The following is a 123,527-nucleotide window of genomic DNA, read 5'->3' as shown; positions in this document are numbered from 1 at the left end:
ATGCTTTAGTCTCTTGGTCTTGCAAGAAACAAGCATGTGTTGTCCTAAGCACTGCTGAAGCTGAATATATAGCAGCAGGTAGTTGTTGTACCCAAGTGTTGTGGCTTAAACAACAATTACGAGATTATGACTTAGACTTAGGTTGCACTCCTCTAAAATGTGATAATATTAGTACTATAAGCCTCACAAAGAATCCAGTTATGCATTCTAAAACCAAACACATAGATATAAGGTGTCACTTCCTTAGGGACCATGTCCAAAAGAAAGATGTGACTGTAGAATTCGTTGATACTCATAGCCAACTAGAAGATATTTTCACTAAACCCTTTGCTAAAGAACCTTTTTATAAAATTAGACATGAATTAGACATTCTTAATGACGTTTACCTATCTTAAACATGATTATATGATTATATGTGTGCTTCATTACTTTTTATCTCATGCATAGTTGTACTTAAATGTGTTCACTTGTGTTTAAAACTTTTAAATTTTGGGTCAAAAATCATTTTCATAATATCAATATGCCTAAAATTAATTGTTTTCTAGGGTCAGTAATCGATTACACTAGAGAATAACCAATTACATGGTTGAACATGAAGTTTCAGTAACCGATTACTCAAGTGAGTAATCAATAACTCAAAGCTGTTGTTTAAAATTTTTAAATTTTTTAAAACTGAGTAACCAATTACTCTGTGCAGGTATATATATGATTTTCTACATTTTTTCAAACTCACATTCTTTCTCTTTCTCTCTCACTCGTGTAAACACTCAAAAATCTCTAAAAACTTCATTTTTCATCCATTTTGAGTGATTTTTGTGTCAATTCATATCACATTTTCATTTGTAAATACTTTTATACTATCATTTTCGTGATTAATAGACCAAATCAAAAAACCCCAAATCACCCAAACCCAAAAACCTAAAAACTTCAAAAACTCAATTCATGGAATCTTCTTCGTTAACAAAGAAGCAACGCACTAACATGACTCAAAAGAAGTAAGGGACTTCCTCCTTGGAGTCTAACCCTTTGGATTTAGCAATACTGCTCGCAAACGATGAAAAACGCAAAGTCTTCGAAGAGCACTTCCATGGACGAACCATATTTACTCCAAAATACGGTAATGTTGGGAACTTTGAGTTTGAAGATTTTATTTTCCCTTATCTTTTACGACAAAAAAACCTTTTCGATTTTTGCTGTGAATCAAATGATATTTATCCTGAACTTGTTAGAGTATTTTACTGCAACTTGAACTTCCGGAAAAACCGTCTTACTTCTTATGTGAAAGGAAAAGACATATTGTTTTGGATTTGAAATTTTTTAGTTCATTGTGCTATAACATACCCACTCAAGGTAGCACAACTGGTTTCGGCCTTGTTTGTGAATGAGATAACTATAATCGAAAGGATTTTTACTATTCTATATGTTGAATCTCAAATGGGAAATAGAAATGCGTAAGCAACACGACTTTGGTGAGACAATTAAGAATAAAGATATCATATCTACTAGATATCTCAAACTTGATGACCGTTTACTTCATTACTTTCTGAGCTATGTCATTTTGCCTAAATTTTCAAATCATTCTCAAATAAGTGACATATAACTTCAATTGATGTATGCTATGAAGTATAACATCAAAATCAATTGAGCTCAAATGATAATGAGACAAATGTGGACTGTTCGAGGAACTCAAAGCCCCTTGCCCTATGCAATCTTCATAACCAAAATTCTTGAACAGTTCGTTGTTTCTACTCCTGGTGAAACCAAGGTCTCTCTCAATCTTCGTGAAAGCCATATTGATGTGGACGTGATCCACAAAATGGGCTTCTCTTTTAATCCTAATGACCACACCTATAAGCATAGAATTGATAGACCGACTACTCTTATTGATCAATCAGAACTTACCCCTCATAACCCTCCTGAACCTCAACCTTCTGAGTTTCATGCTCAATCTTCCTCATTTTCTATCATGCCTTCAAATCAGATGATTATGGATGAGTTGTTTTCTCTTCAAGGCTACATTACTAACCTGATAGATGCTCTTGATGCTCAGAATCAATAATTCAGTTTGAACTTCATCTTATCTCTTTTAAGATGAGTAGCATGGACATTGATGAAGACAGCTCTGAGCCTGAGTCTTAGATTATCTCTGTTGTTAGGATTTTCTGGTTGTAATATTTTCATGGCTTTGGACAAAATGTAGTTATTTTGTTGTTTTTGTTGTTATGGTTTGAACATTGTTTGCTCATCTTTTAACTTTCTGCTATGCGATATCACTTTTATGATTAATTTTATGTTTGTCATATACATATTGTATGTTGTATATATATATTGTGCTGGAACTCTTGCTTTTTCTACTTTTTGATGAAGTCGAAAGGGAAGAAAAGTTGGAAGAAGTGTATTTTCTGTCAAATTTCTTTCAGGCACATAACTCCAAATGAAAATGGAGGTATACAAAATATGGGGAGTATACTCACATCATCTCAGCATATCTCAAAGTATGCTGCTCTAAGAAAACTACACTGTTAAAGAAGATATTGGTTTGTCATCATCAAAAGGGGGAGATTGTAAAGAAGATTTTTGCTCCTGACTCTGGCACGGTTTTGATGAAGACACCAACTTCACCAAAAAGAAGAAAAGCAAAAATACTTATGAAGACAAAGAAGACAAAGCTTCAAGACAAATTAATCTAAGTCTAAATATGTACTTCTATCATATACTCTCGAATATACAATAGTAGTCATGTTCAAACTATTTTTTAATAAAATTTAAACACTTCAAGTTTAAACACAACAATTTTAAAAAATAGTGTGTAACACGTTACTGTATCTAACTAACATGTTACATAAGTGAGAAAACTAGTTACCCAACAAAAAATGTGCAGGGTAATCGATTACTCAAATGCTGTAATCGATTACTCTAATTAAATTTTAAATACCCAGTTGGACAGCGTGTTTGAGTAATCGATTACTCAAGGCTGTAATCGATTACTGAGAGTTGTTGCATCAGTTTTCATATTTCAAAATGAATGATTTTCATCCCAAACGAAATGATTTCATTCCAATTGATTCATACCCTTTCAAAGAGGTGTTATAGCTGGTTGGAAAGCCTATTTAAAGGCATTGATACTCAAAATCAAACATATAACTCATACACAAACTTTAAAACATAATTCTGAAAATCATCTGAAATATTTTCTACACTTTTTGCAACTTGTTCTTAAACTTTCAAAGAGAATTTTCTAAGTTGCTTGAAGTAAAATGTTTCAAAGTTTTACAAACATATAAGAGCATTATTACTTAATATACAAAAAGTTACCGGATTGCAAGTGATATTGCATTTCAAACTTGTAAAGGCAATCCTGCCATTGTTGTAAATTCTTCATTGACATTCTATAAATCTTTCTTTCCTAAGGGTGTGATAAGAAAATGGAAAGAATCACTTGAAAATGTGTTTTTCTAGAGTGACATAAGTATTAGTAAGTGTGTAAGATACATAGAGTTCTCGGGTGATATATTGTAATTACAACTCATAATATTTAGTGAAAAAATCTCTTGTACTTCAAGAGTACCGGATGTAGCCTTCGGTGAACCAATATAAAATTTCGGTGTACTTTCTTCTCTTTTATCTCTTAATTTTTTACTTGTTATTTTTCTGTATAATTTCTCCACTGCACTTAACTCTTGATTTTACAGAAAAAGTGACCATAATTTTAAATCAACTAATTCACCCATCTCTCTTAGTTTCAATCTTAGTCTTACACATATCACATAGACACATATTATGGAACACAACACTAATTTCAAAGGATGGAACACCAATGTTCTTGCATAGGGTGGGCTGATCCAATATTCTAAGAACCAAATAATGAACTCTACGGTCTAGCCCGAGTTGACCCAATGACATAAGCCCAAACATTGATCTTTTAGTTATATCACATCATTCAGATTATAAATTATAATTCTCTACCTCAACATATCTTAGAGCTGGACCTACTATAGAGAGTAGGAGCTTCAAGAAATTTTCTATATTCATTATATATATATATTTTTTTTTTTGGTAGTATCAATGTATCCCTCATTATATCACTCTCTTTGTCACCAATGAGAAAGGGCAAGCTCATTAAAAATAATTACTTTCATTAAAAAACAAGTTATCATAATTTTTAATGAGATTTTCTTAGTGCTGGCAGAGGGAGTGGGATGGAGATGGAGTCAGAAGATTTCAGTTCAGAGATTAGATGGAACACATAACATACATAGCTGACTAATGACTAATCTATAGTGCCCTCAAAATATGTTCTTTTCCTTTTTATGGCCATACATAGTTATTCTTGGAAATATGAATTTCAACCGGTAAGTGACTCTCACAATTATAAACAAAATAACAAAGACTGTAATAATATGTCTCTTTGAGTTATGAATATAATAGGAAGTAAACACATATATATCTGAAATTGGAACTAGAGTTCCTCAAAGCATACAAAAGTCCCACATTCTAGTATTCACTATTCACCAAAGCCATAATCTACTAAGAATATCATTCATAAGCAGAAGCAGGAACATGTATAAGGGCTAAACATTTTCACCGAATTCTAGTATATCTACACCTTTGGATCCTTACCAAACCTCATGAATAGATGTGTTGCCAACATTGATCCTCGACGAGTTATTTCTGCAACTCGACCTAGCAGTGGCAGCTTTACTGTTTCTCTATTCGAAATTGGCTTTCTGTCCCACCTATTTCATGTAAACTTCAAACTTAGTCATGAGGGAAGAATTATTATTGCTTACATTGTTTGAAGAATTTAAGAGGCATGTACTTTTTCTTACATAGAGTAAATAATCACTTGAACCACAAGGAATTAGTGTTACTATTCATAGAAAAACCAACATGTTTTGTTTTTACATACCAGTCCTCGTGACGAACAATTTTGCCTTCCTCAACATACAACTTGATTAGTGACACCATATCTATGTCCTTCCCCAAGAATTTATAGTGTTGCTTATTGTCAATTAATATCTGCATTTAACATCCATGAATTTGAATCTTCAAGTAAGAGATCAATCAAACAAGAACTTGTACTACGAGCAGAACGGAAGGTAGAAATGCTACAATACTATATTAAGTGACAGAAGATTTACCAACCTCTCCCTGTGCTGGTGAAATCATATTTTCTTTGATACTGTATTCCACAATCTTTGACTCACTAAATACCTGAAGCATACGGAGACACCAAAGAAGTTGTGAATTCACCAAACATTCAGAAGCAAAGCAAGAAAGAAAAGAATGAGACAATATAGTTTTATCTAAAAATAAAATGACTCGTCATAGAAACAAATAATCTGCTAATATATTTCTAGTCTCAAGAAAAAAATAATGACCTTTGTTACTGTTAAACTACTGTCATCATGTGCTTGATGAATAAGCCACGAGCATGAAAATTACTCAAGATTCACTAGTGTTGCTCAAATCATGGCAATGCAATTGTAATTCACAAAGATAAATAATAGAGACTTAAACTTTGCAAGCAGGAAGTACTTATTATGCAACAACTAATATGCTCTTCTTCGTTTACCCTTTCAAGTTTCAATGAGAACAATGATGAATGACCCAATAAAAGCTTGAATGCACTCTATTTCATTGCTGATATGTGACACAGATGCATGACAATCAAGCAAAAAGAGAGCATTGGTTATATATAAAACAAAAATCTTTTGACATATACTCATGAAATACGAATCAGTCTATTATTCCCTGAAGAATGATTCTATTTAAATGCATTGAAAAATCCAACAAGTTTGAAGCTACATGAAGATATACAGAAAGCAAGAGACAAAACGGTTATCAATGTGAAGTGAAGTAATGAAAACCTTGGAAAGAGAATAGAATGCTGATTTGATCTGCTTCACCCTGCAGTATCAACATGTTAAATGTCATAAGACGATTCACCCATATATTATAGCAATATATCTAAATTACTCTCGAGTGGCTGAAAAAACAAGAAAGTAAAAAACCAGGAAACTTGACAGTTTATCAATTGAATCATCTAGTAGGAATTTTGCTTAAAAAAATAATACACCAGAGCCAACTACTTTTGCATACTAACAGGTATAGATTATTGCAACAAACCATAAATATGCTGGTATATGGATAAAAGTAATGATGGAGCATAACAGGCAATCGTGGAATGTTGGACCAACATAAAAACAGTAAATTCTATATAAAAACCGATGTTGAACTACGATTGCTGGCAGCATATAGTTTCATTTTTTGTTACCTAAACAAAGCAAATAGTTTCACTTTGTGAAAATAAGTATGCATGATTTATTATGAGGCTGCATTTATTTCTATGACTTTAGCATCAGGAAACAGAGAAAACAAGCAGGCTTGAATCTTTTTCTGATTGAAATTCTATAAAAATCAGTCCACGCATGTTTCGTAATGCTTAAAATTTGGAAAATAATTACCTTTTTCCAAAAGTTCTCTGATGGAGCTTTTCGATTATAGGCTATTTTGAATACAAAATAAGCTACACCAAAAACACACTTAGGGGACATTATAAGAGCTTATAGACACCTTATTTGGGATTTTATTATATAAGCACTTAATTTTTGGAAGTGCTTGTGAAAATAGCCTGTGACTTTCCTCTTTTTAGCTTATTTCAATAAGATTACTGGAGAAACTTATCAAACAAGTACAAGTGTGTGTTAGATAAGCACTTAATCAAACCGCTTATCTAAATGTGCACCAAGTATAGAACCCTGATAATGAACTACGATATCAATGATATAGCATAGCAGCTCAAAACCAAGATTGATTAATTTACCTTACGCAATAGAACACTTGAAACAAGACACTTAAAGTTTCCAAGTGTTTTAATATGACATGAAATTAATGTCACAATCAAAAGAACATGAATCAACTCCAATAATTATAAAACCCTTGATTAAGTGTAGCATAACAAATCAATAGTAACATCAAAAAGCATACAAATAGAAAAGCATGCATACATAGATACATACCCATGTGCAGACATAAGTGGATCTTCAAAGGAAGCATGTGGGGCATAGATTTCAAAGTCCTTAGATGTTGCACTGGATCCGTACCTTATCAAATACCACATTTATCAACAATCAATTTTACAATTTTGTTTTGATATTATTTATAGGATATTTTTCACAATTTCATTTCCAATTAACAATTTTATTATGAAAATATTCTTATTTACAGAAATGACTTAATTTTTTTAATGAATCATAGATTTGTTTTGTAACATAGAATTATTAACAAGAAGAAGAGTATTATGTGGTGGTCTTACAGACGCAGAAGATGAGGAAGAATATGATCAACAAAACTCTTATTTGAACCAGAAAAATCACATGCTTCTTTATAACATGCCTCCTCCTTACTCCCTTTTCATATATATAAACAACAACAACAACAACAAAATTATTTATTTACAAATCAGATAATGAAAAATGATAAGAAATTTGAAGGAAAGAAAGGTGATATTGGATTAACAGGTGAGAAAGTACCCATTACGATTTTGTGAGAAAGTGCGGTGGGAAAAAATAATACTATGAGAGGAGAATCACGAGTACCAGTAGTAGTAGTACTTCAAAACGAATCTATCACTCGTGGCTTCTTCGCCCTCAACGTGTTGCGCTCTCTTTTCGCCACGTCATTACAAGTTTTTATTTTTAATTTTTTGTTGTATTGTATATTATGTGTATATGCAAGAGACAAATATGTTATATGTATCACTATTAAGAGTTGAATATGTACTTCGGCTCTAAGCATAAGTGCATGAGAATTAATTAATTAAATATATCACAGAAAAGTTCACACATAAAAAGATTATCTATACAGGCAAATGATAAAGCTATGAACTACAACTTATCAAGCAACTAGAGAATTTAGTTATATATTTGTCTATTTTATAATAATCTATATATATATAAAAATAACTATTTCATGAATAATAATATTAATTTATGAATATAATTATTACACACCAATCCCTTGTTATATATGCATTGGACACCAAGACTAGTAAAGTCTCAAGTAATATTAGTTCAAAAAAATTGGATCTTATTAACACACACGTAAAAAGATTATAACCTTATAAAAAATCAAATTAAAGTACAAAGATTTTGTTGAAATATCCAATAGACAATCTAAGAAAGCATAGACATTCATCCTCTCATTAAATTTGTTGCAATGTCCAATATATTGGAATGGTAACTCCGTTGAATCATACAAAAAGGTAGGAAGATATATTCAGCCACCAAAAATACAACCTGCAAAATTATTATCAGAGGTTAGAAAAGAAACCAATCTACAACAAAGCCATTAACCTCTGAATATCATTATGCACGATTTAACCAACCCGACATTAGAAGCGATTGTTTAGCGCCTGGTTTCGTTCATGTTTTTTCCTTCGAAAAATTCACCCAACATTCGATCTAGATCCTCCGCTGTGTATTTCACGAACTTATGAGGATTCTTTCCATTCTCTACTAGAGATCTGCAACAAAGCAGGTTCACAGTTATACATTGTAGCAAAATAATAGCAGACATGAAAACCATAGGACATCATATGCAAACACATCAAGTCATCAACCAATGAGTTGTTAAAGCGCAACTCGGAAACCATATACACTGTAAGATGGGTTAGTTTCAAAATAAGACAAGTTGAAGTGAAGAACACTTGCAATTCAATGCAGAAAGTATAAAGCCTAGCATTTTAACCCATTCATGTTTCATAAACAAACTTTAACTTTTATGGTATAAAAGAAACAAACTTTAACTTTTATAGTACCTTTCAAATTGATTTATTATATATGTATTTTTGTCTCAAAGGAGAGAAAGACATTATTTCATATCCATGATAGTTATCCCCCATGAAGAATATAGATAGCAATGATGTAATCATATTTGAAGTTAATTAATGTGAGAACACACCCGAAACGTTTCACAAATGATCTATAGGCAGGCATCAAGACTTCAGCAATGGCAAGCCGAAGAGACTCTCGCAATTCGCTGTCAGGAACCGTCCATTGAGATTGTTTCTGATGGAGTTCCTCAAACATAACATTGAATGTCTTAAATCTGAGAGCACAATACACATTAACATGTCAAAAGATACACATTCCCTAAATGAAAGTCCATATAGAAGAAGGGTGAAAGGTTACCTGTCTTTAACAACTGCTCTTGAAGCACCACTGTTACTTCCGGTTCCACCATCACCACCACTCCCGCCGCCTGATGAGGTAAGGCCCTGGATAGACAGGCACTGAAGAATCTGCCAAGGGAAAGAATCTAAATTCAGCAATCGTAAAGAATCAAATTACGGAGATGAATTAAGAGATTACTGCAGGAAAAAATTAAAATATGAAAAGATAACTCAAGTTCCCCTTTATACAGAAATATGTGCCATGAATCACACACATATTGTTGTATAAAGGGAAATACAGTGACTCTAAAAATAGGAAATTCAATCTAAATTCAAATAAATTGTGTATGACAATACATTACTTCTCCAATAGAAAAGAGAAATGCAGTGACTCTTACTGTATTATCATAGACAATCACACACATACAAGAAACAAGAAAAGATCAACGATGTGGCAAGGCTTCCTAATCACTCTTCATATATGAAAAGGCTAGTTCCTAAACATTAACGAAAAGCTCGCTTGCCGAAGAACATTTCAACACACTAAATCACCCAGATCAAAACCCCTCTCTTTCTCATGCCTGCAACAAATCTCTAGGCTAACCCAATGATTTCTCCCAGTGATTTCTAACCAAGACAAATGGAAAACACCAGTAACTCTTGATCCTATAAGCCATAGATATAGGTTGAGGATTCAAAAAAGGGTCAACAGACTCGGCATAGACAGAATCATAAAATAAATAACATTAACAAATATCAATGTCATAACAAATAGAACATTCACATCAAACCAAAAAAATCGAAGTAACAGCTAAGAAAGCAGCAAGCTATAGCTATCAGTTGGGTCAATGGAACAGCACCTTTGCCCAAGCATTTCTTTTGTATTGATTTGCATGCTGCTGAACAATCCTCCTGTGTCTTTGTACCCAATCATCCCCCAGTAAATCCTTGGCGTCAGACCTAAATAGAAGACGATTGAGAGTAAAAAAACATTGAATCAGCAGAGAATACAACCATGATTTAAATAAGTGAATAACCACTAAATGTATATACATACCTACGAACTGATCTAACAATATAATGAACATTGTTCATGAGAAAAAGATGCGTCAATGCGAGGTCTTTATACTGCTTTGATTTACCGTCTAAATTGGTTTGCAAAGCTTGCATTATGCGCATTGTTACAGATGCTAGCTGTGGAGAATCCTTTGTACCTTCAAATTCTTGGAAAAGTTGCTTCAAGGTGGAGCGGTAGCTGCAAAAAAAATTAAAATTCTGATCAGGTCAAATATGTAAAGATCTATGATGAAGATCCTGGCAAAATTTAAACACACAAAGGGAAGTACATAAGCTTAAGTAGGGAAGAAAAAAAGGAAAATTAAGTGTGTAACGACTCTTAAATATCAAAATACAAAAAAGAAGTACACAAATACACATACACACAGAATAGAGTGCACAAAGTTATGCATTACCCTTAGGTAAGGAAGAGAAACTGAACTTCTAATAAATATTTTCTCTTAAATATAATGACACAAAATAATATCATATTGCACAATTCCCTCACAAACATCAATAATTTATGATATGGCAAATAAAACTCAGTTCAAAAAAGTTTGAACTCTTCAGTTATTTCAAGACAAACATCAACAGGATGGTTCAGTAAAGATCTGGCTAGTTCAAAAACAATATATTTGTAAAAAGAAACAGAAATGCTGCAGTTCAATACCCGTCACAATTACAATTAATCTTATAGGCAATCTGATGCAGTAGTCCGGTGCTACAAACAAAAAATTATTGTATACATACAGGGAGCCCTGTCAATTTTTCTCCAAAACTATAATAAGACTCGTATTTTATTTCCTCGATTTTCCTATTTCAGGCTACTTAATTACTGTTACTTTCACAGATAACCTCTAAGACATATTTTTCCTACAAGAACAGCATGTCTCAACATAAAAGGGTATGATGTCTCCTTCTACTGCTCGGGGCTGGGTAGATTAAGGCCATAATTATTTTTCAGACTAATAGTCCTTGGTATAATAGTATAAAACAATAGCAGCAGGTTAGTATTCACATCAATAAATAATTATGTGTACTGGTGTAGTCCTGCTAGTAAAAGTGAATCCCACTAATACAACACTATCAATTGAAAATATTTGGCAAAATAAATGAAACAAATAAATTTGGACTGTAAAGCAAATATTTAGAAGTTATGATGATGTAAGAAAAAGAATAATAATGAATGACATCTTAGCCATCGGTGAACACAACAAAGAATGGTAGACAATACTGACAAAACCATTGCATAGTTAATAACATAGCTTGTCAAAGGACAATACTGACGAACTTACTCAAATAAAAACTTCACATAGTTAATAACATAGCTTGTCAACGGATGGACAGTTCCATCTGTTACTGCAGTCTTTGTCGCATCTTTCTCAACTGCTTCTTCAAAATCTCCAAAGGTCTCCTGGGCAGTTTGAGCAAGTCGTTTTGTCAAAACAATTGCAGCGTCTCGTATTTCCATGCAAGCTTTCCCTTTAAAGAGTGTTTCGATCTGCAAATTATCAGGTGAAATGGTTAATAACAAGATTATAACACCGTTGCAACATGCCTTGTGTTTGGTTTTATGTACAAAACAGCCACCAAAACCTACTTATTGTCATGAATGTCAAATAAATCACATCTTTTCCAAATAGCATCATTAGTACAACGGCTAATGTAAAATTCTATCGGTAAGAGTTTGAATGTAAAACTATTGAGGAGGAAACTAACAGACCATTATAATAAGAGAACCATCATGCTTTTAATTGATATGTTAGAGATATAATAAATTATTCCATGTGTCTTGACCTTACAATTTAAGGTTTTGTTCATGACATCAGAGCCACTATGACCAAGTGGTCTAGACTCTAGAACTCAATCCTTGTTGCCCCCACTTTTCGGAATAAAAAGTTTAATTCCAAACATGGTAAAGATAGACTTGCACATTGTCCATGCTTCAAGAGTAAAGGCTCTTGTGTGAGGAAGCATCTTACAGATGATAATAAAGTCATTCATGTGACTTCACTTAACAGCTTAAGTTTATGATCATAAAATAGAGTTCAGTCATGTGCCGGAGCACCTATCAGAGGTTTTATATAGTTACTAAATAGATTTTTCTCACATGTTCATAAATCTTCTCTCTCCGAATCATCCATGCCTCCTAAAGAATGAATGTGATAATTTTATAATTTCAAATTTTACTTTGATGTTTTTAAGATATAAAATGAATGTATATTTGAACCCAACTGATCGGTCATGATAAACCCCACAATTACCGACATGAAAGTTCCAAACACACAGAGACAAATACATTAGTACTTGAGCATCCTACAATAGACCTATTAGAATAGTTAGGCCTAACTCCACTTCAAAAACCATCTCATGGGTAAATGACTCTTAGCTCATATTCTCAAGCAATGTGAGACTTTAAAACAACAACCCCGGGAATGAACATCTAGAGCTGGAAATTTGCAGGAATGGACATGTGGGTGGTTTGATGTCATACTAGAATAATTAGGTCTAACTCCGAAGTCAATGACATGATATAGGCAATAACAGGACGATGATATATAAGGAAAATCATGGCTGGATATTGAAAAATAAAATACAAATTTACAAATTGACCCCATAAGAATTACAAAACAAAAGAACAAGACAGATAGCAGCAGTATTTATTATCAATATCCATACCTCTGACTGGAGCTCTTGCATTATTTCGTACATGTCCAAAAGCACAAATAACTTTTCCGGGGATCTCTTGCTTTTGGCAATTGCTTCTCCAAAACTAAGTAGCATAGAAACACTATTTGTAGTCACCTCAGCAAAACACTGTTCACTGAGAGAATCAAAGCCTTCAAATATTTCATCACAAACTTTCCTTTCACCAGCAAACAACAATTTGACCTGATCATGTATAATTAAATGTTGAATAAAAGTTTAACAAAATATATGGAGAAACATCAATTAAACAATCTTCTTACAGCTATACGCATGTAATGAATCCAGTTTCCAATTTTGGCTTCCAAGATCTCCCATTGTAGCTTTTGGACATCATCTTTGCTGAGTTTTTCAACACCAAGCATTCGGAGGCTTTCCTCTAATACATTGGAACGAACATCTCTACAAAATAGTAATGATGATAACATGATTAAATTTCCACAGTAATATTACCCATTGTTGTATTACATATAAGAGCATTATTATGTACTTAATCATTAGGTGTCTGCATTCATTATATATAGTATACACAGTAGCCAGCCCAAATCATTTAATTACCGCAACTAGAGACATTAGGATCCATATATTCATTATCATATCCTTATATATATATTCAGGATCTTGTGTGTAGTTGAAACACAACGTATGCCTCTGACTTTGACAATGTGAGACAAGCAACACAGCTAGTCTGGGATCTAAAAGCAAGGTGCCCTCTAGTGATTGTTGGCAATGATTAGCTGGAAACTCTACACAACAGTGAGAACACGCCTCAAACAAAACTTTTGAAGTCCAACCTAATTTGAGCTAGACATATAAGAACAAGAGGATGGAATAAGGATGGAATTTTTTCTGGTTTCGATTTTTCTTTCCACCATTTTCTTTGCCTGTCCTATGATGTAGCTGCATTGTGTTTCAAGGTGGATGGTACAACTTTTATACCATAATGAAAAAATAAAGTTCTCAAGAGAGAGGAAATAAAGGTTGGAAGGGAAAATACAATATAGGGATCAATACAAAAAGCCATAAGTTGAAGCACATATTGCATCTAGTCCGCGACTGTATTTACACCAGAAGCAAAAGTATTAAATTGAATAACTCATATCAACGATTACTAAATTTAGGTTGTCAAAGACCAACTCCCCCAAATAAAAAAGTTATTTGAAGTCTCCGAAAAACTTTAGCTGTTAGGCCCATGAATGGTTTTATATTTCTGATAGAGCATATATCAAGCAATCCCTTGGAACCAATCCCCAATCAATGACCCTTAATTTCGGGATTGACACTTCCGTATTTCACAAGACTTTTTTGAACAGTTTCGTATTCTCTTGACATCCTTGAACATGATAGAAATTAAAAAGGTAAATTTTTTATTTTCATAATATCCAAATGTAGATTTCTGCAAGGCATTTTTGCCTTCTCACTCAAATAGCCAACTAAGCAAAGAGCACTACCTGTATATTTTGAGTAATTGTTGTCGATGACCAGCATCAATCATTTGCTGAGCTAAATCATGTAGCAGGGGCAAAACTCTTGGCGGTATAAGAGCGGGTGGTGTATATACAACAGCATCAGCAGTATTGTTGTGTGCCTCAGAATGGTGATTAGAATGGTTCTTGACATTAGGATCACCCTCATGGGAAGGCGATCCTGATGAAGGTCGCATTGAGTTTGGAAGGCAATCAAAGAGGCGCTCAGGTTCCACTGGTTTGCTGTAATCATACAGAATAAAAGATGATTTCATGGTAACAAGAATAGAAAGAATCACAAGTCCGCTAAATAACCATATTGACAATCGTATCCAGTTGTGTTAGACTAAGAAAGTTTTTTGAAGAAAAAAATGATGCAAATCGTATCCAATTGTGTCAAACGTTCACAGCAAGAATTTGGAGGTACCAACTAATTACAAAGGCTACTGCTTTGGTTTAGCATCAAAGGTTGATTTATCTGATAAAATGTCATTTTCATGACTGTCTAACCATCAACAGTTACAGTTCATGTAAGAAAATGAACTCTGCTCAAACATACCAAAAAACATTAGTGAAAAGGTACAAACCTGTAAGATGATAATAGCTGCTTAAACTCATTTTCTAACTTAGAAATAGCTTTAGCAAGCAAATTATTGGCATGGTTGATGACAGTATCACTACTCTTACAACCCTTGATACTGCCAAAAAACTGAATGTTGCTTCTCAGCTTAGCAATTGCTTGAAGATAGCTTTCCAAGTCTTCATGTGGCCCTTTAAGTATTTTTGCCTCCGCCTGTGCATTGGATCAATAAGAACATAAATCAATTTGATTAAAAAAATTGAATATAAGAAAAATATTATAAAATTAGGATACATATGTACCACATATCTTACAAAGAGAAGAAGAAAAGTCCTGAAATAGTCTTCTAGTAAACCAATTTCAAAAATACCAAGTTTAGCATAACAGTATCATCTGGTGTCCTTGACAAATATGTGTGGATTTTATCAAGGTTCGGTAGATTTCTTTTGTTTGCGAGTTGGTTTTCAGAGGGTAATAGAGGGAAGGGAAAGGTTTGAGTACAATGCACTTGTGAGATGACTCTGAAGCTTTCCCTTTCCTTTCCTTCCCCTCCAGAACTCAACTAAAAAACGAGCCCTAAGGTGGTTTGCTTTTCTGTAACTCTAGTACTTGAGGCTCTCACATAGTAGAGTTTGGGGAGCATAGATGTATGTGGCCTTACTCTCGCAAGCGAAAAAGTTGTTTCAAGGAAAATAACAGACACACATATGAACATAAATCTAAAAATGATATTAACAACAACAATCAAGCCTTTATCCCACTAGGTGGAGTTGGCTACATGGATCGAACGGCGCCATAATATTCTATGATAAATCATGTTAATTGACAAAGCATTGATCTTTGAATCATTTTTAATCATTTCGCCTATGGTTTTTCTTGGTCTCACTCTTCCTCTAGGAATTTGACTAGTCTCCATTTAATCTACTCTCCTTACGGGGCTTCTATCGATCTCCCCCACACATTGGCCAAACCACCTAAGGCGTGATTCTACTATCTTTTCTACAATGTGAGCTACTCCAACTTTCTTCATAATACATTCATTTCTAAAAATGAGATTAAGCAACAACATAATCATTTTAACATGAAGAATTGCCTCATGCAGATAATTATTTAACCTGAATAAACAATGATCGACAATGGATAGGCAATGTCATTTTCTACCTTTAATTTATGAACATTAACAAATTTAATTTAAAACAAAGACAAAAAAAACTTAATAGTGTAAGAAACAGATCACAGGGTATAACTGACCAATATAAAATCAGCATACAATAAAGTAAAATCATGCTTACAACAAAACCAACCTGACGAATTTGATCAAAATGAGCCAATATGACCTCTGCAGCTTTCAAAGTCTTATCAATATTCTCATGAGCTTTCCTAATAGAATGAGTCCTAATCTGAAACCCAAAAATAAAAGATCCAACATTTCAACAAAACATCCACAAAACTCCCTTCAGATCCCAACATGGGTAGCTTGAAAAACCCTCAAAATTGGTCAGACCCAAAAAAAAAAATCATTTCAACCCAAGTCATAGACAAGTCAATCCAACAAAACCCAGTTCCCAAAATCCAATTTTGAATCCAAATTCAAGTGCATGAGTTCCCAAAATCTGTGAGATTAAGATGGGTAAGGAAAAGGGTAGATACCTGAGTTGGGCGCATGGCGGCTTCAAGGGCGGAGAGACGGTGATCAAAGGAGCCAAGGATGGAAACAACATTATCTGTGATGGTTTGGCTCTTTTGCAGAGACTCTCTCATCTTTGCTGCTTTTTCACTCAACAGATCATCAGCACCAGCCACTGCAATTCCCATGTTGTTGTTGTTGTTGAAATGTTTGGAAGCAGAGCAGGGAGAAAAGGTGGAAGAGAGAGAGAGAGAGAGAGAGTAAAATATTGTTGGTGGTAGAGTTTTTCAATGGAATTGGTAGTAGCTTTGTGATGTTAGAATGGCCCCACTGTACCAGTTTGGGTTTGGAACAACATTAGTTGTGTTTAATGTCTTTGTCTTTTCCTTTCACATGCTGTCTTTGGTTTTGGTTTTTTCTTTGCTTTATATGAATTTCTTCCGGATCTATGACTTGTCATATTGTAGTTTTCTTTCCTTTCTTAACTTTTGATTTTTATTAAAATTTAGTATAACCTTAATCAGCGTTTTGTTGGTGTAGTGTTCTATGTAAGATTCCGAATAATATTAGTTCATTGATTAAGAAAAAAAGTAGAGGTTTTATAAGAGTTTGATTACATTTTCGACCCATAGCATGTTTCTTAATTAAGTGAATTGATTTTTGGATGAGATAAAACTTATTTTTCCTTATATTATTTCCTATAAACATATAAACATTTAAGTAGATATTTAATAAAGCTTATCAAATAGTTTGTGGTGACCAAAAGGTGCTGGTTTAAGTGATACATGTTTGATTCCCCTTAAGTAAGGTTTTGGACTCGAGTTTTATGGATGAAAAAATATTTGCTGGAATAGTTAATCTCACATACCTGTAAATATTCACGACTGAGACTTGTGGGAAACAAAAAAAAAATAGTTTGTGTTATTTTATAAGTTTTTTTTACTAATTAGAAAAATGAATAAGTTGAAATAAATTTATAAGACAATCATAAAGTTTTATGTAATATGTTAATTAAATTGATCATCCAAATTCATTTATATCTTTTGGGTAGCAATAAAGTGCCTAAGCAAACACCATTCTTAATATTGTTTTATATATACAAAAATCACATAATAGATGTGAAGAATCTTTTAGGATTTGTTTGGAAGTTAAATTTTAGAGGGTAAAGAAGAAAAATGAAAGACTTAAGAGTCATTAAATATACTTGTGAGATATCTCTCAAATCTTCTATTTTCATTTATTCTCCTCAAACATTCAACTTTCAAACAAACTCTTACTCAAATTTGTTGGGTTAGTGAACTAAACACATTAGGGTGGAACTTTTAGGCTTGAGTTACTAAATCTTTCATAGCTGAATATTAAATTGAAGAAAATAAGGATATTATAATATTACTCCCTTTTGACTTCACCTCATTAGAAATTAGAATTTAGAAGCAATTATTGGTTGGATTTAATATATATGTAAGTGTTTTTCATGCTCTCGGCAAATTATTTATTATTTATGTATGAACTATCATTAATTTTAAATAAAAGTAATATAAATTAATAGTAGATAATATGTTAATAGTGTAAAAAGTTTTACACAGACGATACATAAATTTTAAACTCTTTTAATGAGGTTTTTTTGCTTATCTAAGCATATTTTAGCAATATGATGATATACATTTTGTAATAGAATAGTAGGTATCCATAATAATTATGTAAGACTAAATTTTAATTTTAATTAAAATTTTAATATGTTGTTAAAATTTTATTAGTTATTTCTTCGTACATTTCTATCAACACAAGTTTTTGTCTTTGACAACTCATATTTTTTTATGATAAAAGTTTTTGTCTTTGACAACATGGCTCCAATGTTAACAACAATCTATATAATGTTTTTCTTCCTTCTAATAACTTGTCATCATCATATGGCAGCAATTTACACACCGATTATTTTTACATAACAAATTGTTACATTGTGAGAATCTATCATAATTATCATTATATGATTCCTTCCAATTTCCAAAAGCTTCTATACTTACCTTTTGTTTTACCATCCATGCTTCCATGTAAGTGAAGTTATACCAAAATGTATTTGCTATGTACACTTGCATATGAGGCATTGTAGTTATTGGATTTTTTTCAACACAGTATACTATAACTCATCATATTAGAATCTAGGGTCATTCAACTTATTAATCTCCCAACATTAAATCTTCTTTAAAATGTTGTTTGGAACTTCTATTTGTGTTCTTAATAGTACAATGATAATTCCTTAAACAATTTAAACCACTTATATAAAATATCTCAAACCATTCACAAATCACAACACCTTAAATAACCTAACAATTTTCATTTAATATTTAAACACTTTAATTAAAAAACTATGTTCTCAAGGTGATATACTACTCATAACTTATTCCCTCTATTTTTAATAAAATTATACAGATTATTCCCTCTATTTTTACATTTACATAAATTATTCATAACTTATATGTATTTATTATATAGATAACTCTAATTACACTAGTCTCCCCTTAGTGGAGATGAATATAACATTTTAGACAAAAAAAAGTGATAAGTAAAATTAAATTAAACCTTAAAAATAAATATACTCTTAAAAACTCATATCAATGGTTTTGAGGTTTTTTTGTTATTTATTAACTTTAGTACTTTTTTTTACCAAAGTTTACTTCCACATACATATATGCAAACAAAAATTAATTTCATAATTAAAAAATAGTATAAAAATTAGAGAGCATGAAAAACATTAAGTATATAACACTTTATTCGTGTAAATAGTGTATTGGTAGGAGGATATATTGGTAAACTAAGAATTATCCCTTAAATTCAGATATGAAGGTTCTCTCCTTTTCATCGAGTGGAATGGCTTTATGCCGATTGGTACAATCTCCTCCTACCAATTTTCATTTCCGAAAATACCCTTCTAAATTCCTTAAATTCTCTTCTCTGTCACTCGCATTCCGTTATTGCCATTCTTCAATGGATTCTCCTCCCGAAGGTTATCGCAGAAACGTTGGAATCTGTCTCATGAATAATGATAAAAAGGTACAAATACAATTTTTTCTCTCTGTCCCTTAATTTTGAGTTTGAGTTTTGGCTCAACTATAAGGTTAGATGAATAATGTGAATGAATGTATTGGGTTAAATAATGAAACAACCTTTTCGCTTACGAGTATAATTTATCCTATCCTCGGAAACTTTACTAGGTGGGAGCCACATGCATCGAGATACTTTTTTTTCTTGTTGATTCTTATTTATGAGTGTTCACTTTTCATGGTGATAGCTTAAACTAATGGTCATTATTTCCTCTTTTTGTGCAGATTTTTGCAGCTTCACGCCTCGACATACCCGATGCTTGGCAAATGCCGCAGGTATAAGTTATGAGTGTTACTAAGCTATCATCTACTTTCATAGGAGTTAATTCAAGGAATGAGTTAAATTTTCCATTTTTTAGTTGTTTTAGTTATATACTGTAAAAATGTTTTAAAAAACAAAGCTGAGGTATCACTCATCCGAAGAAATACGATAGAGTCTCGCCTTGGGCGTGTTCGAATAAGAAGCTTAGAAACTGAGGAGAGTAGATCAAATGAGAGTAGCCGATTAATTAGTTAGGACATAGACCAATAGAAATTATAGGAGAAACCATTGAGAAAGAATTATATTTGGCTATGTTTGCCACAACTAGCTTATATGTCAGTTGGGAGTCCGGATGCTTATAAGCTAAGAGCTGAAATATGGAATCTGATGAAACAAAACTGTTTGATAAGATTAATTGACTAGTTGGCAGGTGATAATTAAATAAGCCCTTGACTAATAAGTCATTCCAAGATAGCTTATCAGATATGGACTTATAAGCTAGTAACTTATCAGTAAATCTACTTGCTATACACAACCAACTAACTTATTTTTGTGAAATAGCTAGTTGACTAGCTTATAAGTCACCTCATGGCCTTATCAAACAGACAGACACATTCTTTAAATGATTTGTTTATAGATATGACTCACAATAGTGCTTTTTGGCATTGTTTCATCCATCGAACCAACCCTATCTAGTGGGAAAGGGGTTGATAGTTGTTGTTGAAGTAACCCCCAATGTAACTGGGATTCTTTGTGAACATGTACAGATGTAAAACTTGCTCTCAAATATGAACACATTTGATAATTTAGTGTTACCCCTTACCAAATTGTGGATACAGTGGTTCATACTTGACTTTCTATAAATATTGTGTCTGAGAGAAACAGTTGTGCTGGGACTGGGAGCAATTACTATAATTGTAGGTATTTGTGTAAAAGTTTGTAAAAATTGTAGACCCTGAAGCAATGGCATAATATAACTGAAGCATAGGAATTTGCAGATAAGGTTTTGGTGGTAAATAAATAAACAAAAAGAAAGAAATTTAAAGAGCTTATGCTGCTTTTATCTTTCTTGGAATGTATTATTTGTTAAAAAGAGTGCTACATACTGTTATTCTATAACCAACTTAATATTTTGGTATCTTTTAGGGTGGTATTGATGAAGGCGAGGATCCAAGAAATGCAGCTATCAGGGAATTAAGAGAAGAGACAGGAGTTACTTCTGCAGAAGTGATTGCAGAGGTGAAAATTATAATTTTTCCTGACTTGCTATCTCGCTGCAAATCTTTTGGGTGTATTATGTCGTTGCTGCATTGTGGTTGTCATTACTTATTAGTGCCAAATCATTTTTCACTATACTAATTACTTGGTACTTGCTGACATGTTTCGAATTGTTATGGTGTTACATACCGCCTCCCTTGTAGGATAGACATATCAGCATATAACAGGATATGAGGGCTTTGTTAGGTAGTTGTATCCTATCTTATCTATTATCGATTAGTTTCAGAGGCTTTAGGGACTGTGAAAATCTATTAGATTTGATTGTGATGTGATGCTTGAATCTGTAAATAGAATTTCTTGCATTTGGCATTGTTATCTAAGTAAGAGAGTAGTTAGAGCAATACCTCTCCAGGCTCTCTTCTTTATTCAGCTTTGATAGTTTCATGAGAGGTTTGAGGGACACATAATTTTTGCTGCTTTGTGTTTTATCATTTGCTTGTTTGTTGAGGAGGATGTCTTATCCTCAATATTTGTATTTTTTTTAATTTTCTGTAGCAGTTAAATTTATTCTTTAAAAACAAAACTAAAAAATTGAGGAAGCTTTCTCTCAAATATCACACAAACCCAAATCTCAAATATGCCTGCTCCAAAGAAGAATCGTTTCCTCTCACTGTCAGCTAAAACTCCAACAAGTCTCTTGCAAACTAGAAAGGAAATGTTGCTGCTAGAGCACTCTCTTCAAGAGCATAATTGTGTTTTCTCTTCCACTCAGTTGCTGAATTCAAGCCAAAACAAAGTTGTTGATAATAACAACAGTTGTACAGGAAGGGAAATAAGAAAAAGGTAGAGAAAAATACCAGTATACCTGTTTAAGTATAGCCTAATAGTCAAACTTGAGACTCTTCACTTTTGAATTTTCTTGAATTCATTGAGATAAGTCTGGGTGTCAAAGTTTTTCTTCTAATAGCAAGTGAAGGACAGACTTTTATTACTTTTTCCTGCCAAAATTGAGTCAACCTTAAGCATAAAGCTTAACTCACACACCAATTCAAGCTTAAGCTTTTAGGTGGAGGCCTATGAATGATTGATATCTTTAATATACCTCTTTACGTAAAATCCCTTTGGATTTGAAACATGAGCTAAACACATGCCCACTCAATTCTTGTGGTAAAATATGGTTTAATAAGAAGAATGAGAACCACAAGGATCAAACACCTTACTACTGAATCAGACTTTTTTATTCTGTGTCTAGGATCACATTGGTCCTACAATGATAATTAATGTTATCAACTTGGTACTTCAAAGATCAAATTGATGGCAAAAATGTTACATTGAAGGATCAATTAATGTAATATATATATATATATATATATATATATATATATATATCTTTGGAGAACCAATTTAATGTGTTTATAAATGAAGGACCAATGTGATAGTTTGTATTATCTTTGGAGGACCAAGATAGGCAGTGGATATTTATTCTAAAAAACTTTAGTTGTTAGGTGGAGGCCTATGAATGATTTATATCTCCAACTATCATCAAAGATGCTTCCTAAGAAGGGAGCCTGTGGCAAATGTCCTAAAAAACTATAAACCCTCAGGTTTTACAACCTCTGACTTGTGGCATAGAAAATAATCAGCCTCTTTCTCATGCTGCTAGTTATGCTAGAGTTACATCCAGCACAAAATCCAAATTAAATCGTTTTTCCTTTTTTTGACGTACCTAAATGTTCATCTTGGTGGCTTTCTGTTGCAGGTGCCTTATTGGTTAACATATGACTTCCCACCGAAAGTCAGAGAGAAATTAAATATTCAATGGGGATCTGATTGGAAGGGCCAAGCACAGAAATGGTAAACATTTTGATATGCTCAGTCTGGATGAAATAAAACTCACATGAACAATACACCTAAAATACATAATGTTAACAAGCCAGACCTAATCAGATAAGCAATTTGTAGCCAATGGATATTTTTTTACCTAAATTCTTTTGGTTTTAAACTTTTGAATGATGAACCTATATATATATATATATGCATGGGGAAATGATATGGGAATTAGGAAGGAATGGAAGAAGGGGTATACTGTTTTGGCACTGTTAAATAGTGTTTTTCACACTTTGATACACACAGGTTTCTTTTTAAGTTCACTGGGCAGGACCAAGAAATCAATCTTTTAGGTGATGGTTCTGAGAAACCTGAGTTTGGGGAATGGTCATGGGTCACACCAGAACAATTAATTGACCTTGTGAGTATACTTTATTATGATCAATTTTTCATGCCCGTCCAAAATAAATTAAGATGTGATGTTGTATATAACATATGAGTTGGCTTGTATCTTTCTCTTTGCAGACAGTGGAATTCAAGAAGCCTGTCTACAAGGAAGTCCTATCAGTGTTTGCTCCACATCTCTAATAATCTTATCAGTTGCCTTGTATCTTATCTGTTGCAACATTTTCATTTAAAGTGCCCATAAAATGAGATTTATTTCGGTTTTTTTTTGTAATACTCAACCTATGCCGTTCTTAATCTTACTTTTCTGAATTAATAGAGCTTCATCTCCAAATTACGGTCCTGATTTCATTCTTGTTCTTGTGAAAGCATTATGGTTCATCAATTTATGTGCATTGATGATAAGAGTGCTTCAATTGTAATTTTCTATTGTCTGTTGATTCAAATTGCAAAGAGAGGGTGATGTATCCCTTTATTAGAAGGTGATGCATCTCTAGTTGTTTATGAGAATGAGGTACCCCTTTTGTATCGAAGGTGGCCTTGTAATATCCTTTAGTTGTTAGAAGGTGAGTTATCCCTCTTGTGTGTTCCATGCCCGCCCTAATGTGAGACGAGGTACCCGAAGCACCGAAGTATTTTTGGTATTACAGACAGAGTCAATAAAGAAATCTCAGGCACATTGTTTGGGAATAAATATAGGCCTCAACTACCAAGATAAATTGTTCACATATACTTGTAATAAAGAAGAAATTGTTTGATCTCTATAATTTAAAAGATGTTGTATTCTGTGCACAACTCAATGATTTTGTAACACTTCTTAAGTTGCATGTTACATTTTTGTACACTGAAACTAAAACTAGAAGGGACAACTGCACAAAAAGGTTATAATGATTATACAACATATAAGCCTATGGAGAACTAGCTCTTTCTTATGCATAGGTTTGCTTCTCCAAAAGCATAGCAACATCTCTCATTGTTGGTCTACTATGCGGATCCTTTTCAGTACATGTCAAAGCCAACAATAGCACCTTGTTAACTTGTCTCATTACATTGTGATCTGAAATTTCATCAAGAAGCATTGAATCAACAATTGCATTAATTGCTCTTGTTTCCTCCCACACAGATCTAACCCAATGCACAATATCTGTTCCTTCCATAAATGAAGGATCCAATGCCTTCTTTCTGGATATCAGCTCCAGCAAAACTACCCCATAACTGTACACATCAGACTCCTTACCCTTTCTTGTTGTATAAGCATTCTCTGTTGAACATGATAATCCAGATAAGAATTTGGAAAATAATTTAATTACAATAGTAAAAGGTTTTTATGCTAACAACCGATCATGCATTGATTCATACATCCTTCGAAATAATTGACTCTTACGGTAGTAACTACCTTCAAAGTCATGCATTAAGTAGTGTATGGTTGGTTGACAGTGTAACAAACTTTATACCGACATTATATCAATATCAAACTCAACTAGAAATAGAATATGCAATTATCTTCTTGTTGAAAGTGTAGAAGAATTACCTGGTGCAATATAGCCTGTTGTACCAGTAATTGATATTGACTGTGTTGAGATAGAAGTATGATCCAAAAGCTTAGCAACACCAAAGTCTCCTACATGAGGCTCCATTTCAGAATCTAAAAGTATATTGCTCGGCTTGATGTCGCGGTGCACTATGACAGGATCACAGTCAAAATGGAGGTAAGCCAATCCATGAGCAACTCCAACAGCTATCCTATACCTGATACTCCACTCCAAGTGTTGTGGTGGATTCTTCTCATGCAAAGCATCATGAAGGCTTCCATTTGGCATGTATGTGTACATGATTAGACCATAGTTTTCTCTCAGATAAAAGTCTTCCAATCTCACCAAATTTCGATGCCGAATCTTTCCAAGGGTTTCAACTTCTCTCATCATGCTTATATTTCTCCCTTCATTCTGAGCAAATAAAACCTTTTTCACAGCAACAATTCTGTCTGTACCTAGTGCAGCTTTATAAACAACTCCATAGGCTCCTCTTCCAATAATATACTGATCATTCAGGTTCTCTGTTGCTTCCATCACCTTGTTGAGAAGTTCTGAAGCGTTCTCTTCATCTGACCATCCGGTTTCCTGCTTAAGTCTTCTGATAAAATATATATAAACTAGTCGCAGCAGAAAAACAACAAATATGAAGATTCCAAGTGCTATCATCACAATTGCAACAACACTAAGGCCTTTTGATTTTTTTGTCTCACATTGTCTTAAATAGCTTCTTTCAGTGGAATTCAACACATTTGATAATGAAAAACTGAAACATAGTCCAGGATTACCCAGAAATGATGATAGAGAAGAATTCGGCTTGATCAGCTGTGCCGGTACAGAACCTTCAAAAGAATTGTGTGAAATGTTGAGTTCAGATAATGAACTGAGTTCATCAAGAACTTGTATGCTTCCTGTCAAATTGTTCCAAGATAAATCCAGTGCTAGTAGATTCTTCAGGTTTCCTATCTCCTCTGGAAGCTCACCTATCAACCCATTGGCACTTAGATTTAAGCCATATAGCAGATTCTGCAATCTTCCAATTGATCTAGGAATATTTCCACCAAAGATATTTCCACCAAGTTGTAACTCAGTAAGCATTTCATAATCTGACAAGAAATCTGGGATACCACCACCAAAATTATTCTCTCTGAGAATCAAAGTGGTTAGTGTTGTCCAGTTTTGCAGACTTGATGGAAAGGAACCATTTAAGAAATTGAATCCCACATCAAACCTTCCCATTTTGCTGCAGTTTGATAGCTCATGTGGCAATGCACCTTCCAAGTTATTGTGAGAAAGATCCAAAGTCTCAAGATTCACAAGGTTTCCTAGTGATGAGGGTACAAGACCTATAAACTTGTTCATGGACAAGTTTAAAAAGGAAAGATTTGTGCAGTTTCCCAAAGTTGATGGAATTGCTCCACTGATATTATTGCTATTGATGCTCATGTATGAGATATTTGGATTAAATTCAAAATCAGGAAGAGGGCCAGTAAAATTATTCTCTTCAAGTCTTACCCTTGTAAGAGTTGTACACCTTCCTACACCAGGAGGTATGCTACCATGAAACTGATTGAAACCCATATTGAGCCTCACTAATCGGCTTCCGAAACAAAGATTTGGTGGGAGAGTACCAGTAAAACTATTGAACATGAAGTCCAGCTGCACTAAGCTGCTGTTAATTCCTAAGGTTTGTGGTATGACTCCGGTGAAGTGGTTGTTAAACAATGAGATGTTTTGAAGAAATTTAAGCTGTGTCATATCTATAGGTAGCTCTCCAGAAAGGCTATTATTGTACAAAAGGACATGCTCAAGGCTTTGAATTTTCCATATGCTAAGTGGAATTTCCCCTATCAAAAAATTCTGATACAGCCGAAGATCGCGCAATTGACTCAAGTTTCCTAATTCACTAGGAATATCCCCCTCAAGTGCATTGGAATACAAGTGTAACTTATCTAATGACTTGCAATTACCAATCTGTGCAGGGATTTTCCCAGATAATTGGTTCTCAGCAAGTATTAGAACAGAGAGACTGTTTAGGAGACCTAAAGTGGATGGTATAGTGCCAACTAAGTTAGCTTGTGCAGCATAAAACTCTGTTAAACCACTGCAGTTTCCCAAGCCTGGTGGAATACTTGTGTTGAATGCATTGTAAGAAAGACTCAAAATAGATAACTTTTTGCAATTTCCAGATCCCAAAGGAATGGTTCCTTCAAACTCATTACCAAAGAGATATAAAGTGTCAAGATTTGTGAGATTGTTTAGACTAGAAGGAAGAACTCCTTGCAGAAGATTGGTATCCAAATCAAGAAACTTTAATTTACTACAGTTTCCAATGGATATTGGAACTGTCCCTGACAACTCATTAGCACTTAGATCCAGCATCACAAGCTGAGTCATGTGGCCAATACTTGAGGGAATGGAACCATTTAAACTGTTGTTATTAAGGTGCAATTCTTCAATGTGAGGAATTTGAAACAATGATTCAGGAATTTCACCAGAAAGCTGATTAGAAAACATGGCCATGTACTTCAAATTTTGTAAGTCTTTGAAGCTCTGAGGTATTCCTCCACTAAAGTTGTTTAAAGAAAGCTCTAAATACTCAAGCATGCCACAATCACCTAGTTGTAAGGGAATTTCTCCATTGAAACCAGTAGCATACAAATCTATGGTTTGCAAGTGACTCAAGTTTCCAATTTCAGGTCCCAATTGACCAAAAATGGAATATTCACTGAGATTAAGAGAAATTACATTGTTGGCATCATTGCATTCCACTCCTACCCAAGAACATGGAGTGAAATCAGAGGCCTTCCAAGTAGAGTTTATGTCACTAGGAACATTAGTCCAGTGGCTCAAGAGAGACAAAAGAGTCAATCCATCAGGGTTCAAAGCAGAAGCATCATATAACAAGGTAGAAGCAAAAGAAAAACATAGAAGCAATAAGAGGTACCCCATAGGAAAAAAGTTAAGGAACTACAACAAAAGGTGAAACAAAGATAAAAATGATACTAAGGTTGCAATATTTGAAGACATACACTTACAAAAGTTTACAAGAAAAACAAGGTGCTGGAATTCTATTGAAGCAGGCTTTGACTTCAAAGAAAGAAGATGAAGCAGTTATATAGTTTTGCAATTGCCAGAATGCTTTTCAAGCATGGAATTTTTTAGCAGCACATGTTGATTTGTCTTAAAAAGCACTTTTTTGGACAACTTGACTAGTTGGAACACACAAATTATCATGTCATTATGTAACTAGCCAATTAAACTCCACAATATAATATAAAAATGAGTATAATATTTATGTACTGTCACTATAAAGATATATACATGTTCAATATATCATGCATCATTTATTTGTATTACTTTTTTTTTTTGTAAGAGTGAACAATATTGAAAAGTAATGATGAATAATATAATGACGTATATAAAATTCATGCACCTTGACTGCATATATTTTTTTCTAAAGATATTATTTTTTATTTTTATACTTTTTTTTAATTAAGTGACACTTTTTAATTGATTAGGAAGGGAAATATAAATAAAAGGATACCATCTCCTTTCCACTAGTTGGCTAGCCACAGCAGTCTTTTTTTACATAGTCAATGTGACTTTCCTTTTAAGATTATCTTCATGTGTGTGCTTTTTAATCCTCCAAACCAACACGTGCTAATTTACAAATTTATTATAAGAACTAATTTGATGAGAGTTTAAATTTTTTAAGAACTTAAATTTATACTGTGTGATGGTTATTTAATTCTTAAGGAAATTTTTGATAAAACAAAAATAGTATGAAGTTAATATCGTTTGCATGTTTGAAAGACGAAGATTACATTTAAGTCTATTTTTATTCAAAGCTTAGAGTGATGCAATTTCATTGTTGTTAATTATGGTTTATTTTTTCAATTTCTAACAAAATTGGAGTTCTTAACTAGGATTTCTATTTTAATTTTTAGTATAATAACAATAACTTTTCATTAGTTGTGATAGTAAATAAATGTTTTCATAGGAAAATATAGTTTAACTTCACTTTATAGTTTGATATGAATATCTGTTTAAACCTAAATATAACTAATTTACGATCTAATAATTTTGGGAAAGAATCACATCAACCTGATATATTAATATAAGAGGTAAATTTGAAAATTATGCATAAGTAAATCATTATAGATTTTATTTTAACATAATTAACACAACTTTTTATGAGTAATGATCATAAATGAATGATTTGATGAAGAAGTTGTCGATTTAGTGATGTAAGGTTTTGCTATATCTTAGAATGACTAAAAGATCAATAATTTCTTATGCGTCACATTTGTTAGGAGGACACACAATTTAAAAATAACTAATTTCTTATCAAAAAATGAGAGAATAGCCTAGCACAGGGGAAATGAATGATTTGATGTTTAAAGGCTCGCCTACATGTTTAATTAAGGGTGTGTGGATTGAACAAATTTACTTAATTTGAATATAAGCTGATAGTTTGACAGAGTCTTTTGTTTGAACCGAAATTTGACTTAGTCATAGTCCAATAAGAGGAGGGACCCGATCAACCTAGTATGGTAACATGTTGGATAAATTTAAACACGCATAAGTGGAACCATTTTTTATCTTTAGTTTCTAATGACCAAAGGATAATTTTATTATAATAAAAAATAGTAAATGTGTCATTAAAAATTGTATTTCTCTTTAAACTATGATGGTTCTGTAAATCAACTAATCTTAAATCATAATGTATTATATTTTTCAATTAGATAACCACTAAGTCGTAATCAACTATTTGTTATAAAAACCAATTTCACGATATTATTGACACAGATAACCGAATGCATATTCCATTATTCATGTAGAATGATGATCTAGTTTTAAGTAACATCTGTCAATCTAAATCAATTTATATCATGTTAGAATTGACCATATGATACGTAAGAATCTACTTGATTTGTCTTTGACCTATAAGATATAAAATAAAATATAAAACTTAATTTATGATAATGGTGAATAAATCCGATGGTAATGTACTGGAAATTGAAGATTAATATTTAATATTAAAAAAGATAAGAAAATTGTAAAGCAAAACTTGGTTGGTAAGGTACGTAACAGTATTTTGGTGGAAGGTTCTGTATATATGATCAAATTGAAAACTGAAGAAAGAGTAAGAATCCCCAATTTGATGAAAGCAATTGATTAATTGATTGATTACCGTGTCTGCGTTATTGGTTCAAATTCCAAATGAAGAGGGTTTTCGGTGCGAAGAAGAACAAGGATCCCCCTCCTTCCATTCAAGATGCATCCGATAAAGTAATACACTAATACTCAATTTTGTTTTCCTATATTCACTCTATTTATTTATTTTCTTAAGTTTTTAAACACTTGGGTTTTTGGTAATATGAATTATCTATTTGCCGAAGTATAAAAAGGACGGACCAGTGCATGAGACGAGACTGCACCCGTAGGGTCTGGTCGAGATAGATGTATTTGGTGAAGTATAACTGATATGTTGTTTTTTTCCTGCAGATAACTAAACGAGGTGATACAGTGGAGGAGAAGATTAAGAAGCTTGATGTTGAACTAAGTAAATATAAGGAACAGATCAAGAAAACCAGACCTGGTCCTGCCCAGGAAGCTGTTAAAGCTAGAGCCATGAGAGTTCTTAAGCAAAAGCGGATGTAATTATCTTATTCTTACTTTTCGCAGATTAATCATAGGCATTAAAGTTAGGATTTTGTCGAAAATTTTCATATATTCTCATATACATGAAGGAGATAGCTTAGTGTTTAAGAAATAGGACATTGATAAAAAAGTTGGTAAAGCCTGGCAGCTGTTGCTTCCAACTGAACACTTACATTGATAGAGTTTATTTCATCAAACATTATTGTTATCATATCAATCAAGTTTGTTATATTTTAGTACCTCAGTGCAGGTTCTATCGTGGTGTTGCCTGTGACTTGTTTCACTTTGATAAGTATCTCATATGTTTTCTGTATTTTGAATTCCTTTACCAAACTGAAGAAGCCTTGTTTTATTTCCTTGTATACATGTAGTTGATTTGTAGCCATGAGAGTAATCATTTTTTGTAACTTAATAGTTTGGGCTTTATTCTATAGATGATCATACTGTTCATAACTAACACTAGCGTAAGAGTGCTAGGAATTTGTGCTTTCAATACATGTAATTGCTATATGTTCATGAGGTTAATTTTTATTATTAACTCAAAAGGCTAATGGAAACTAAGTAGCAATTGTCATGTCAGTGTGTAAGTGTAGTATGTTGGACTTAAGTAAAGTTAACAGTTTAAGCTCTATTCTCATCGAAGTACACTAAATCTTTGGTCAGGTATGAAGGGCAACGTGACATGCTGTATAATCAGACTTTTAATCTTGATCAAGTTCAATTTGCTGCTGAGGGCATTAAAGACGCACAACAAACTGTATGTATTAAAGAGCTTCGAGTATTCTTTGTAATCATTGTATACCATTTATCATTTTTTTCATTTATCTATCTGTATATCATACTTCTTTGATATTTACAAGAACATTGGATGGTCTAACTCATAACAGAAGACATATATCATCAAAACTTTGTGTGTGTTGAAAAGAGAAACTTATTAAATTTGTGGATCTTTTTTTCTTTTATACTAAAAGAAGTATTATTAGATGAGAAGAGAATAGAAAAAAGAAGCGGATAAAACATCTTCACAAGGAACAAAAAAATAGCTAAAACTAGGAGATAGAGCCATGCAACATAACATGTCAGTCCATCTGCAAGTCTGCAACAGAAACCCCAATTAACACACCTATGGGAAGAGCATATCTTGTTTTATGATACATCTTGAGTTTGAACCCTTTCACAATGGTGAGGTGTTTATTTGTGGCCTAGTGTTAGTAGATTTTAGTCAGGAAAACAACCTCTCTACTACCGGGGTAAGGCTGGGTTCATTTGACCTTCCCAATACCTTACAGTGGTTTACTAGCACAACTGGGCTTTCCTTTCTTTTATGATTCATACCATGGAGGTCATCTTGATTTTTAAATACATTTTTTGGATGTCTATAGCTATTTTTAATTTCTACTGGAGATGCTGATTGTATGATATATTAAGCGTAGTTGACTGGGGTATGCGTATTCACTATAAAACATTTGTTTGTCTTGGTAGCGCTCTAAGGGACATTTGAGGTGGACCTTTGTCTATAACCTGTTTGGAACCTGCTGCCTACCTCATGACTCATGAGAGGTAGTGGATGAATGGTTTGTTATTTGGGAGGGGTCTCCTCCTATAGATGTTATTATATGCCTTATTCTTCTGTTATAACTTGTTACAAATTGTAGTATGTCTTAGATTTTCGGAAATTGGATGACACCTTGGAGAATAGTTTTGTCAAGCAGTATGTAATTTAAATTTCTATTCACAACTTTCTATTTATTTTCCCCTTTCCCTTTTTCAGATGTCAGCTTTGAAGTCTGCCAACAAGGAATTGAAGGGAGCGATGAAAACTGTGAAGATCGAAGACATTGATGTATGTATAATGTATTTTCTTTTCTCTTACGGTTTCAGTGTAGCTACCATTGATAACATTAAATCGTAACTATTGATCCATGCAACATGTAGAATTTGCAAGATGAGATGATGGACCTGATGGATGTAAGTAATGAAATACAAGAGACTCTGGGTAGAAGCTATAATGTGCCTGATGACCTTGACGAGGATGAACTCATGGGTGGTAAGTTAAGAAACTGTTTAGGCTTTTGAGCTATGTCGTAAACTTTTTCAAACATTCCTACCTAGTGTGGCTACACGAATGGGTAGGGCAGCTGGATTTTGCAAATGTTCAATGAAAAATGGTTGTCCTTATACAAGTTTGGGTTCCTGGTTTGAATGAAATAAGTGTGATCATGTGTATGTGCAATGTTCTAAGAAGTATATTTGAAGCTTATTACAAATGTCACCAGCTACATTTTATTGGTTTGATTCTTCATAATGTGCAATACTTTTTTAGGAAACAGACTCCCATCAAATTTAAATTATCTGTTTCATTCTTTTTGTTTTTGGTAAAACAGAACTTGATGCGCTCGAAGCAGACATGGGATTTGAGACTGAAGCTGATGGGGTCCCCTCCTATCTTCAGCCTGATAAAGAACCTGATTTGGATGCAGAGCTTAACTTGCCTTCAGCTCCAGCAGGACATACAGCACCTGGCAGATCCAATGCCCAGGTATCATCTCCTTATTTATTTTTTACTTAACAGAAAATGTTTTTTTGTCTTTTTGTAGTTCATCTTTTAAACTGTACTTAAATGAGCTTCTAAAGACAGAAAAACATGGTCAAATCTCACTGCAAAAGAGTGTGTTAAAACATGTCACTTGTATCTTTTGAAGATATTATTTGGATTCAACTTTGTCAAGGCATGTATTTAATTTGGACACTGTTTCTGTTGAGAAGATGTCAACTTCAGGAGGAGTTAGATCATGAAATAATAAGTCTGTTTCTCAAGAGTTAGAGTTAAAAAAACTTGATATTATGGACAAGGTCATGGAAGGTTTACTTCTTCAAGAGTTAGAGCATGAAACATAACACAGTATCCAAAATAACATGTACTACTAGAAACTGAAGCAGGCATAATTAAGCACTGTAAATTGTTATAGTTGAATGGACAATTTTTTGACAGTGGAAAGTAGCTTGGACTTGTCAAATCATTGTTACATGGTACACGGTGTGGGTACCTGTATGTGGTTCACTTGGGTATCCAGTTTGCCACTTTTTACATTAATTTTATGAGATCTTCTTTATGACGAACCCGTACGGGGTATGGTGAATTCGCTATGCGGTATCGATGAAAACTGTGAAGATCGAAGACATTGATGTATGTATAATGTATTTTCTTTTCTCTTACGGTTTCAGTGTAGCTACCATTGATAACATTAAATCGTAACTATTGATCCATGCAACATGTAGAATTTGCAAGATGAGATGATGGACCTGATGGATGTAAGTAATGAAATACAAGAGACTCTGGGTAGAAGCTATAATGTGCCTGATGACCTTGACGAGGATGAACTCATGGGTGGTAAGTTAAGAAACTGTTTAGGCTTTTGAGCTATGTCGTAAACTTTTTCAAACATTCCTACCTAGTGTGGCTACACGAATGGGTAGGGCAGCTGGATTTTGCAAATGTTCAATGAAAAATGGTTGTCCTTATACAAGTTTGGGTTCCTGGTTTGAATGAAATAAGTGTGATCATGTGTATGTGCAATGTTCTAAGAAGTATATTTGAAGCTTATTACAAATGTCACCAGCTACATTTTATTGGTTTGATTCTTCATAATGTGCAATACTTTTTTAGGAAACAGACTCCCATCAAATTTAAATTATCTGTTTCATTCTTTTTGTTTTTGGTAAAACAGAACTTGATGCGCTCGAAGCAGACATGGGATTTGAGACTGAAGCTGATGGGGTCCCCTCCTATCTTCAGCCTGATAAAGAACCTGATTTGGATGCAGAGCTTAACTTGCCTTCAGCTCCAGCAGGACATACAGCACCTGGCAGATCCAATGCCCAGGTATCATCTCCTTATTTATTTTTTACTTAACAGAAAATGTTTTTTTGTCTTTTTGTAGTTCATCTTTTAAACTGTACTTAAATGAGCTTCTAAAGACAGAAAAACATGGTCAAATCTCACTGCAAAAGAGTGTGTTAAAACATGTCACTTGTATCTTTTGAAGATATTATTTGGATTCAACTTTGTCAAGGCATGTATTTAATTTGGACACTGTTTCTGTTGAGAAGATGTCAACTTCAGGAGGAGTTAGATCATGAAATAATAAGTCTGTTTCTCAAGAGTTAGAGTTAAAAAAACTTGATATTATGGACAAGGTCATGGAAGGTTTACTTCTTCAAGAGTTAGAGCATGAAACATAACACAGTATCCAAAATAACATGTACTACTAGAAACTGAAGCAGGCATAATTAAGCACTGTAAATTGTTATAGTTGAATGGACAATTTTTTGACAGTGGAAAGTAGCTTGGACTTGTCAAATCATTGTTACATGGTACACGGTGTGGGTACCTGTATGTGGTTCACTTGGGTATCCAGTTTGCCACTTTTTACATTAATTTTATGAGATCTTCTTTATGACGAACCCGTACGGGGTATGGTGAATTCGCTATGCGGTATGTATAGCAAATGAGAGAATTAAGTAACTATGTGTCAAATGCATCATCTACTGTTTTCTTCATTATATAATCTACAACAGAGAAGGGAAGCCTACACTTGGGACCATTTTTTTTTACGACTATTGCATGGTAAACCTATCCATGTTTGAGGTTCTATTCTCATGTTTGGTGGATTTAACATATAAGGACGTGCCTTATCACTGCGGCATTCCTGATTTAGACTTATCTCAAATTTTCTCTGGGAAGATTATACTTCGTACATCTATCCTCCCTAGGCTCCACTAGGTGAGAGGCTCGTGCATTGGGGCACCCTTTAAAACTAAGTTTCATAAGTTGAATTATGTTGTGATTATTGAAATTTGGAAGTATTATCATTATGATGTCAAGTATAGCTTAGTGTGAGCCTCTGTTTTCTGGTAAACTGCTTACTAACAACTAATAAGTGATTCTTGAAGCAGTTTAATACCAGAATCTTAAGATAGATTACTCTATTTTGTGCTTTTTATTTGTATTATTTAGTTTTCTTTCCTGATTGATTGCTTTGCTAATACAGACTGAAGATGAACTGGGTTTGCCTGCTGTTCCCCGTGCATCCTTACGCGGTTAGAGAATGGTTTTCATGTCATTGGCGAGCAAGGCCTTGTAAAGATCTGAAGAACTTGAGAACTTTGATTGATACAGTGATTTAATTGGTTTGGTGTTGGAATTATTTGACTATGAATTTCTTTTTCGTGTAAAAAACATTGTGGAAACATATTTGGTAATATATATAGAAAAGATTCTGACACAGAAAGGGAAAATATCACCCTAGTTTTGTAAAAGCTTGGAACTTGCTTAGTTTAGGGCCTTGTCTTCTAGGAGATTATGAACACACCCTCATGAAGTTTGTTTCATTGTCTCCATTGAAATAATTTTAGTAGATTTATTGATTTGTTTAACATAAATGGCGCCTTAAATGTGAGAAATCATTATGAATGTGACAATTATGGGTAGCCTAATTTTGCATAACAGTTTGGGTAACCAAATAAGAGTTTGTTAATGTTATCCAAGGGTGTATTTCCATTTTAAAGGAAATAGTAAAGGATAATTTAGTAAATCAATTGTGCCTAAAATAGCACCTGAGGTTAAATGACGAGGCTGATATTTGGAACAGGAAAATGTGATTATAGTTCAAGAGTTTTTGGATTAGAGCAGAAATTGAGTTAAATAGTATTAGAATAAATAATTGGTCAATTGTACTAGAAAGTGACTTACTTCAAAGAACCCAAAGATGGTGAAATACATGTAGCTCCATCTGGGGAAACCTTTATATGGGTTGGGACACAAAATCACCGTCTTATGTCAAAATTTGCACATACATTCATAAATCATGAAACATGGTGTTCACAAAAAAGAAAAAAGAAAAAAAATGAAACATGCCACAATATAGAAACATGTATTTGATTGAATAATTATTGCTGTATTTGTAGCTACTTCATACTGCTCGGTTGGGGTGATGATTGAGATTGTTGATAAGTGTCAAATCTATTGGCCTGGAAGCTTTGTTTATCGAAAGAAAGTACATGTTCCTCTAGAGAATTTTGAAGTATCGAAATAGAAGAACCACCATCATTTTTCCTTTAAATCTTTGATTAAGGGATCCAATACACATTACTATCAAATTAACCATTGAGAGATCATTGCAACTAGAAGATCCTCCCAATAATCGACTTATCTAAAGACTTTTATTATAATTTTATTTCAGACAATTGTGGCTCCTTACTTAATTTTTAGCTTAATTATATCCCCTTTTTTTTTAAAAATTATACACTCCAATTATTTTAAAAGTGGTTATCACCTTGTCTTTATCCATAAAAAAATCGTTCTCTCAAAGAAGTTTTGTATAATTTATCCAGAGATATTGAAAATAATTAATGATATATCTATCTAACCATAAGAAAATGACATATGTCACTTAAAAAATAACAATCATTAATAAATAAAGTTTCATTTTGTGACATATGAGTAGGAGGATTTATAGGGCATATACCATTTTCCATTGAAAGTCGCATGCAACATTATCCTTAAGTCGAGATATAATAAGGGTTGGGATCCTCTTCAGTATTGAAGAATACAGTATTGGGCCCAAATCCTAACATGTGGTACCCAAAAAAGTTTAAAGGTCCAAATTTAATATTATTTTTAATTAGATAAATAAAAAACTTAAAAAAAATTATTCATTTTTTACATTCCAGTAATAAAGAGGAATTCTGTTCATATAATAAGGGTGTGAATGTTGAGAAGTGTAAGTATAGCTGCTTTGAATATGCTATCCATTTTAGTGTATGCTTCACCCCATTATGTGACTTTTCATTTCCCTTCCCTAAATTGACTTAAGAATTTCTACTGCCCATTCTATTTTATGTAATTATTTTTTGTTGACCTTAGGTCTCATTGCAATAAATCATTTAAAATGAGTGGAGTGTGGTGTCATGTGTAATTAAAAACCAAATTTCAAGATGAATGTAATAATCCATTCCTTGTTGTTTATCCTTTCAAACATGACACAATCTCATACATCTTTGGATAGTTTTGTTATTAGGCATATGTGAGGTAGGTGCAATAATTTCTTCAATTTAAATACAATATCACAAGCTAGATAATTCAATTACAACCCAACCCTGTTAAGCTTTGTCTAGATAATTAAGTTGCTGACCTATAAAACCTTGGCCTTAAGTAGACAATCGAATTAAAATATTAAATATGCATTTTTGGACAATACCAGCTAGCTAATCCATGAACATCATGTATATGCATGAACTACACCACCACTACATAATACTCAAGTTGACATTTAATTCCTTTTGTCAATACTAACTCTCTTTCTCTAATCCAAAAGCAAAGTTTGTCTTCTATAGCCATCATCTTAGGGAGTGATTTTTGGTTAGGGTATCCCACTTGTGCTTCAATTATTATTTAACACAGATAAGGTTGTAGAGATTATGATAGAATTATATTCAATATTTAGAAATATTTATTTAACAATATGATGATAGGGTTACCTTTTGTATTACATACACAAGACTTAAAAGATATGAATTCTTTATTGTTGGGAAATAAACATGCACCCTGAACTAACAACCCTCAGATACTTGTGACATGATTCCAACCACACCTTTTTTGCAATGCCTTCAGTATAAGAGATTTTTACGCTGTTATTATATTATTATTAACTTTTAAATATAATTAATACAAATAAATGATTAATATTGTACTAATTGTATATAAATTTTTACAATAACATACATACATATTACAGTATTTTAAGTTTTAGCTTCCTTAATAAGAATAATGCTGCATTCACACATAAAAAGCAAGCCCTCAAAATTTCCCTAAAGTTTATAGACATTATAAAGCATAGATATATGCCAAAAAAGTGCTTTCTTATTAATCTTTCCCAACAATAGAAGATCATGAGCAACACTTTTGATTCTGATAGCCCTTCAGAGGAATCAAACCTATCATATTATACTATTGGATTATCTGTTGGTTTTCTCTTCATCATAATGTTCATATCTGTCACTTCATATTACTGTACCCATAGAAACTTTCAGAACAGGATATCTACAAGAGCCAGTGCCAGTGCCAGCAACTACGGTTCTAATAGAACTGTGATCATGGAGAGAGATATTTCTGTTGTAACTATCCAAGTCCAAAGTGAGGAAGAAAAAGAAGCCATTTTTAAAAGTTATCCTCAAATGTTGTACTCTCAAGCCAAGCTTCACAAGGTTGAACATTCTTCAACAACACTAGGTTGCTCAATATGTTTAGCAGATTATAATGATTCGGAGTGGTTGAGGTTCTTGCCAGATTGTGGTCACTATTTTCATAAGGAATGCATTGACATGTGGTTGAGGCTAAACATGTCTTGTCCAGTTTGTAGAAACTCTCCATTCCCAACACCTCTTCCAACTCCCATTGCTCAAGTTACTCCATTGGCTACAAGACGAGATTGACACATATCTCTTATCTCTTATCATGTCATATGTTGTCCAGTGTCGCGTGCCAACGAAAATATGAGATATCAATTAAAACTTTTTTTTTTATTATTATTATTATTACTATTATTTTTTATACATTATTATTAGTGTGAGACAACTTATGTCACATAATGTGAGTTGTCAGATATTAATTAAATTTTATTAGTTGTGTTTTTTGTTGTACATCCCAATTTCATATCTCATGGAATAAACAGGGAGATCGACTTTTATCATATCAAATTTATTATTTCAGCATTGCAATTTGACATTTTTCTATAGGAAATTACTTTTTATATTCTCCAAAAACTTTATTTTCCATATTTTAAAGGAAAAACTTTTATGTCAACAATTTATTATATCTTGTATTTAAAGTTAAAATAAATTTATTTTATTCTACATCATTTACAATCCATATTATTGTAAATAACGACATGAATGATATCACATTTGTCAAAAATAAATTTTTTTAATCAAAATATAAGCAATTTAATTGATAATTTAAAACAAGATAAATTCAAAAATGACACATGAAGAGAGATATTTTATTTTATGAATATTATAGTTTTTGTAATTTTTGTAAGCATATGATAATCGTAATTGAGATCGAATTTCCCCACAATTGAACATCATATATCCACAACCACAATCAACCAAATTTAAAAACAAATTTTCTTGCATCTTTTGCTTTTGTTAAAGAATTTTGTTATCTTTACTCCTAGAAAGTCCGAAAGTAAAATCATAACAGGGAGAATGATAGACTTAACTAAATAATACATATTTAACGAGGTAGTGGAGAGGTGATAATGGTGCAAAATTCTACATGTTATCCTATTATTCTAGATGCATTATTCATTAAAATCATGCATTTCTATTCAACAAAATGGAGTAGTGGAGAAGTAACATCAATATTTATTAAATGTAGCAATAGCTCTATTTATTCAGTCATTTGCCTAAACTATATTGATCTTCTGCTATTAAACATGTTCACGTGATCAATATGCTACGTGCCTACCCCTCAATCACCACAAGAAGTTTTGCATCATAAGAAAATCTAAGATTCTTTGACTCGTTGTGTTACATTAGTACACAAGCACATACTAGGACAAAGTTAGCTTCAACATCCAACAAGTGATTGTTTCTAGGATACAAGGATGAAATCAAAGATATATAGCTCTCAATTTATGTAATAGAGTTTTGAAATAAGTAGAGATGTAATCTTCTATAAATCTATTCCACCCTACAAAAGACACCAAACTTCAATTCCTTCTTACATTCCCATACCTGCGAGTTTTACATGCAATTATTGTTTGATATTTCCTGATGATTGGTGAAATATCAATCATACGATCTTCAATCTTATGATTCTCACATATGATATACAACAAGGATACAAAATCATACCTGAATCCATGAATTCATGTTCAATCTACTCCTTTGATATACTTTTTGAGAGAGTTTTTGGTATGATGACATTCCTCAACCAAATCTTTAATTCCTTTTGGAACCTTCGTTTTCTCTCTAATGGGGAGATGTGAAAACTATTTGTGATTTGGTGTATTGGGATCATAACCGTTCCTTATGTGTTAACATATATGATTCCTAGTATCCTGTATAGGTCAACTGTTTGGGTATCCACTCATTAAGTTCACATTTGTTATCAGTTTCAGAAGTCTTATAGGTTGTCATTAATTAGATCACTTTTTTTGTAATCCCAAAATAAATAGTGAATCTAATTGTATTAAATATATGATGTACACCTTAATTAGAAATTATGAATTTCTAACAATCTCTCACTTGAGATTCATATTTTTCTTGGAACAATTATGTCACATATTCTTTAGGCGCACATTTGTATGTTATTTATATTTAGACTTCTCTTTAATACAATCTGGTTCATCTCATATATCAACTATGGAACCACCGCGACCTTCATCACATTCAAACATGACTCGACCACGATGATCACCATACCAATATACTAAATAACATAGATCAAATATGGATGAGTGACATAGAAATTTCATGCAATGTGATCTTAAACATGTCTATTTTCAACTAGTCATTCTTTATTCTTTAGTGAGATCAATCCAAAGTCCTTAATTGCAACACAATAGTTACAATATTCAAAACAGAACGATAAACCATAACTTTATTATGCATAAAACTATATATGACGCCCAAAGTAAATCATAAAACATATAGACTCTCATTGAACTAATGAATCCTAAAGAGCAATACTCATATAAGCAATATGTTCATAAAATACTTTAGTTACCAAACCCTTAGTCGGTAGATCAGCTAACATAAAATTTGTCCATATATATTCTATGAAATTTGTATATTTTGATTACTTTCTTTAACAACCAGAAACTTGATGTCAATAAAATTTGACTTTGAAGAACTCCTATTATTGTTGGAGTTAAGAATCGCGGACTTAGTGTCACAATAAATTCTCGATGGTCTTTCAATACCATCGACCACATGTAAGCTAGTGACAAAATTCTACAACCATAAGTGACATTCTGATGTTTCAAAACAAATCATAAACTCCGTAGCCATGGTTGAAGGAGCTATGAGTGTCTGTTTAGTAGACTTCTAAGAGATAAAACCTTCGGCCAAGATAAACATACATCCAGAGGTGGAGTGTGTGTTGTCTAGACACTCAAAACATCAGAGTAAGAGTACAAAATGATCTCTAAATTCTCAGACATTCGATAAGTGAACATGTACTCATTTGTTCTCTTTAAGTAATGCATAACATGTTTGACTTCCATCTAGTGATGCATTACAAGATTGCTCAAATATCTTTTCAAAACTCTCACGACAAATGCTATGTTGTGACGTGTACAAGTTTGAGCATACATTAGACTTCCTATTGCATATGCATAAGGAATCTTTTACATCTCATATCTTCCGAGATTATTTTTTGGGCACTATTCGAGATTAAACTTGTCTTCCTTAGCTATAGAGGTATCCCCTGGTTTACTGTCTTTCATGTCAAATCTATCTAGGACTTTATCTATATAGCTTTCTTGTGACAACCTTAAGATACCTTGAGAGCAATCTCTTAACATCTGAATACGTAATACAAAGGAAGTTTCCACAAGATCTTTCATTTCGAAATTATTAATTAGAAATCTCTTGGTCTAATGTAATAGTCTCATATCACTGCTAGCAAGCTGAATATCATCGACATATATTACCAAGAATATAAATTTACTCCGACTGAACCTGTGGTACACGCAATCATCAACTTTATTTGCCTCAAAACCATACAAGGTAATAACTTGATGAAATTTGTGATTCAATTGACGAGAAGCTTGTTTAAGGCCATGGATGAATTTCTTTAATTTGCATACCATAGACTTTGAGCCAATTGACAAAAAGTTTTCTGGTTGCACCATATAGATTGTTTCATTAATGTTACATTTAGAAATGCAGTCTTAACATTCATTTGATGTAGTTCTAAATCAAAATGAGCTACTAGTGCCAATATTATTTTAAAAGAATCTTTCGAAGATATTGGAGAGAAGACTTCTTTATAATCAATGTCTTCTTTCTAAGTGAAGTCTTTAGCAACTAGACGAGCTTTATATTTGTCAATATTACCCTTCAAATCCCTCTTGGTTTTAAATATTCATTTGCAACCAATAGGTTTCGCACATTCAGGTAATTCGACATGATCCTAAACAAATACATATATATATATATATATATATTAATTCACAATATATACAAGATCATGAGTTCCAGATTGTATATGTATAAAATAAAAACACATCTTAACATATATATACATTATACATATACTTTAACAAATTGTAAAATTGTAAAGTGACAAAAGTCCATTTCCAATAGTGAGCATTAGTGCACATATAATATACATATTGTATAATTGAGTCATAAAAGTTAATGCAATGTTCATACACACATCTGAATATATATTTCAACATATGTTGCAAGGATTCATCATACAAATTACTCACAATTCAAATAAGCGAAAGCAGATAAAAGTTATCCTCATTATCCTAAATACCCAATTTTCATAACCAATAGTGAAAGCATAAAAATTCCAAAATTTAAAAAAATAGGGTTCATAAAAAATTGGGGAAAAAAACATCTTCAATGGAGAACCATAAAATTCAGAACCTAAAGCTCTGATACCACTTGTTAGATATTTCCTGATGATTGGTGAAATATCAATCATATGATCTTGAATCTCATAATTCTCACACATGATATACAACAAGGATATAAAGTCATACATGAATTCCTTAATTAATATTCTCTAGTTTACTCATTAGAGAGTTTTGGTATGATGATCTTCCTCAACCAAATCCTTAATTCATCTTGGGACCTTCGTTTTCTCTCTAACGGGGAGAGGTGAAAATTATTTGTGATTTGATGTATTGGGGACTATAACTGTTCCTTATTTGTTAACATATAGGGTTCCCATTATCCCTTATAGACCAACCATTTGGGTATCCACTCATTAAACTCATATTTATTATCAGTTTCAGAAGTTTTATAGGTTGTCATTAATTAGATCACTTGTTTTGTAATCGCCAAAATAAATAGGCAATATAATTGTATTAAATATATGATGTTCATATTAATTAGAAATTATGATTTTTTAACAATTATGCCTTCTATGGTGATGAGTTCTATATCCCCTCATCACCTTTGGCTATGACGTTCTATTGAATCGATACCATCTAATAATAGTCATTCTTATGAACCAAATCAAAATACATTGAATTGGATTGTCACATTGTAAGAGAGGAATGTTCTAGAGGGTTAATCAAACTTGTCATTTCTTTTCATCCTCAATTGGTTGATGCCTTGGAAAAAGCTTTGGAGGTTAAGGACTATGCCACAATTCATCTGAAATTAGGCATCCTAAAAATATATGCCCCCAACTTGTGGGAATATTAGCCAAGACAATAGAGTAGCGAGAGAAAAAAGCACATGGGACAAGTGCAGAAGCAAAGTAACTTGCACACAAGGACTTGCACCACAAATTTTAACTTAGTTCAAATGTTCTCCTATATTGGAGAGGCTGGTACTAAAGTATAAGAGAGGGAAATGTTTCTTGTTCATTCTTAAATTTATTTTATGGAAAAATACTTTTGAATTAGGACCGTTAGATATTGTTTTCTGTCACGTATCATTATCTCATTTCTTGATAATGATAGAAGATGTGTGCATGTATTAGAATGTTAATAAGCTCCCTAGTTTAGGGTTAAGAAGTTAGTTAAGTGTAGTTTATTTCTTGTATAACTAGTAAGATACAAATGCATTCGCGGAGCAATAATTTTTTATCATATAATTAAAAACAAACATGTTACCCGTGTATTTGTATGGTTAATAATACACATGTTACATGTACATTCTAATGGTTAATAACATACATGTTACCTTTGTATTCTAATCATTAATAACACACATGTTATTCTGTCATTCATTCGCATGGTTAAGAAAACATATGATACTTGTGCATTCGCATGGTTAAGAGTACACATGTTACTCGTACATTCGTGTGATTAAGAACATACATGTTAAATGTACATTCTCATGATTAAGAAACACACATGTTACCCGTGTATATACATGGTTAACATGATTCGCATACATGTGATGAAGAATGAATGATTGTGGATTACCTTCTATGGTTTCTATAAATAAAAAATCAATCTCGACATGATTCGCATAGTTAATTTATGTTGTACAACAAAATAGATGAACACAAGGTAAAACGAAAATAAAAAATGTAGAATCAATATTGTGCTACTTCTTGCTCAAGATTAAGTAGCAAAACTTATAAACACTGATTTCTTTACAAAATTAAGGGGAAATGATCAAAATACCAGAGTGTCACAAATTATTTACTTTTTTTTCTCTCTACTCATTGTTCATGTCATTTTCAACATTACAATAATGATTATTTTGAATAGAAAATTCTATAAACAAATCAAGAGATGCAAATAGATATAGAAAATCAACCTAAAATGATGTTTCAATGGTGAATAAACAATAAGAGACACCAGATCAAATAGAACTATCATCAATGTCCTTGTCATTAGAGACATTTCGCTCCTCTAGTTATCCAACAATAACAACAGATCTGCAAAATAAACAAAAAGGGATTTTAATGCAATATCTTCAATGAAAAAATTCAATAAATAGATCTACCTGCATAAAACCATTTTAAAATAAGAAATTTTAAAATGGAAGAATGATATAAACCAAGAAGAGTACTACGGCTATAAACACTTTCTTATTCCTATTAACAAAACATCCCCTTTTTCTTTGCTCTTCCGGAACCGGTACAGAAATTGGAAATAATGGTTGAAGAAAAGAAAAATAATGAAATTATGGAGTGAAAAATAGAGATGAGGTGCATTGGAGGTATGGAAGAGAGTGAAAAATAGTAATGGTGGAAGAAAAGTAATAAAATGGGAGAGAAAATATGGAAGAGAGAAGAAGAATAAAGAATAAAGAGAGGTGTCAATGGATAATAATAAATATTATAGTGTGATGAGGTGCATTGAAGGTATTGGAGTTCTTTGAGTGGAAATGTTTTTGTTTAGAACGTGACATGTGACATGTGACATGTGATACTTGCTAATTAAGGTGTAAAAACCTTACCTTTTTTTCTTAGTTAATAGATAGAAGGGGATCCTCTCATTCATTTGAAACTCAACTTTGTATTCAATTCCTTCATTCACAATCCATACAAGTCCTTCTTTTTTCCTCTCTTATTTTATGTTCTTCCATTTTTTGAATTGAGCTTGAATTTCTCATTGTTTGTTGATCACCTTTGTTGGAGCCACTTTTACAACAACCTCATAAATCATAACTATAAAATACATTCCACCAACTATAAACTAATTTTATCACATAAAAGGATAGTTGTCCTTTATATAAAGAATATAGCCTTACCATAAAGTCATTGTCACGTAAATTACACGGAAACTTCTCTCATAAAGAGAAGCCAACTAAAAAATGAGATTAAAATATAAGAACAACCATAATATATAAACTATGAAAAAGACATAAAAGTTGACGACCTAATAAAAGTTTAATATGTCAATATAATTTTTTTACACCATCAACATATTATCCATTATTGATTTAGATTACTTTTATTTATCAGTTCATAATAATTAATATATAAATAGTAGATATTTTATTAACAGTGTAAACAACAATTATGACAAGCGTATACATATTAAATCCAAACGATAATGCTAACCAATTATTTATTAAACCTTGTTTCCTAGTCAATGAACATAAGCTAGCTTCAACTTCCTCCAAATATCTCACTCCATTTTTTCATTAAAGATGAACAACAACGTGGAAAATGGTTTTGATGCAAGTGGGTTCACATATGGTGTAGCATTCGTGGTTGGTTTAATCTTCACAATTTTAGTAATAGCTTTTGCATGTGTGCGCTTTCGTATGTCTCAAAACCCTAATATACTCAACGTCTTGGCTGGTTTTCCACCTTCTCATAGAGGAGAAAACTTAGTTGAGATGGAACAAGGTCTTCATCAACATCACATTGAAACAAGTTTTGAAAGCTTCCCTAAACTACTCTACTCTGAAGTGGTGCAGAATAAAGGTGGTTCAAATATTTATTCTAGTTGTTCTATTTGCTTAGGGGATTTCAAAGAAAGTGACATGTTAACGTTGCTTCCTGGTTGTGGCCATCTCTACCACCTTAATTGTGTTAATCCATGGCTAAGGTTACATTCAACTTGTCCCATATGTCGAAAATCATCTGGTCAAAATCAAAATTCAATTGCCTCTAATATTGGGGGGTAAGATATTATATCCCAAATGTGTAGATGATATAAAGTGGTTAAATCAAATCACCATTTTCTGTATATGCAGTTTTTTTTTGTGAAGATGTTTTTTTGTATATATAGATAATTTGTATTCATTTTCTTTTAACCAAAATAATTGTATGGTTGTATGGTTGATGATTTGGGACTTGGAATATATGGTTAGTAAATCAGCAACTCGTAGTAAAATATATGTTGGAGGTAATTAATAATTTCACTAAATTTTTTATATTTTGTATCAAGAATCTCATCCATCTAACTAATAGTTCAAACATATGAAACACAAAAAGAAATACAGTATCATAAGAGTAGGAACAATGATCCCCTCCATTACAAGTATTTAATTTTCCATATATTTTTAAATGATAAAAATATTATTACATTATATATAAAAGGATAAAAGTATATTATCATATTATTTTTATTTTTATTTTTGTATTACTTACATCTCTATTAATGGAGAGCGGTTCTTACTCCATCAATAGTGTTCCCCAAATTTTTGGTATCATCAATAATCAGTTTAATGTATCATTGATATGCAAAATATTAAAGAAAAAACTAGTCTCTAATTTTCATAACCTCTAGTGTATAAATTTAGTTTCATGATGTTACTGCGTGACAATTAAAATTAGCAAAACCTCTTATGAGACATGTTAGTTACCAGCTTGGTACCTTGGTGGTAATTTATAATTAGCATGATCATTTAATATTTCAAAAAAAGAAAAGAAAAAAAAAGGAAACCCAAAACCACGTAATGCAGCTTCTAATTCATGATTGGGTCAAATTAATTAATCAAACTAATCTTTCCAGACCAATTAATGGCATATACTAAATTGACTAACAATAGTCAAAATTAGAAACTGAATTTCTTTTCACATAATGTTAGAGATTAGATTAATCAATAATATCATTGCCAAATTTTTAATAATTTTGGTTTTCAATAATTCTGTTTTGAATTAGGTAACAAAATTATTTATAGTCTTTAAATAGTTTTAATGCTATATGCATATTTAATTATTTACGTTTATATTTATACAAGGTTTGTTAATATGAGGAACCACTTTTTTTAGTTAGGAGTATATTAGCATTGTGTATTATGAAAGTTCGACAAAAAAATATCTTAAATATTATATTGAAATAAGTTTTGGTGAGGAAGATAATTGGCAGGAGGAAATTGAATTTTTAAATAACTCCTGCTTGACATAGAATTGGGTTCCTCTCTCTTATATTAGTTAAGTTGAAAATAAATAAAAATTTGTACTCTTGATTTTTTTGTTTATATCATATGTTAACATATTCAACTAGTACTTGACCCTCCACTGTTGGAGAGAGGGTGGAGAGAGGGTCTCAACACTGGGTCAATATTTGTTGATCAAAAGTGTGAGTCCTTTCATGTGATACTTTGATTAATTCAAAAATAAATATTTAAGATTAAAATTTAATGATAAAATATTTTTTTGACTAATCAAATAAAGTGTCATATGAAGTGACACACTTTTTACGACAGAAGATGTGATGCCCTGATTCATTATTAGAGTTACCGCTTAAGAGTTCAATTCACTATTATCAAGAGTGGTTTGTATCGGTCGGTTCAACCGATGAATCAGTTTTAATACTAGTACGATACAATATTTATACCGGTCTTGCAATTATTCTGGTAAAAACTGATCATTCCGGTCAGTTTTTAATTGAATTGTACTGCTCATACTGGTCGATTTTCAATTGTATTATATTGGTCATATCGGTCAATTTTCAAATACCGGCTGGTTTCATTTAAAATAATATTTTTAATGAAAATGACTTATTTCTACCAAAATGTTGGCATGGAGGATTAAACACACCACTAATATATTTTTTATACATATGGAACATGGTCTACCATATACATTTTTTTAACAAGTGGTATAAATAAAAATAGTTATTGTCTTAGTATTAATTTCTCAATATTAATATTAGTATAAATTATATGTATATCTAATTTCACTGGTATGCAATTTAATTAGTTAACCACCGGTTAAATCATCATATCATTTATATCAACTGACCAGTTTGATGACAATAACATTGGTTGAACTTTGGTCATTGGCTACAAGAGGAAAAAGCTCAAAAGACAAGATATTAAGATTGTTCAACACTTAGCAAAATAGATTTCTCATTAAGAAAATCATTTTTATCTTAAATATGGTTAATTGTAAATGCAAATCAATTACATGGCATTATAGTAGATTTTCATGATTCTAACATCTACTTCACATTAGATTTCCCATAAATCATCATCAATTAACCAAATCTTTTTTTTCCTTGAATGGAAAAATATCCTACTTATGGATTTGTATATTAAATGCACATACATGCATACACTATACAACCACAATAACCATTATATTATGCTATATCTCTGTCTATAAGTGAAGATATGGACCAGTATATAGAGGTGACATTGTTCCTTCTCTGCCTAGCTTTTTTCACTATTTTCATTACATTTGCCTCTTATGTATCCACTACTTGTACTAACAGTGAAAATATTAGAGGCCCCAACCAGAGTGTGATAATCAATTTGGAACCTGGGTCATGCATAGATCAGAATTTAACAGTCCTGGAGAAGTATCCAACTCTTCAATTCTCCAAAGGTAAATTGTTGTTTAATAATAGCAATAGTTCAAGTTGTTTTTGTTGCTCTATATGCTTAATGGATTACAAGGAATATGATTGGTTAGAATGCTACCGGGATGTAATCATTTCTTCCATGTCAGCTGTGTTGATCCATTGTTGATAATGAAGTTGACATGTCCAATTTGTAGAAAGACATTAGTAAAATGTTCTAAGTCTATTAGTGATGTGATTGTTTGAGTATCAGGAATTATATTGGTCATACCAGCTGATTTCTAACTCTATGGCTGATTTCATATTTAATTCACCTGACAAAAGTATATATGGTCAAAAGTCATTTGAGTGCAATTTATTTATAAATAATAACATTTAGAGACTACTAGTCTTATTAATTAACAATATGGGCTTTAGAGGTTTAGATATTACCAGTGTAATGCTTTATGCTCCCTCGCCTAGTGCAAAAGCTGTGAAATATGGATAACAATACAAATCTGTTTAATTTTTCTTCATTACTTCAATTCAATTATACTTATTTAATTTCTTCTATTTATATAAAATACTTTACCAATGGTATATATTTTTCCTATATAACTTTCTTGTAAGGTTGGACATTGAAAGTTCTAAGTTGCAACTCAACCTTTGATTTTCTTAATCAAATTACCTTTTTATTTTTTTCCTTTTGTACATAGTTTCTAACTTTCTCCATTATAATATTCAATGATGATGTTAAATCAAATTTTTTTGTAAAATGTTATATAAAAAATTAACATATACAATATATTATGAATTGAAACTAAATCTGAACCTCCATTGGGATTCACTTGGAGTGAAAAAACTCCACCGTTTTTTGAATGGAGATCACTTGTCCTAACATTTGACATTTCATTGTGTACTAATCTTATCAAAATGTGTCAACTAGTTAAGAAAAAAATCATAAAAACAAAAAATAATTTTTTTATTACTTATTGTAATATGATTGGCTTAGGACATGAAAAGATGTAATCCTTATTCCATTTTTGGTGTCTAGAGGAAAGCAAATACTATAGAATATTCTATAATGATGAATGAAAAAAGAAATTATGACTATGAAAGGAATCTAAAGACAAGCATGAAGCAACATTACAAGAAAGTCAAAACAATCCCATTACAAAAGTAGTAAATTAAAATGAGAATCACAATGCTAAATCCAAATTAAAACACAACTAAAATGAGTGACTATAGAATAGTCTCAAATCTAGCCTAATTAAAATGAATCCTACATGCATTATTATGCATGCATACCATGCACCCTACTAATTAAATTATCCAAAATCCCAAGAAACTACCAAACAAAGACAAGAGTTTCCACATAGAAACATTGAAAGTACTTGTCCTATAAACCAATGTCACTGCACTAGACTTGTCCCCTTGATTAGAAGATTCTGGCACTGGAGTAGGAGTATTAGGTGGTGGCACTGGGCTTATGCTAGGTGCTTGAGAAGGTGATGGTGATGGCGATGGTGATGGCGATGGTGATGGCGATGGCGATGGTGGTAGTGATGGTGGTGGTGGTGGTGGTGGTGATGGTGGTGGTGGTGGTGGTGGTGTTGGTGTTGGTAATGGTGGTGGTGATGGTGTTGGTGTTGGCGGAGGCGGTGGTGGTGGTGATGGCGTTGGTAGTGGTGGTAGGGGTGAGCATGGAGGAATGTTTTCATGGACAGTAATAGCAACCTTCTGACCTAGAGAACAATAGTTAGAGATAGTGCATGTGAAGAACAAGTTACCTTTCTCCTTCAAAGGAATAATTGCTGGGCTGTTATTGAATATCTTCACAGGCTCAAGTGTTGTGCAATGATCATAGTCATCTTGTCTTACCTGAACTAGGTTGTAGAATTTGGGGTAGAAGTGGAATTCTGTGTTGTTTACATTTCAAAATTCATCAGAAATATTGTGCTAAATTTAGCAATATTAACAACAAAAATTGTGTACATTTTTTGTGTGTGAATACAACCAATTACATTTAGGCCAAACCTTATATCTCATTGGAATAACATGAATAGATACAGCACCATAAATTAATACTTAAACAGTGCTAGAAATTATTGCTTGATTTTGGAAATGTGATAACCATATTCAAAAGTTGATTTTGAATAAACATGTAAATTAACTCGTTGATACATTAATATGTCATCAAAAGTTTGGATGTCCTTCGAACATGCAATAATAACTTTTCTCTTAAATTTAACCTAAGAAAGAAATTGGAAAAATATCAAATTTTAAACAACAGAAAACTAGGTATATGAAATAATTTCAAATAACATTGTCACTTCCTTACGAAGTGAGTGATATTTTCTTGACAAGATTAAGAAATATAACTAATTCAAGAGAAGTCAATGTTAGTCATAATAAAATGGATCTTATGTTCTAAGCTATCTTAAAGTATATTAAGTCAAAAAGTAAAGGACAAAATTCTCTAAATATATGAAAATCTATTTGGCATTTTACCTAGAGAATCACCCACTCTCATGACATGAGAATGTGCCCAATTACTGTAGTAAGATGGATATGGTGGAATAACCCAGCCTGATGAATCTCCCACTATGAATGGAATAGCAGAAGAGTGACATAAACATGCTATAAACAATGCTAAAAATGAGAGAACAAAAAGTTTTTGATATAGCAACATGTTCATGAGCTTTTCTGAGCAAAGAAAGAGATTGAGCAGGGTAAAAAATGAGAACTTGAGAAAATAGATAAGTTGGGCATGTCAAATCAGATATGTAAACGTATATATAAGATAAAAGAGGGAATTATTTACATTTATGTATGGTTTTGACGTTATATACGTAAGAAGAAGATTAGACTGAACAGTAAGGAATATTTTACAGTGGTTATTATGTTTTAATATCAGTGTTTGTAAAATGAAACATGTTAGTTAACCTTCTTAAACAATTTTTTTTTATGCGGACAACTTGTGAAAAAATCAGTATTTTTTTGTAGAGAAAATTGTACAATGAAAAATGGTTCATAAGAATGCATGCTTTAAAGGGTTATTACAATAAAATTTCAGCACAATATTTTTTTGTTGATTCCAGCATATTCTTTAATGCAGACGTTCAATATGTAACTGTTATTGTTTTTTTTTTACGAATTCATGTCTTTATCAAAATGAATTATGAATACATTTATGGTGTTGAAATTACAAAAGAATAAACCAGGGAAGTGGAACACACATTAAAAAACTCAACTGTCAAAAAATAATGATTTGGGGATCCAATGTTGTATATTATTATCATGGTTACAATTTTTGCTATTCAATTCAATTTACTACTGTTTTCTTGGCTAGTGAACGTGTTTACCATGGTAATTCAGTAAAAGTTAATAGGCTTCTCAGTTCCCTTGTCCAAAACTCTTTTGCTGCTGCAAAATGCTGATAATCTTATTTCAAGGATCTTGTAGGGGATTATGCTATTCTAATATTCTTATTTCATATATACAAATGGTAAAAGCAAATAAAAGCAAGGTTAGATCACATGGCAGAGGAAAGCTAAGTACACCCTATATGATTTCTGAAGTAAGGAATTGTTCCAAGAATATTGTACATTTCAACCATAGTTACATAACCTCACTCATTTACATTATGAATAGCATACAATAAATTCAGCATGCCATGTATCACGTATCATGTTCACCATACAGAAATTCTGATAATGATAATATAAAAAGTGACGAACCTTGTATCATGTAAGTATGTTGAACCGTAGAATCCTTTTATGAAGTCTACAAATATAGATGCATTGAAATAAGCTCCCAAAAGCACACATAATATGAAATTTGATCAATTTCAGATTTGGTCCCATGAACCAGTACAAACAACCAATGCTAGTGTCTACACTCTAGAGTGCTGCAAGCAGCCAAAAAAATTGAAAGAATGATCCTTAAAAAAATAGTTCTCACAGATTCGATAACATACAAACTCTACTACTCTAGATTGACCGCATAAGTACCAGTTGCTCTTGTTCAGGTCACAATATTGTGGTTACGGTAGTCTCCTAGATCACATGGTGGCAACAACTTAGGTTTGCAAACAAATGTGATAAATGCAATGGAATAACCAAAATTTAAAATCATGCTAGCAGCAATAATGTGACCTAAGTTGTAGCCATAAGTACGAGATGATCTTGTTCAGGTCACAATATTGTGGTTATGGTAGTCTCCTAGATCAAATAGTGGCCACAACTTAGTCACATATTCCCATTTTTGCAAACAATTGCGATAAATGCAATGGCCTAACCACAATTTAAAACCATTCTAGCAGCAATATGGGCATATAATCAAGCCATTCTCATTGCACTGTATGCACTGATTGGTCTCTCCACTTTCTGCAAGGACCTTATGGCTACCATTACAATTGAAGCATACCACAAACCTTATCCCAATGCAAGCATCACATGGACCATTAGACCTATCAATTGGTATCCCTTCAAAGAGCTTCTTCAGCTTTCCCTGCTCATGCAAAGTTAGAACTTCTTCTACTCCACCTATGTGTCTCCCCTTAATAAAAAGCCTCGGAGGCACTATTTTCCCATCCAAAGTACTCCATAACTCATCTTTGAACTCCTTGTGCATTGATATGTCTCTCTCAAAATACACAACCTTGAAGCTTTGCAGAAGGAATCGGATTTTGTTGCAGTCTTCGAACGTCTTCCTGATCCCCCGTAGCGTCGTTGTGTAGAAAATCACAGAGCCATCGCCACCTGGTGGACACTTCTCTTCAAACAAGACCAAAGGGTCATCAACATTATCATCATCATTAACAAATGCTTTCTCAATGCTGCAATCTTTCTGCAATGCATCTGCTTCAACTCTGGCTCTTCTCTGTTCCTCAATTATTAGCACATGTTCCTTCATTGCTTGCTCAAATGCTGCAAGTAGATTCGGGTCAAATAGGGTGCTGGAATTCAAGTCTGGCCTCCGGAATGAACAAATGTCGATTTCGGACAAATTAATTTTCCTTTTTCTATCACTACTACCTCTTGATTCTGATGATTTTTTTGATTCCTTCAAAACATCACTCTGTTTTGACTCTGTTTCTTCTCTGTTCCTATTATCTGAAAGAATACCTTTCTGATTGTAACTATTGGATTTCAGTGAATATGGTTCAATATTCTCTTTATCATCTTTTTCTTCATCTTCTGTGAGATCTTTCATGAGCACTGACACATCCATTACCTCAGACCCAGGCTCCTTCAAGCTCGTCTGAACAACTTCTTTGGGCTCATTTTCTCGCGAAACAAAGGGGTTCTGAATATTCAAAGTTGGAATCTTTGGGAGAAAATTGACATACCCATATGCAGCTTTCACCTGAAGAATTTGATCTTGATTCAAGGACCCAATTGGTTTGATTGATTTAAGCTTCTTCAGCAACTTTCCCTTCACCCCTTTCATATCTTCTTTTCCTGTGAGGTTTTCTGAGAATTATGTGTCAAAAAAATTCTAAGGATTTTGTTATCTGAAAAATGGATTGAAGAATGTGAAATGAAAGAGTAAAGTTTTGGTTTTGTTGTTCTTGGATTCCTTAGGCAGAGGTAAGGTGATAGGGACAGTGTTTCCAACGGCTAGAAATGTTTTAGTGCATTTTAAAATTGGATGTGTTTCCAATGGCCAAAAGGATCATAAAAAAATGTATTGGCAATGAGTGTTAAATTTGTTAAATTTGAAGGTTGACTAATACTTATCTGCGTTATATTTTTTTTCTTTTTGATTTCATGCTATCATCCAATTATTTATATTTTTTCAATTTAGTTTTTTTGTTCTACCAATATGATTTTATTGTTACTCTAATTAGAGGTTATCACTTAGCTCTTATTTATAAGTTTCTCCCAAACCAAAAGAAATTTAGAAAAAAATTTATTACTTATTTGAAATTGTACCACTTAGAAATAATCTGAAATTTAAAAATTTATAAAAAAAAAAGAACTTATAAGACACATTTTAAAGGATAAATAATTTAAAGGTATGATATAAAAATAGAAAATGACTTAAATATATTATTTGAAATAAAAAACTTATAAAACCAACTAATAAATAAATAGGTTTCACAACAATGGTCGTTTTGTTTTGAACTTTTAATAATGAAACTTGTTAACAACATTTTTTGGAATCATGGTTCGCGGGCCTACCGTTTTAACTTTATAGAGCTGTATAATTTTTGTTCATTGCTTTTACGATCTTTTGAAGATGTGAACAATTATCATAATGTGCAACTCGTAATGAAAACATTATCAAGAATTATATAGATTGATTAATTTAATAATAAATTTTTTTGGTATTATCAATGGACATAAGGAACTAAATTTAATACTAGTTTAGTTTAAAGAAATCTAGATCATCCATATGATTGCAAAAAAAAATTAAAAGACTAAATCATCCATCATGATTTATGGATGAGCAAAATAATTAATAACCCTATCCACTATAAGGTTTATAAATCTCACTTAACTTCAGGTTTTTAATGAATTGGATAAGCAAGTTTTATGCATTGATATCTCCAATCTTATTGTAGTATCTTCATCTTGATGTCAATTTGTCCCTCAACTCTCTATAGGAATAGCATGAATCCATTTTTATCACTTCATCTCCCTCAAAATTTTGATCCAACTGACAGACAGTGGATTGTATGGTTTGGTGGTTCTACCATGCATGGCATCCTTTAGCACTATCATGAAGGGTTGCAATCTAAAATATTCTTCGGATTCGTGAGTGGTTTTGAAGGGAAACAAATTGAAAACGAAACCTTCAAAACATCTCACAAATGTATTTTGAACTCTCACATATTTAATTTCTTTTCACTTCTCTTTAAAATTCAACTTGCAAACAGATTATCTATGCCTTCATGTATGATTAGATTTTATTGCTAATAAGAAAAGTTATCCTTCTTTGGTGAACGTAACAGTCTTTTTCATTCCATCCCTGTTATTTTATATCTTTCATAAACTAAGCAAAATATTGTTCATGTTGGTCATGATCATCATAGTAAGAATTATTACATCTCCAGTAAACTTGGGAATTTTTTCTTTGCCTTGTCAAGTAGTTTAGTTACAAATTTAACAGAAAAATAAGCAATGGTACCATGGTTACACAGCAAAGTAAGGGGCAAAGTAATAACTTACGGATTGCTCAGTGTAACTTCGAAGTTACAACCAGCTACGCCTTAAATTCATAATTTTGGTATGATACAAGTAACAAGAATACAGAGATTTTAGCAATTTCAACTAACCAAATCATCAAATCTGTGATCTAAAACCATTACAATTGCAGTACATTATGTTCTGTCATACCATAAAGCTACAAAATTTGGAATACTTCAGCATCACTCTGTAATATATGGAAGAAGTAAGAAACTCACAAGCTTGAATGTTTTGATTAGCTTTCAATAGCACCGCTTGTCCAGATTGCCAAGTAAAAAAGCAATATCAGGCAATCACTATATGGAGATTACTTCTTTGTCGCGCTAAGTGCAGCCTGCAATGATGATAGAAAGTAATCATTTCCATAAACAATAATAGTCCTACCTCTTACGCTGCCTGTTTTTAACTTTCACAATTCTTCGACCAGATTTGTCACCACCACCGGTGCCTAATGAGAAACTCCCTCCTCCACCACTAAATTCTACACTGCCAGAAGCCTGAAACGGAGAAGGGTTTGGGAGAGTAGCATTCTGTTGACTGCCAAACTGGAAAGGACTGACTCCTGATGGAGCTGATGCTCCGAATGGGTTGGGTTGCTGACCAAATGCCGGAATCGCTGGTGGAGTTGCTTGAACTGTGTCTTCAGCCATACTATCCTCCATAGTCATCTGATCATTATTAACAGGAGCTGAACCAAATGTGAAGCCAGAATTAGGATTTCCAAAAGCAGGCTGTGTGGAGGTAGTGGCTGCTGCTGAAGTGAATGAGAATTGAGGAGTTGACGAAAACATTGTGGGTGAACTAGAAGGAACAGAAGCAGATGTTCCAAATGAAAACCCAGATGGAGACGGTGAAGAATTAAATGTGGACCCGAATGGAGACGATTGGCTGGGCTGCCAGCTAGAAGACCCAAACAAAGCAGACTTTGTACCACTGCTGGAGCTTACAGAGTTGGTCGCTGAAGAGGAAGCAGAGGTACCAAGTCCAAAAGCAGATGGAGATGATGAAGAATTAAATGTGGACCCGAATGGAGACGATTTGCTGGGCTGCCAACTAGAAGACCCAAAAACAGCAGAATTTGTACCACTATTGGAGCTTACAGAGTTGGCCGCTGAAGAGGAAGCAGAGGTACCAAGTCCAAAAGTTGTACCAGAATTGAAAATGTTTATGGCAGAACTTGAAGGAGATGATGAACTCCCAAAAGAAAAAGCTGCATTTGTGGCAGGAGTTGCAGAAGGAAACAAGGAATTGCCTGAAGAAAAGGCTGTATTCCCAGTCAACCCAAATGATAGAGATGGTGCAGATGAACCAAATGGAACTGACGGGGTTTGGGTAGAAGTTGCAAACCCACTGCTAGCAGGAGATGCCTGGGCATTAAGCACAGATCCATTGCTAGAACCAATGACAGAACCCTGGACCTGGCTAGTTACAGTTGTCATTCCCGAGGAGCTGAAACCAAAAAGGCCACTCCCTGTGCTTCCAACAGCAGCAGATGAGCTACCAAAAGCAGTGCTACTTAGATTACTGTTTATGTTCTTGGTTTCCAGTGGTTCTGAGCTAGAAGATGATGCAGGTAAATCTGTTGATGGGACAGAAGAGGATCCAAATTTGAAAGAGGGAGCTGGTGAAGATGAAGATGCCACCAATGAATTGGAGGAACTGCTATTACTTGATGGAATTATGGCAGGAGTACTAGTGGCACTAATGTTGCTGCTACTTGCTGCAAGGGATGAGCTACTGAATACATTCTGACTGGTAAAGGGAGAGGAAAGTGAAGTGCTTGTAGCAAGAGATCCATTACTCTGACCAAAAGTAGATGCACTTGTTGATGTGAACAATGGTGTCGTTGTTGCCGATGAAACAGGAAGTTCTGGTGACCCAACAGAACCTATATTAGTCTTAGTATCATCATTACTAGACTCACGAACTTTTGGCATAGAATCAGTTGCAGAGGCAACAGTGGCAGAACTGCAGATGAAGGGAACATTTAGCACATGAATCATTGTAACATTTAACTGCACATAATATAAGGTGCCAAATATCTTTGTTCAATTTCAATTTTCTAATGCAATTATACATAACTGTAAACATTGCAGAAATCAGACAACCAAATTGCAGAAGGTAGGATGAAAAAAGGCATGTTTTAACCATAAATTCAAAAATAAAAGAACACAACCCAAAGTTCAAGATATCAATTAAACAGACGACAAAATTTGATGAATATATGGCTCAAAAGACAGCAGGTATAAACCATGTAAAAAACATATAGCAAAACACATGGAATGGTAAAAGTTAATAATAAAAGGAAAGATGTTCCTGGCGGAAAAAACACAGAAATATTATAATTCAAGAAAAATTATATCATTCCAGTAAATTGGCTAGTATACAGTAACCTGATTGAGGTTCCCAGCTTTGAGTCGGAAGAAACACAGAAATTTGGAAAAGTAGATTCACCACCAACTGATGATGAAGTAAATGGCATTTGTGGAACCTTGTCAGCATTTCCATTGCTACCAAAGTTCACTAACGGAACATCAGCACCAAACTCCTTTGATGATACAACCTTTTCCAAACCAAATACTGAACCAGAATTAGTTAACTCCTTTGGTGGAGCCACTTTATTCACAAAACCAAAGACTGGAGGAATGGCAATTGACCCATTTGGTGGAGCAGGATTGCGCGAACCAAAACTTGTTTGTGTATCTGCCGTAGCTGGCTTGGAGGTTTGATAAGGAATAGATGATGTTGTAGAGGTTGATACATCAACTTTTGCAACTACCCTAGACCCATCAGTTACATCATCAGTCCCAACATGAGCCTCCCGGCCAATTATAGAACTTTTGGATGGCATTACTACAGATAATGATTCGGTATTCTCCTGCGCAACGGCTTCAGTACCAGAGGTATCCTTCACTACCATTGCAGCAGGCCTTGTCATTTCATTCTCAACGGGAAAAACAGAGGAGACAGCCCCATTAGGATAAGCATCATCATCCAGGTCCAGGCAATCCTTTTAGTATCAGACAAAAACAACAGTAAATAATCATGATCTGAGCCATGAGGTCGAGTTACTATCATTCATTGGAAAAGTCATTTCAAAATTCATTCATTTGGAACGGAATCAAATCAAATATAAGTGCAACAAACAAAAAATAGATCTAAGAAGCTAAAAAATATTGTGTAAATTGCTTTAACGCAAAATTGTTTGGGAGCAGTGATTTAAATTGCACTCTGTAATCACAATTGTGACCGCAATATTGCGGCTCCTGGAGTCTCCATAATGGCATTCAGACCGCAACTTCTGGCGCATCGGCCGCTAACAATTATGGTAAATGCAACATAACCGCAACTGCGACCGCAATTAAAATACTGTTTGGGAGTAAATGAAAGGACAAATCACTAATTTTACAAAGCAAGTAATACTTGTTATCCCACTAAGCAAATGCAAAATATCAAACCTTAAGCGAAATACTAGTATATTGAAATTCATTTAAAATCACAATTACAAAGGGAAACGGTGAAATGATATACAAAGTCCCTTACCTCATGTGCACTCATATGAAATGCTCTCTTCTTTTGTGGAGGGTATGAAACAGATTTTATCACAGAAGAATCCACAGACTTCGCAGTAGAGATGACTTGATTCCTTGGTATTGTAGAATCTGCATTAGTTACAACTGGAAATAATTCACCAGAAGGAGCAAAAAGCTTCAACGAACCATTTTCAACCTTGTCTATCTGTGAAGTTAACTTTTCAGAACTATCAGACAAATTTCCAGGTGAAAAGTTGAATCTATCATCTTTTACAGTATCCAGCAATTTTGATGAGTCTACTATTTCCATGCTTTGAAGAGCCGGTCCATGTAACATGGAAGGTGACAACTTCATTGATGAATTATCATTCACAGTTGGTAGCCTTGATTCAGATGACTTTTCTTTAGGGGAAACCAACTTATCAAGTTGTTGCAGTATTTTCGAAGCCATCTCACTGGATTTTGAGGGTAAAGGGCCACTCATACTAGGCCTAGTGTCGCCTAAATTTTCTTCTGACAATTTCATATGGCTATGCTTATCTTCGTCCAGCACAATAGGATTCCACATGGAAGATGAGGGTTGCTGGGCAACATCAACACCGAGTCCGCTCCTAGAAATTGATAGAGAACTGCCAGAGAGAGGTAAGCTTGAGCCTTTAGAATATAGATTAGCCTTGTGACGAATTCGACGTATAGGACCAACAGATCCTACGTCATTATTCAATGCTGAACTTCTACGCTTCACTGACTGCAAAAAAGAAGAAAAACACTACATAAAATCTAGTAACACACCTAAAACAGACACAGACATTATTATAATCCCAAGCAGTTATACCCCTTGTTTAGATCCATAAAGCATGCCATGATCCAATGTAGACTGAGTTGAAGATGATGGCTCACCCTCAACAGCATGTCCAACACCCTGTGAAGTTAGAGAAATCAGATTAAAAAATTGACCCTAGAAACACCATGATTAAGATTGTCATTCAAAAAAAGGCAAACCTTGAGGGTAGAGGTTGGATAAATTCTGGCATAAGGTGTTCGGGCCATACTATATATTGCAGATCTGCCACGAGTTCTTGGGTTTGCAAAACCATTTTCATGAACCCCAGCATGTCTAACAGTCCTTGGCACAATTGACATAATAGGGGAGTTGAGAGGAAGGTTATCATCACTTTTTAGAAAAGCTGGACCCTCCCTTGCTGCAGGACTTTGACCGCCTACCTTGGAAGGCCTGCTCCCCATGTAAGCTTTTGCAAGCTCTGCAGGTGAAGCAATATCCTCACTAGGAACCTATCATGTTATTACATAGAAATACAAGTGAGACGGTATGCAATAGCAAAATCAGAAATTACTGATGCACAAAATACAATCAAACATTTATGTCAAAGAAAAGTATAAAAGCATATTCTCTTACTCTCGAAGTAACATAAGGGGTTAGAGCAAGACGGTTTTCAACCCTATTTTGTACTATAGGTGTTTTGGGACCTTCATCCTTTAGTTTAGAAGACAGTATTGCTTCAGAAGGAACCACTTCTGTGCGCTTTTCTTCTTCCCGGATAGGCGCATCCACAGTTCTTGAACGCATAAGTGCTGTCAAGTGATCAATCTCAGATCTGTGGAATAATAACAATTATCACATACAGAAATGAAAAATTATCCCAATAGGTACATTATTATCAAGAACTCAGAATGTCATGAACTAGATATGATAACAGTAAGAAGCAAAATCAGATTCAAGATGATACAACCTTCATAAATTGACACGGGGTACAAATTAGACAGAGCAACTATAAATAGATGACCAGATTAAGATCAGGCATCAGCCACTAAAACTATGAATAAAAGCAGATGCATCTTAAAGAACTCCAAACACTAGTACACTACAGTAAATAACATGGAGTGCAAATCAATGATAAAATACTTAATATATGCAAGAAAAATTTATAAGTAAGATAATGAAGACTTCTTAATCAACTGACGGAGCCTACATTATACTATATGGTAACATGACATTGTCATATATTTATTATATTCATTTTCATTATCCAAAGTTGAAATTATATTTAAGGCATTCTGAAAATAAGGTCATCTGAATGCTCAGACTAATATATATTCAACAACTAAATACCAAAAGCAATGATTCCTCGATCACATGATACAGAACATGCCTGGTAAAAGTCTTTTGTCCTAGCAACTTCTCAAGTTCAGTTAATCTGCCTCCATCAGAAGAACTTATTTGAGCACCACTTTCACCATTATCAATAGCTCCTTGTTGCTTGCCGGAAAGATTGTTCGAAACCTGTTTCTCATACAACCAATGAAAAAACAAAACGGCAACAATAAAAATGTTATTCACCAAAAGAGAACAACACAGCCCCAACGCCAACAATAAAAATGAAAAAAAGATATACAGCCAATGCAAGCAGCACCATCGAACATTCAGTTACTTACTGTAACTAACTAAAATGATGCAACCAACAAGCAATTAAGGAAACTGTTTATACTTTACAGGTTACTTCAGAATATAATTCACGATGTCCCCCACATCCACAGAAAGTAAAAAGCGATGAATCAGGCACAATTCTAGTAACAAATTTGACCCATAATAATCTAAGTTATATAACCAATCAAAGTAGCAGCTATGAATTAAAAGTTCTAAATACTATTATGCCATACACATTTAATACCAGATAGGTTTTAAAAAACGGTAACATATTTGGTTTGACACTACAAATACCTACTCATTAGTAACAGTATTTTTTATTTAGAGAATAGGAAGAGAAGATTGAAAACTCCACATTAACTAAGCCCATACCAGAATGCAATATGAACATGCTAAGAGATGCATATTAGTAATATGGCCCGTAAATCCTTAACTCCAAAAAAAAATTAAAAAAATGGCGACATGAAAATACGGAAAAAGAATTTGAAGCCAAAACATTTATTAAACTTCTTTAATAAACACATTACACCCGCAAATAAACATGTTGATGAACCATGAAGAGATGCAAACGGTGCAATAAACACACGAAGCATGCACACTTACAAACACGGCTTCTTCCTGATGACTGACCCCCACATCCTGTTCGATTTCTGCACCTAAAAGAATATATCCATAATAAAATGTATGTTAATAAAAAAATCATGCAATTTGTTTTTTTCATATCAACAAAGAAGTGAAGAACAGAGACCAACAACATGGACGAACCCACATAACCAAATTCATTAATTGCTTACTAGAGTTAATAATCATGTTCAAATTAATAGTGCATTTTAGACCCATAAAGGATGGGTTGACCGACCGACCACATAATTCTCGTACTCCCATGTGCATTGATTGTTATGTTTTCATTTAAAACTTTCTAGTTAAGCTTCCTTAACAAGTTCTCAATCATGTATTCCTAAAACCCTAATGACAATAATACAAGTGATATAGTCTATAACTCCAGCCTCAACTCCTTTCAAAAAATGAATGAAGACATGGTCGAAAATAACATTAAATATTAACTAATAAGCAATTAAAACAATATCTAGAACCAACACACATAACCCAAATCCATAAACTCCCAATCTAACTATCATAACCATACACAAAACAGAGTCACCAATTCCAAAAATCACTTCAATTCAAAAACCAACATAAAAAAAACTTCAAATTAAATATATGGGTGCTAAAAAAATTAAATTTTGAAATTTAAAAAGAGAAACACACACCTGAAGAAGAAGCGTTGGATTGAGGGGGTGGAAGACGCTTGCGAAAGAGAGAAGAGAAAAGAGAATGAGCACTATAACTGATGAGTCTATGAGCAGGATCAACAACCTTTGAAAACCAACCTTTGTTGTTGTTGTTTATTGTAGGGTTTCTGAGAGAAGTTGAGGGGCGATCGTACGGCGTCGTTTGGGTTCTGCGGAATGGGCGTTTTCGGAATTTGCCACCGGTTCCTAACCCTTCATATGGGTTCTCTTTCTCTTCCGTTGCCATCAGTGATAGAGGGAGAAAGGTGCGTTGATTCGTGAGGAGCTTCGAAGAGAAAGTGCAGAGACTGAAAATTAGGGTTTTGAAATCGGAGAGAAACGCAGCGGAAGAGAGAGAAAAAGGGGATAATAAATACAGCATAAATAAAATAGTATTTGATATTAAAATGAAAATGAAACAAGTTGTAACTTAGTTCTTTTCGCTTTTTTTTATTTTGATTGTAATTATAATAATATAATACTAATAATAATTTCACTAGCTTGTTCTTCTTCCCAATTCCCAAACAAACAAAATTATTAAGCCAAAATAACTCTCACTGTCTCCTACATTTGACATCATATACAACCTTGGAAAGAATTCATCTTTCAAACACTCTTCACCCTACTCTGTCTCTCAATATTTTGTCTCATTTCCAAATATATTTTTATATTACCAATATATCTCTCACCTTATATCTATTATAGAAAATATATTACCTTATTTTAATAAGTATAATTTTCAAGAATCATACCTTATAGTAGATGGAAAATCAATAATACAGTTATTTATAGTGAAGACTTATATTACTATATTAAGGACTTTCCATCTACCATAAATAACTTTTAACTTTATTAGTCTAGGATGCAAAAGCCCCGCCACCATAAAATACCTTTTGCACACAATATCCTCTACTCTCTTGGCTAAGTCCATTAAAAAGCATTTTTTTACTCCTAAGCCCCTTAAATTTTTGAGTTAGACTCCTCTCTATTAATAGAGAGATAAGTTGTAAAAAAATTTACTATAAAACTAAATTATAATTTTAATCTTAAAAGTACACTACAAAATATAATTTGTCTTTCCATTAATAACTATGAAAAGGATTCTTACTCCAAAAAAATTTTGTTTACATCTCATTTCACCTTAAGTTATACTGATTGAAAATCTCTTGATGTTTGGATCAATCTAATGGCAATTTGTCATAATTCTATGCTAGCAAATAGTGGATCAAATGACGTCTTAAAGGTTTATAAAAAAATCATCAATAAAGCAATTTGTGATTAACACACAACTTGTCTTTTGATTCCAACCTTTTTGTTTTAGTGCTTTATTTCTATTTTATTGTGAAGAAAGAGTATTCTCTCCTGTTATTTCCATCATTTTTATTTGGTTATTATAAATTATGGGATGTCTATATGCATTTTATATAAAATGGCATTGATCTAGATTTACTTATTCAATCTTCAAAGTTATTTTAAGGTTTGTTTTTCGTGTCGAAATGATAAATTTTGTAATTTTAGGCATATAAAAGTACATTGTGTTAATATGAAGTCGTCCTTATTTTATCTCATGCTAATTAGTTGTGAGCATGTTGAGATTTCTTTAGTCTATGGATGAGTTTAAATCTAAAATTTGACTCCATTAATATTAGAAATATGTTAGGAAAAATTCTAACATATCATGTTAATCCTTCTATTTATTATTTAATAAAAAAACACTTTACCACATCACTTAGGACATGTGTCATACCTTAGTGAAAATTTTTCCTCCAAAAAACGTATATATTTCTTTTAATCACCATATATACATGATTTGTCCATCAAACACATTAAATATCAATAATTTTTCCATCAATGAATTATGTTATACATTCATTATTCATTTTAATCAACATCAATAATTTTCCAATCACGTTAAACATTTTAAACTTAATATATTAATCTTAATACACAACAAAATATATATATAAACTAGCAAGATACCCGTGCATCAACGATGTACGGGACAATACTTCTTTGCTGCAAGATTAATAACACATATTACATGTACATTTATATAGTTAAGAAACATATGTTACTTGTGCATTCGTATTGTTAAGAACACACATGTGACCCGTGTATTCGCATGACTAAAAACACGCATGTTACTTGTACATTCGCATTACTAAAAAACACATGTTACTCGTGCATTCGCATAGTTAAAACACACATGTTATTTATACATTCACATTATTAAGAATACACGTCTTACCTGTGTATTTGCATATTCAATCACATAAGAAAAAAGAAATGACAATTTTTAATTTGAATTTTCTAATGGAAATAACAAAGTGAAAGTCTAAAACATGATACCATATTATTTTTATTAAAATAAATATTTTAAAATTTATAGAAATCAAATGATTTTTTCAATTTTAAATACGATTTTTTAATGAAAAAAGGAAATCAAATCATTATACTAAATTAATTTTTTTTATTAAAAATATATTTAAAAGATATAAAAAACTTAAATTTGGAATTTGATTTTTCAATTATAATAGAGAAAAATTAAAATTCAAAGAATCTGAAATATTAAAATTCAATTGGAAAAGTGTTACAGAACTTTGATGAGGTGTAACAATGCAATTATTCTTAGATTAATAGTAAACGTTAAATAATATACATAGATTAGTGTAAAGAAATAGTTTGGATGTGAAAAATGATTTCAATCTCATCTAATGCTCAATGTCTATTACATTTTAACATAATAAAACATAGGTACGGTAAACACTCAATTTTGGTGGGGTAGCAACATAGACCAATCGCTAATTAGTATTAAATTATTAACATATAAAATATATAAAAAGTAAGGATAGTGTGAGAAGGTACATAGTAATAACATGTGACATGAATGCGTTTTTATTTTTATTTTTTAATAACTTAGAACATTTTAAGATGAGAAAATGTGAGGAGAATGTGACATGTGGCATGAAGGAAAAACATGTGAGGAGAATGTGACATGTGGCGTGAAGGGAAAACATGTGAGGAGGATATGACATGTGGCATGAAAGAGTTTTTTTTTTTATTATAATAGAGAAAAATTAAAATTCAAAAAATCTGAAATATTAAAATTCAATTGGAAGAGTGTTACAAAACTTTGATGAGGTGTAACAATGCAATTATTCTTATATTAATAGTAAACGTTAAATAATATACATAGATTAGTGTAAAGAAATAGTTTGGATGTGAAAAATGATTTCAATCTCATCTAATGCTCAATGTCTATTACATTTTAACATAATAAAACATAGTACGGTAAACACTCAATTTTGGTGGGGTAGCAACATAGACCAATCGCTAATTAATATTAAATTATTAACATATAAAATGTAAGGATAGTGTGGGAAGGTACATAGTAATAACATGTAACATGAATGAGTTTTTATTTTTTATTTTTTAATAACTTAGAACATTTTAAGATGAGAAAATGTGAGGAGAATGTGACATATGACATGAAGGGAAAACATGTGAGGAGAATGTGACATGTGACATGAAGGGAAAACATGTGAGGATGATGTGACATGTGGCATGTATGAGTTTTTTTATTATATTGTTAATAAAAAAAATTCAAAACATGTCTGTGTTAATCCTATGTATCTTCAGACACTATATATTTCCTTTTTATACATTGTATATTTTAATTAATACTAAGAATTGATTGACTCATTTTTATTTTATTTTATTAATAAGTTATACCTCACATTAAAGGGGATTGAGTTCATTTTCACATCTGAATTATTTCTCCTTCTATTATCCTTTCATGTCTCCATCTTATTATTTTCCCCTTTTTCTTTCATAATTATTCTCTCTCATATCTATAATACAATGTTTCATTCATCGAATTTACTATGTCATCATTACAAAAATATGTATATCCATGTCATATTTTTTAGACATGTTCTTATTTTCTAGATCTTTTAATTGATTTCGTTTGTTTATTTTATAGATTAATTCTTATTTTTCTTTGGTATTTGTTGTTTATTATTCTATTGATTTGTTTATTTCGTAGATGTGTTCTGATTGATTTCATTATTTTGTAATCATCTTCGTTAGTGTCTGATTTTCAATGATTTCATCCTTAACAACGACTAAACCCTAAAAAACTATGGTATGTACTTGATCTTCATATATATATAATATACATTTACATACAAGTTACAATATTGTTTGATTGTTGTTGTTAATTTATTTATCTCCTCATCTTATCTTACTCTTATTATTTTATCTCTTTATTTGTAGTTTGACTCTCTGTACGTTAGTTTTATGTATTTGTGCACATCTCTTATTAAAATCTTCAATTTTATTCTCATTTGCACAACAAATGAATTTGATTTTCTATTAAAATATTTACATATCTACTATCTTCTATATATGAATTGGAGGGATTGCTGAAAAGATTAATCTAAACATCATGTAATTGTCATACTTGTCCAAAGAAGATGTTATATTCATCAAATAAAATTTGAATTTCAAAAGTCATTTTCTTTCCTCATGTCAAGGGTGAGCAGGACCCAACCCTACTTGCTTACCCAACATAACACGATCATGATCAGGCTTGAATAGAGTCGGGTCAGGTATAGGGTCAGGTTAAAAAAAAATAGACCTGAACAATATTTAGGGTCAGGTAGGGACCAAACACGACCCAAAATATCATGTCTCATGGTCACTCACTTATCATGTTTGTATGTGTTTCTACACAAATACGTACAGAGTAATAATATATTTTGTTCGAAAGTATCATTGATTCTCTAATTTACTATTTTACATATCATTTCTTATTTTTTTAGAATGAATGAGGAAGAAAAAACCCTATAAAACAAGGTCTCGGAGTTTGAAGGTGAATGATCTAATAGTCGTGGGGTATGGGAGTTTGTAATGAATTGTAACGAATTAATTCATTTTAATCATATTATTCTTCTACCTGTATTTATGGCTTAAGAAAAACTATATCGTTGATATGATTTAATTATGATAATGAATTGTTTCTTCTCTATGTAATATATTAAAATCAATTATAAAATATATATACATTTTTAGAATTGTAAATTTGTAATATATATTTGATTTATGTTTGCATGAATTATTCATAATCTGCATTGTTGATTTTGAGTGAATCGATTTATTCATTCCTTAATTAATTAATTGTATTTGTAATGTTTCTATGAAATTAGGAATTTCTTAGTATGATTTGAGTTTTTTTACTTTACATTGTGAAATTATTGTTTAACATGACCTTCAATCAAATTTCATATATTACAATCATTTATGAATTAATTTTATGAAATTTATGATTATCCTTTCAAATTTCAATCTTTTGTTTTCTACCATTGATACTTTGGAATTCACTTGAGGAATCAATTAACTCCAATTTATTTCTAATAATCAATTTGTCAGGCAATTAGAAATTGATACTTTGACCATTTAGCGAATTCAACAATTAATATTAATTAATTAATCATTAATGTTTATTTTACATTATTTATTTGGACTTACGAGAAATAAATCTCTAGTTATTCTGCTACATTTATTTTTACCTTATATTCGTGATTGTTTTTTATAGAATATAATTACACAATTTACTATCTATTACCTATATATGAATTGATTATATATGTATTGAATGAACTAATCTAATTACAAAATTATATACTTTCAAATTTTGACACTTAGTTTTGAAAGATGATATTTCTGTCAAAAGTCATTTTTAATCTTCTTTTCAAAAGTAACGAATATTTGATTTATATTTGTTTGAATTGTTTCTAAACTATATTGGTGAATTTTTATTTTTGTAACAAAATCTCTAAAAGACATTTATTGCAAATATCTCAATAATTATTCTTCAAGATATCATTTTTTAAGGTAAACAATAACGCACTGTTAATACATTGAGTTTTCCACGATATATGATTTTAATGATGCATATGAATAAACTTAATTCAAATAATAAAAATATTAATTCAAATATTTATATTATAAAAGTGACAACTTTAGTAGGAAAATCTGTATAGTAAAATATCACAGTTGTATAGAAAAATTATCTTCCAAATAATAGAAATGAATCTTTAATTTATGAGTTATTTTTATACAATGATTATTAGCCATAATATAATCAACTCAAATAATATTTAATTATACTATATTTGAATGCTAAAAATATATTCAAATATTTATACACAATAAACATCAATCTAAAATAAAACATAAGCATTCAAGAGATATACTAAAAAATCCTTATAACTTTGTATGTTGCTTATAGATGTAATCCCAAAAAATATGATGCAAAAGGAAGTCCTTATATTTATAATTTTACATAGAGAATATAGAGGTAAGATATTATCCAATACAATTTGAATTTTATTTATTGAGTTATTTTAGAATCAAATACTTTATAATATAATCATACTTTCAACAAACCAATGCTTATACAAATGCATATATAAATGTTAATATTATACATATACTCTCAAAAACCAATATTAATATTGCAAGTATATGAATGCATCAATTTAAAATAATAAAAATAATTCAAAATAAGAACAATGATTAATATTGCAGTAATAGCCATTGGGGTTTAGGGTTTAAGCAAAACTTAGGTATAATAGCAAAATATTAATCCTTATTAAATCATAGGGAATCAATAAATTTATCTTTACTTATAACAAAAAGAAGCAGTGCAAAATAATTTTAGGATGAATTTTTGAAATTATAAAATATATTTTGTCTAGAACGAGGTTATTGTGACTAAATTGGGTACAACTTATATAATTATTTGACCACAATATAAAGAATTAGTAATAATAACACAATTAAACAAAGATATGAACTTCTAAACATAGAAAACGTAAGTAACAAAACACATTTATCACAATTAAATAGGTCATAATTTATTTAATAATTAGCACTTTGATGTTAAACTATGCATAAGGGAGACAATCATTTAGACAAATTATACATTGTCTAAAAATAGTCACACTCAAACATTTACAAAAAAAGATTTTATACACATTTGAAATTAAAAATTTAACACAATTTAATTTTCACGAATTCACATATAAGACGTTTATAACATTTTGCCCTCGAGTCACTTATTTTACTTTTTGTCACATTAAAATTTTGTCTTCCTTTCTCATAATTATGTAACGGGTAAGGAATTTAACGTTATGAAAATTACCAAATATTCATTATGTTACACATATTTCAAAATGAAAAAAATATAGATAAAAACAATATAATACTAAAAATAAATTATAAATAGAGAATAACTCAAGATATTACTTCTCTTTTATGTAGTTTAGTTTACAATTTAGTTTTTATGCATTCTCAATATAAAACTTTTTCCCTCTAACACCAAATTGTACAAGATTCTATATGACTCTTAAAATAATTATTATGAAAGCCAAAAAACATAGTGATTTCAATACATGATTTATTAACATTATAAAATATATGTAAATTATTTATGCATTATGCATAAACAAAGAAGTGATCAGTGCATATATATCGCTAATATATTAAAGTAAATCTAGGATGAGAGGGGTGAGAGAAAAATCTAACACTTGAGTTTCATAATCAAAATTTAAGATTCATAAACTGCTATTTTTCAAAATACCAAAAAATAGTATTTTATTCTATTTTACACCTTCATTCCCTTATTTCTCCTCTCAAAACCATCCCCCATTCTCCATAATACACCTTAAACCCAATAATCATTTTGTAAACGTGACTTTAAAGTCATGTATAAGATATAGAGAAGGGATTTGGATGGGGAATTTGAACAATGGAGATGAGAAAAATAACCAAAAAACAGAGGAAAAATAAAATGATTTTTTAATGGGTAATTAAATATTTTCGCATCAAAATTGGGCTTGAATCTCAAATTCCCAAATTGAAATCTTCTCTTCACAGCCCAAAGAGGTTAGTTCATTGATTCGTCACTGCCCCCAATCTCTGATTATCCAAAATTTCTTGTAACTTCGAAGTTCTTTGATGCTCCCTTCTTTTTGAAAACATCATAAAATTCATCAGAGTGAAAAACAGCTTGTCTCAAATTCAATGTATATGTAATTTATACACTGAGCACGAGTTGAATATTGTGATTATCAATTTCTCCAAATTGGCCGAGGTAACAATTTCCCAATCTAATTGTGATACCCCATCATGTCTGAATTCATAGATGGGTATTGTGGATTTTGATTTTGTTCTGTGGTTAAGTGATTAAGATTTGTGGCTCTGTTTCGGGTCTGTTTGTTGATGACTGAAAACTATATCAAAATGAAAGCTTTACTTTGATTGTTTACATGCTATTGGGATTTGGGAGAAAATTATTATAGGGATTTGTCAATTGACTTATTAATCCTAATCATTCAAAATAAACGTAAGAGTGAAAAAGATTCAAACTTTCCAAAGCTAGGCATTGTTGTTTAACTTAGTCATTTAGAATTTAGCTTGATGAATCAAACCATAAGTTCAACAATGTTTTATTTGAATGCATATCACAAAATGGAAGTTTTGTATCTTATTTTGTTTCTGTCCTTAGAGCAAAATTTGGAAATACTTACAATATCTTCCTAACCAATGTTGATGAGTATGCATAATATTTATGAACTGATAATAATTTCACCCTCCTTGACTTAACAAAGCAACTTTGAATTTTGTATGAATACTGCAAAATCTTTGGCATGACAGTTTTTTTTGGTTCCTGCTCATCCTGCTTTTCCTAGGTTCGGTATCTTCTATACATATATCAATTTTACATGCATGTTTCTGTTCATGCAAAGATGGTTCAAAGTAACCACTTCATGTGCTGTAAAATAGCAAGCTGGAGTTTGTAGATGATTGCTTCCGATCGTAATAACACTCTCACTGTGTAGGAATCATTAAAACCAAAAGACTTCACTTAGAACACGACTGTCACCTGTTCCTGGTTTCCACAATTCTTTCAGATCATCCTTTTACATTTTTATCTGTAGTGAGTTAGTTCTTTCTCATATGTTTTTGTAGCCACTAGCCATGAAATCAGGCTATCAACATGGTGGAGTTGATAATGCTCACACAAAGGTCTTACTGACATCAATGTCAGCAATGGTGGCTGAGACCACGACGTTCCCAGTAGATCTCATCAAGACCAGGCTCCAACTGCATGGTGAGTCGCTTTCCTCAACCCGGTCCACGAGTGCATTTCGAATAGCTTTAGACATTATCCGCGAACAAGGTCCTCTTGGCCTTTACAAGGGCTTGTCTCCAGCAATTATTAGACACCTATTCTACACACCTATTCGAATTGTCGGGTATGAGCATCTGAGGACTGTGGTTTCTTCTGATAATGGATCAATCTCAATCATCAGCAAGGCCGTTGTTGGTGGAACCTCTGGTTGCATAGCTCAGGTGAGAACTACATGGTCTTGGCATGTGTTGTGCATTCTTAAGAATCCTTGTTATTAGTCATTTTTCTCAGTGAATATTATGAAATGGAAACTTTTGTACCTTCTCAATTGAAAATGTTGAGCATCAATGTTATAATTAATGGATAAGTAAGTGTCGGTAAAAAGGAAGGCCCAATGCACAAGGGTCACACCTGGTGGGGTCTGGGAGGGTAAATGTATTTTGCCTTAACCCGACAAGCGGATATCATGAGTTCAAATCCTAGAAACATTTTTTCCTCTTGCAAGGGTAAGACTATGTATATTTGTCCTTCCCAAACCCTAATAGGTGGGAGCCTCGTGCACTGAGTTGTCATTTTTTTTAAATAGTCAATAATCCTAGTTTTTACTATACGTTTTTATCTAACTATTCACCTTAATTTATTCCTATCTTGGAAAATAAAAGTGTTCTATTATTTACTCTTCGTAGTACAGATTATAGCAAGCCCAGCTGATCTTGTCAAGGTAAGGATGCAAGCTGATGGCCGTCTGATGAGCCAAGGTCTTCAACCTCGATATTCAGGGCCATTTGATGCTTTCAGCAAGATTGTTCAAGCTGAAGGCTTTCGAGGACTGTGGAAGGGTGTTTTTCCTAATATCCAAAGAGCCTTCTTAGTGAACATGGGAGAATTAGCCTGTTATGATCATGCTAAACAAATTGTTATTAAAAGTAGGATAGCTGAGGACAATGTTTATGCACACACATTAGCTTCCACTATGTCAGGTCTTGCGGCAACTTCGTTAAGTTGTCCAGCTGATGTCGTGAAGACTAGAATGATGAATCAGTCTGCTAAAAATGAAGGGAAAGTATTATATAGCAGCTCTTTTGATTGCTTGGTAAAGACGGCTAAAGTTGAGGGAATAAGAGCATTGTGGAAAGGGTTCTTCCCCACATGGGCAAGGCTTGGCCCATGGCAGTTTGTGTTCTGGGTTTCCTATGAGAAGTTCAGAAAAATTGCAGGGCTCTCTTCTTTCTAATATAATATTTTCATTTTTTGATTTATATTAGCAGACTTTCATTCATCACTGATTCAAAAGTCACAGCCCCTAGAGTCCAAACACCTTTATCTTTTCTGTTTATAACTTTATATACTATTATTCACATTCCTTTATATGTTGTCATTTTACCTCCAAGTTTTGCCTTTTCAACTTTTGGTAAAAATACAAATTCATTCTCTGGGGCTGGACTATGGATTAAACTGTAGTCAATTTGTGAAGGATGTTGCATCATGCTAAAGTTGAAATTATTGGATAAAGCTGGTGCAACTTGCTACCAGGTTAGTCACATTCTAGAAAATATGGGCACTTCTGAATAGTTATTGTTGAACTAGGTGTATTTTTTAAGCTTTATAGTCTATACCCATACAAATGGGGATGTAACAATAATGTAATAAATGATATTATTTTAATATATTCATGATTATAATTAGCCATGCTAACTTTTAAACAATAGTTATGATTGATGTTCTTATGTTAAAATTTCATATTGGTTTTGTGTTGTATAACAACCATCATGTCTTGTAATTTTTAAATTGATAGGTTTTTATCATCCACGTATGCATGTTGTATTTGTTTCCTCTGCCATTCATGAACAGATTTGGTACTCAAATAGGAAAAACTCATCAACAATTCATTTAAATGTAGCATAATGGGCACTATACTTGTCCACTTATTGTGCTTAATCCAAAGCCCAAACCTGCAACAAGTTCATGGAGAAAATGAGTTACTGGGAAAGAAACAACTTAGGTTTCTGACATCATAACATGAATGCTGTAATGATCACTTGATCAAGGCCTAACCTGGATTTTGCCATCAGAAGAACCAACATAAAGCATCATACCATCAGCATCTGATACTAGTGATGTGATTTTTGTGTGACCACCAGCCATTTTGATGGAAGCAACTTGGGTTAACTTATCTTTCAGCCAAACTTCAATGGTCCCATATTTTGTACCAGCAAATATGAAGTCACTGTTTATCGCTACACGATGGATGTCAAATCCAGTCAAGAGTGATCCTACCACCATTTTTGTGGAGAGTGAAAATACCTTACATCAATTGAAGGAAAAGTTAGTTTAGAAAGCAAGGATTCCTATGTGTATGTAAATGACAATAACCTCTATAGAACTTGCAAGTGGCATTTACCTTTCCTGCAGTTGAATCAACAGAAGAGCCACAAGCAAAGAGGAAACCGTCATGAATTTGAAGGGAATGTATGGTTTGTTTTCCCAACAATTTTCTTGTGCCAGAGAAGAATGAAATTGATGTATAATTTGACAAGTGAACCTCCTGCAATTACTTACCCCCACAATTTTTTAAGAAAGAAGGACAATTTGAAGAACATGATGATTTTAACTCTTAGAGTCCGTTTGCGAGTTGAGTTTTGGAGGGCAAAAAAGAGAAATGTAAGACTTAGGTGCCATGAAATAAACTCTAAGAGGGCTCTAAAGCCTTCTTTTGTCATTCTTTCCCCTCAAAAACCCAACTAGCAAACGAACCCTTAAGGAATCACTTTTGGTTAGTTTACATGAAACAATGCAGAGAGAGAGATGTTTACCTGGATGCTGTATCCAGAACATCCACAATATAATTTGTCCCCAGCAATGGCAAGGCATTTCACATATTTGTTGAAATTGATGAGCTTTGGAGTATCTGACCAATTATAAACCTGCAACATCCAAATTTTACTGATTTTAATCTTATGATGAAACTTGTATTTCTATTTGAGTTGTTCAAGTAACATATTAGCCTTGCCTTAACTCCAGTTCCTTGAGATACATAGCATGCCAATTTAGCATTAGCTGTCAACACATACACTGCCTCTTTAACGTCATGAACATCAATACATATAATTTCATCAGGTTTAATCATCCAAACCTGTACAAAAGAAAATGCAAGAAGTAATTTGAGAAGTTAACATAAAGGTAAGTTACTAAGTATTAATATGAAGTTAATAGAATCACTCTTCTACCATTAAGGTAAGTATATAAGAATGCACAGCTTTTGCTATGTAATGGTAATGCATACTCATTTCTATTTGTTTATACCAGTAAACATTAGGAACAAATCTAGCTATATGGGAAACTACCCTTTATTCCATTATGGGGGAAAGGGCAGTGTTTTTTTTCAGTTCATAAACAGGTCTTAGCAGATGAAAGATCTAAACATGCCATTGCCTATTATAAGATCCACTCAGCACATAAAATCTTAGAAACATTAAGAATTTTGGTTACCCAAGTATCAAACCACTTTTTCTTGGGACACCAGAAGATAGTTTACCCGGATGGTTTTGTCTAAGGAGCCACTGTATAGTCTATCACCGGAAGAACAGAGAGATGTTACAGCTTTTGTGTGCTCATGAGTTTCTTGAATTATTCTTGGCACTCTCTTCCTTGAATCCCATAACTGGTAGCAAGATATCAAGTGATAATGTTAGACAGACGGCGAGACACGGAGACACACATAACCACATTGTTTCAAATGTTTAGGACACTACCTTGATTGTTCCATCAGAGTGTCCACTTAAGACTTGACCATTCAGATAAAGCAAAGAAAGAACCTCTCCATTTGAGCTCAAATCTAACTCAACAACTTCTTTACAACTCCACAACTCTGTCTATAAAATAGAGTTAAAATGGTTACTTTTCTACACTAAATTTTAGATGAAATGAACCATATCCCATATCACCATTCCACTCACCATATCAACAGATTTTAAGTTTAGTAAGACCTTCATAATATCAACTGCCACCACTGAATATTTCCTCAGCTTCCTCAAGGTTCTATAGATGCTTTTAGCATAAACTCCAAGTGCTTCATGAGCAACTGAAACATCAAGGTTTTCAGTTTAGGACTCCTGTGTTTGATTGAACACACAGATAAAGTCTAGAACCATTACAAAAAAACCTACATGGATCATTAAGGAAAGCCTTCAAAGATAGGGTAGCCAGTATTACTTCCTCCAAGTTCTTGGATGAGTGGAGGACATTTATAAGTGCATGAAGCAAGGATTTGCGAGCAACTTCCCTTATACCGGTTTCGGGAAGAGTAGAGAGCATGTGTGTCAACCATGTGGCAAGAACAAGGCAAGATTTTACTATATTTACGGAATTACTCCTTAAGCATTCTTCTAAAGCTTTAAATATCGAACCGTTTTCATGGTTACAAAGTACAAAAGCTATCCCTTTCTGCCAAGAGTTCAGAGCCTTCTTTTCATCCTCCTATGTAAGAAAAAATCACATTAGTATGGAGAATTATCAACTATCAACAAAAATTCAAAAGAATAATCAAAATGGCACATAGCCTCAAACCATTGTTTCGATCATATCATTGTCAAATTCCCCCAACTGCCCGGCCTCCATTAAAGCATTATAAGGTTGATCAAATCCAGCAATCTTGAGCAACCAAGCTTCGGCATATGACTTTCCCGAGGAAGTGACATATCCAATAAGAAATAGTAAAGAATCTAAAGCCTTTATTTGATTTTTGGAGAAATCTTTTTGCCAAAGTGCTTCAATCAATGTTTCTACAGCTTCTTCCCTGTAAATGCTCATCTTTCGCGGCTCAACCTGAAGATTTGTTGAGAATAAAAATATATTGAGGTGATAGGAAGAATAAATAACATTTAAGTACCTAGAAATTAACTTCGAAAGACTAACCAGAAGATCAAGCTGAAGAAGAAGACTGGCAACTGCAAGTTGATGCTCCATTGGAGCCATCTGAAGATATACGAGAAATGTATGCATCGTACTAAATGTTCCTTCATCCTTGATTATCTGTAATATCTGGTTGCTGAATGTCCTTCTATAACACCATAAAAAATACTTGGAATTGTGATGGAAAAGGACTAGTACAAAGAGTACATTTTGTTACAAAGCATGCCATCACTGTTTACTTTCATATAATAAAGGCATACCGCTGTAGAATGTGGCGAGTGTCTAAAAGGAAAAATTAAGGTATACCTTTGCTGATTTCTATAAAAGTTTGTAAGTTCCCACCTAAATTGAGTTATTACTGGTAAAAGAATGTTATTATTGTTGCTATATATTCTCTAGTTTCGTGTAAATTTCAAACATAGATGTGACACTTCTTAAAAGAGAAAGAATATAGTTTCTCTCATTTTCTAACAGGATTCATTAAAGCATCGACTACACTTCCAATTATGCATCTCTAAAATATTGAACAAGATGAAAACTATAACAGATCAACTAATATTTCATTTTAGAGTATATAACTGAAGAGAAAGGAAGGTCGCACTTGCATAAGAGAGCTGCAATCTTACCTATTCAATTGAACCAGTTCCGCGAGAAACTCCACACATATGCCTCTCACACTATCATTTCCGGCATGAAATAATTCAAGAACTGGAGACAATTCAATTCCGCTTGCTATCGAGCTCTTGCAACCTTTTTCAGCTTGCATACAACATAGAAGTACGTAAATAATAGCCCTCCGTCCTTCCATCTTCTCCAAATACTTCAGTAGTGCTGGAATTCCATTTGCGGAAATGATATTCAAAGCATTAAGAGATCTTCTATTTTCATCCCCTCCTATCAAAATTTGCTCAAGAATTGCTATAGCAGCATCTTTGGGCCCCAAAGCTAAATGAAAATCATTCAAGTCCTCATTTTTGTCCTGGATCACCTTGACAAGGGAGGGTATAAGTTCATGTGATGAGAGCTGAGAGTAAACTGGTCTCAGTTGGTAAATTAGTATGGCAGCCTCAGCCAACCCATTCTTAAGTAGAGTAGTCATGCAATCGAAATCGGAATCCAGATTATGAAGTGTTTCTCCAACACTTTCATCAGCAGAAATTAGATCGGAGAGAATATAAATTGATGTTCTCAGAACTTCTCTACTCATTGAAGCTGAAAGTATTTCCACTAAACTATTTATGATAGTTGGCTTTGATAAATAAGAAAGAATCTGAGAATCAGTCTTTGAATCCTTCCATAATTTGGCCATTTCCATTACAGCTTTTTCACATTCTTGCAAGTTTTCTGATGTACATAGAGTTGAAATGTAAGGTTTTAAGCAATTCATGATTGTTTCAACTGCAGCTTGAGACAGAACACTGGTTGGAGATGTTGAGACAACAAACTGCATAAATCTTTTGCTTTTTTGTTTATTACAGTCTCCTTTGTTCTTTTGATGTGGTGAATCTTCTGTACCTATAATGGAGTGCATCGGGATGTCTTTTGCGAAGGGAGATAAAGAAGAACTCCTTGGTGTGTCAGCATTTGATAATTCCTGAGCTAGTTCAGGATGCTTTTCTTTCCATGATGTTATCAATCTCTTCAAAACATAGTTTGTTTTGGGTAATGCACTAGCAGATAGAGGCTGTCGTGTGATGGGGCATGTTGTGTTTCCTGTTCTGAGCCACTCTTGAATTGCTTTTCTTTCATACGTCTGGCCTGTTTCAAGGGTGACAGGATCGCAAAATATCTGACCTGTTATCGCACAAACAAAATCTTTCGGTGGTTTTGATCCACTAGTCGGCTTCTCTAATTTTGGCAATGAAATGCAGCCCTGATATCCGTCATCACTTTCACAAATGGAGCTGAAAATGAGAAGACATTTTAACATTAGTTGGGAAATGTTAACTCTTATCATAAATCCAATGATATGCTTAAAAGCTATGGGAGCATCCTAGAACAGAACATTATTAAAAATAAAAGTGCTTGTTACCTGTCATTTAGTATTAGGCTATTATCATTGTCATGATTCATACTTGGTGTATGGTTATAGTTTTTCCGCTGATTGTTCCTGAAGACCTATATTCCAAAGAACTATTACATCCTTGAACTGAAAAAAATAGTATTCATGCCTAATAATAACAATAAAACAATTTACTAGTAATTAATAAATATGATTATACAGATCATATATGAGGCATACCATCACATCATTGTCAGAGTTGAAAATGTGATCAGAGCTCATGTCTGGAGATAAAGTTAAATCAGAAATAGCTGAATCCCGAAAACGACTAGACAGCGAGCGCAAAATCTTGGGTTCTCTTTTACTACTTAAGTCAGGATTTGTAGATGAATTATCGAGAGAAGTTCTTCGGGAATCCAAGGGAGAGAGATTAGGAGAATATATTTGATTCTTCTGGTTTGATGAATTTGGTTCCATATACTCATCCTTGATCATCTTCTTTTCAGGTGAGAAAATATTATTTTTGTTATCAGAATCCACAGATACACCATCAAGCTCAGATTCTGAATAATTTTCATTCTCTTCAATGATGTTCTCCTGCATATGATAAACTATCATACGGTCTATATACACATGCTATTCTAAATTTATGCGTCTAAAGCTATTTCATTAGCAACCAGCATATAGATAAATTTATATCACCTTAGCACCCAACGTAGATGATTTCTCTGCCTTCTTTGAATGGCTGGAAGCTGAATTCTCTCTGTTGAAACTCAGCATCCAAAAAACTCAGGCGTTATTACGCTCAAATAAAATAAAGTACACATTGAACTTTCATAAAAAGATGACCAATATAACAAACTTTGTTGGAACAAATAATGAAACACAAGCAAATGCACGACACAAACAGGCATGTGAGTATAATATCAAAGAATTCAAAATCTATGTAGGGACTCTAACCTTTCATTTACAATATCTTTAGGAATTGATGTCGAAGAATTTTGTTTATTACAGTCTCCTTTGTTCTTTTGATGTGGTGAATCTTCTGTACCTATAATGGAGTGCATCGGGATGTCTTTTGCGAAGGGAGATAAAGAAGAACTCCTTGGTGTGTCAGCATTTGATAATTCCTGAGCTAGTTCAGGATGCTTTTCTTTCCATGATGTTATCAATCTCTTCAAAACATAGTTTGTTTTGGGTAATGCACTAGCAGATAGAGGCTGTCGTGTGATGGGGCATGTTGTGTTTCCTGTTCTGAGCCACTCTTGAATTGCTTTTCTTTCATACGTCTGGCCTGTTTCAAGGGTGACAGGATCGCAAAATATCTGACCTGTTATCGCACAAACAAAATCTTTCGGTGGTTTTGATCCACTAGTCGGCTTCTCTAATTTTGGCAATGAAATGCAGCCCTGATATCCGTCATCACTTTCACAAATGGAGCTGAAAATGAGAAGACATTTTAACATTAGTTGGGAAATGTTAACTCTTATCATAAATCCAATGATATGCTTAAAAGCTATGGGAGCATCCTAGAACAGAACATTATTAAAAATAAAAGTGCTTGTTACCTGTCATTTAGTATTAGGCTATTATCATTGTCATGATTCATACTTGGTGTATGGTTATAGTTTTTCCGCTGATTGTTCCTGAAGACCTATATTCCAAAGAACTATTACATCCTTGAACTGAAAAAAATAGTATTCATGCCTAATAATAACAATAAAACAATTTACTAGTAATTAATAAATATGATTATACAGATCATATATGAGGCATACCATCACATCATTGTCAGAGTTGAAAATGTGATCAGAGCTCATGTCTGGAGATAAAGTTAAATCAGAAATAGCTGAATCCCGAAAACGACTAGACAGCGAGCGCAAAATCTTGGGTTCTCTTTTACTACTTAAGTCAGGATTTGTAGATGAATTATCGAGAGAAGTTCTTCGGGAATCCAAGGGAGAGAGATTAGGAGAATATATTTGATTCTTCTGGTTTGATGAATTTGGTTCCATATACTCATCCTTGATCATCTTCTTTTCAGGTGAGAAAATATTATTTTTGTTATCAGAATCCACAGATACACCATCAAGCTCAGATTCTGAATAATTTTCATTCTCTTCAATGATGTTCTCCTGCATATGATAAACTATCATACGGTCTATATACACATGCTATTCTAAATTTATGCGTCTAAAGCTATTTCATTAGCAACCAGCATATAGATAAATTTATATCACCTTAGCACCCAACGTAGATGATTTCTCTGCCTTCTTTGAATGGCTGGAAGCTGAATTCTCTCTGTTGAAACTCAGCATCCAAAAAACTCAGGCGTTATTACGCTCAAATAAAATAAAGTACACATTGAACTTTCATAAAAAGATGACCAATATAACAAACTTTGTTGGAACAAATAATGAAACACAAGCAAATGCACGACACAAACAGGCATGTGAGTATAATATCAAAGAATTCAAAATCTATGTAGGGACTCTAACCTTTCATTTACAATATCTTTAGGAATTGATGTCGAAGAAAAGCCAGCACTCTTGGGCAAAATCGGACCAAATTTTATGTAATCGGGAATAGATAGGCTCAACTCATGTAAAGGAGTCATTGGGGGCTCAGCAATTGGCAACATAGAAACCTTCTTACCTGAGGTGGAATCAGAGTTCATGCAATCCTTATAGTACTTTGCATATAGCCTTGTGTTCTCATTCAATGATTCTCCATAAAGCTGGTCCAGCTTTTGCAATTTATCTAGTTGGTGTGGCCTCATGGACGATACCAAAGACTCATTGAAAACTTGATCTAAGTCAGCTGTAAAGGACAAATTAGCAGAGCCAGATACCACTTCCATCATAAGTTTGTGTCTTTCCTCGGAATACCACCCTACAATGGAGCTCATGTGGGGAAGAAACAGAGTTTTCCATAGATCAGGAGCGAAATCAACCCGAGAGAAAAAAGGATCAACTATGAACATCTCAAGAGCATGAAAAATACAATTTTGTGTATTGCTCCTCAACTTCCATAAGTAGGATAGATTTAGGTGTGCCCAAGCTGAGAGATAGAAGTTTGGAACTCCAGCAGTTTTTTGCTTAGGATTCAACATTGCACACACTTGCAACATCTTCTCAGCGTGATCAAGCCGAGCAAGCTTGGTTTCCATATTGTAGGTACTGATAGCTTCTTCAAGGGCTTCAATACCCCAATCCAGATTTGCTATTACTGCTTGATCAGAGTACTCCACCTCAGTGTCTTTGTCAGAACTTCCATCTTTAGCTGCTAACCTCTCTGCACACTGTTCTTTGTGTTCGATTCTTTGCTCTTTGTTGATTAACCGATCCTGAATGAAACTATCTATCGTTTTGGTTAAGAATCTAGTTATATCCTTCTGATCCATTGTGAATATGAATTTTCCTGCCATCTGTCGGGCGCAATAACAATAAAGAATCTTAATGGAGCTCTTTCAAAGTAGGGAATAGAAAAAAAGAATCTATCAAACTTAACATTTTCAATCTAATATCAAAAGAATACCAGAGGTTTTGTCAGATAATTAGAACCCTATAAGGTGATTTCAGTACATAGCATTATCCATCATTTACGCACTAAACTTCTTCTTGGTACACCAGTATTTTTTTAGTACCAAGTACCGACCTTATTTCTATAAATCGAAACTTTTAACCACAAAAACGTATCATTTTAAGCACAAGCAGAACCTAATGTAGTAACACGTACAGGAAATGAATTCCCCAAGCTTGACGATTACAAAACTGGAGTTAACATTTCTACTATAAGAACTATGAAAAGAAAGCATTAAGGCCTTTAAGGGTTATAGTGTTATACCAAGCCTTATCAAACAACTATTTTTGTCATAGAACACTGGATAATCTATCCCTATCTGGAAAAAAATCTACGAATGTGCATGCATGTTGACCAACTAAAACAGCAGAAAAGTTAAACCTCCATTTTAAAACCATTACCCAGAATCTAATTACCCCAGATGAGGATTTTCCAAAAAGATTAGGTCTTTGACCTTATTTCCTTATTCCCTTATTCCTCTTCCACCACCCACTACAGTTTTCTTCTCTGATCCTTCATTAGTTGCCTCTGTCATAGGCTTGTGATGCTGTCTTGCTGATGAGGGTGTTACATGACAATGACATGCTGGAGCATGTGACGATAAATGATGGTGGTGGTGCACACACAGTGATTTTGCAATGTTGAACAATTCAAAGTCTGAAACCACAACTTAACGACACGTTTTGACTTTTCAGTGTAGATGAAAGAAGAAGATTCTATTGGAGATAGAGTTAATGAATGGTGATACTAACATGTTCAAGTCAAGTACTACAAATAGATTTTTTCCCAATATCAACTACAGCAACAAAAAGAAGAAACATCAGGAATGAAAGAAAGAGAGAAAACTACGTTTCTATTATGGTAATAAAAGACTAAAAGATTGTAAGTAGGAATGGTGATAGCCAGATCTTGTCTCATACGTTCTTCACACTAATAAAAATATGATATGTTATGTTAATTAAAAAATTTATATTTTTAATATTATTATTATTTTTGTTTCATTAATAATTTATGAGACAAAATCTGATACAACAAGGAGTAGGTGACTGTGCCGGCATTGGGTATTTGTAATGACAGAAGCAAGGCGCGGACCAAGACATGCAATATTATTATATTCTCCAAAGGTTAATGTTCTTATTTTATGCTTTCATTATTGATTATTATTGATAAATGATTGGTCACCTATATTATATAACAAAAACCACCAAACATTGGCCTTTCGATTTGAACTGAACATATTTGAAGGATTGAAGCAATCCTCGTAACTCTACAACATATCAAACCATCACCTCTAAGATACTAACTTTTAATGTATTTTTACTTTCTGACATGTTTTCGTCGGAATGGAACCAATAAATGTAAAGAGTGAAGGGTGAAGCCATGATAGCTATATTTTTATGTAATAACATAAAGATGTTTTATCTCATCACATATGTTTTACCTAATTTAGAAGGTTGTTGGGAAGTAAATTGCATATAATTTAACTCTTCAATTTAAAGGTTAATATTGTAGATTAAAATGTAATGTTGTTTGAGTCATGTTGAGCTATAGAAAGTAAGAGCTTTGTTTTTTAGTAAGATCATAGATAAAAATAAGATTGATTGGATAGGAGTTGTGAAAGAAATAAAAGAACACCTTTCTTTTTAAGATAAACTTCTTTGGAATATTCCAACTAGGAAAAAGGAGGACCTCGTGTGAAAAGGTTTGGTTCGTGTGGAGCAAATGAGGTTCGATAGCTTATTTTGAAGATCATAGTTAATGATGACATTATTAAAAAAATAGTGCTTTCTAGCAAGAGTTCCTTATTGTGAAATTGTTACAAAAAATACATGATATTAAGTCTGGGGGATAGGTTGAAGTTGACCTAGTGATTTTGATGCTAATGGTTTTTGGAGTTTTCTAGGGCCTAACTTTCAAACGATACTAAGTTTCTTTTTTAAAAGTTACAAAGTTGCTTCAATTTTTGTTCTTTCGAATAAAAAAGCTACAAAATCCCCTTACTAGATAGCATAAAAAACTAGCAATATATACGCTTTATGGTTAACTTGACCAGAAAGTTGATCATGATAGTATTACCAAAAGTGAAATGGTGGATGATTTTTGGCCACTACTTAGTCATTGCTAGTGTACCAAATTTGAGTCAATGACAACTATAAATAGAACAATGCATTATTTGGATTTACTTTCTAATGTTTAAGTATACTTTATTTATTATGACGAGAGTTTTTTGCGAGCTATGGCTTCAGCATTGCATATCCTTATAAGGTAGATCCTCGAGCTTTTATTGTTGATCACTAGTATAACGTCAAATAAAAAGATATCCATGTTCTTTGCTACTACTATGGCCATGTCACTCGTAATCAAACAATTCCAACAATAATTAATTGAGCATGAAGTGAATGTGGTCAATTTACTAGATGAAGACGAATAATGTGTTTGGTCTTGCTATTAATAAGGAATCCAATACTTTGATATGATTTGATTTTGGAAATGGTGACCATAAATCTGTGCCACAACATGTACCATCAGCTAGAAGAGCAGTCGAAGATAAATTGACTAATTGGCCTAAATAGAAAATTTATAAAACTGCTTATATGAGAAAAAGAGATCTTTGAGGAAGAAAAGAACAAGAATCCAGAATGATTCTTGCAACAGAAAAATGATGAAGTGAAATGAATGAGAAAGAATGGAAGATATGATAAAAGAACTTGAGTTCACTATAAATATTATTGAATGAATAATGAATGAATACAATTCTTGAAACCAAGAATCCAGAGGGTTTTATACTCCTCTAATCTAAACAGAACAACTTAAATAATCTAACTAACAAAAGATAAAAGACACATGTGACTAAATACAATAGCACATGTGATTAAATACAAGCAAATCAAGAATGAGTAAAGGGTTATTTCTTGCTGCACAAGTTGTTGTTGCTGAAAGTATTTGACTTAGAATTGTCAAGCAATGCACCTTGCCCATAACTGATTTGGCCTTGCTGCCTGGCATTTATTCCCTCGATCAGGGTAGCCTTAGCCTTGTCCTTGCTTTCTTGGTTAGGACTCTGCTCATTGCTTAATACTCCCCACCACCACCACCACCACAAGCTGGGGTGCAGATATTTAGCAGCCCAAGCTTGGAATGATAGATAAGTAATCCTTTGGTCCTAAAGCCTTAGTTAGAGCATCTGCAAGCTGCAAATGAGTAGGAACATGCATTAGTTTGATCTTGCCAATAACATGTTGCTCTCTAACTGTGTGGCAATCAATTTTAATGTGGTTAGTTATCTCATGAAACACAAGGTTAGAGGCAATATGAAGAGCAAATTGATTACCACACAATAACAATGCAATTTTAGAGTAAGAATGTTGAAGATCTTCCATGAGATAAGTGAGCCAAGTGATCTCACAAGAGGTCAAGGCCATAGCCCTGTATTCAGATTCACAACTGCTTCTAGAAACCATTTTCTACTTCTTGGATTTCCAAGAAATCAAGGATTTGCCAAGATAAATGCAATATCCAGAGATTGACCTCCTTATGTCTGGGAAGAGGCGCAATTACTATCACTATAGGCATGCAGTTGGACTTTATTATCAATAGTGAAAAAGAGGCCTAAAGTAGGAGAATTTTTAATATATCTTAGTATCTTGATGGCTGTCTGCTGATGGAAATTGCTAGGTTTAGCCATGAATTGAGCCAGTTGGTGAAAAGAAAATGTAAGATCAGGTATAGTATTTGTCAAGTAAATAAGTCTACCAACTAATCTTCTATAAGCATGAGGGTCATGACAATCTCCACTAATGTCTTAATGTGAGTGAGTGTCTTGTGCAATATGAGTACTTGAAGGTTTGCACCCATGTAGCCCTACATCAGAGAGGATTTCTAAAGCATACTTCCTCTGGTTCATTGTAATACCACTATGATTTCGAGATATTTCAAAACCAAGAACGAATTTGAGGTCTCCTAGGTCTTTATTCTTAAAACTGAGATCTAGAAGATGTTTGAGATGGTTTATATCATTAATGTTGTTTCCTGATAGGATTATATCATCTACATAAACAAGGACAATGGTGACATAAATATTAGATTTCCAATGAACAAATAAAGAGTGATCTCCCTTGCATTTGGTATATCCCTGTTTGATCAGAAAATTAGATAGTTTAGAGAACCATTGTCTACTTGCTTGTTTGAGACCATACACGGATTTCTCAAGTTTGCACACAAGTTTGGGATCAAGGGTGTGAGACCAAGAGGAGGTGTCATGAACACCATTTCATTAAGGTTTCCATGTAGAAAAACATTGTTTACATCTAATTGTTTAATATGTCATTTGTGAATAGATGCTAAGGCAAGTAAAAGCCTGACTGTGCTAATCTTAACAACAGGAAAAAAAGTTTCCATGTAATCAATTCCTTGAGTTTGAGTATACCCTTTTGCTACAAGCCTAGCTTTGTACCTTTCCACACTTCCATCTGCCTTATATTTAATCTTAAAGACCCATTTACAGCCTATAGCATGCTTGTCATCAGGTACGGCAGTAAAGGTCCAAGTGTTGTTGAATTGTAAGGCTTTCAACTCAGTAGTGATAGCATCCTTCCAATGAGGATAAAAAATGGCATGACTATAGCTGTTAGGTTCACTGTGAGTGCTAACAAAAAGTATTCTAGTCTTGTGAGCAAGGGTTAACTTGTCATAGGATACGTAAGATGAAATAGGGTACTTAGAAGAACTATAGGGCTAAATTTTACTGATAAGAGCATAATGGTAATCATGTAAGTATGAGGGAGGCCTAGACACTCTATTACTTCTTCTATTGTGATTCGGGGTGGAATTGTTGTCTTGTGAGGTAGTTGTATGAGGTGTATCACTTATAAGAGTATTAGGATCTGTGTCTTCAAGATCATTAGTATTATGAACTTCATGTTCATGACTTAATTGAGGAATGGGAAACATATCTTCATATGAGTCACATGTAAGGGGATTTCTATGTTATTTCCCTTATTGCTAATATTTGTTCTGCTTTTATAGGGAAAAATCAGCTCATAGAACATAACATTCCTAGTGATTTGTAGGGCTCTAGTGGACAGGTTGAGAATAATAAACCCTTTTGTCCCATTCTTACAACCTAAGAAAATACATTTGGATTATCTAGGATCAAACTTGGATCTAGAAGTACTTATTGTGCTAGCATAACAGTGACACCCAAACACTTTGAGATGTTATAGATCAGGGATTTTTCCATAAAGGCTTTCAAAATGAGATTTTCCAAGTAATACAGGTGTAGGCAAAAAATTAATAATGTGCACAATGTGTAAAATAGCATATGACCAATCTACCTTTGGTACCTGACTTTGAATTAGTAGAGCTCTTACTACATTCAACATGCGCTGATGTTTTCTTTCCACTAATCCATTATGTTGTGGAGTATAGGCACAACTAGTTTGATGGATAATCCCTTTGTTAGAGTAATAGGATTCCATCAAGAATTCTTTGCCATTATCTGTTCTTATGACCTTGATTCTTTTGGAAAATTGATTCTCAATTAAAGTAACAAAATTTTATAAAACATATGATGCTTCAGACTTATTCTTTAATAAGAAAATTCAAGTGAACCTTGTACAATCATATACTATAGTTAAGAAATACTTATGGCCATGTATAGAAGTTATAGCAAAAGGACCCCAAATATCAGCATGCACAATATCAAAACTTTGCAAAGAGACAATTTTACTAATTGGAAATGAAAGTTTCTTCTGTTTTGCTTCAAAGCATACATCACAGATATAGTTCTTAATGAAAGTAATGAAAGAAAATTGTTTCTTAAGAGCATTCATACATTGTTCAGAAGTATGGGCTAACCTAAAATGTCATAGTTCAGTGTTATTGATGTTATTTTGTTCTATGCAAGAAGAATTTGCTTTGTGATGAAAAGTAGCAGCCTTTAGTATATATAATCAATTGATGATCCTAGTTGTACCAATCATCTTCAAAGTATTCTTGTTCTGAATTTCATAACAAGATTCATTAAAACAAAATGTACATGAAATATCCATGGCTAGCTTAGGAATAGATAGGAGGTTATATGAAAAAGATGGTAGATATAAAACATTATGCATGACTAAATCTTGTAACACAAGTATAGTTCCACATATATTAGTTACTACTTGATTTCCGTTGGGTAATCTTATCCTTACTGATCTAATTTTGTAATGTGTTGAGTATAAGGATAAGGTGGAGCATATGTGATCAGTTGCTCCACTATCCAAAATCCATGATGTATTCTTAGGTGAAGTTCTAGGATTACCTGCATTTTCTTCTTCATGATGTGTTGTGGCTACAGAAAGGATGTTGCTTACGTTTTGAATATTGTGATCTTCCTATTTTGGTATGTTTCCCATAGAATTGTTCTGTTGAAGCATGCTTACCAATCCATGGTATTGTTTTTGACTAAGCCCAAAGATAGTGCCATCTTGATCACTCTTGTTGTTGCTTATCTGTTGCTCTTCCTTTTGAGCTTTTTGATTGATTGAGTTGGTTGAGACTGAGTTAACTTGCTCATTTCTTGTAAACTAAAATTTTTCTGGAAAGCCATGAAGTCTATAACATGTTTCCATTGTATGTCCATTCTTTTTACAATGAGTGCAGTGTTTGATTCCATTAGTGCCTCTTCCCCATGATCCTCTTCCAAAAGAGTTGGGAGGTCTTCTTCCAAGACTTGATCCTCTACTTGATAGTCATCCCCTTCTCCAATTTCCTGCAACTGCCACAACTTTGACCTATAAATCTTGCCCATACAATTATGTTTCTTGTTGAATGACTAATGTTTGCTAATGAAAACACTTTCTTGAGCCAATTTCAGTCGTGCATATAGTTGAATCTGCACAATTGCATATGGGCAATGGCCTAAGGTTGTCCAGTTCATCCCACAAAGTTTTGATTTCTGTGAAGTAATTGTTGATGTTTAATTCACCTTGTTTGAAATTTGCTAATGATTCTTGAAGTTCAGCAATTCGAAATAGGTTTCCTTATGAGAACCTTTCCTTTAATTCATCCCAAACTTCATATGCCTTCTTTATCCATATGATGCTTTATGATATAGTTGGTGATACTAATCTATTTATCCAATATATGACAATAGTGTTTGCTCTTTCCTAGGCTGGATAGATAGGATCTGTCTTAAGAGGCATTATGATGGTTCCATCTACAAAGGGCAACTTTTGCTTGATTCTAAGGCTTACCTCCATTTCTCTTGTCCATTGATGATAGTTTTGTCCATTTAATAGAGGAGATACTAGGGCCACTGATGAGTTTTCTAATGGATGGACATAGTATGGAGAGTTGGCGTCTTGTACATATGACACCATTTGGCTTGGTGCACCATTTGAAGGTAATAAGGATGCCATTGAATGTAACAGGGCTCTTTTGTACAAAAGAGCTCTGATACCATATGCGAAAAAGAGATCTTTGATGAAGAAAAGAACAAGAATCTAGAATGATTCTTGCAACATAAAAATGATGAAGTGAAATGAATGAGAAAGAATGGAAGATATGATAAAAGAATTTGAGTTAACTATGAATATTATTGAATGAATAATGAATGAATACAATTCTTGAAACCAATGAGTCCAAGGAGTTTTATACTCCTCTAATCTAAACAGAATAACAACTTAACTAATCTAACTAACAAAAGGTAAAAGACACATGTGATTAATACAATAGCACATGTGATTAAATACAAGAAAATCACGAATGAGTAAAGGGTTATTTCTTGCTCCACAAGTTGTTGTTGCTGAAAGTATTTGACTTAGAATTGTGAAGCAATGCATCTTGCCCGTATGATCTGGCCTTGCTGCCTGGCATTTATTCCCTCAGTTAGGGTAGCCTTATCCTTGTCCTTGCTTTCTTGGTTAGGATTCTGCTCATTGCTTAATAGTTTATTAAAATAAGATAGCTTTCACGTTTTATGGCACCTAAATGGGAGTTTTTGAAAAACTATTCATTAAATTAGGGTTGGTTTTGCTTCCTTAGAAGTTGTTTTTCAAACCTTTACTACATTCAAAATTCAAAAAATAAATAAATAAACCGAGTCATATATCTTTTAGAATAAAACATTTGATTAACTATTGAATCCATTCATAATTTTATTTAGAATAACCCACGAACTTGTTTTCCTGTTAAGTTAATTCTTGAAATTTGATTCAGGCAATCTCTTTTAACTTTTTAAATTTGACATAACTCAATCAATTTTCTCTCTCAATTTTGATTAAATTTCATCATTTTTTCCATGATATTCGATTCAATCGATTAATGTAATCTTTTGAGATTTATTATGTAGGTATCAATCTTACATTTAACATGTCATATAAGATTAAAAAAATACCAAAATAATTGAACTCATCAAATGTAACAATATTAATTCCCTCCTTACTTAACTAGTGCAACAATACTCACACAAATGTAACAACGTTAATTGAAGTTAACAAATGCTATGAAGTACAATCACCTTCAGAAAAAAAATGTATACACAAATAATATATGAATTTTATATATTATTATTGAATGATTCATATGTTTTGAATTAATTCAAATATGCAATTTGATTGTTCAATTTGTTCTAAACATTTTGAAAAAAGTCATTTGAATTTGCGGTTTGGGCTTGTGAGTGAGTGATACAAGAACCTGTGTTAATGGTTGCTCCCGGAACATAATTGGCAGTTAATAGTTCATCATTTATATATGAATATTGAAGAGGAAGAGTGGGTGTATGAACAAGCTGTACAATTATTATATGTTGAAGATGAAGAGTAGCTGTGTGAATAAAAAGTGCAATTATGCAAGCTTTGTGAAAGGGGATAATGGTAATTCTAAAAATTTGGTGCAAAGTTTGTAAGCATATAGATGCGAGTATTAGAGGGATGAAATAGAGGTGTCAAATGTGTCGGGTTGGTTTGGTCGGTCCGTTAAAGTTCGAAAATTTATAGGGTTTGATACCATGTTATGTACTTTTTTTTATTGAATTTGGGCTTTTTAGCTCGGCCCGACCGAGCTATATTAAAATTGGGCTCGGGCTAGGCTTACCCGAGCGAGTTCGGGGTACCCGCTTTTCCTTATATTTTTAATCTATTTTGGGAATTTGGCTTGGTAATAAGCCTTAGGTACCCGTGCACATGCACGAGTCGCTTCTTTGTTTATGCATGATGCAAATATAATATACATATACTTTATAATATCAATAAATCATGTATTGAAACATTATATTTCCCATTCATATAGGTGCAATATTAACATTGATTTTTGAGTTTATATGTAGAATATTAACAATTATAAATGTGTTTGTATAAGCATTTATTTGTTGAAAGTGTGATTATAGAAAATATTTGATTCTTAAATAACTCAATAAATAAAATTCAAATTGTATTGGATAATATCTCACCTTTATATTCTCTATATAAAATTATAAATATAAGGAGTTATTTTTGCATCATACTTTTTGTGATTACGTTTATAAGTATCATATAAAGTCATAAGGATTTTTTAGCATATCTCTTAAATGTTTATGTTTTATTTTAGATTAATGTTCATTGCGTATAAATATTTGAATATATTTTTAGCATTCAAATATTGTATAATTAAATGTTATTTATTTGATTATGTTTTAGCTAATAATCATTGTATGAAAATAACTCATAAATTAAAAACACACTAAGTTAGGATATGACAGATATTTTTATGATAAATTTAATCAAAATAATAAAAAATGTTTAAGCACATAAGAAAAATAAATTGATAATTTTTAATTTGAATTTTCTACAATTAGTATTAAATTATTATTAACATATAAAATATATAAAAAGTAGGAAGGAAAAAATGTGAGTAGGAGGTGACATGTGACATTAAGGAAAAAATGTAAGGAGAAATTGACATGTGACATAAGGAAGTTTTTTTTATTATGTTGTTAATAGAAAAAAATTAAAATTCAAAGAATCTGAACTGTAATATTAAAATTCAGTACAAAAAATGTCAAAAAACTTTGATAAGGTGAAAAAGTATAATTATTCTTAGATTAATAGTAAACATTAAATTATATAGATAGATTAATATAAAGAAATAATTTGAATGTGAAAAATGATTTCAATTTATTACTTTTTAACATAACAAAACATAGATGTTGTAAACACTCAATTTTAGTGGGGTAGCGACATGAACCAATCACTAATTAATATTAAATTATTATTAACATATAAAATATATAATAATATATAAAAAGTATGAAGAAAAATATGTGAGGAAGAGGTGACATGTGACATGAAGGAAAAAATGTAAGGAGAAAGTGACATGTGACATGAGGGAATGAGAAAGTGACATGTGACATGAGGGAAAGAGAAAGTGACATGTGACATGAGGGAAGGAGAAAGTGACATGTGGCATGAGGGAATGAGAAAGTGACATATGGCATGAAGGGAAGGAGAAAGTGACATATGTCATGAGGGAGTTTTTTTTATTATATTGTTAATAGATTATCTTACAAACTAACTTATAATAAAATATATATAATAAATATTATATTATGAACTTTGAATAAAAAATAGAGTAATGTTATAACATAAATATTTATAAATTACAATAATATTATAAAGTTAAGTATTATACTATTTTTCCTATTATGCATAATATCATTTTAGCATAATAACAAAATAGTGTATCAAATCAAATAAGAAACATTAAAGAGTAAATTATAATGATACCCAATGAGTTTTAGTGAAATTATACAAATCACCTTTCATTTTTTACACCTACATAAACCCATAATTTTTATATTTTCATTACACTAATCACACCTGCACGAAAAATAATTGTAATCTTTTAAACAAAAAATGTGATAAATGCAATTTAAGTAAACAAAACATATTATATTTTGGAGACAAATCTAAATAATATATGAGTCAATACCTATTTATTATTTTTGGTTCGTTACGATATAGTATAAGAGCGATTTAAACAATATCTCTTTAGAATTTTTGATGCATTTTGTAACAAAAAAATAATGATACATTGATTTGTATATTATTTGAACTTACCTTCATAATATCTCATGTTTTGTTTAACTTAATTGCATTTATTATAACGTTTGTTTAAAATACTACACTTATTTTCATGCATAAGTGGTTAGTGTAATGAAAATATAAAAATGAGGGGTTGTGTAGGTGTAAAAAAATAAGAGGTGATTTGTGTAATTTCACTAAAACTCAGGGATGTCAGTGTAATTTACTCAATATGAACCATATAAATCCTACTTTCCTTTTCTTAATTGTGTGTTTAATTAGATTTAACTTTTACAACAAAAACATAATAAAGAAACTAACTTTTACAACAAAAACATAACAAAGAAACTAACTTTTACAACAAAACTAATAGAGTAAGATCATATATTACGACGATGATTATACTTTGACATATAAAATTCATTCTAAACTTGAATTTATATTACCATTATTATAAACCAAAGTGATAATATCGTAAAGTGAAGTTACAAATTATATTGTGTTACGAAGTAAGAGTCCAATATAAATTAGATATTTAGTACGAATCATGTTAAAAATCATATATGTTGACTTGCCATCATGTCTTAACTCAAACACAAGACACTATATCTATAAGTTTGTTTGTATTGCATAACAAATGTGTTAAAAAAGTTATACATTAATATCAAATATATATATATTAAATATCTTAAAATTTAGATAAATATTTTTAGTATTATGCGGGTCGGCTCGTCACAACCTGCAACCCGCTTAGAGCAAGTTTGGCTACAATTTAATATGCATAAATTGTATTCAGGATTTTTAGCCCGAACCCATTCGAATAGTCCATTTTCACATCTCTAGATGACCATCAGTAAAATTACTCAAAATGTTTAATTATGATTTGACACTCCTAAATTCTTTAAAATCTATGTAATGTCAATGTAAAGTTTTTTACACTGTTAGCATATCATCCATCGATTTGTACTACTTTTATTTTAGAGTCAACAATGTGTAACATGAATGATGGTTATTTACTGACAGTATAAAAATTTCTTACACTATCGGCTATACATATTAAATCCTAATTACAATCTTAACAAAATCTCCCTATGCATATGGTTACACATTTTTACAAAGTATATTCTTTTTGGAAAAGTTTTAATAGAGTGAAAATCAGTGTAAATTAAGAAAGTTTGCATTTCTCTACTTAGATAGAGGAGAAATAAGTGAAAAATAAATCCATAAACTTTTGTGTTCGCCTCTAAAATGAGAAGAAAGTGTGATGATGAATCAAAATATATACATTTATTAAAATATTCTTATTTTATTTTCAACAGTTTAATTGTTTAGTATGGAATAACTTTCTTTTTTTCTCTTCAAATTATTTTTTATATCACTTCTACCAACAGCTCATAAAATTCTATTTCTCAAACTATCTCTCTATCCAAAATCTTTTTTTTTCTCTAACTTCTCTCATTCACTTTTAAACCAAAAAAGTATATCCATTTTTAGTTAAAGTAACCACCAAATAATTTAAAAATGAGTACCTTTTGACTTTTTTCAATTTTTTTTTACTACAATCATGCAATATAAAACGAATGATTTTTTAATGTGTGATAATCACCCATAATCAAATTTTGAATATTGATCAATAAAATAGACATATCAATTTGAAGCATAACACGTATAAGTTTCATATTACAAAATTATTTTCTCACAACTAAAGTTATGCCATTAGAAATTAAAACATTTGTGTTATAATCACAAAGGAGTTGGTTTTGTGATAAGTAAATCTAGATTCATGTACCGGCAAAGCCATTATACTATGAATTAGACTAATCCACGATATTTGAAAAACAAATACCTTAAGCAAGAAAAAAAGGAATATCCTTATTTTTTCCTTCAGAATTTACTTAACCTTAAAATTGGAGACTTCTAATTATTTTGTTTTCTACATTGAGATGAATTTAAAAATCCAATGCATTCCATGATTAAGTAATCAAATATTAGACTAACACACATCAAGATTTCTCAATTAAACAAAAAGAGTAGATTTTGCACAAATAAAATTAGTGAAAAGATTGATAGAGAATGGATACATCTTATATTATTTTTGTATGATTAATAATAATTAAAGAATGTAATATATATATATTATTAATATAAAAATTTATACTCAATCGATATATTATCTAGGATTTATTTCTATTACTATTTTTAAATACTTTTTAAGAAAAAATATATATATTAAGTGTATATAATTTTTATACGCATTTACTATTAATATTTAATTATTATTAATTTCTTTTTTAAAATAATATAAATAAATAATAGATAATGAGTACATGTTATAAATCTTTACACCGTTCAAATTTTACACTCTTATTGTTATTATTTTTATATCTAAAATAAAGTTTGAGGGAATAACAAACCTGATACACAAGACCCACACCAACTCAAAGCGCCCTTATTTTTTCACTGATGAATCAATTATCATAGTTGCGTTCTCCATTTGTGCTTCTTCACGCTGTTTAAATACACACATATCTCTCTGCGTTCTCTCACTTAAGATTCATCGTCACTCACTTTCACTCTCTCATTTCTTTCGCTGTTGCGTTCTCCAATTGTAACCGCTTCATCAATGTCTACTACGCCATTACACAATGTGATCACTAACACTCTCATTTTCTCTGTTTTCTTCTCCTTTGCACTTTTTTTGTTCTTACAATTTATTTACGCGTTTCAATTCAATGTAATTCACTGATATCGTTTGATTTTTAAGCTTCAGAATAGACCTAAATTGTTATTACTTTTATTTTTTTCATTTTTTGTTCGGTAATTTGCTCAGTTACTTGCTAGGGTTTTTGATCGCTGGATAGATCGATTATACTTGATTCTGGCTTTTGATGTTGTTGTTTTGTGCAGCAGCAGCAGGAGGACGAAGAAATGATGGTTCCAAACTCCGATATCGCTGAAGGTCCTCAGCCAATGGAAGGTATGCGACAAACGTATTTCATTATAGTCTTTGATGAATGTTCATTTATGTTATTGACGATGATGATCATGAGCTCAGTGGATCAATGTGTATGTAGAATTATCGAGTTGAATTAAGTTTCTTAAATTCATGTTATTTTTTACTTTATGGATGTTTCATCCAGGAAGTGTAGTGTAAACTGAGGGCAGGATTTCAATGATTCTATTATAATTTGATTATTTTGCAAAAATGCAAAAGAGTAAGGAATCAATGGTATAATTTATCTAGCTAGCTCTCTTAGCTCTCACCGTACTGTGATTTTGTTTGTGTGTGTGTAAGCAAAGGTCATGTTTGTGTAGTACTTCTGGTGTTGGGGTTTAGGGCAAATCTTGCATGTTGTGAGGAAGGGGGCTTGGAAGGAGTCTTGCATGTTGTCTGGAAGGGTGAGAGATGTTTGGTTGTTGGGTTTGGAGTGAATCTCTACATAAGTCATGGTGTTACTTTATTAGAGAATAAGAACTGAGAGATATAATTTCGAGTTAGGTTAGTTAGTTACTAGTGACAACTGTCATTAGGAACTGCCTCTCCCAGCTATAGTGACAATTGCCACTGTTTACCATTATCTACTTGTGAAGGCAACCTACTCAACAAGTTACATTCTATTGTTAGTCACTTTGCTATCTTCTATTGTAAGTCACTTTGCTGCCTTCTATTGTAAGTCATTTTGCTTTATTCCAGAACCTCTATATATAGTGAGGTTCCTTCTTTGTAGGATTGATGCAAATTCATTCTTCTCTTTGAAATAAAATCAGTTCCATCTGTTCTCTCTACTCTCCCTTTTCTATCTAGTTCAATTTACATTTCTTACAAGATATCAGTCGCCCCCATGGCCAATGCCAATGATCCTGCTCCACCTGCTTCTCCTTCTCCACCACATGCTCATTCTACTTCCGCTTCTCTTCAAGCTATTTTCCCTACCTTGTCTCTTCCACTTCCAACCACATAGCTAACTGACAAAAATTATGTCACATGGAGTTAGTTTTTGCTTGCCGTGTTGAGAGCTAATAGAACCATGAGAATTGTTCAAAATCCATAAATTCCTCCTATGTTTCTCACTAAGGTTGATAGGCTGCACAATCGTGTAAACCCTAACTGTTATAGCTGGTAAGAACAAGATCAAACCATCTTTTCTTGGTTATCAAATTCAATTTCTAAGTCTCTACAAACTAGGGTTATTGGTTGCTTGCATTATTGGAAGTTATGGCAAGAACTCCATCCATTTTGTAATGCTCACACTAAAGCTAGGATTCGCCAATTGAGAGCTCAACTTTGCACAATTTCTTCATGATATAGTCCTATTTCTGACTATTTTTCCAAAATTAAGTTCATAAAGGATTCCTTCATCTCAATTGGTACACATATCTCTATTGCAGAGCATGTTAACTACATTTTAGATGGTTTAAATGAAGAATTCCAATCAGTTATCACTACTGTTGAGAGCCAAATTGATCCTCCTCCCATTAATGATTCAAAACAATTTCTCCTTACCTTTGAGTCAGATCTTATTAAAAATCGTTACAAGACAGTTTTTGACGCCTAGTATGCTAATATGGCATCTATTCCTCCACCTAATCAATCTCCTATTTCAATGTCTAATTCTATGCATATTTCTTCCAAATTCCCACTGGCTGACTAACACTCTCGTGCTCAATTTGATTATGTGCCACACTATGTGTATAGTGGTACACGTGGTGGCCGTACAGGAAGACGAGGAGGCCATTTTCCACGTGGAGGGAGGTTATAGAGTCGTCCAGGTGGCACCATATGATCTTAGAACTAGTAATCAAGGTTCTACTCAGCTTATCCCCATGGCTCTGCACATGATGCTTCACCATATCCCCATGCTCATCTTTATGGTTCTAGGTCTAGAATAAACAAGTGTGATTTTCACTATAATCCTCCTACTTCCAGGCCGTCCTTTCAGTACAATAGTTACTCACATTCCTATGGTTCAACTCACTATCCAAACTCTTATCTTGCCTCTCATCCCTACACCTCTAGACCTAATGACACTCAAATTTCTAATGCTCATCCTTGTGCCATGAATGTCAGTATTGAAAATCTTGCTACTAAACACTCAACATGGTTCCAGACTCTGGTGCAACTAATCATATCACCTCAGATTCATCATCGGTGCAAGAACCCCTTGAACAGTCTTGACCTGATCATATTTACGTGGGTAAATGGGGCTAGAGCTTCTATTGTTTGTAGAGGAAATACTTATTTTACCTCACCAATAAATTCTAATGTTACTCTTTCTCTTCAGAATTTACTTCTGGTTCCCACAATTACCAAAAAACCTAATTAATGTCTCTCAGTTCTAAGGATAATTCTTGTTACTTTGAATCTTGCATCCTAATGAATGTTTTGTAAAATCCCAGGGTTCTAATCAAGTACTTCTAAAGGGATCTCTCACCTCAGAGGGTCTCTATATTTTTCATGATTTTTTCCAAAGGGTTCTTTCTGTTCATCCACCTGTGGTTGTAGTTTCATTCCTAATGCCGTAGCTAGTATCACTACTATTCCCAGTTCTAGCATTTATTCACCTTACTTTCTATGGCATTGTAGACTAGGCTATGCCCATGAAGCAATTGTAAGCAATATTCTTCATCATTTTAACATTTCTCACTAACAAAATTGATTTAGACTTTTGTACTGCTTGTTATGTTAAAGCTTAGAGAATTCATTCCCATGCTTCTAATAGTGTGTATGCTATTGTCTTTGATTTGTTATATATAGATCTCTGGGGACCTATCCCTATATATTTTGATCTGGTTTTAGATACTATTTTTCTATTGTTGATGCACACACTAAACATACTTAGATCTATCTACTTAAACAAAAATTAGAAGCATCACATTGTTTAAACATTTTATTAAGCTGGTTGATACACAATTTAGTAAAGTTGTTAAGGATGTCCATAGTGATTAGGGTGGTGAGTATAGACCCTTTACTGATTTCCTATCCTCACTTGGGATTTCTCATATGCCATCTTATCCTCATACCCATCATCAACATGGTACAATTGAGAGAAAACATAGGCACATTGTTGAAACATGGCTTGCATTACTAGTTCATGCTTGTTTGCCACTGGCCTTTTGGGAATATGCATTCACAATTGCAGTGTTCCTAATTAATTGACTACCCTCTGCTACACTTCATAATAACTCACCTAATTTTTGCTGTTTGGTCTACTTCCTCACTATACCACTCTCATGGTCTTTGGTTGTGCTTGCTTTCCTTTACTAAGACCTTACAACAGTCATAAGTTTGAATATGGGTTAGTTGAGTGTACTTTCTTAGGGTATTCCACTACTCATAAGGGTTACAAGTCCTTGTCTAAAGATGACATGTTATACATTTCAAAGGATGTCACTTTTAATGAGTATGTCTTCCCTTATGCATCTTAGCATCCTCTATTCAATCTCATCCTAAACCATCTTCTACTCCTATTTTTAATCAACAATCTCCTCCTCTAGTTCATGACCCGCCTTCTCAATCTAGTAGTCAATCTCAAATTCTCAATGTAATCCTTCACCTTCTACCAGTACAAACACTACACCTTATTCTTCTTCCTTGGTGGTGATCCTACTCCTCTCATGTCTACTTCCTTACTTATTAATTTTTATTGTGATCATCACTCCCTGTTCTATTATCAACACTTCCACTTGTTCTAGTGGTACTAACTCATCTAGCCCACCTACATGTATTCCCATCCTAGTTTCATCTAATACATTTTATCCTAATCACTCATCTCATCCCATGACAACAAGGTCCAATTCAGGTATTGACATGTTCATCATACCAAGAGTTTCCAGATTGCTTGTAGCCCATGTTGAACCTTCTCCTACTAAAAAGGCTCTTAACAATCCTGTTTGGAAACAAGCCATGCAGGAGGAGTATGATACACTCCTCAAACTTGACACCTGGTCTTTAGTTCCTCTTCCTTCAAATAAGAAGGCTATGGGTTGCGAATGGGTCTTTCGAGTTAAAGAGAATTCCGATGGCTCTATCAATAAATATAAAGCTAGGTTGGTGGTCAATGACTTTCATCAACAACAAGGAGTAGACTACATTGAAACATTTTTTCCAGTTGTTAAACTCATCATCATTAGGGTTCTTCTTACTCTGGCTATCACTCATAATGGGACAACTCAACAACTAGATGTGAATAATGCCTTTCTTAATTATATTCTACAAGAAAAAGTCTACATGGTGCAACCAAGGTAGTCAAAATCGAGATTCTACTTAGGTTCGGGACGGGGGTCAAAGATCGTAAATGTAGGATCATAACACGACTCGTAAGATCCTACTTACCAATAGAGATGTATGCAAATAAATTCATATATATATAAAGTAGTAGTCATAAATCCAAACGTTGTTTGCTAGAAACATAATTCCAAACCCAATCTCAAAGCATACATTTGATAAAAACATAATTCCATATCCATTATAAAAACATAAGTCTAAATATAACTAAATCTAATTTAACAAATCAGTCCACAAAAAATAGTCATTGTACAGAAAAAAAATAATAGTCAGTACAAAAATAGACACTGTACAAAAAAATAACATAAAACAAATATATAAATAGTATATATAAATAAAAAACAGTGTGTATATAACATATATATATATATATATAAGATATATATATATATATATAACATATATATAAATAATTATATTACCTAAACTAACATATACTGATATATACATAAACATCACTTTAATAAACGTCACTTTAATACACTGTTACCAGAAGAAGAGGTAAAATAAAATAGAAGAGAGAGAAAACGAAAAGGAGAAGAAGAGAAAGAAAGGAAGAGAAGAGAAAGAAGAGAAGAGAAAGAAGAGAAGAGAAGAGAAAGAAGAGAAGAGAAAAAAGAAAAGAGAAAGAAGAAAAGAGAAAAGAAGATGTTACCTACTTACCTTCACTACGTAAACGTTTTACAGTAAAACGAAGAAGAAGGAGAACTTCGGTAAGTTTGATTTTAATATTTTTAAGTTTACTTCCCCACTTCAACCCTTCAAAGTATGAAATGAGCCAAAATTAGGATTTTTTTACAAACCGGGTCAAGAAACGGGTTGAGGCTCAAAACTTTGAACCTCCGTACCTAGGAACGATGGAAGCGCCGATTCTACCGACTCCACGATCCTACTCGACGATTTCATGATTTCACCTCCGCTCAAACACGTTTTTGGGATCGAGCATGGTTGCGCCGTCGGAACACGTAAAAACGTCCGATCTCACGTGCCGGCATGCGATTTTAACTACCATGGGTGCAACCAATTGGTTTTCACAATGGTGACAAATACATAGTGTGCAAACTGCACAAGGCTTTATATGGGTTAAAACAAGGCCCAAACAATGGTTTGAAAGGCTCAATGGCACTCTCATACAATTAGGGTTTCAGAATCGCAAGTGTGATAATTTTCTTTTTGTCCTCCTTGGTGCTACTCATAAGTTATTTCTTCTAGTCTATGTTGATGATATTATCATCATTGGTTCTTTTGCTTCTAAGGTTCATCATCTAATTGATAGAATCTGCGCAAAAAGGCTAATATGGATTATGAAAAACCTAGCTTAACTCCTATGGCTAGTAGTTGCAAATTAACCAAGGATGGTTCTAGTTTCTTTGATAATCCTTCCTTATATAGGTATGTAGTAAGTGCTCTCCAGTATGCTACATTAACTAGACTTGACTTAGCCTACAATGTGAACGAAATTTGCAGTTTATAAGTAACCCCTTCGAAGTTGGAACAACATTGGGTTGCAGTTAAGAGGATTCTTAGGTACCTACAAGGAATTGTTACTTTTGGCATTAAGCTCAAATCAACAATATCACCCCTTCCCTCTTCTCTAACTTCATTATATAATGGTGATTGGGTCACTGATCTTGATGGCATGAAGTCAATTTTAGGTGCATGCTTGTTTGTTGGACCAAACATTGTTACTTGATGGTCCAAGGAACAACAAACAATCTCGTGGTCTAGCATAGAGGTTCAGCATAAGTGTAATGCATTGGCTTCTCAAGAGATAATTTGGGTTGAGCCCTTGCTGTCAGAACACAAAATTCCTCATCAAGCTCCTCTCATTTTGTGTGATAATCCTAGTATTGTTGCTATGGCTCATAAACCTGTCCTCCACAACTGGACAACGCACATTGAGTTAGATCTTTTCTTTGCCAGGGATAGAATCCAAGCAAAGGGTTTACAAGTGAAGTACATTTCAACTGAATTTCAGACAACAAATGCACTCACAAAGCCTCTACCTACCTCTAGATTCTTATATCTTAGAAGACAACTCAAAGTAGTTGATTTAGCATCACTAAACAACCACTCTCAGTTTCAAAGGGGTATATCAGACAATAAGAACTAAGAGACATAATTTAGAGTTAGGTTAGTTAGTTACTAGTGACATCTGTCACTAGTAACTGCCTCTGAAGTTATAGTGACAACTATCATTGTTTCGCATTAACTAGTAGTGAAGGTAACCTGCTCAACAAATTACCTTCTATTGCTAGTCACTTTGCTGCCTTCTATTGTAAGTCACTTTGCTTTATTCCAGAACCTCTATATAGTGAGGTATTCTTTGTAATATTGATGATAATTCATTCTTCTCTTTGAAATAAAATCAGTTCCATCTTTTGTCTCTACTCTCTCTTTTCTGTCTAGTTCAATTTACATTTCTTACATACTTATGATTTTGCTTGATTGGGGAAGCAGGCAATTTAGAATTTGAAGAGTTTTCCTCTATATTACGTGTTCATTGTAGATACTGTTCATTGTAGATACGCTTAATTTGAGTTCCTAGATACTTTTCCGCGCATTGTGTTTTAGCTCTCACTGTACATAATTTTGCATGTATGTGTGTGTCTGCAAGCAATGGTCATGTTCTTGTCATATTTTTGGTGTTGATGTTCTGGGCTAATCTTGAATGTTGTCAGGAAGCACGCGAGTTTTTTTTGGTTACAGGGCTTGGAGTTTAGCACTACATAAGTGACACACTCATGATTTTGTTTGATTGGGAAATGAGTAATTTAGAGTTCAAAGAGTCTTTTCTCTTCATCACATGTTTATTGTGGAGGTGGGTAATTTCAGTTTCAAGATTCATTCTGCCATGTTGTGGGTGGACCTGTTTGATTGGAGACGTGAGTAAAAGAGTTTCAAGATTCTGTCCTCTTTGTTTGTTGGCCTGTTTGATTGGTGGAAGTGGTCAGTTAGAGTTTCAAAATTTGGCCTCCACATTGCGTGTGGACCTTTTTGATTGGGGAAGTGGGCAATTAGAGTTTCAAGATCATGCCCTCCATGTTGCATTTGGACCTGCAGATTGTCAGGGGTTTACTAAATAGAAAATTATGTGAACTTTTTAATTTATTCAATGATTGGCATGAGCGAGTAACGGTTTCACTTATTTTTGTTGTACTTACTTTATCCTTTTCCGTTTTGATAGTAGCTCATGCAGAAGACATTGGTACAATTGATGCACCGACAGTGGATGATTCACCATCCGGGAGGTTTACATGGACTATTGAGAATTTTTCAAGGCTTACAAGGAAAGTATATTCTGATGATTTCTGTGTTGGGGGCTATAAATGGTATGTGGATTTATGCTCATTTACTTCAATTGCTAATGCTTGTTACTTACATGTATATGGATGCCAAATTTTGTGCATTTTGAATGGTGATCGTGATTGAATTATTTGTGATGAGCAGGCGGATACTTATCTTTCCAAAGGGGAACAATGTTGATCATTTGTCGATGTATCTAGATGTTGCAGATTCTACGACATTGCCTTATGGATGGAGTAGATATGCCCAATTCAGCTTGACTGTTGTTAATCAAATTCAGAGTAAATACTCAGTCAGAAAAGGTAATTTCTTTTTGACAGGTGTTCACAACGAAAGATATTCTTTTTATCATATGGAATAAGTAACGAAGGAATTTAATTTGTCTCCTTAGATTGGTTGTCTATTTCAGAATCAGAATGTCGTAGCAATTTTCTTTTGGACATTGTGGTATACTAAATTTTAATGAAGATGCACATCCTAATTAAATCCCCATTTCATTTCCACCGGCAATTTGGACTCTTGATTTTAACATCACATGTTTTAGTAAACCTTCTTTTTACCTTCATATTCATCTTTCTAGGGGAGGAAATTCCTTCTAAGGTGCCAAGTCTTCTGTTTGGGAAGTGATACTTTGGTTTATTACCATTTTGTTGATGATTCACTTGCTTCACATTGCTCTTTCTCTAGATGTGTGTTCTGTTCTATCACAGTTCAAAGATTGTTGCAAACAGGCTAGGTACTTTATTTAGGAATAATCTGTTTGAAATTTTTTGGTGAACACTTGGGTATTTTCTCTAGTCAAGGAAAAGCTTCTTTTGATAGAAATTGAAGTTCTTGGCAAATTTTTGTGGCTGTGTACAGTTTATCATTTTCCCTAGTATTTGATCGGAGCAGAATTATTGCATTTTAAGTCTCTTTGCCCTTATGTTTGGAAAATTATTAGAAAGGAGTCAAAGGGCTTGATTGATGCTATGAAGCACATTAACATTGGACGAAAATGGATCCATGTCAATGTCAACCTATATGAGTGTAATAGGACATTTCAATTTTTCCATGCCAACGTATCAATCTCCGGTCACTTAAAAACAACTCCATTAGCCACTTAAAAATATGATTAACTACTCAAATGAATAATGAGTATATTTTTTATGAATATAAGTATTACACTAAAATAGTTCTTCGACCCTTGGGCTTATGTCCTGTCCCTGGCACTGTACTTTCTCCAATGAAGTTTATCTGCTGATGACTTATTTTATATTTTATTCCTTTTTGTTATATCTTGTTCTCTTCCGTGGTGTATTTATTTTCTTATATTTTTATTGGAAAAAAGGTATATTTGATTGCCTTTGCATATTTCAGAAACACAGCATCAGTTCATTGCTCGTGAGAGTGATTGGGGCTTTACTAATTTTATGCCTGTTGCTGACTTGAGTGATTCTACTAGAGGTTATGTTGTGAATGATACATGTATAGTTGAGGCTGATATTGCTGTACGTACGGCTAATGATTACTGGTCAAATGACTCAAAAAAGGAAACTGGTTATGTTGGACTGAAAAACCAAGGAGCTACTTGTTACATGAATTCTCTCCTTCAGACATTGTACCACATTCCTTATTTTAGAAAGGTTAGCTTGTATACTGTTATAAACTCTTACTTTTGGTAGAAGGAAGCACCTCACCTGCACCATTGTTTGCTACAGGCTGTGTACCATATGCCTACAACCGAGAATGATATGCCATCGGGGAGCATTCCTCTTGCATTACAGAGTTTATTCTACAAGCTGCAGTACAGTGACAGTACTGTAGCAACAAAAGAGTTGACCAAGTCTTTTGGATGGGATTCATATGATTCATTCACGCAGCATGATGTCCAAGAGCTTAATAGGGTTCTTAGTGAAAAGCTGGAGGACAAAATGAAGGTATGATGTTTTAATGGTAAATGCTTGAGGATATGTTGTTTCAACAGTCGCTTTTACTTGATCTATGCCTATATTTGTATGTATGCCTTGGAGATTTATTGTACTGAGGCTTTCATTTGGCTCAGGGAACTGTTGTGGAAGGCACCATACAACATTTGTTTGAAGGCCACCATATGAACTATATTGAATGCATCAATGTAGACTATAAATCGACAAGAAGAGAATCATTTTATGGTATTCAATTTAGCTTAGTGTTGTTTACTTTACTACATCATTCCATGTACACTTGGACCTTATACAATTTTGGACGTTTTACTATAGATCTTCAACTTGATGTCAAAGGATGTCGGGATGTGTATGATTCGTTCGACAAGTATGTAGAAGTGGAACGGCTTGAGGATGATAACAAATATCATGCGGAACATTATGGTTTACAGGTAATATCTGAAAATAAAGGTTTTCGGCGCTGATTGTCAATCTGAATTTTTTGCCTTGTGTTAGTTTACTGGTTGATACCCTTTGTGTTTTGGGTTTGGGTTTGGGTTTTGCTTGAATGATTATAGTTGGATTGGTTTTTTCAGTTTACCTTTTGTTATTACTCTGAGGGTGAGCTTTTGTCGCAATGGTACAACCATATGAACTGGCGTGGGTGTGTGGATATGGGTATGCCTGCAGCCTACCTATGTGTACCTGTACTTGTACAAGTGCAGATACACAGTTCTATTAAATTTCTAAAGCTAAGGTACAGGAACGAGGTTATAAGTAATGCATAATAGAGTGTAAACAACTAAGTTATTGAATACCAAAATTTTAACATTCTAACTTAATTTTTCAAGAAAATTCCATAAAGTAGGTTGAGCGATATCACACAAGCCTTCATATTTAAATGGGTGGACAGGTGGAATAGGGATAGTGTGTTTCATTTAGTTGTAAATCAAACAAAATTAGTACCAAATTCTTGTGTTTGCATGAACTGACTTGCACTCTAGAACATAGTGGTCAACCTTATATATCAGTGTGGATTAGTTGACTTAAACAATGCTTTAGTGTTGTAGTGTAGCAGATTGTAGAGCACCCACTATACCAAAAATGGAAAAGTTAATACAAGTAATCTATATTATACACATGAAAATGTGGTGTGATGGTTCATCCATAGCAACTATAAAGGATGTTCTGCCATGTTACACCAACTACTCTGCTTGAGTAGCGCTGGCTCACTGTAGTTTGCTACAAAGCCAACTCAATAGTAATTTTTTGTAGAAATAAATGTTCCCAATGAATACATATATTCGCTATGCACTTAGTGCAGATTCATGCACTCTATTGGGGTTCTATTTGTGTAAACAGCCTCATATCTAAATAGGGGAGAGAGAAAGAAATCTAACTTCTGAAATTTTATTAAATGAATTCTCAAAGTTACAATGAGAACACCAAGCCCTATTTATAAGAGAAGGATACTAACAAGCTAACGAAGTCAGTTAGCTGAATTAGTTACACAACAATAACTAATCAACCACTTTAACAAACTAGAACACTTTAACAAACTAACCACCAGTATTCTCTAATAAAGGCCAGGCTGTAATCTGACCCTCCCTAGATGGCATAATGATGTGACCGCAACCCTCTTGTACCTTTTCTTTTTTATTCTCTTGTTTTTTTACTGTTTTACTTATGTTGTTTTTTGGGTTTTTAATACTACTCTGTCTGGAGGCTCGGAAGGGTGTCTAACTATTTTACTAATGTTGTTTTTAGTTTTGAGCACACCGTCATTGCAGTTACTAATTACTTTTTCAGGAGGCTAGGAAGGGCGTGTTGTTCCTTGATTTTCCACCTGTCCTTCAGCTTCAATTAAAACGATTTGAATATGATTTCATGAGAGACACTATGGTAAAGGTCAGTATTAATTTAAGATTATTATAAATTCCTTCCCAATTTTTGTTTTACTTGTATGTTTCAACATAATTTTTTACCTTTCTTATGTGCTATCCCTCTGTCTTAGCCTTTTGACGAACGATGCAATTTTGCATATAATTAAGCACATTATGCAATGAGTTCTTTTTTGAATTTGATAGATAATGGTATTAGTACTCAATACTGATTACTAAACCAACACAACAAGGCAGCCTCTTTTTACAAGGGACATAGTGGGAAAACACTAGAAAGAGAGACAAGAAGTATAAAAATGCTAGAAATAAAGATAACAATCAGATATGCAGCACCACATCATGGGTTGCTTTACATTTCACCTCTCTACCTCTTTCGCTTGACCAACTACCTAATCCTTTTAGGCTTTTAAATTCCAACTAAGAATCTTCATTAAGGGTGTTACTCTCCTGCTTGCCGCCCTTGCCCATATAATTTGATGTTGATACCAAACCTTTCACCTCTCACAGCAACTTCTTTTCCGAAAGTTAGTATTGTGATTCAACTGAAGAAGACACTCCTTTATAGATGCTGACCTTAACCCTTAACTCTAATCCAAAGGGTGGGAGCTCAATTGTCCTTAACACACTATAAACCACATGAGGCTTTTCAATTTACCATAACATTCTGTCTTTCTGCATCTTTTTTCGAATAAAAATATAGTTGGCATCCAATGCCTGTTGGTTCAAATGGTAGGAGCTTGGTCCCTCTTGAGCAAAATCTCGAGTTGAGTGTTGTGAATGGAACAATAAGGGTGTTGGGATAGCTTTACTCCCTTAAGTGGGTATTTACTTACATTTACTGTATGGCTTAGCTACAAGCAGATACACCTTAGCAACAGTAGTCTCTAATATGGGACCACCTAAAGGGTACTAAAGTGAAGAAACACCCCTATAAGACAGGGGGTATATGCTACTGTTAGCTTGCTCGACTCAGATTAATTGAAGTATAATTGCTAACTGCTTCCAACTGTTAATTTATCTGAATAACTTTGCCCATTTTATATACTAAGAAATTGCACATAATATCAGGGGAATTTCCCAATTACAATAATGTTTTTCTTTCTATTTTCGGAATGTAATTGGATGCAATAAATACAATGACATCAAGGGCTGACATAATGCTGGTAATCTAATAGTACAAAACAGTTAATATAAGTTATGGACCTGTCTGCATGTCTTTTCAACACCAACCTCCATAGGTATGGCCCTCAGGGAATATGATGGGGCTCTTTAATTATACACGGTAAGTACAATCAGTAACACATTAAGGACTGTAATAGTGCTTAGGTAATATGGCAATACATAATAACTACAATTAATAGAAATTATGGACCTGTCTGCATGTATTTTCAACACCAACCTCCATAGGTATATCCCTCAGAGACTATAAGGGTGCTCCTTCCATTACTAAAATTCGGTCACCATATTGTACCTTCTCTGTTGTTCAGCCCCAAAACTCAGAATAATTTTTCTTCTCCTTAATGTAATGTTCCTAATGAAAGAGGGAGCGAACACTTATCTCTAAAGGTAGACAGTAACCAAAGGAGTCTTTTCTGCCCAAAAGCAGATAAAGCTGATACTTAATGAAGGCTCGATTCTTCTCCAATCGCCATCGCTTGTAGATGAAAGAACTTCCCTTAGCACTTGGCTTCAGTTTGAGAGGGTTATGGTGTTCCCCCTTAAATCAGATACCAAAACAACATGGATATTGACTTCAAAATTGCAGAAAAAGTAGACCAGAAACACTATCTAGCGTCTAACGAGTGAGGGAGCTGGAACATACTGGAGAAGAAGACTGAGAGAAAGAAAGATGATTTTGCCTTGAACTTGCCTCCATTGCTACATGTGCTCGCAAATAAACCATGAAGGCATCACATTCGATGGCATCCACTGTTATGCTATGGGGGTTTGGTTGGGCTCTAGGTCCATTGGCGCCTTCGCGTTTAATGTGGTTCCAATGTGAACAACACTGTTCACCTAAAAGCCACTTTAGAAAATCAACCATCTTCTTTGCCTGATTTCAACTTTCAATTACTCAAAATAAGTTTTGTAGTTGTTATATGCATATAATTTTTGTATCTTAGTTCTTATATTTGGCCCTTGGGTACCGTGGATTATAATATTTGTTTATTCTTGTTGTCTTATTCTTTTTTGTTTAAAATCATCTTGTACTTTTGACACCTTTAACTTGATGAATAGATCAATGACCGCTACGAGTTCCCGTTGCAATTAGATCTTGATAGGGACGATGGCAAGTATCTATCTCCTGAAGCAGATAAAAGTGTTCGCAATCTTTATACACTTCACAGGTATTTATAATCTCACTTCATTGATCTTAATAAGATAAAAGCTTGATCAATTTAACCTTCCACTGTATCAGCAATTTCATTTTTTGGGGTTAAATTCCTCTTCTTAAAATGCATGATAGGCTGCATCATTAAATTAGGGTGGAAAAGTTGGAATCAAAACTAATTTTATGTGATTTTGATCATACTGATTGACTTTCTGTATGATTATATTTTTCAGTGTATTGGTTCACAGTGGTGGGATTCACGGTGGACACTACTATGCTTATATAAGGCCAACTCTATCAAATCAGTGGTATGCATCATTTCCAGGACTTCTCGTAATCTTCTAGCATTTATATGCTACTATACTGCTCTTCCTATTTTTTAGCATGCAGTTGTAAGTGTCATGAAAACTGGCATGATTTATGATCAATGACCTATATTGACCTCTAGGAGACTAATGAAGAAAAATCGATATTGAGATCCGTATTAGTGAGCTTGCTGTACTTTTGGTTTTAGAATTGTAGTTTGTGCAAAATCCTCAAGTGCACACGCTGTTAACAAATGATGAGAAGAGTATTGTTCCCACACAAATTGCATTATTGCGAACATACATCAATTCTAATTATTTAGAAGATAACAGTGTATTAATTGTAATAAAATATAAAATAGGAAATAATTGACAAAACTACTAAATCTAGGGAGAGGATGGTTCATCCTCTTAAGCATGGTCATAGGATAATGGACCCAAATGCTCATAAGGTGGAGCCCAAGAATGCTCTTAATCTAAGGCCCAATGGAAGATTTATTTGGAGGGGAAAACATGTAATGAGTGTGATGCTAGTTTTGGAGTGCAAAGAGATCTGATATAAACAATGTAAAGTAAGTCAAAAAGGAGTAGAGTATACAACAGCAGATTAAGGAGTACACACACAATGAGATTTGTCATACAACAGGCTGTACGAAAGTCCAACAATCCTTTATTTGAGTGGGAAATATTACAATGATTTATGACAAAATCAACAACATCCTCATGAGGATGGCCTTATCTACAATGCCACAAAAATTAAGAGGATGGTTGCTTTTACAACTAGAATCTGTACATGTATGAGAATAAGTACATGCATGAACATAACATTATTACAAGCAGCAATGCTCAATGGATTTAAGGAAGAAAAATCACTAGTAGTTAAGTTATTAACATACTTGCGAGGAGATCTACGGTAGAGTCCATCTTCAGTGAGAGAGCCTTGCAACAACACCTTTTTAGAGGTCTGACATTTGACAAAACAATGGGTAGGGTGAAACTAGTAAAATAAGAAGCAAGAATAGTCTCATGTAAATTTACTTACACTGATAAGTTTCTTTGTTATTGTTGGGTTTATTCAAGTGTGAAGTCCCACATTGGATATGTGGGGAGGAGTGAAAGAGTTTATAAGTAGAAAAGGCTCATGGAACTAATGCCTTAAGGTTTTGGTTCAAGACTTGGTGTTTCACTTGTGACTCTCTACTCTTTCCATACCCCAATAACAATGGAATTCCCGGTGATTGGAGGCTCCCCGATCGTAGTCTAGTCCAAAAAGTAGTATTAGAGCCGATAGTTCTGTTGGGACATGGTGGACTTAAGGAGGAGCGGATCGGAAAAGTATGTGGTACCCACACTTAAGAGGGAGATTGTTGGGTTTATTCAAGTGTGAAGTCTCACATTGAATATGCTTGGAGAAGTGGAAGAGTTTATAAGTAGAAAAGGCCTATGGAACTAATGCCTTAAGATTTTGGTTCAAGACATGGTGTCTCACTTGTGGCTCTCCACTCTTCCCATACCCCAATAATAATGTAGCTCTCCGGTGGTTGGAGGCTCCCCGGTTGCAGTTTGGTCCAACAATTATATTAGGTACTAGGTTGTTTAGTTGAAAAGAAATGCTACTATCACAATGGACTTAAAACTAGAATTACTAGTTGAAACAATAGAAAGCCCACACCAGAATCCATAAATATCCCGTCAGACCTGAATTCACTTACTCTGATATGAATCTTAGTTATTGGAATGTTACTGTCAACAATAGACTTAAAACTAGAGTTACCAGTGGAAACAATAGAAAGTCCGATACCATTACCCATAAGAATCTGGTCAGATGCGGATTGCCTAGTCAGCTGATGTAGATTGGCCGGGTCAGCTGTAAGGTAATGAGTGGCGCTTGAGTCATATTTGACAAAGCTTTGTGCTTGGCTGTAATGATTGAGAAGCAGGCCCATTACTTGTAGTGGTCGCCAAGGCTTGACTATTATGAGGATAAGTGGGTTGGTAACCCTGCGGACCAGTGGGCCTAGGCAATGAGTGTAGTAAGGACACAGAGCCCTGGCAGTAGAGATGCCAAAATTGGGCTGGCTCATCCTAAGCCCAAAACCTAGGATGAGTAGGATACACCCCAAAGTAGTTAGGTGCACCACCTCAAGCCCAAAGCCAAAATTAGAACATGAATGAATCATTCTAGTTGATCTATGCGCAAAATCGCCAAATCTCAACAGCATGTGATGATTGTCCAAGGGAGGAGCCCTAAAGATATAGTGCACTCTAAAGCAATGAAGGTTGAGGGTCAGGTAGAAAGATATCCTATTCCATTCCTTATTGGCAGTGGAGCCGCCACATCTTTGCTAGGGGATTAATGACCTCCTTGGGCGTACCAATCACTAACACCTAGAATTTAGGGTTATTCCAGGGGATTATGATCTTATCCCAAGGAAAATGCAATGGTTTAGTGATCATACTTGGTAAGAACAAATTGCAAGTTGATGCTTATTTTCTGGATTCAGGAGGAATCAATTAAGTGGACTGGGTGGAAACATTAGGGGAGTCTAGATCTGATTTGAAAAACAGGACATGCTTTGTGCACCATGGGTGAACTGTGGCACTAAACGGATATCGGGACAATATCAGTATTACAAGGAGTATTGCAAGAGGTAGTGAGGTACAATGAAGGTCCCTTCAAGTTGCCAAGGTTGCTGGCCCATGATTAGCAACAAGGAAAGAACTAGAATTCAAGCAAATAGACGAGTTGTTATTTTAGTTGCCATGAGAACATACAATGGCTGTCCTTTTTGGCAGTGGGTTTCTTTATTTGAATTATGATATAAAACCTTCTTCCACCCTACCACTAGAATGACTCCGTTTGGGACACTATATGGCCATTCCCCTTAATAATTACACATTACCATGCTGTTGAAACTGTGGTAGACTCAGCGGCTAAGGGACTGGTTGGAAGAGAAGGTTCTCAAGCAATTGAAGTTTCACTCATAACGGGAAAGCACACCTTGAAACATAATTTTGATATTGTCAAGTTTGGGCCAATGAAGACTTTTAATCTAAGGCCTAGGACTAATTTGGAGGGAAAAGCACATAATATGCATGTAGGGAGAGAATGATAGTTTTGGACAGAGAAAATGAATCTGAGATGTGATAATAGGTGAAGATTCACATTGGAGGCATATATGAATTATATTTTGGTTTTTCGGCTTTCAACTTTGGACTAGGGTGGTCTTCTCTCTTGTTGGGAGCATTTTACTCTTATTTTTTTGTACTTTACTATATTTTCCATATCATTACAGTCTTTTACTTCTAGAAAGTAATTGATTCCTGTCATGCGGGTACAAATTCGTTTGTCTATTTGTACCACGTATGTACTTTGGTCAAGTAAATCTAGTTTTAGTTTTTTACTTTTTTTGCAATTGCGACTTTGGGTGTGGCACAATACCACTTTTGTGTTGCTTGCCCAAATTTCTCACATATATGGTTAAGTTTCACAGTCCTGAATAGGCTTTCTTTCACTCTTTTCTGATTCAACTTGTAGTCAGTTCTTCTCTCTGGTGGTTCCATCTCCAATGATTGGTGATGCAGTGGCAAAACTCAAGCGACTGGGATACATAACTTCTTTTTTTAGTTTTCCCTTTGCCCTCATCTCTTGGTCGGTGAAATCTTTCATCACAATTGGTTATTATTATCCTGAATTGATCCAGTTCCTGCCAAAAAGACTTCAATTAGTTTCACAATCAGTGTCTGTCTTGTTTCCTTGCGTTGTTGCCACTGTTCTCATGTTGACCTCGTATATCTGAGCAGCTTCGTTAGCCTTCAAATTGATGTGTAACTGCATTCCTGATGTTTCTGACAATATCCAACAACCTGCTTGTGTTCCTGATTTCATGGACCACAAAATTCCAGAACTACACCATCATCGTGGGTCTTCTTCGTCCCACTCTTTGAATTTGGGACTTTGGTCGGTGCTTGAGGTTGCTAATCTTCCCCCTTACGTTGAGAATGGTGCAAACTAGTTGATACTTGACAACATCTAAGGTGTTTTTCAGTAAGCTTGTACATGGGTTGAATGTTAAGCAATTCTGCTCATTGTTGATTGAATTTTCTCTGACACCATTTTCATAGAATAGTCGCTTCGACTATGCACTATTGTTTTACACATCAATTTGATTATTTTACACTTAAATATGTTTTTAGTCAGTTAAGTTGGGGTTTTTAGTCACGACAATAGTACTGATTTTGGATGAAATATTTAATTTTTTTGCTGTCATTACTGGGGTTAGTTAAGTGCTAATTTTTAACGCTTAAATATCTTTCAATCCCAGTTAAGTATGGTCTTTTGGTTTTAGTCTCTGTGAAAAGAAATTTTTTGTCGAACTCCATGTGAAGTACTGATTTTTTTCAATTTTTTTAATTTTATTCTTTGTTGTTTTGGATCTGATTCCTGTATAGTGTTGTTGGTTTGGATTTAGTCCCCATAGTGTATTCGAATTTTGGATTTGGTCCCTTTAATGTATTTGTGTTTTTGGATTTTATCCATCACTTAAGAGAGCCTGACTAACTGGCAAGGACAAACGTCAAAATAAATAAATTTGTAGGTACTTTGGTCAATTTTTTACAGGGATTAAAATCAAAAGACCCTAACTTCACAAATATTAAAAACTTATTTAAGCCTATTTTTAATGGTAATTTACTATTATTTTCTTTTCATTGAACTGACAAGTTTTCTCGATACACAATACACTACATATTGCTTTCAGCTCCATCGCGTGACATTTTCATTGGGATATTATTTAGATGATTTGTTTGGTGTCCTTGGTCGGGGCTGACCTACATGCGTTTGCCTTTGTTTATTGTTATTTTTGTTTCTGGAGAAAACGGTTAATTAGTTTTACCTATGTTCACTCTTTGACAATAAAAGATGTTCATCATAAGACGAATTCCTAGTGTTATAGATATCCCCTTATATTACCACTCTTAACATCAGATTTCATTGGGGTACATAGTTTGGTATGAATGTGTTAGATACCTAGGTAGTCAATAGCACGCTATAGCACCGCAATAGCGTAATGTAGCAGTGTTTCGACCGTTACGCGCGACACCATAGTAGATAGCGGTGCAAATGGCCGTAGCACATGTAGTAGGTCAAATAGCGTCAAAATCGCAGGGCAAATAGTGCGTCATGACCCGCTACATATTTTATTGCAAGTAGAACCCCAATTTTATAGAAGAAAAGTATTTTTTGCTCCTCTTTTTAATAGGTAGCTGGTTTTTCACTAGGGTTTTAGGTAATTTAACCTCCCATTCTTTCCCTTCTACTTAACACAATGATTTTCCTAGGCCATCTGATTTTTAATTGGTTATACCTTTCTTCTTCCAAATTCAAGTTAACATGTTCAATTGCTTACATGTTCTTCATCAGCATAGAACAAAATTGCAAGGCTTCCTAATTCATGAAGAATCTCCATCTTTTCTTAAAAAATAATTTTTGGTCCCTGATTGTTTGCCCCATCATCTCTTTATTGATTCTCTTATCAAACTGATTGAACCCAATTGACATCATCTTCGTGTGGTTCAATTTCGTGAGATACAATTCTGTTATGGCATCCAACTTTGATCAGCTCTAGAACCTTTAATACTCTTATCTTGCTTATTAATTAGGAATGTGTCTTTAATATGATCTATTTTAGTATTTATATATGTAGGTATAAACTACTTATATATTTTTTCCTTAGTTGTATCGGTTGTCCTGCTACCCGCTATCCCGCTATAGTGTTTTTGGGGTCGCCCGCTCCATTCCGCTATCCGGGATTGACTATCTAGTTAGATACTCCTTTAGTTGTTTCTGAATGTATGTCTGTTTTTCATCAGATCATGCTGATTTGTTTTGTTTGAAAGCACAACATAACTTGCTTGTTTTAGGTTTAAATTTGATGATGAACGAGTAACGAAAGAAGATGCAAAAAGAGCCTTAGAAGAACAGTATGGTGGTGAAGAAGAGGTAATAGTCTATTAAAGATAAAAAGATTGTTTTGGCGCTGAATTTTACTTTTACTTTGTAATCATATTTTTGGTGCTTGCTTCATTTTTTGTCTTGTCTGCAGTTGCCTCATACCAACCCTGGGTTCAACAACTCTCCCTTTAAATTTACAAGGTACTCAAATGCATATATGCTTGTCTATATACGTGACAGTGACAAGGAGAAGATAATTTGTAGTGTGGATGAGAAGGATGTTGCCCAACATGTCAGAGTAAGATTTTTGAATGATGTCATGAGACTTTTCTGTTTTGTTCACGTTGTTGAAATGTGTCACTATCAATTTTTATTTTCAGGTAAGATTACAGAAAGAACAAGAAGAAAAAGAGCAGAAGAGGAAAGAGAAGGAAGAAGCTCACTTGTACACTATCATAAAGGTTAGAAGAGTTGGTATGCAAAGGCCAGAAGAGTTGGTTCAATGATACTTACTGATTTGTTTGCTCTAGGTTGCATGTGATGCAGATCTGCACAAACAGATTGGAAAGGATACTTTTTTTGATCTAGTGGATCATGATAAAGTGCAGAGTTTTCGTATTCGGAAACAAACTCCATTTATCACTTTTAAGGTATGAACCCATGAAGCCAAGACATTTTAAAATAGTTGTTATGTTATCGAACACATCACAAATTTTAGGTAGTGGAGTCAAAAGTAATATACAAATATAAATATTTAAGCAGCAGGGGTTAAAGCAACATACAAATAGAGAAGTGAAATAAAAAAGAGTATAATGTTGTAAAAAAGTTCTCAGGTTTAGTGGGGCCATTTGTCCCCAATAAGCTGAGTGGGTATGTTCCTGCTGCTAGCTATATTTGTATTCATACCATTATAGATGAAAATGCCACAATAAATTGATCAATATTAACATTTTATTATGTTTATGATGATTGGTGCTAGCTTTTCAAAGATTACTTCTCTCTTACATCATATGTTTGCATTTTTATGCTAATCTTATATTACCTTTTTATCATGTATGATAGTGTGTCGTGGCATAAAAGTTTTCAAATATGCCATGTCTCTATGTTCGTGTCATGTCATATCTGTGTCATCTTCATATTTGTGCTTCCTAGATATTATTTATTGGTTGAATTGTTTTGCAATGCATCTTTCATTTGTTTCACCATTACACTCTTGTTCATCTAATTTGTAATTCTTGCAAAATATTCCCCATTCTAGATTATTTTTCTCTGCAAATAGCAGGAACTATAGCACACACTTACCTTTCCTTCCAAGTGGGAATTGATATAAGCACAGTATGGCATTAATTTCTCTTGCTGGGCTTGTGTGGAAAATTTTCTTTGAAGTCTCCTAGAAGTTCTTTTTCCTTGGATTCTTTTAGACGACTGACATCATTTGATCTTCTTAACGGAACCCATACGGTCTTTTTTAAGGATGCTTGAGCAGAATACCTCTTCTATATATATATATATATCTACAGATATAATATATGCCGACATTAAATTTTATTATGTTTGAAGTAAAAACTTCAGTAAAAGTTCCTATATTCTCCTAGGCTATAGTTTTGCTATTTTTTATATTGTTTTCTTTAGAGGATGTCTTTTTCTCCTCTTTTGTATTTTTCTCTTCCTTAATAAATTTCAGTCATCCTTTAGGAGTTGTGAACTAGTGCTGTTTTTAATGACATCTTTATTTGCCTGTAATTGTTTTGTGATTTTGTTATTTCTTTCTTGGTGTAGATTTGACTTTGTGAAATGTGTTATCCTTATTGTTCAGTAAATTTGTTAGACTTTTATGTTCATGAGTCTCGATATAGTATTTGGTCATTCTACTTACTTTCTCGTTTTATAACTCTAGAAAATTTCATTTATTCCTATTGGATATATATTGCTCCTTGTTTCATCATTAGCTGCAGCATGTCATCCACCAAAGAATCTAGGTCAGATAAGATTTTTGGCTCCCATATGCCATTAGCAATTCTGGCTGAATGTTTTTGAATCCTTTGCATTAATGCTCAATATTGTAATGATCCTATGCACATAAAAATGTAGGTTTCTTTGTTATTATTCTAAATTATATTGTTAGGACAGATTATTAGTTGCGGTAGATATAGCCCACTTATATATTGTAATGAAACCAGGTTCAATTTCAATGATTCAGAAATAATATTCTGTTTTTCACATTGAAGTCTGGATTTTCATCTATATTGTTAAAGATCTTTCTCCTACACGAGTGTAGTTGTAGACAGTCTTGTACTGGTTCTGCTTGTTGGGATCAAAGTCTAGTTACTGATTGTCATGTTGAAATATTCCTTGTAGACATGGTCGCTAGAATGCATAGGATTTTCTGAATAAAGTTTCTACAAACTAAGGATTGTAAATTCTTTGCTTGTAGTATGCACAGTTTCCAATTTCATAGTCACGTTCCGCTTTATCGTCTACTTGCATCAGTTTTTTACCAGTAATTCTTTTGATATTTGTAGATTTTTTTAATCTACATTTTCTTGATATATTTGTAACGATGAATCTTTTATCAGGAAGAAGTTTCTAGAGAGTTCGGTGTACCTGTCATATACCAGCGATTTTGGCTGTGGGCAAAGCGCCAAAATCATACTTACCGGCCAAACAGACCGCTGACACCTCAGGAAGAAACACAATCTGTGAGTACTTCACCAAAATTTTGATGCTTTATGTCCATATATGGCAGGATGGAAAAATATATTCATGTGAAGTATGGAAGCTTATTCTTCTAATAAATATTGAAGGACATTTGATCATAATATAGCCTGCCTTGTTCGTGGATACCAATGCAAAGGCTTCCACATGTCTATTGTTGACGAACTCAAAATGAAGAAGATAAATAAATTTCTTTGCACTTGAAGTTTATTTTATTTTTATATGATAGGGTTTTGAATATAGTGCTCGATATGTAGTTTCCTAAATTTATTGTCACACAGATTTGTGATCCTTCTCCATCTTAAAGGAAGATTCTGTCACCTAGTTTTATTTGTACTGATAATTGTGTTTCTACTATAGCAAAAACATTGATAGATGTCTACGAGTTTCATTATAAGCTCAGAAAATGAAAAAGAACTAAACAGAGTCAGATTGAGAGTCTGAGTGAAGTTTCATTTGGTCTATATACATTATTGAGCAGCCAATCATTTGTGTATGTTGTATTGTTTGCTTGCCAAATGTAGGTTGGGCAGTTAAGAGATGTTTACAATAAGGCAAATAATGTAGAGCTGAAGTTATTTTTGGAAGTGGAACAGGTACTATTTTTCTTTCTAATTTCATTGATGTTCCTGATAATTTTGCAGTAACTAGTGGCTTTTAATAACTTTATGTTCTCTCTCTCTCTCTCCAACTGAGTTGGATTTGTTTTTTATCACAATGAATTAGGACTTTGGGCCTTTTCCTCTTCCTGGGAAGCGAAAAGAAGATTTGCTGCTATTCTTTAAGCTTTATGATCCTTCAAATGAGACACTTCGGTACTTGCTCCTCCTATTACATTTTTGGAATAAATATTCATAAGAGTACTCAAATGCCTTCGCTTTTATTTCTTAGGTATATTGGCAGGTTGCATGTCACAAGCAGTGGGAAGCCCATGGACATTTTGACAAAACTAAATGAAATGGCTGGATTTGCTCTTGATGAAGAAATTGAACTTTATGAGGTTAATAATTCTGCATCTCATGTATATTTATCTTCCATGGTTGCAATCTAAAGACAAAAATTGCTCACATTCTATCATTTCAGGAAATCAAATCTGAACCGCATGTCATGTGCGAACATGTTGACAATAATGTCACATTCCATGCAAATCAGGTACAAATTATAGGTGATTCACTGTTGATTTTTTCCCAGTGTTCTCTAGTGTCATTTAAAGTATTTCTTTTGATTGCATTTATCACGTCTAATCATCTCCAAGGCTCTAACCTAGATTGACTTATATTGGGACACAATTAAATGTTTTTTCCCACCCTATTAATTTTTGGCAGCTTGAGGATGGTGATATTATTTGCATCCAGAAGACACTGGTTGGACGTGGTGAGCAATTTCGTTATCCAGATGTTCCTTCATTTTTGGAATATGTGCATAATCGTCAGGTATGAATATTTTGAGAGGATATACACTTTCGCTTTTTTTTTTAGGATGAGTCTTGATGCAACGGTAAGGTTGTTTACCTTGTTGCCTGGATCATGGGTTCAAATCTGGGAAACAACCTCTTCGCTTGTGAAAGTAAGGCTGTATTAGGGAATAATACTTAGGTTAGTTTGTATTTTAGTTTTATATTTTAGCTAACAGTAGCGGTTAGCTTGTTAGTCAAGCTAATATGTTTGGGAAAGTCAGTTAGTCAAGCTAACAGTGTTAGTTAGCTTGCTAATGATGTTTCCTTATTTGCTTAGCTATAAATAGAGCTAAGGTCTCTTGTAAAGTTAGTTTTTAGATATTCAATAAAAGATTACTTCAAATTACCCTGTCTCTCTTCTTTTCTATTTCTCTCTCTAGGTAGTTACTATTACAGGCTGTGTCCCCAGATTCCATGAGGTGGGAGCCTCATGTACTGGGCTGCCATTTATATATTCTTTTGTTTTATAAACTCTGTATTGTACTGTTATATCCTCAGTTTCAATATCTCATGTTACAACTGATGTAAAAACCAGACCAAAATGAACTATCTAAATATTGGTTTTTGGAGACTAGTTGTCCATAGCATAATATTTAAGAGCTTTCAGTTTCTTACATTACTTTGATTTGCAGGTAGTGCGCTTCCGGTACTTGGAGAAACCAAAAGAGGATGTATTCAGTCTTGAGTTGTAAGTTTCTTTTTCTTGCTACAATTATTATTTTAAAATTATAATTATAATCTAAGATAAACGTGTTTAGCTTTCCACAATGATACTTTTGCAAATAGCCCTCCAAAAACTCAATGTAATCCATTTTGGATAAAACTTGTCTTATTTGAACCTTTTCTGTTTGGTCCAGATATGTCCACTTGCAAGTATGCTTTATTAAAGTATATTTGGTAATTTAATTTAATATAACATATTAAATTTTGGTAATTCACATATGCTCTGTGATTATGTAGGTCAAAGATTCACACATATGACGACGTTGTAATAGGCGTTGCTGAACAGCTTGGTTTGGATGATCCTTCTAAAATCAGACTCACATCTCATAACTGCTATACCCAGCAACCTAGACCACAGCCTATCAAGTACCGAGGAGTAGAACATTTGTCTGACATGCTGGCTAACTGCAATCAGGTATTAGTACCGAGGAGCCGAATTTATTAGGATAAATAGGGATTAAGATATCAACATATCATCATTCACAATAAATTCAATATAATTTACTATTTTGAACATTCTTTTCCTTCTTCTATACCTAAACCTACAATTTTGACAATTCCCTTAAAACTCCTAACAAGACCAGATCCTTAAAGATAAGGCTAAAATAATTATCTGTTAAATCCATAAATTATCCAAATTTATTATGAATAAGTTTCTTCCTCTAAAATATTCTAACAATTTTGTATCGGTATTGTTTGTAGACCTCTGATATTTTGTACTATGAAGCATTGGATATCCCTCTGCCGGAATTGCAATGCCTTAAAACACTTAAAATTGCTTTCCATAATGCTACCAAGGATGAAGTGGGTATAGTGGTTTCATTCACCTTTTACAACATAATTGTGTTGTGTTTTTACATTTTTAACCGGGGTATCCT

The 123,527-nt window shown here is 33.2% G+C and overlaps 13 protein-coding genes across 25 annotated transcripts in view; 6 read left to right on the top strand and 7 right to left on the bottom strand.

Annotated features, from left to right (window-relative positions):
- Positions 4,392-7,660, bottom strand: LOC109334976. The gene is made up of 7 exons (XM_019570987.1): positions 7,536-7,660; positions 7,319-7,412; positions 7,023-7,106; positions 5,871-5,910; positions 5,146-5,214; positions 4,910-5,019; positions 4,392-4,736 (listed from the first exon to the last, which is right to left on the bottom strand). The coding sequence occupies exons 1-7, from the start codon at positions 7,537-7,539 to the stop codon at positions 4,601-4,603; spliced, it is 537 nt and encodes a 178-aa protein (XP_019426532.1). The 5' UTR covers positions 7,540-7,660; the 3' UTR covers positions 4,392-4,600.
- Positions 8,179-17,026, bottom strand: LOC109336512 (exocyst complex component EXO70A1-like). 2 transcript variants are annotated; one of them, XM_019573154.1, is made up of 13 exons: positions 16,634-17,026; positions 16,288-16,383; positions 14,991-15,196; positions 14,389-14,646; positions 13,201-13,339; positions 12,911-13,123; positions 11,527-11,732; positions 10,233-10,430; positions 10,036-10,135; positions 9,195-9,304; positions 8,965-9,111; positions 8,390-8,527; positions 8,179-8,300 (listed from the first exon to the last, which is right to left on the bottom strand). In XM_019573154.1, the coding sequence occupies exons 1-12, from the start codon at positions 16,796-16,798 to the stop codon at positions 8,410-8,412; spliced, it is 1,956 nt and encodes a 651-aa protein (XP_019428699.1). In that variant the 5' UTR covers positions 16,799-17,026; the 3' UTR covers positions 8,179-8,300; positions 8,390-8,409. The 2 variants fall into 2 exon arrangements, with proteins under 2 accessions (XP_019428699.1, XP_019428698.1); XM_019573153.1 differs by having other exon boundaries at positions 8,395-8,527.
- On the top strand, positions 19,434-23,861 carry LOC109336402 (nudix hydrolase 26, chloroplastic-like). Its single transcript, XM_019572974.1, has 6 exons — positions 19,434-19,661; positions 19,937-19,987; positions 21,120-21,212; positions 22,951-23,045; positions 23,325-23,439; positions 23,544-23,861. The coding sequence occupies exons 1-6, from the start codon at positions 19,449-19,451 to the stop codon at positions 23,604-23,606; spliced, it is 630 nt and encodes a 209-aa protein (XP_019428519.1). The 5' UTR covers positions 19,434-19,448; the 3' UTR covers positions 23,607-23,861.
- On the bottom strand, positions 24,186-28,041 carry LOC109336401 (receptor-like protein kinase). Its single transcript, XM_019572973.1, has 2 exons — positions 24,955-28,041; positions 24,186-24,684 (listed from the first exon to the last, which is right to left on the bottom strand). Exons 1-2 carry the CDS (start codon positions 27,905-27,907, stop codon positions 24,353-24,355), a joined length of 3,285 nt encoding a protein of 1,094 aa, XP_019428518.1. The 5' UTR covers positions 27,908-28,041; the 3' UTR covers positions 24,186-24,352.
- Positions 30,182-35,914, top strand: LOC109336654 (charged multivesicular body protein 5-like). Its single transcript, XM_019573386.1, has 7 exons — positions 30,182-30,250; positions 30,467-30,618; positions 31,286-31,379; positions 32,394-32,465; positions 32,558-32,669; positions 33,007-33,161; positions 35,674-35,914. The coding sequence occupies exons 1-7, from the start codon at positions 30,182-30,184 to the stop codon at positions 35,725-35,727; spliced, it is 708 nt and encodes a 235-aa protein (XP_019428931.1). The 3' UTR covers positions 35,728-35,914.
- Positions 38,573-39,115, top strand: LOC109335467 (RING-H2 finger protein ATL70-like). The gene has a single exon (XM_019571602.1). It carries the CDS (start codon positions 38,573-38,575, stop codon positions 39,113-39,115), a length of 543 nt encoding a protein of 180 aa, XP_019427147.1.
- On the top strand, positions 46,484-46,966 carry LOC109335466 (RING-H2 finger protein ATL70-like). Its single transcript, XM_019571601.1, has one exon. It carries the CDS (start codon positions 46,484-46,486, stop codon positions 46,964-46,966), a length of 483 nt encoding a protein of 160 aa, XP_019427146.1.
- LOC109335465 (cucumber peeling cupredoxin-like) lies at positions 50,675-52,358 on the bottom strand. The gene is made up of 3 exons (XM_019571600.1): positions 52,081-52,358; positions 51,189-51,488; positions 50,675-51,068 (listed from the first exon to the last, which is right to left on the bottom strand). Exons 1-3 carry the CDS (start codon positions 52,265-52,267, stop codon positions 50,893-50,895), a joined length of 663 nt encoding a protein of 220 aa, XP_019427145.1. The 5' UTR covers positions 52,268-52,358; the 3' UTR covers positions 50,675-50,892.
- Positions 53,399-55,225, bottom strand: LOC109335219 (uncharacterized protein At3g28850-like). Its single transcript, XM_019571332.1, has one exon. The coding sequence runs from the start codon at positions 55,021-55,023 to the stop codon at positions 53,887-53,889; it is 1,137 nt and encodes a 378-aa protein (XP_019426877.1). The 5' UTR covers positions 55,024-55,225; the 3' UTR covers positions 53,399-53,886.
- LOC109336027 (nuclear pore complex protein NUP1-like) lies at positions 56,712-64,422 on the bottom strand. Of its 3 annotated transcripts, none has more exons than XM_019572362.1 (10): positions 64,016-64,422; positions 63,348-63,400; positions 62,470-62,600; positions 61,716-61,914; positions 61,301-61,591; positions 61,134-61,220; positions 60,309-61,046; positions 59,159-59,775; positions 57,783-58,733; positions 56,712-57,629 (listed from the first exon to the last, which is right to left on the bottom strand). In XM_019572362.1, the coding sequence occupies exons 1-10, from the start codon at positions 64,416-64,418 to the stop codon at positions 57,146-57,148; spliced, it is 3,954 nt and encodes a 1,317-aa protein (XP_019427907.1). In that variant the 5' UTR covers positions 64,419-64,422; the 3' UTR covers positions 56,712-57,145. The 3 variants fall into 3 exon arrangements, with proteins under 3 accessions (XP_019427907.1, XP_019427906.1, XP_019427905.1); XM_019572361.1 differs by having other exon boundaries at positions 56,712-58,733; positions 60,309-60,393; positions 60,433-61,046; XM_019572360.1 differs by having other exon boundaries at positions 56,712-58,733.
- Positions 71,955-74,741, top strand: LOC109336329 (mitochondrial uncoupling protein 3). The gene is made up of 3 exons (XM_019572862.1): positions 71,955-72,194; positions 73,073-73,456; positions 73,927-74,741. The coding sequence occupies exons 2-3, from the start codon at positions 73,082-73,084 to the stop codon at positions 74,467-74,469; spliced, it is 918 nt and encodes a 305-aa protein (XP_019428407.1). The 5' UTR covers positions 71,955-72,194; positions 73,073-73,081; the 3' UTR covers positions 74,470-74,741.
- Positions 74,931-84,588, bottom strand: LOC109336328 (putative E3 ubiquitin-protein ligase LIN-1). 6 transcript variants are annotated; one of them, XM_019572856.1, is made up of 18 exons: positions 84,066-84,586; positions 82,647-83,575; positions 82,389-82,458; positions 81,927-82,283; positions 81,717-81,802; positions 81,200-81,588; positions 78,773-79,661; positions 78,150-78,294; positions 77,802-78,059; positions 77,402-77,711; positions 77,192-77,316; positions 76,988-77,107; positions 76,771-76,896; positions 76,246-76,368; positions 76,049-76,159; positions 75,637-75,780; positions 75,291-75,539; positions 74,931-75,187 (listed from the first exon to the last, which is right to left on the bottom strand). In XM_019572856.1, exons 1-18 carry the CDS (start codon positions 84,126-84,128, stop codon positions 75,170-75,172), a joined length of 4,512 nt encoding a protein of 1,503 aa, XP_019428401.1. In that variant the 5' UTR covers positions 84,129-84,586; the 3' UTR covers positions 74,931-75,169. The 6 variants fall into 6 exon arrangements, with proteins under 6 accessions (XP_019428401.1, XP_019428402.1, XP_019428403.1 ...); XM_019572857.1 differs by having other exon boundaries at positions 82,389-82,449; XM_019572858.1 differs by having other exon boundaries at positions 84,132-84,586.
- Positions 97,276-123,527, top strand: part of LOC109336077 (ubiquitin carboxyl-terminal hydrolase 13-like) — a 41,103-nt gene continuing 14,851 nt past the window's right edge. For 4 of the 5 annotated variants that reach the window (XM_019572446.1, XM_019572444.1, XM_019572442.1 and 1 more), the window contains exons 1-24: positions 97,276-97,416; positions 97,677-97,746; positions 105,242-105,386; positions 105,505-105,662; positions 106,720-106,985; positions 107,061-107,279; positions 107,405-107,513; positions 107,601-107,716; positions 109,074-109,172; positions 111,404-111,513; positions 111,731-111,805; positions 117,725-117,803; positions 117,907-118,053; positions 118,136-118,216; positions 118,286-118,405; positions 120,332-120,454; positions 120,995-121,066; positions 121,197-121,285; positions 121,362-121,470; positions 121,554-121,622; positions 121,796-121,903; positions 122,559-122,614; positions 122,887-123,064; positions 123,352-123,453. In XM_019572446.1, the coding sequence (XP_019427991.1) occupies positions 97,393-97,416; positions 97,677-97,746; positions 105,242-105,386; positions 105,505-105,662; positions 106,720-106,985; positions 107,061-107,279; positions 107,405-107,513; positions 107,601-107,716; positions 109,074-109,172; positions 111,404-111,513; positions 111,731-111,805; positions 117,725-117,803; positions 117,907-118,053; positions 118,136-118,216; positions 118,286-118,405; positions 120,332-120,454; positions 120,995-121,066; positions 121,197-121,285; positions 121,362-121,470; positions 121,554-121,622; positions 121,796-121,903; positions 122,559-122,614; positions 122,887-123,064; positions 123,352-123,453 (2,724 nt within the window). In that variant the 5' untranslated portion in view covers positions 97,276-97,392. The remainder of the gene's footprint in view (positions 97,417-97,676; positions 97,747-105,241; positions 105,387-105,504; positions 105,663-106,719; positions 106,986-107,060; positions 107,280-107,404; positions 107,514-107,600; positions 107,717-109,073; positions 109,173-111,403; positions 111,514-111,730; positions 111,806-117,724; positions 117,804-117,906; positions 118,054-118,135; positions 118,217-118,285; positions 118,406-120,331; positions 120,455-120,994; positions 121,067-121,196; positions 121,286-121,361; positions 121,471-121,553; positions 121,623-121,795; positions 121,904-122,558; positions 122,615-122,886; positions 123,065-123,351; positions 123,454-123,527) is intronic. The other variant, XM_019572443.1, reaches the window with a different exon arrangement.

The sequence above is a fragment of the Lupinus angustifolius genome, chromosome LG20 (genome assembly GCF_001865875.1).
Source record: "Lupinus angustifolius cultivar Tanjil chromosome LG20, LupAngTanjil_v1.0, whole genome shotgun sequence".
Taxonomy (NCBI): Eukaryota; Viridiplantae; Streptophyta; class Magnoliopsida; order Fabales; family Fabaceae; genus Lupinus; species Lupinus angustifolius.
This window is presented reverse-complemented; position numbering and strand designations above follow the sequence as displayed.

Bases quoted from the DNA above. Each gene is read 5' to 3' on its own strand.
- LOC109334976 (XM_019570987.1), bottom strand. The intron at 5,215-5,870 runs GTTTTCATTACT...CGTATGCTTCAG, and splicing joins CATTCTATTCTCTTTCCAAG to GTATTTAGTGAGTCAAAGAT. The intron at 4,737-4,909 runs GTATGTAAAAAC...TACATGAAATAG, and splicing joins ATTGTTCGTCACGAGGACTG to GTGGGACAGAAAGCCAATTT.
- LOC109336512 (XM_019573154.1), bottom strand. From the start codon at position 16,798: ATGGGAATTGCAGTGGCTGGTGCTGATGATCTGTTGAGTGAAAAAGCA. The intron at 13,340-14,388 runs GTAGTGCTCTTT...ACTATTTTGTAG, and splicing joins CAATTACTCAAAATATACAG to AGATGTTCGTTCCAATGTAT. The intron at 13,124-13,200 runs GTAAGAAGATTG...ATACATGATCAG, and splicing joins TTCATTACATGCGTATAGCT to GTCAAATTGTTGTTTGCTGG.
- LOC109336402 (XM_019572974.1), top strand. From the start codon at position 19,449: ATGAAGGTTCTCTCCTTTTCATCGAGTGGAATGGCTTTATGCCGATTG. The intron at 19,662-19,936 runs GTACAAATACAA...CTTTTTGTGCAG, and splicing joins TCATGAATAATGATAAAAAG to ATTTTTGCAGCTTCACGCCT. The intron at 23,046-23,324 runs GTAAACATTTTG...TGATACACACAG, and splicing joins AAGGGCCAAGCACAGAAATG to GTTTCTTTTTAAGTTCACTG.
- LOC109336401 (XM_019572973.1), bottom strand. From the start codon at position 27,907: ATGGGGTACCTCTTATTGCTTCTATGTTTTTCTTTTGCTTCTACCTTG. The intron at 24,685-24,954 runs GTAATTCTTCTA...CATGTTCAACAG, and splicing joins AACAGGCTATATTGCACCAG to AGAATGCTTATACAACAAGA.
- LOC109336654 (XM_019573386.1), top strand. From the start codon at position 30,182: ATGAAGAGGGTTTTCGGTGCGAAGAAGAACAAGGATCCCCCTCCTTCC. The intron at 30,251-30,466 runs GTAATACACTAA...TTTTTCCTGCAG, and splicing joins TTCAAGATGCATCCGATAAA to ATAACTAAACGAGGTGATAC. The intron at 30,619-31,285 runs GTAATTATCTTA...ATCTTTGGTCAG, and splicing joins GTTCTTAAGCAAAAGCGGAT to GTATGAAGGGCAACGTGACA.
- LOC109335467 (XM_019571602.1), top strand. From the start codon at position 38,573: ATGAGCAACACTTTTGATTCTGATAGCCCTTCAGAGGAATCAAACCTA.
- LOC109335466 (XM_019571601.1), top strand. From the start codon at position 46,484: ATGAACAACAACGTGGAAAATGGTTTTGATGCAAGTGGGTTCACATAT.
- LOC109335465 (XM_019571600.1), bottom strand. From the start codon at position 52,267: ATGAACATGTTGCTATATCAAAAACTTTTTGTTCTCTCATTTTTAGCA. The intron at 51,489-52,080 runs GTAAAATGCCAA...TAAACAACACAG, and splicing joins GAGAGTGGGTGATTCTCTAG to AATTCCACTTCTACCCCAAA. The intron at 51,069-51,188 runs CACCAACACCAC...CACCTTCTCAAG, and splicing joins ATCACCACCACCATTACCAA to CACCTAGCATAAGCCCAGTG.
- LOC109335219 (XM_019571332.1), bottom strand. From the start codon at position 55,023: ATGAAAGGGGTGAAGGGAAAGTTGCTGAAGAAGCTTAAATCAATCAAA.
- LOC109336027 (XM_019572360.1), bottom strand. From the start codon at position 64,418: ATGCTGTATTTATTATCCCCTTTTTCTCTCTCTTCCGCTGCGTTTCTC. The intron at 61,592-61,715 runs GTAAGAGAATAT...ATAACATGATAG, and splicing joins CCCCTTATGTTACTTCGAGA to GTTCCTAGTGAGGATATTGC. The intron at 61,221-61,300 runs GTTTGCCTTTTT...CTAACTTCACAG, and splicing joins ATCCAACCTCTACCCTCAAG to GGTGTTGGACATGCTGTTGA.
- LOC109336329 (XM_019572862.1), top strand. From the start codon at position 73,082: ATGAAATCAGGCTATCAACATGGTGGAGTTGATAATGCTCACACAAAG. The intron at 73,457-73,926 runs GTGAGAACTACA...TTCGTAGTACAG, and splicing joins CCTCTGGTTGCATAGCTCAG to ATTATAGCAAGCCCAGCTGA.
- LOC109336328 (XM_019572856.1), bottom strand. From the start codon at position 84,128: ATGGTTTTAAAATGGAGGTTTAACTTTTCTGCTGTTTTAGTTGGTCAA. The intron at 82,459-82,646 runs GTTAGAGTCCCT...TTGGATGCTGAG, and splicing joins AAAGATATTGTAAATGAAAG to TTTCAACAGAGAGAATTCAG. The intron at 77,317-77,401 runs GTAGGTTTTTTT...TTGATGTTTCAG, and splicing joins GGCTTTCCTTAATGATCCAT to TTGCTCATGAAGCACTTGGA.